Source organism: Cornus florida, unplaced genomic scaffold, assembly GCF_030987335.1.
Source record: "Cornus florida cultivar Cherokee Brave unplaced genomic scaffold, ASM3098733v1 CherokeeBrave_3.0.0_Hap2_Chr11, whole genome shotgun sequence".
NCBI classification, from domain to species: domain Eukaryota; kingdom Viridiplantae; phylum Streptophyta; class Magnoliopsida; order Cornales; family Cornaceae; genus Cornus; species Cornus florida.
Window position 1 is genome coordinate 99,776,407 of NW_026775581.1, and position 117,596 is coordinate 99,894,002.

At 36.1% G+C, this 117,596-nt stretch overlaps 8 protein-coding genes, 2 long non-coding RNA genes and 1 pseudogene across 15 annotated transcripts; 5 read left to right on the forward strand and 6 right to left on the reverse strand.

The window, feature by feature from the left end:
- Positions 1 to 15,393: 15,393 nt before the first annotated feature.
- LOC132282493 (LRR receptor-like serine/threonine-protein kinase IOS1) lies at positions 15,394 to 22,132 on the reverse strand (annotated as a pseudogene).
- LOC132282494 (putative leucine-rich repeat receptor-like protein kinase At2g19210) lies at positions 21,570 to 29,273 on the reverse strand. The gene is made up of 4 exons (XM_059784199.1): positions 28,416 to 29,273; positions 22,980 to 23,526; positions 22,139 to 22,606; positions 21,570 to 21,700 (listed from the first exon to the last, which is right to left on the reverse strand). Exons 2-3 carry the CDS (start codon positions 23,381 to 23,383, stop codon positions 22,141 to 22,143), a joined length of 870 nt encoding a protein of 289 aa, XP_059640182.1. The 5' UTR covers positions 23,384 to 23,526; positions 28,416 to 29,273; the 3' UTR covers positions 21,570 to 21,700; positions 22,139 to 22,140.
- An 11,568-nt stretch (positions 29,274 to 40,841) lies between these two features.
- Positions 40,842 to 45,234, reverse strand: LOC132284816 (uncharacterized). Its single transcript, XR_009472371.1, has 2 exons — positions 45,012 to 45,234; positions 40,842 to 41,018 (listed from the first exon to the last, which is right to left on the reverse strand). It is a non-coding gene; the product is annotated as an uncharacterized LOC132284816 (long non-coding RNA).
- Positions 45,235 to 50,753: 5,519 nt separating this feature from the next.
- On the reverse strand, positions 50,754 to 52,203 carry LOC132284593 (uncharacterized). 2 transcript variants are annotated; one of them, XR_009472318.1, is made up of 3 exons: positions 52,106 to 52,189; positions 51,894 to 52,020; positions 50,754 to 50,930 (listed from the first exon to the last, which is right to left on the reverse strand). It is a non-coding gene; the product is annotated as an uncharacterized LOC132284593 (long non-coding RNA). The 2 variants fall into 2 exon arrangements; XR_009472317.1 differs by having other exon boundaries at positions 51,894 to 52,203.
- Positions 52,204 to 52,580: 377 nt separating this feature from the next.
- LOC132287082 (putative leucine-rich repeat receptor-like serine/threonine-protein kinase At2g19230) lies at positions 52,581 to 57,998 on the forward strand. The gene is given in 14 exon segments (XM_059789575.1): positions 52,581 to 52,727; positions 53,337 to 53,883; positions 53,998 to 54,467; positions 54,568 to 54,706; positions 54,796 to 54,867; positions 54,987 to 55,058; positions 55,151 to 55,231; positions 55,528 to 55,627; positions 55,630 to 55,690; positions 55,816 to 56,045; positions 56,384 to 56,510; positions 56,713 to 56,775; positions 56,864 to 57,053; positions 57,486 to 57,998. Coding segments are annotated over 14 exon segments (2,538 nt in total). The 5' UTR covers positions 52,581 to 52,657; the 3' UTR covers positions 57,802 to 57,998.
- Positions 57,999 to 59,706: 1,708 nt separating this feature from the next.
- Positions 59,707 to 66,881, forward strand: LOC132281668 (protein EARLY FLOWERING 3-like). The gene is made up of 4 exons (XM_059783346.1): positions 59,707 to 60,595; positions 61,791 to 62,824; positions 65,468 to 65,519; positions 65,626 to 66,881. Exons 1-4 carry the CDS (start codon positions 60,329 to 60,331, stop codon positions 66,643 to 66,645), a joined length of 2,373 nt encoding a protein of 790 aa, XP_059639329.1. The 5' UTR covers positions 59,707 to 60,328; the 3' UTR covers positions 66,646 to 66,881.
- Positions 66,882 to 67,711: 830 nt separating this feature from the next.
- LOC132287083 (uncharacterized) lies at positions 67,712 to 78,700 on the reverse strand. The gene is made up of 11 exons (XM_059789576.1): positions 78,289 to 78,700; positions 77,305 to 77,541; positions 75,927 to 76,088; positions 74,474 to 74,583; positions 73,791 to 73,899; positions 71,129 to 71,284; positions 70,867 to 70,982; positions 70,619 to 70,785; positions 68,558 to 68,688; positions 68,333 to 68,483; positions 67,712 to 68,202 (listed from the first exon to the last, which is right to left on the reverse strand). Exons 1-10 carry the CDS (start codon positions 78,667 to 78,669, stop codon positions 68,370 to 68,372), a joined length of 1,683 nt encoding a protein of 560 aa, XP_059645559.1. The 5' UTR covers positions 78,670 to 78,700; the 3' UTR covers positions 67,712 to 68,202; positions 68,333 to 68,369.
- A 798-nt stretch (positions 78,701 to 79,498) lies between these two features.
- LOC132285982 (small ribosomal subunit protein eS30z/eS30y/eS30x) lies at positions 79,499 to 80,678 on the forward strand. Its single transcript, XM_059788227.1, has 3 exons — positions 79,499 to 79,649; positions 79,857 to 79,994; positions 80,417 to 80,678. Exons 1-3 carry the CDS (start codon positions 79,646 to 79,648, stop codon positions 80,461 to 80,463), a joined length of 189 nt encoding a protein of 62 aa, XP_059644210.1. The 5' UTR covers positions 79,499 to 79,645; the 3' UTR covers positions 80,464 to 80,678.
- A 6,967-nt stretch (positions 80,679 to 87,645) lies between these two features.
- Positions 87,646 to 95,650, forward strand: LOC132284653 (glycosyltransferase BC10-like). Its single transcript, XM_059786777.1, has 2 exons — positions 87,646 to 89,128; positions 94,621 to 95,650. Exons 1-2 carry the CDS (start codon positions 88,607 to 88,609, stop codon positions 95,257 to 95,259), a joined length of 1,161 nt encoding a protein of 386 aa, XP_059642760.1. The 5' UTR covers positions 87,646 to 88,606; the 3' UTR covers positions 95,260 to 95,650.
- Positions 95,651 to 98,026: 2,376 nt separating this feature from the next.
- LOC132282293 (putative F-box/LRR-repeat protein At3g28410) lies at positions 98,027 to 104,874 on the forward strand. Of its 5 annotated transcripts, none has more exons than XM_059783909.1 (5): positions 98,031 to 98,088; positions 98,646 to 102,509; positions 102,691 to 104,061; positions 104,190 to 104,366; positions 104,555 to 104,874. In XM_059783909.1, the coding sequence occupies exons 2-5, from the start codon at positions 102,504 to 102,506 to the stop codon at positions 104,795 to 104,797; spliced, it is 1,797 nt and encodes a 598-aa protein (XP_059639892.1). In that variant the 5' UTR covers positions 98,031 to 98,088; positions 98,646 to 102,503; the 3' UTR covers positions 104,798 to 104,874. The 5 variants fall into 5 exon arrangements, with proteins under 5 accessions (XP_059639894.1, XP_059639892.1, XP_059639893.1 ...); XM_059783910.1 differs by having other exon boundaries at positions 102,379 to 102,509; XM_059783911.1 differs by lacking the exon at positions 98,646 to 102,509 and having other exon boundaries at positions 98,027 to 98,088.
- A 3,666-nt stretch (positions 104,875 to 108,540) lies between these two features.
- Positions 108,541 to 109,631, reverse strand: LOC132284055 (ESCRT-related protein CHMP1B). The gene has a single exon (XM_059786112.1). The coding sequence runs from the start codon at positions 109,441 to 109,443 to the stop codon at positions 108,832 to 108,834; it is 612 nt and encodes a 203-aa protein (XP_059642095.1). The 5' UTR covers positions 109,444 to 109,631; the 3' UTR covers positions 108,541 to 108,831.
- Positions 109,632 to 117,596: the final 7,965 nt, after the last annotated feature.

Sequence of the window (117,596 nt, forward strand, 5' to 3'; positions counted from 1 at the left end):
TTGTCCTTGGAGCCGACTCTTAGTAAATTTAGAGCCGGCTCTTACTTCATCAAAGAGATCCCGAGAGTGAAGCTTGCTGATTCTTCGTTTCGAGATCAATGAAAACTTCACCGGACTGAAATTCTGCTTGTTTGATCACCGGAGCTGAAAAACTATGGAATGGAACTGTTTGTGAAGCTTGCCTGAACCATTGCTGTAGTATGAAGCTCGCCGGTATTAATGGAGATAGTTGTGTCTCGCCGGCGGACTGAAATTGTAGCTAGGAACTTGTGATTTGGTCATCGGAGCTTGAATGCAAGCTTAGAGCTTTCGGTTTTGGGTCTTATTGATCTGAGCTATTGCCGGAAAGTTGATTGCTGTAGCATCTTCACCGGACTGATATACTTAATTCTGAAATAGAAGGAAGCTCGCCGGAGGTTGTGGATGATGTAAGCTATGGCAGCAGCTGTTGCAGCTTTCGGTTTGGTCTTGGAACCTCACTGTAGCTGAACTGTACCTTTGCCTTTTAGGAACTGAAACTCACCATCGTTTAAATCTGCCATTCATCTTCACATTAGTGGAGCTACAGCTGAGTCCGAATTGGTTTGATAGACTGAAGCTTACTTGGTCGGAGTTTCACCGGACTGATATGGAACTCAAAGGTAGCTCGGGCGTCACCAGAGTCAATAGACACTCGAAGCACACCCAAGACCCAGAAGCTCTCCTCTTCTTTTTTCTTTTTTTTTTTTTTTTTTTTAAATCTACAGTCATGTATCAATGGACCTCACTGGTTTTGAATTGATGCTCTTTTCTCTCCGTTTAAGCTTTCCAAGACATTTTTCTATGAAGTTCAGTGGAGCTCATTGTGATGGCTCAAAACAGTGTATATTTTCTTTGCTCTGCCGCTCACCCACATCTTAGATCTTGAGAGAGTAGATTTTAAAGCAGTTTGGCAGCCGGCTCGGATAATTTGTGGAGACGGGTCTTAAAATTTTTTTTTTTTTTTTTTTTTTGGAGACGGCTCTTCCTTTTTGTTGAGCAGGCTCAATTGTCTACAGAGAAGATCCCGAGAGTTGGAAGAAAATAGCACTGAAGGAGCCGGCTCTACCTTTTTCTAGAGACGGCTCTTCCTATTCCAATTTTGTATGCAGGTTGGGGAGCCGGCTCTTGTTTTTATAGAGCAGGCTTTTTCTTAAAATTTTTGAGATCCCGAGAGCAAGCAATTTGATATCATCTGTGGAGACTGGTCTGCCTTGTGTAAAGACGGCTCTTTTTCTTCAAAGAGAGGGCTCTACTCTGAATGGAGCTGGCTCTGCTGCAGTTTGTTGGTTCATCTTCTCACAAAAGCTCAGAGGTTAAGCAATTCATTTCATAATTTAATTTCAACCTCAAAATCTGTTATAGACCAGTTTCTGTAGAAACTCTGCACTCAGGGACAAAGCTATAAAATCACTGCACCACTGCATTGAATTTGAACCTCTCAGATATATTTCACGTAAATACACTTGCTCAGACAGTAATTACATCAAGATAAGCATGGTAAACAATTTTCATAGTTTGAATCCCAGATTTTCAGGCCTTAAACCTTAACAGCTTAGGTTTACTAGGCCAAACTTCAAGTTGGTCAGTTTTGATGTAACTTCTGAACTTCACTAGCCTCTATTAAACCACAGACACTTGCTAGAATGATTGGCAGATGAATCACAACAAGATATTAACACTTCCTTTCATAAATGAGAGGCTGAACCAGAAAAGAAGCTTAAATGAGGGTTAGGGATATGAAAAACTTACTTCAGCTCAACTTTATTCAAGTGAGCACCTCCTGCAGATGTAAACATGATATAAGAGCTTATTTAAACCTTCTTCAAGCTAAGATAGTGATTCCAGCAAATTTAAGTCCTTCCAGACACCTTTTGCACCAGATTTTTAGTTTCTTAAGCATCCATCATCACTTCAATGTATTTTACATTTGCTCACTGATTTCTGAGAATGTATTCAGCTTTCATTCTTAATTAAGAACTCAAGAAATCATGTGTTCATATGGCCTCTCGAGACACTCTCATTTAGCTTTCTTTTCTAGGGTTTTCTTTTTACTTTGAGGCTTACCCTTTCAATTTGCTATAACAGCCTTTGTATAGACCACACACTTCTGACCCTTAGGAAAGCAATATACATTCTCATTCTTCATTTTAATGAGATGGCTCTACCAATGCGATTTGTTCCTCAAGTTGAACAACCTCATTTACTATATGTATGGAAGTGACACAAATAAGTAGATAAAACATTTAAGATCACAAAAGCATATAGATGACTTTTTATACATTGCTACTTTAATACATTTGATAAGGTTCACATGAAATAGAATTGATGGTCTATATTAGATAATGTATGCTTTCATTTGATGGCATATCTTCCAATAAATCCATCACAAAGATTGGGCATAGTTAATCTAAAGATCATTTGAAGGATAGAAAAACATTTCTTGTTAGCATGTTCATAACTCATAAAAAAAAACTTTTATGCAAAAAATCAAAACATAGACATTTTTACATCTATTAGGAACAAGTAGCATATCAAGAGCATCATGCTTAGAATTTCATGATTGAATACTTTATATAAGAGCAAATTAATGAGAAAGGAAATATTTATCCATGGTACTAACTTCATTAGCTTGGAAGTTGTTTCTCAAATAGATGCATCATTTATAATCCTTGATTGATGCCATCAAGTAACCCTATAAGAAAGGGTTGCATATTCTTCTTTTGGTACCCAAATTTTCTTGGGTCCATATAAGTTAGGCAATGGAACATAAGTTCCTTTTGGAACCCAAACCTTCTTTGACCTCAACTTCTTTCTATATGGACAATCATGAATTGTGTGTCCTAGCCTCTTACAATAATTGTATTTAAAGGAATGAGTACCACTTTTGACAAAGTGATCATACAAAGGCTTTCTTCTTCTCAACAAGCATGCATCTTTAGTATGAGGATCATGTCTTATCTCATTTTTGAAATAAACAACTCTTTGATTTCCAAGTATAGAACTTAAGTTCTCTTTTCCTTTGGTTGTCTTTGCTAAAGTGCCATTTTGATCATCAATGATTTCCTTTGAAAAATTATACTCGGAAACGCAATCAATTGATGGTGGCTCTATAGATAGTACATTATCCTTTTCCTTTTTCAAGGATTCGTTTTCAAGTTGGATCTTTTGTAATTCTTGCACAAGATAATGGTTTTTCATTTTCAAAGAATCATTTTCCATTTGGACTTTTTCATATCTTTGAGAGAGATTGTGATTTTCCTTTTTAAGAGAAGAACATTTCACAGTCATTTTATCGAGCACACCATGTAACTCTTTAAACGCATCAAGTAATTCATTATGTGCATCAACTAGTTCATTATAAGAGGCTTCTATATCAAAAAATTCATGATTAGGATTTACCTCATCTTCATCGGCCATGAGACAAAGTTTGTCTAACTCTTTAACGTCACTTGCTTCTTTGCTAGAAGCTTGGAGAGCAATACTCTTCTTTTGAGTTGCTTTATTTACTTCACTATAGGAAGAAGAGTAAGTTCTACTAAGAAAATTCAAATGATTAGTAATATTAGTAGAACTAGAATACATCTCACTAACTAATTCATTTTCATTTATGATGGAAACAACATCTTTTTCAATAAACATAGGCATATATGATTCCTCACCATTAATTGATCCTCCATAGGCTAATTCAAGTGAGTTCCAAATTTCTTTAGCCGTTTTACAAAAGATAATCTTATTGAACTCATTTTTGCTTAATGCACAATAAAGATGGCATATGGCTAAAGTATTACACTGTATTAATCTATGATCATTTTCATCCCATTCCCCTTTCGACTTAGGAAATTTATTTCCTTCAAGAACTTTAGTTAGGATATGACCACCATTTTCAATAACTTTCCACACATCAATATCAATACTTTTTAAAAATGCCCTCATTCTAATTTTCCAATAGATATAATCATTTCCATCAAAACAAGGAGGTTTATCAATGGGATAACCTTCTAAGTGTGTGATACTACTATTATTGGCCATGATAGTACTCTAAGACGGTTAAGTCCTTTAATAGAGTTTAGGCTCTGATACCAATTGTTACCCAAGAATTGACTCTAGAGGGGGGGTGAATAGAGTCAATGGCCAATTTTCGCAAATTATAGAATTACAATTTCTAATCAACAGTATAACCAATTATGCAATAAACAAGATATGAAAGTAATCAATTTAGCACAATTGTAAAAGAGATAAGGGAAGAGAGATTGCAAACAATAACGCAGCAATTTTTGCGAGGTTCGGAAACTCCTACTCCTCGGCTCAAGATCCCTCTTGAGACTTCCCAAATTCCTTAGAGCTTCTCCTTAATGGTGGAGAGCAAACCTTTAATTGAAGCAAGACCTTGCTTCTCTTTCTTGCTAGGAGAACACCCTTCTCCTAGGCTTCCTTTTGGGTCACACCAACCCTTTACAGTATCCTTGCTAAGAGACCACCTCTCTTAGTTTTACATAGGCCACACCAGCCCTTACAATTTCTTTGCTAAGAGAAACTCTTCCTCCTAGGCTTACAGCAGATTTGTAGATAGAATTTGCAGTACAAGAAATCCTCTCAAGAACTGATACAAATCAAACCTCACAATAGAGTATATATATGAAATCAAGTGAAGCTCAAACTCTAAGTATGAAATGTATGAGAGATGATGAGGAAAAATACAGAACAAAAGCTCTGATGAAATACTAGAACAAAAGTTCAGCAAAGGCTCACTAAATGCTCTCTGAAGTTCACTCTGATTCAACTATGGAAGCTTGTATATGAGATAAAGATCGATGTCTGAACAGAGGGTCTATGAGTGAGTATAACCAGAATAAAAGCTCTGTATAATGGTAGAGCCAAAAGCTCTCTTTGATGCACTTGAATGAACGTTCTTGAATGCTCTCTCAAGTAGTATAATAGAGCAAAAACTCTATCAAGATTAAAACAAGAGCAACAGCCCTTTTAATCTTTACTGGAATCTCTCAAGATAGAATAAGAGTGAAATGAGAGAGATGATGAGAAGATTGAAAACAAAAGCTCTCTTTGCAATGTAATATGATGTCTCTTAAAATCATGTTTTCTTTTCAGACAAACCCTCTGTATATATAAAAAAATTCATAGCTCAATATAGCTGTTAGAAGTGGTTAGAGGAAATAAATGCAGAAAAATTGCCGTTGTAATTCAAAACCCTCAAAGGAGCCGGCTCTTTACAAAAGTGGAGGCGGCTCAATTTCAAATGGAGGCGGCTCCATTAGAAAAGTGGAGCAGGCTCTTTTTCTGAAAAGGAGACGGCTCAATGGAAAAGTGGAGCCTTCTCTAGATTTTTAGAGCCTTCTCTACTTTCGTAGAGCCTTCTCTACTTTTTGGTAGAGCCCTCTCTAGTTTTTCATTGAGCCTTCTCTACTTTTCTGAGCCGTCTCTAAATTTGTAGAGCCTTCTCTAGTCTTTGAGAGAGCTGGCTCTATTTCTTATAGAGGCTGCTCTTGCTTCATGAAGGCTGCTGCTAAATTGGACAGAAAAAAGTGCATGACTTCAAATAGACATAACTCAGTCCATGAAACTCCAAATGAGGTGAAATTTGAGTCTAAATTCATTGCCTTGAAGTCAGCTATCTAAAGCCACTAGCCTTGCTCAAAAATTCCAACCATAGAAAAAGTTATGGCTGTTTAAGTGCAACCTGGTCAGAATTTTCGCAGAGCAGAATCAGGTATTTTGTGAAGCTCATACTCAGTCATTTTTAATCCAATTTAGGTGAAATTTGAGTCTAAACTCAAGGGCTCGAAGTCAGCTTTCCAATGCCACTGGCCTTTTGTAAAAATTACAACTACACAAATAGTTATAGCAGTTTTAGTGCAAGCTGGTCTAAAATTTTCTAGGCTGAAAATAGCTTCTTTTGAGATATTCATTTTTCTAGCACCTAGGACTTTGATGAATGATTCAATTTAGTTCAAGGCCTGTTTCTAGGAGTCTAGGGACATATGAAGATGTCAAATTTCAAGTGCATTGTGTCCTAGAGTCATTTACCAAATTATGGCAATAAGGGCTTTAAAGATGAAATATAAAATTCAATGCCTTTTCCTTTTCTTTCTAGAGACCAAAATAAGTATTGTGATTAATGTGCATGGTCCTAGCATTTCTAGCTTAAGTTGAGTTCTTTCAAAGCTTATGCAAGCTTGAACTAACTCATTCTTAGCAAAGACTTCATATGTTAAATATATGTGTATTGAAGTTCAAAGTCTATTGCTAATGATGTAGGAGCATATGATGTATGATATGCATGGTCCTATAGAGATGAGCTTCAAATGAATTCAAAAATACTTTGACATTAAATCTTAAGTTCTCACCATCTTATCTACCCATTTTCTTCATTCTTGACCATGATCGTTTAGGCTTGATGAAGACTTGTTTTCTTTATTTGAAATGCTTGAATGATCTTTGAAGTTCGAGTTTTTCTTTGATTGAATATGCCTTTGATCTCTTGCAACTTTTAAGGCTTCCTTGAATCCATAGCTTGAGTATTTGTAATGTTTGGAATGGATCTTCTAGCTCAACATTGAGGATTGAATATTGATCAACTATATATCACTCAATTAAAACATTAGTACTTAAACATCATTAATGGTTTGTAATCATCAAAACATAAGATTGACCTTTAGATAAAATCCTTAGGCCAACAATCTCGTAAGGGTCTCGCCAATCGTTATCGTCAGAGTCCGCAAATTGTACATTGTACAGACATGACTCATTCTTCCTGTGAATACGGATATCTACTGATTCCCCTGTGATCTCGACTTTGGATGCCAGAGTGGCCAAACCGTCCAGATACCGATTAGCAGTCCTCGGCGCGTGGGTTATTTGAAGTTCACTAAAATAGCCATTAAGCTTCTGGATAATGGTTCTGTATGCCGCCAAGGCCGGCTCCTTGATAGCATAAGAGCCATCTAGTTGTTTTACCACCAAGTTTGAATCTCCTTGCACGTGCAACCGATTGATTTTAGCTTCTCGTGCTGCTAGGAGGCCCAGCACCAGAGCTTCATATTCTGCTGTGTTATTGGAACATCCGAAGGTGAGCTTGTATGAAAGATTCCGGGCTTGCCCGCTTCAGGGGTCAACACTACTACTGCGCCGCCTCCCGTAGAGGTCGATGATCCATCAAATGATAGCGTCCAAATCATGTTTTCATCCGCACAACAAATTGACTCGAACTCGTTAAGAGGAAGGTCATCGTGCTCGAAATTCCCATAAGGGAATTAGGCTATCAGATCAGCTATGGCCTGACTTAGAATAGCACGAGGTGCTAGGCATTGGATATCGAACTCAGCCAACATCAAAAGCCACCGCGCGACTCGCCCTGAAATGATCGGTCACGAGAGCAGGTATTTCAGCGGGTCACATTTGGTGATGAAATGAATGGTATGGGCTAAGAAATAATGACAGAATTTATTGGCTGCAAACGTGAGGGAGAGGCAATGGCGCTCTATCAGAGAATAGCGTGCCTCGGCACCTTGCACAACTCAGCTGATATAATACATAGGGCGCTCTTGACCATCCTTTTTCCTGGGCAAGAAGCGCTCCAATGGAGCATTCTGTCGAGGTAATGTAAAGTCTGAGGGGGATCCCTATCCAAGGGGCTACCATGGTGGTTGGCGAAAAGAGCAATCCTCTGAGACGGTCGAGAGCTTGTTGGTGCTCCTCACTCCATCTGAACTCGGATCTATCTTTCATCAGAGCGCCAAAAGCATGAGTCACCTCGGCAAGTGCCAGTATGAAGCGTCGTAGATACGAAACCCGCCTTACCAAACTCTTTAGTTGCTTGAGGGATTGTGGTGGAGGCATTTATATGATAGCTCAGGCTTTGTTTTGCTCGATGTCGAACCCTTGATGATGCACTATGAAGCCCGAGAAACGGCCAGCCTCGACCCCAAAGGTACATTTGAACTTCCGACATCTTTTGAAGACACTTCTCAGATTAGCCAAATGTTCACTATGAACTCAGGATTTCATCACCAGATCATCCACATAGTCCTCCATCTGCCTGTGTAACATGTCATGAAAGATAGCTGTCATGGCCCGCTGGTAAGTGGCTCCTGCGTTCTTCAAGTCGAAGGGCATGACTGTAAAATAGAAGTTCCCCATGGGGGTGCGGAATGCTGTTTTCTCTGCATCGCACTGCGCCATTCTTTTTTGATTATATCCGCTGTATCCGTCTATGAACGAGAACATCTCATGCCCTGAGGTCGAGTCTACCAAGTTGTCAATTATAGGCAGCGAAAAATCATCTTTAGGACATGCCTTATTCAGATCTCTAAAAGCTACACAAACTCTGATTTTTCCATTTTTCTTCTTCACCGAAACCACATTCGCCAACCACGTGGGATGTTGAATTGGTTTGATAAAGCCAGCTCGCAAAAGCTTCTGTACCTCCTCATTTATTTGCAACTCAAGCTTTGGCTGAAAGCTCCTTTGCGCCTGCTTAACCGGGCATACATCCGGTCGCACATTGAGATGGTGAGCCACTACTTGAGGGTCTAGTCCGGGCATTTCTTCATATGTCCAGGCAAAGACATCTTCGAATTCTTTGAGTAGAGCTACCAGTGCCGCTTTCTCATTTTCTTCCAGCTTCTTATACACATAGACTACCCGGGAGCGGCCATCATTGGCTAAGTTGACTTCCTCTATTTCATCTTGACCGAGCCGAGCGAGTTCGCCTGACTCCATTTTGGCTTCCTCCTCCGAGCCGGGGGATTCTACCTGACACGACTCTACTCGGGGGCGCGGTCTCGCCCGAGATCGTGCCCCCCAACACCGTCATAAATGGTATGATATTCTCCCGTCGAACAAACGTATCCTTTTGCAGACAGCTGGCCTCTTCTGGTTAACAGCCGACCCTGGCATTCTCTCCTCCTGTTGGTCAATCTCTTCCCATTTCTGTAGAGGAAAGGCCCTCAATGGCTGGGGTTCCTCTGTATTTTCTAACTCATTAAAGAATCCAGCCCTCACCATATGAGACTCTCTTTTAGTAAATGGTCGATCGGAGCAACAGACCATTACTTGTTTCCCATTCCAGAACCCCTTCATGCATTGGTGATACAAGGATGGTACGATCCCGAACTTGTGTATCCATCCTTGACCCATGAGTAAATGATAAGAGGTGTCCGAATCGATGACATGAAATTTCACCGAACTTTTAAACTTCCCAATGGCCAACTCGGCCGTCACGTGCCCCTCAGTTCTCCGGATATCACTTCAAAACCCAGCGATCTCAGTTGGCCTTCGGATAAGTTTCTCGTCTGGGAGACCGCTTCGGTGAAAGACTTCCAGAGGCATGATATTGAGGGACGATCCATTATCCAGAAATGCCCGTTTGAGCTCGACCCCATTGAGCGACACCGTGACATACAATGGCCTGTTGTGCGGAGTAGGGACACATTTGTCTTCCTCTGTAAAGGCTATAGCTGACCCAGCTGACTTTTGTGATACAGGGAGTGGCGCGATAGACGTTACCTCTTTGACACCCTTCTTCGCCACCAACCACAGAAACTTCGTTATTTCTTTCTGGGTAAAAGGAGAGAAATCCATCTTTTGCAGAATTTTCTTGACAGGGGCTATTCCCAATAAACGAAACGCATCCAGGTCATGTTCTTCTACCAGCGCGACCTAGTCGGCATTCTCCCCAACCCCTTCCTTGCCAATTGCCACTTCCGATACCATCATCGCTACGCCTCGATCGTGCGCAGGGAAAGGCTCCTCTTTCACATCCCTAGGGGGAAGAATGAGTTCGACACTAGCAATCCGCCTGTGGAAAGTATTTCGCAACGCCCAACAGTCATAGGTGGGGTGACGAGTATACCGGTGGTACAAGCAATACTTCGGATTAGCCATCTCCTCTGGTGTGGGCTCGCGGACCACCTCGAGCAGCCTGATGTCTCCATGTTGGATCCATTTCTTAAGAATGGTCTCTACTGCTCCTCTGGAGTGCATGGGAACGGCGAAGGAGCCTCGTCCGGATTCTTCGAACGGGGAGCGCGGGCTGGTCTTACGCCCCTCTTATTCGGAGACTCGTCCGCAGCCAAAACTTGAGGTCTACGCCTGCCTCGATATTCTTCCTGTGTAGCGGCCTGTGCACAAATAGCGAGGTTACTTGCCAAATTCCGGGATGCCTCTATCAGGTCGGCGAAAGTGAGGAGTTTGAGGTTAATGAGATGGATTCGGTAAGATCCTTGCATGCCTTGTATGCAAATCTTGGTCAACGCTTCCTCTTTATGGGTCTCATAGCATTCCATGGCTCGATCATGAAATCTATGGACGTAGGTAAGCAGATCCTCTCCCGGGCCTTGAGTCTCTTTAGTCAAGGAAAGTGTAGTCACCCTTTCCTCTGCCTAGAAGAACTTCGACTGGAAAATCGTGGCTAATTGGTTCCAGGTAGTGAGCGACCCGGATTCCGAATTCGCATACCATTTGTAGGCCCTATCCGTGAGAGTTTTTGAAAACTCCCTAAGACGCAGGGTATGATCGTTTCCGAAGGGCCCTAGAGCCTCAATAAACCGTACTACGTGCTCTCGGGGGTTCCCCTTCCTTCCATCAAACTTGCTAAACTTGGGGGATAGGTACCCTGGGGGGTAAGGGAGAAGTGCGATGGATTGCGCGTAGGGTGGTTCAGGGGCTACCTCTTGCATCAATATATTCTTTTCATTTCGCAATAATGTTTGCAGGTCTGCCATAGTTACATATGGCGATCGCTGCACGGGGTCCTGCTGATGTCCAAATCCTTCCGAGCCCGTGTCTCTGTGACAAGCCTCTCTTCGACTAGTGTTCGGCATACTCAACCTTGCAGGCGCTGTAAGAGGAGTACTAAAAAGGGTTCGACGAGCTCGTGATGGTGTATCCCGCGTTCGCCTATGTCGACTAGTGGCTCGCCTTGCCTCGGCTGACGACGAGAACGTCTGTTGCGCCGGATTGTCTGGGGTTGCATGTTCACCAGAGAGAGTATCACTCGGATATGCGCCTTGCCGCAGTGCTCCGTGGTCAGCAATCTGTCGCAGCAGGGTCACTACCTCCCTCTGAGTGCCTTCTAGCTGCTCCATTCTATGCAACAGTGCATTATGGGCTTCGACTAGCGCATCAGGATAGATAATCCTGGTTCCAGGGAAGTACGATCCCGACATACTTACAGACCCATCGTAGCCCTCGCCCAAGGCAGGGCTGGTTTGAGAAGGCAGACTGATCTCTCGTATGCTTGACATAGGTGAAATGCTCCTCCCCAGTGAAGTCGCCAAAATGTTGATGGTAGTTCGTGAGCAGGATGAGGAGATCGTTCCACGTAAGCCAAGAGATCTGAGATCAGTATCCAAGTGAAGATCCAAGCAACACAAGGGATTCTCTAGGTATGGAGATTAAGAAAGGGAAGGCCGACCTCGGTACCATGCAAACTCGAGCTTGTCAGAGGATAATTGTTAATGTAGTGGTTGATGTCTTTAAGGCTGATTAACACCCCTATTTATAACGTTTACCTCCTCGGTCAATGCCTTTTAGTCCTTTAGCTGAGCCCGCTCTTATCCAAAGGTTCGATGGCCTCTTCGTCTGACGGATGAGACGCTGATGGATAGGTCGCAGCGCTTTGCCCCCAGGTCAAAGGAGGTAACGACACTCCCTAATTAATGCAGGTCTTATCAAATGTCTTTCGCAATTAATGCTTTTCTTATCCTTCATCGCTCGAGCTTAGGTACCGGGTATCCTTTCCCCCTTGTGCTGGCCTCGGACTGAGGCGACCCTTTAGATCTCAGCCACCTATCCACATGTCCTCAGATTCTCGTGCTTCAGTGGGGATAAGCCCCTTTCGAGGTCCTGCTTTCATGACCTCGCGAGTTCCCATCCCAGTTCTATCCCGAGGTCTTCTTTGCCAAGAAGGGAAATGTGTAAACAGATCAGTCGAGATTGCTCTTTCAGAGAGCACCCTCGAGCGAGCCAGAAGGGAGGAGCCCATCCGACTGGAGCGGGGCGCGTCCACAGTAGAGGAAGGGTAGCGACCCCTCCCTCGGCCAGTGAGTTCCGTTATTGGATAGGTAGCTCGAGAATACCTAATCCACCGTGGGCACGCCAGATAAGCACTGGCCAGTTGTGCCTATATTGCAGAGGTGGCGCCACTTAATCAGCTATCGTAGCGCGGTCATCAACAATACTATAAGAGGTACGTATGTAGATACGTGTGCTGCGGATTTATTATGTTGTACATACATCCCAAAGACTTTTGACTTAGCATACGAAGACCTGGAGACCAAGAAAATCTAAGACCCCACGCACATGATCCAATTACTTGTAAATTTGTAAAAGAAAAAGCCCATTTATCCGTCACATTTTCAGGCACGTCAGTCATACAGTCATGGGACTGAACAATGACGGGACCATGGGGACCCATGGCCCCCAAAGTTTGCAAAATTATATTAAGTACCTTTTATTTAAGTCTTGAGAATATTTATGATTTGGCGCCTCCAAAATTTTACAAAAATCTATTGAGTACCTCCAATTAAGTGAGTGTTGAATATTTGTGTTCCAAATATGCCAAAAATCAAACCCACATGATGACAAACCACGTCATGTCAAAACTCTCAAACTCTCTCATTAACATATATAGTTTCAAATTCATAAAAGTATATCTTCTCTATGCACACAATATGATTTCTCGTAATATATCATATACGCAATATCAAAACCTAATATGTGTTCATATACGTGAATGTTTTGTTTTTATTTTTTTTCTATGTTTTGCTAGTACAATGTTTGTTTAGTTTAATTATTTTTCTCCACGTAATTATCAATGTATCTATTCATATTTGTTGCTGACGTACTCTATTATTAGTTTATTAATTTAATATTTTTCGTACAAGAGTACAATCTTTTATGTGTCAGTTTTTTAATTTTCTTAACATATTTTACTGAAACAAATACTTCTTTCATCTTATAAAAAGTGTCACTTTTAAGGAACCATGACTCTTACAAATTAAACTGTCACGATTCCCGAAACACGACACTTTTTTTGAAATGGATGTAGTATAATTTAATCTCTTACTACACTGATCTTTTCCATGCTAGATTAAGAAAAAATTAACAAATTTATGCCATAATTAATTAATTAATTAATTAATTATTATGTGTTTTATAATTCATTTTCTGGTGCTATGTAAGTGTGAACTTTTGAATTTATTTGGATGTGTTTTATTTTATGTGTCATGTCACCTTTTCTAAAGTGCCAATGTTGATACTAGATATTTGATATTTTCATTTTTTTTTTATACGAATTTATGTCATACTTAACAAATTATTGATAATTTTTTTTTTTATCCAACTTTGTAAGTAGCAATTCCAAAGTTAACTGGACATCTTTTTGTAAACACTTAATGGATTAGAAAATCCATTTAATTGACAAATGATCTTTATTGTAGATCATCTTTTATATTAAGAGTACTTAAGAAATAAATATATACGGAGTAAATATATATATACACACTATTAGTTGGCCCCCAAATTGAAAGTTACTGGCCTCCCCAGCCCATGAGAAAGTTCCCTGTTTAAATAAATATACATGGACTTTGGCAGGATGTCTTTCCTCAAGCAAAGGACGGGCAGTAAATAGATGAAGTAAGGAGAAATATTTTAATTTTTGTGATATTATCAACTAATTAAATAGTGGTACATAATAATATGATTTACTAAATAAATATTCATACCAAAAACATGATAACACCATCTAAAAAAAATCTTTTTACAAATAAAGGATTTAATATGGTGAAGTGTCCGATATATATATATATATATATATATATATGCACACCATATAACTTAAGCTACATTTTAAATAAAAAAATATATATACGAAATATAACTTATTGTTGGCCTTTGAATTATTGGGTAACACACGACAGGAATTTCTAATTTTCCAGCTAGTTAATGTGATCAAGCAGCTTTATAAATTAAGTAATACATATGTTCTCCAAAATATATTTTTCAACACAAACAAAACTTAAAAGTGTACCTTTCGAAGACTGATATGACTTGCATATGAATCAAGGTTTTGAAAATTAGGGGAGAGTGTCTCGCGTGAAATTAGCACACCAAAGAAATAATCAAAGTGACCAAGTTGCCCAGCAGAGTATCCGAAATAATGTGAGTTTTGTTTTTTTTTTTTTTTTTTCATGAGAAGAATGTTAGTGGTCAAAGGGAATGGAATACGAGTTTTCAAATACGAAAAAAAAATTTCACGCGACAGTTGGATTAGACTTAGTAAGGAAAAAAAAAAAAAATTATGTGTAAGAGTGTGGGTGCTATTGTCTTGCAGATAATCCTGACTCATCCAGAGGCTGTTTTTAATACCTTATAATTAATCTACCCTGTCACTTTCTTTCTACAAGTTTTTTACTTCACGTACATAAATATATCAAGAAAATGATAATTATAAATATATTTAAAAAATTAAAAAGTTTCTATGAAAATGACTTACTCCACATTGTATTCCACAATTTGTTTTTTCCGAAAAAAATATCTAGCGTATTGCATGTTAAGTAAAGTCAAGTCAAGTTATGAGCTCGAAACTAATGATTTAGAGATTTGAAATCATAATTTTTATTCATTTTTTTTTTTTTTTTTTTATGGTCCTGACAATTAATTCGGCATTTGGGGAGACTCGAACCCTCTACTTTTTAAGTTGTAAGAAGAGAAAATGGTATTGTATATAATATAATTTATATAGTTGATAAAATTAAAAAAATCCTTATTAATCTTCTTTTTAGCATGTAATAATGATAAAACTAAATAAGTTGCAAAAATAATCAAATAAATAAACTACGTAATATGCAGAATTCTATGTAAACCTATAACTCTTCCTTTTAGCTTGTAATAGTGATGCCCCGCAACCAATTAAGGGCCGGTTAAGGGGACTACTAATATTTCACATACATGAATGAACAAAATATTATATAGAGAGAGAGAGATTGATTTCAACCAAGGGAGCTCAATTCATCTCTGCGTGTGCACAAGCACAGAAACCAAGAGAACCTGATAACTCATTTGAAATCATCACTAATTTAATTTAAATCTTCAAAAACACAAAAATGTTTACCTTTTAAAATCTAAAGCCAACCTTAAGCACAAAAATTTACATAGTCAATTTTAAAAAGTTTTCAAAAATTTACATAGTCAATTTTAAAAGCTACTACTGTTTGCATTAATTTTCTAAAAGAAGACTCTATTTCTATGATGAGGTCTTCAACTGCATTTCATTAGAATTTCTAATATTACCGGAAACATTAATTTTCAAAAATATCTAGGAGCATGTCCAGTAGATTTACACAAGATAATAAATAAAATGTCTTACATTTCCTTGGGCCCCAAATTAGTCTTAACCAGAGCTGTATGTATTTGCAAGAAGCCATTAACAAGAGAGTGGTAATAACTGATAAAACTAGATTCTTACTTGAATCATTGTAATACAGATAGTTTTGCCAGCTTCAAATGATTAAGACAGTACTCCGGTCCTAATTAATTACTACATATTACATCAGGAAACCATGTTTTGAAAGGGAAACTTGTGCAACATTACAAACAATCATGAACGCTACGAAATTCCATGAATTAACCAGTCTCATTAATCTATTCAGAAACATTACTACCTTGAACTGTCAGGATCAACAGCTATAGAATTGCTAGAAGCAGTCGTATCATCTTTTATTTTCCCATTTCTGTCTTGGGATATCCCTATGTCTAAGCACTCCTTTAACTCCACTAGGACCTTACTCATGGTTGGCCGTTGGATGGAGTTGTGTCGTACACATGCCATTGCTGTGTACACAGCTTTCCAAACACAATTGATGTTAAAATTCCTTCCTTGTAGCCTTGAATCCACAATGTCCCTAATTTCCCCTCTTTCAACCTTAGGTTGAACCCATTGGGCTACGCTGATGTTGCCATGGGTTTTCACAATTGCTGGTTGCCCGGTGATTAGTTCCAAAAGAATTATTCCAAAGCCATAAACATCGCTCTTCTTGTTTAACCTGTTGGATGCATAATACCTGCATGAAAACAGAGAGAGAACCCTTGGCTGCTAAGAAAACAAGATTGGACTTATTATTACTATGTCTGTACATAGGACATAACCAACATTAGAGGAGCTTAAAATTCAGTTTCTAAGTACATAATACACACCATTATAGAAGCTAGAAATTTCAGTTTGTACGCAACAATAACACAACCAATATAATTACTAATTTTCAGTTTCAAAGATTCAATCTTTATACGTTAAAAAGGGTTACTGACTTAAAAGGTACCATTGAGGTATTTTCATTCAAAGATTCAATCTTTACTCATTAAAACACACACACATATAAACCCAACAACATACTCGAAATAACCATTACACATACATAGGTTTAGATATAAAATTACGGATGTACAATTATATTTATTGATCCGAAAACATAGATACACATATATAATCAAATTCCATACTTTTATACAGCAATTATAGGCCATGTGGGCTTTTCTGATTGGCTCTTGTTCTTTCGGTGCCATGTGGCATTATCCAAATTGCTTCCTCCTTTATTTGTCACCCAAATGGTTCTTCTACTCTTCACATTGCAACTAGAATCTCCAAAACACAAACAAATTGAAGATATATGTAGGACTAAAAGTTGTGTCAACAAGAATTAAACAACACTTTTTCTTTAAACCCAAACCCAACCCATTTAATAATCGTGTCAAGAATCTTCAACACTAACCCAGCCCGTTTATTAAACAGACAGGAGAGAGAATTTTGATTGGGTGTTATTACACAAGTGTTATGAAATATGTGGTGATAACCTTTGGGAACTTACCCTCTCACGTTTCGCTACGGAGTTGTTAGGGAACGAGGGGGAGAAGACATGACGGTTTGTGTATGGCCTAAATCATTCCATTAGGCGTAGGTTGGAAGGAAATTTGAATAGGTACAATTTTTATGTTCTTCTTCTTTAATCTCTCTCTTCACTTATGTTTTATTCTTTACAACATGGTATCAGAGACTAATTTCTCTTCCTAGGTTCGGACCCCTATTTTGGGGTATTCCCTTAATGTCTGAAATGTAGCTAAGGGTTTCTCGGTGCTATTTGTTAGTAATACTTGTTTGGGCTGCCGGTATGTTCGGTAGCATTGTTCTTCACCTTTGCCGTGTCTCCAGCAGTTTTTGTTGACTTGTTTGGGCCAATGTATTCGGTAGCACTGTTCTTCGCCTTTGCCGTGTCTCCGGCAATTTTTATTGACTTGTTTGTGTTGCCAAGGTGTTCGGTAGCATTGTTCTTCGCCTTTGTCGCGTCTCTAACAATTTTTATTAACTTATTTGGACTGCCAGTGTGTTCGGTAGCATTGTTTTTCACCTTTGTCACATCTCCTGCAGTTTTTGTTGACTTGTTTGGGTTGTCGGTGTGTTCAGTAGCAATGTTCTTCGCCTTCTCTCTTCATCATTCGCACTTGTTGCTACTACTCACCATCTCAATGGCAATTTGGGCATTCTTGCTCCAACTTAAGGGGGAGTATTGAAGACTTAATGGAGGAATTAGAAAAAAATCCTCCAGTAATTAATGTTGTTTCCTATTATTGAATTTATTGTTACTAGAGGAATCAGTGGAGAAAAATCATCCAATGTTGTTTCCCTATTTCTATCTCGTTCCATTCTCATCATTCATTCTCCTATATAAATAAGCCTCCACCATTGTATTCCCTATGAAAAGGGAGAATATTATAAAATTGTTGTTTGTGCCGTGGGTGTAAGCCTTGAACCACGTAATCTCTCTGTGTTCTTCTTTAATATCTCTCGTCACTTGTGCTTTATGCTTTACAACAATCCATAAGAATTCAAGCTCCAATCATCTGGCCTGAAGTATTTTCAATGCAAAAGTAAGTATCTACATCTCCAAGTTCATCTTGCCCAAAGTATTAAAGTAATACACTTTTAAGCTTCCGTTGGTGACTCCAATGACTAGGTTTTGAAGATGTGTCAGTGACACAAGTGTTTTCTGTTACAAAATCAATACTAGCCATTGAGGAGTTGTTCTCTTTCTTTTTCTCTTATTTTCTTCTTAATTTTTTTTTTTTTTCTTTTCAACTAAGCTACCTATAGCAGTTAGCATTTGTATTCAAGCTCTTTGAAGACGTAATTAAGTCTATGGATGACATCTTCTATTGAAAAATTTCTGAAAACCTACACACACAGTAGGTCATGCAGACAAGATAGTAGAAGAACAAGCCACAGTAATTTAGGATTTCAGCTAAAAGGAGAGCTTTTTAATGACCTAGAGAAACACAAATCATAGATTTCTTAAATTCAAACCGGGATAAATGTGTGAAATTTTTTAATTACCACAAATATCACTGCAACATTAGCTTCTTCATTTTTTTCTTTTAAATAAAACTATCCTATGATCTAATTTCAACACAACTAGCTAGAGATTAGTAAATCCATAGACTGCTAAACTATTTTTGAGGATAACTTGCCAAAAAAAAGAAAGGAAAAAAAAAAAAAAAAAATCAGTTGATGAGGTTATTACAAAGTTGGTAATATATATATATATATATATATATATATAGTAAAGTGAAGTGACGGAAACTTACTCAGGGTCAAGATATCCGGGTGTGCCAACAACTGTAGTTGATATATGAGTTCCACTATCAAGGGGCATGAACCTGGACAACCCAAAATCTGATAGTTTGGCTTGCAATTTTTCATTCAACAATATATTGGAAGTCTTAATGTCTCTGTGGACTATGGACGGCTTGCAGCCATTATGTAAATAATCCAATGTTACCAAAAAAAAAAAATAATAATAATAAATAATAAATAATTATATTCATTTCATGTAAGTTTGTTATTACTCTCTAACAAAGAAATGTACAGAGTTCAGAAAATGTGTCATGTTTATTAGCAGGCTAACCTTGTGCTACATCAACAGCTATTCGAAGTCTCTGTTCCCAACTCAATAAAGCTGTGTTTCTTTCTGTACCAACAACATAATAGCACAAACTTTTATGTTCTCAGAAATTAATTAAGAAGAAATTATAGCTACATGAGAATTGGGCAAAAGAAGCTAATATTAAAGTTGCTAGCATTTGGGATGTATAGAAGTTCTAGACATGCATGAAAATTATACTCATCTGAAAAATTCAATCACACTTACCACTTATCCAATTTCCAATTATCCATCAATATATTATCAAACTATTATTATAAAATTACCCATAATTTAGGTACATTATAATGTTAGATCATTTTGTAGTTGGATTTTGAATACGAATAAGAAATCTTTCAAACTGATGACCGCATAACTGTCTTAACGATAATTTGATTCAGTCCAAAATCACTCTTTGTAGGTGCAAACCGTCTTAGAGAGAGCAAGCAACCTAGTCTAATCGTTATCCCTGCCTAATATCAATTCGAGCTACAGTTCTTCAAACTGCTTTTTCTACAGGTATTTTATGTATTTAACATTATTTATAACCAAATGATGAAACTTAGGAAATCATCCAATGCAGCAGAATACAGTTCATACCTGATAAATGCTCTTGTAAGTTTCCACTGGTCATAAATTCGTATATTAGCCCCATCCCTTGGCCTTCATTACAATATCCAATTAGAGTAACCAAGTTTCTATGATGAACTTTTGACAAAAGCTGAGCCTGTATTTCAATTTGACGTCAATTCATAGCAAAATTGATCAATTCCTGTATCTATCCAAAGGCGTCAAAGTTGCTATCAGAATAAGCTGAATGCTGATATACAAGAACTTACCTCAGCTCAAAATTGCTTTGATCCTTGAGTTGATGAAGGAGAAAGCATCTTTACAGCAACTTGAGTTCTGTATTCCAAGTAGCCATTATAAACTGTTCCGAATCCTCCCTTTCCAAGTATTTTCTGGAAGTTGCTGGTGATGCTTACAACCTCAGCATACGTAAACTGTTGACTCCTACTATCTAGTGTCTCGTCATTTTTATTTTGCTTTTCAACAAGCTCTAAAGCTATAAAATGATACAGATATGTGGGTTATAAACAGATATGGACTCTCGGATACTTCAGTTGTGATATCTTTTTGAAAATCACCCATGGAACAGATAAACTACCTTGTTTTCTTCCTCTTCTAAAGCTCCACAAGATAGCCATTGCAGTTAAGACGACTAGACATGATGTAGCAACAGATGCAACCACAATTAAAATGACATTCTTCTTCTTTCTGCATGAGCCTGTCTTGCAGAGATTGGGATTGCCATCCAATCTATTTGGAGACAGTTGAGACAAAAAATTAAAAATGAAATCTTTGAATTTCTTTTAGTATTTGAAATGTATTTTAAAAATTGAATGAACTGGAAAGTTGAACTGCAAGCAAGAAAAAAACAAAAAACAAACAAAATTCAACTTGTTTTCCAGAACTATTTTAAGGTACTAATATATATTTCAGGAATGATCACATTCCCTAGCCTTTACTCTAATATTGGCAGTGTGTCCAAGCACCCTACTAGCAAACAGAAAAATAGGATTCAAGTAGCCGACCAAAAGTAGTTCGGGAAAAGACTTTATTTATTTTTTCTTTCTGGTAGAAACCATTTAATTAGAAAAGAAAAAAAAAAAAAGTTCGGAATTTTGAAAATTTATGTTCATGGTTTTGAGCAAGTGAACCTCAATATGAAGTATCCATTATTTGATTTTTCAATAAGGGCTGATGGAACTGAACCTGAGAACTTATTTCCCCATAAGTTTCTGCAGAAGCAAATAGGCTTGTCAGCTCATAGCTCATTTAAAGTTGCATTTCTGTGTTTATAAATAAAATAAAAAAAATAAAATAAAAAATGCAATCTAAAAGACTTACAGAGTCTCCAACAAAGGAAGTTGGCTAAAAAAATCTGGCACTGGACCAGTCAAACTATTGTTGGACAAATCTCTGTAACAAAGGAGTTATTTTAGTAACTGAGATAGTTTGTTAACGGAATTCATAAATGGTTACAGAAAATTTCATCTTTGGCAAATTCTTCACATGATAGTTGGAAGCATTGCATAGCTCCCAAGGGCCATCATTTTCAAACAGAAGAGCAATATTGTGGACTTCCTAGGCTCAAGCCCTGTTCAACACTTTTCCACTGTGGTTCAAAATCAACCAAATGAGATTTATTCTCATCAATTTCCAATGTGATGGCTGTGTAAGTTCCATGGGAACTTCTGAATGTACAATTGAAAATAATCTTCCAAAATAGTTCCATGTAATGATTCAAGATAAGAATTCTGAGTAGGCAAACTATAGTAATAACTTCTACTTACAAGTATTTTAATAATTTGAGATGGGAGATTGAAGTATCAATATTCCCCGTCAATGCACTTGAAGAGAGGTTCCTAGTTGTAAGTTAGAATGATATAAACTATTAGGAGATTGTGCCATTAATTAATTAAGAAACAGAAATCTTTATAATTTACATCAAGCCCGTGAAACTAGCTAGATTTCATGGGTGCACACTCACAATGAGATGATTCTAGAAAAATTGTAGTCATTGTAGATGCATTCAAGTCCATTCCATGAGTAGATCTTAGGAGCAGATGGATCTCCCTGCCAGTTTCTCTTTACCCCATATACTGACCTTACTTCCCTGATAGCATCAACTAGTATATTTATCCAAAAGAAGATAGAAATTATCATTGATCAGTTCTAATACAACTGGAGGAGAAAGAAGAACAAGAAAGAATTTTTTTTTTTTTTTTTTTTTCTAGCCCAGGGCATGAGTTTCAGCCACTGAGAGGTGTGGAGAGGGTTAGATGCACTCAGCCTTACCTCCGCATGTGGAGTGCCTGTTTCCTAACCCGAAACCATGACCTCCAGGTCACAATAAAGCAACCTTACCAAAAAGAACTATGTGTATATATATTTATATACATGTATAGCCAATATACATGCATATGATCATCAATCCTAGATTTTTGTCTTACTCATATTTCAAAATTTATGTGCACTTTGGAAATCAATTATACAATAGATTTGAATTCACTGTGATCAAATAACAGCTAAAAATTAGAGCGGACGTAAATTATGCAAAGACATACCATCATTTGGGTGATTGTGAGAAATCTTTAATCATGTATATCTCCATGGCATTGAGAACGGGTGGTAGTGTGGAATTATCTGTCACAGTAATTGAAATACTCAATTCGGTTCCGCTAAGGGACTGTTTGCTGTACACACTATATGGAAGCAGGTGCCCAAGAACCACAGGCTTATGCCAGGATTCACCATTCAAGTAAATCTTGAATATTCTCAATTGGTTGGCTTTAATTCCTTCAAGTGAAGCAAAATGCACGCACAGATAAAGCTTCTGACTGGAATCAGCAGGATGATAAACGAAGTCCAAGGATTTGCTTCCATTCGGAGGTCTAGCAGCAGTCATCATCACAGATGATGGAGGTTTAAAGCCATTGGTGTTCAAGGTACCACTATTGTAAGATGCAGTCATTGAATCCCAATTAGACTGACTATAAGGTTTCCATATCCGATCATAAACATCATCTTTGTACCTAGATGAAAAATTGTATATACTCATTATTAGTACAAGTAATGACAACAAGATGTGGAACAAAAAAGGTAAAGCCAGTGCATAGGCTCCCGCCATTACGGAGTCTGAAGAGGGTTAGATGACTCAGATGTAAGCAGTCTTTCCTCCACATAAAGAGGTTGTTTCTGGTTTCGAACAGGTGACCTCCGAGAAACCTTACGGATGATGGAGAGTGTCAGATGTATGCAACTTTACTTCTGCATGGACAGGCTGTTACCAATTTTGAATCCATGAAGTACAGGTCACAATAGAGCAACCTTATGGTTGTGACAAGGCTTACCCTCATACTGAAACAAAAAGAGAGAGAGAGAGAGAGAGAGAGGAAAGTGTGGTACCTGACTATTTGGGTGGTTGTTGAACCCACATCAAGCCGCATTTGAAGTGCTAATGATCCAGAATGAGTTTTATAAATGGTATTATTCAACTGCCTTAGCTCTAATGCAGATATGAAAGGAGTCCCAGAGCCAGTGTTGACGAGACATACATGTATGTAATCTGTCATGGGGACATGTATAATCTCCTTAATTACTACATCTGATGCATTGCTCAATGTCACCATGTCCCATTCATCCCCCTCGAGATACAGCCCAAATTCTGGTGGATTTTCCTTGGAATCATAATTTCCGTACATGAAAATTGCTTGGATCAAATAGTTGCTACCTTTGGCTTGTGCTTGTTTAAATGTATAACAATTGTTGATTCCCTGTGGGAAACTTCTCACCCTCAATAGCTGTCTCATGAGAGTATCCGACACGAAATCTGAAGAAATATTTGCACTTGTTCCGGTGTCAATATATTGCACGTCTGATGTGTACGATATGTTGGTTGTGTTGTCTTCATATTCCGAACCTTCAGCTATCCCACAATCAATGCTTATGAAACCTTAAAAAATAATAATAATAGACAACTCAGTCCCACTTGATAATTTTACCCTATGATAGTGACCATGGCAAAAAAATAAATCTATTAGTAAATTAACACCCCCCCTTCTTATTTTTTCCATTTGAATAAACAAGAGAATAGCAAAAGCCGAATAGAGGGTGAGTGAGAGACAAAGAGTTGGGAGCTTGAGAACCTATAATCTCTTATTTTTCTCACATCGTGGATGTATTCCCTTGAGGTTTGTCAATATTTCAAATAGACCCCCTTTACATTTCATAATCCCACTCACCTCTCTTGAGGTTCTGGTGTATACAACAAATTCCCTTGCCATTAGGCACCCGACGGAGACAAACAGAATCTGCTGATGTCAACAATAGAAAATTGATTGAAGATCGATTTTGCCCTTCTAATGCCTGAAATGACAGCAAAAATTTCATGGGCAAAACGGTAAAAAAACAAACTACGGTTACCAAATTGGACCGCTATCACTAACAGGGGAGGCAAGTGAGATTATGAAACATATAGGGGGTCTATGTAGGATATTGACAAACCTCTAGGGAGGTAAGTGGAATTTAACCTTTATTTTAACGAATTTTTCTTATGATGTGTTTGGAGGTATGAAATCTGGATTTGAATATCACCATATCCAATTAAATTTTAATCTAGTTTTTCCTCCAATTCATGGAAATTCTTTGACGTGGATTCCATTTTTGTTTTCCCTTTTTTTTTTTTTTTTTTTTCAATGAATGACGTTGATTCCCTATTACCATCCGGAGCAACATTATGCAAAATAATAATAATAATTCATCTAACTCGAGTAAAGAAATAGACCATTTACTAGTCAACCTCTCTAAACTTAGGCTAAGCCATCCAAACATTTCAAATATGCCGATCTTACTTATCAAAAAAAAAAAAAAAATATGCCGATCTCAAGGAATAACTGAGTTGGCATGACCCTCTCCGAATAATCCACAAATTTTGCGTTCAACTTTTGGCATAGTTAAGCTCCCATCCTAGACTTACCCAGAACACTTGACAAGAAAGAAAGGCTATAGGTATCATAAACTTTGAACTGATTTTTTCTAATTCTAATTTCATGGTGCCAATTCCATGCAATCCAACATAGCATAAGTCTAGAGTTGTACAGATCGTACTGGCTTGCAACCAATAGAACCTAACCATTTTAGGACCATTCAGGGACTATATATCATCTAAACCATTTTAGGGCCATTCAGGGACTATATATCATCTAAATACGTATGGTACTGTAATATTATAATAACCAAATACAACCATAGTAGTGTCATAATTAGCCCACTTGTATCTGGTGTTCATCCCTGGCTGGCTAGGCCTGTAACCGGATTGGATTCAGACCGAATCAGGGCCAAATCTGATCCAAATCTAATAAGAGTAATATATGATCCGGTCCAATTCACTGATGGATAATTTAGTTTAAATCCATCTGTTACTAATCAAATATCCGATCCGATAACCCGATCCGAAAAAATGTAAACTTTTGTTTAAAAAAATTTAATATCAAGAGGGATTAGCAAACAATGATTAGGAAAAAAAGAGAGAGAGAAAGAGAAGAAAAATAAAATATATATAAAAAAAAAAAGGTAGAAAAGTAGGTATTTGACTTTTCATTAAAGAAAAATACAATAGAGAGGGAAAAATAACAAAAAAAAATTATAAAAAAATATTTTAATAATATGTAAATATTATATATTATAATTTATAGCATTCTATAATATATTTAAAATTATAAATATGTAAATATTATATATTATAGCATTATATATAATATCATATCAGATTGAATTATTATCGGATCAGATCGACCATAATTCATATCCAGTTTGTTTAACTAACGGATTATCGGATTGCCTGCGGTGTTCCAGAAGGGATCATAGTTTAGCTGAATTTGGGATAGCTGAATTTGGGCAAGGTGAATGTCTTTTTGAATTTGGAATTTGTATCATTGGATTTTTGACAAATTATCACCAAAAATATATATAAATATATAAAGTTAAAATACACTATCTCTTTCTCAATTTAATTGTCCTCTTTCTATTCTTAGTTGTCCCATCATTTTAAGTTTAGGGAATTTTTCTAACTTTACAAAATATATATACTTTGAGAGGGTAAGTTCAAATTTTTAAATGGAACAATACAATAAATAAATGCATGTTTCTTAAAATTTTGAAATTTCCAATAAATAGTTAAGGAAAATATATATATATATATATATAGTTAAATGGAAACGAATGAACATATAACACACATAAAAACGATGAGGGATATATAAAGAAAGCCAGAGACCTGATTGATCTTGTCCTTCAACCACCAGTGCAAAAACTAAACAACCAAAAAACACGAATGAAATTTCCATTGCAGTACTTCTTAGATTCTTCGCTCTTCAGAAAAAGGAGGTTCCTTGCAACTAATCTTAAGAAGCGACTTTCATGGACGGCTCAACCACAAGGCAATTAAGGTGGTCGCCTAAAGCCCCCAATAGGAGAAGAGGCCCCATATCTCATTATGTCATATATTTCTTTTAATGAATTAATTATGCTTCATGTATTATATTAATTACAAAATAAATACAATTGTTCTCCTATTGGTCAACAAAAAAATTTATATTAGTTATATATTTATATATATATATATATAGATATATTAATGAATTATTTATGCTTCTTATTAATTACTAAATAAAAAGCAATGATACATTCTCAGAATTCGGAGGATGCCGAATAGGGAATATGTGAGGGGGGGTGTGGTCCCCACCATATGATGTCAGGATGTCATGTGGTGGGGTCCACACCCCCTCTCACACAACACCCGGTCGGCATCCTCCGAATTCGGAGGATTTATCATTTTTTTCCAAATAAATATAACTGCTCTTCTATTGGTCAATTCAAATTTCTTTCAATTTTATCTTATAATTACTTCAATTTCTTTATCTCTCAACAATTTCACCCCTTTTGGACTTCTTCTAACTTGTAAATTCTCTTGCATATCTATACTTTTGTACTTTGTAATTTACTGACTCTTTTTTACATAGATTTCCGGCACAATTAAATCACCATCTATTAAGATATAAAAAGGAAATAGTGTTTTTATATTTCCTTGAGGTTACTGCAAATTAATATAATCAATGTGACTTTATATGTGTGCAGCCCTGGTGACTTTATATGTGTGCAGATAAACAATGTCCTGTTCCTAGTCCTAGACTCCTATCCACATCCTCATTTTTCCAATTTGTTTGTAACTAATACAAAATATAATATGGAGTTGATATTGGCACTCCTCATTTCACCTCCCGCACTCCACCTTTTAATTTAATAATTGAAATGTCAAGTTTACCCTTCATCTCCTAAATGAAGTCTATCTATTTGTAAAGATGGTAGAAAAAGAATGGCACAATAGTTATTTCAGTTGTAAATTTAAAAGGTGAAGAGCGAGAGGTTAAATGTTGAGTGTCAATATCAGTTCTCAATTTATAATAGATGTTAGTTCGTGCATTTATTAAAAAAGGTATATTCAATGACTTCTCTGTCAATTTAGTGAGCATATGAGAAGACATTGACCAATGACCAATATATGACGGGTTCAAGACAGAAATTGACACTACGTCTCCAGAAGAAAACTTCAATACGTGTGCATTCCTACTTGTCATCGTAATTATAGCTTTGTTGTATATGTTTTCTTTTTCTTTTTCTTTTTTTTGAAATTTAAAACAAACACACACCCTATGTCTACAATCCCTAGTGGAACTCGAACTCTCATCGTCCCCATTATGTCATAACACGTATGTTGTGTCAATTTTCTTTTAAAAGAAATTTTTTGACATTTTGAATCATATTTGTATTGTTTTCATTAATGTTATATGTTTGTTCTATATAAGACTTTGGAGAGTGTAGGATGTGTTGATCAAGTGTTAGCCAAGTGTTCAAAATATTAAAAATTATTTTAAATTTATAGACTCCATAAAGTATAGGGCATGTGTTCATATATAAAGTGTCCATGTAGTTTCGTGACTTTCGTAAAAGCGTTTATGTTTCTTGGAAGATTACTAATAGTGACCTTGCAAAAGTAATTATTTTCATGTGGTTCCTTCAAAATTATTTTCAAATTCCTATATATCTGTAGTTAATAATTAATGGTTACTAATAGTGATCAGTTTGCAAAAGTAAATTACATGTTGTTCCTTCAAAATCTATTTAACCCTTTTAGTCTTTCTTTCAAAATCAAATCTAGTGGACAAAAAAATGTTTGTTATTGTTTTAATTATTGCTACAACATATCAATATTCAATATGTACATGCAAATGTATATTATTTGTTATTTATATTAATTCAAGAGAGAAGAAAAGGAATACTTGAAATTTATCAAGTGTCAGCATATTCTTCTCCCACTTTTTCCCTTTCCATATCAGTTTTCAATCTCTATTTATTTAATTTAAGTTGAATTTTTTTATTCCTCTTAGGACATATATTTTTAATTTTTTAGGTTATATTAATAAGAATAAAATTGCCATGAGCGCAGAGCAGTAAAACCCTTTCATATGCTGGTAGAATCCAACTGATACAGTCAATCCTCCTCAGCTCACTAACCTATTGGTCTTGACTTTTTATTCTACCTAAAGCAGTAACTAATAAAAGAGCTTAATGCCAATTTGAGAGCCTTTCTATGGTCAGGTACAGAGTTGAAGAAAAGTGGAGCAAAAATTGCTTGGATCAATATCTGCAAAACCTATAATTGAAGGAGGTCTAGGGCTTCCAATATTGAATTATTCAACAAAGCTGCTGTGATCAGACATCTTTGGTCCCTACAAATTCAAAATAATTCACAGAGCATTTGGGGTTCAATGGTGTAGAACATACCTCATCAAAAACAGATACATTTGGCTGATCAAAATTCCACAGAGCTCATCTTGGTGCTGAAAATTAAAGTTGGTGATGGCTCCACTTCCTTCTTCTGGCATGACAACTGGTTACATTAGGGTCCCCTCCACTGCAATCACACAATTAGTACCCCACCAATACCCTCATCAGCTCCTTAATATCCCACAATTGGTCCAAATTCGAATTTTCCACCTTCACTCTTGGCTTCACTTCCATAGCTATCCCACATACCTCCTCCTAACCCAACCCTTCCTTCCTGATATCCCAATTTGGTCTGTATCTCCAACTGGCTTATACTCTCTCTCAAAAGCATACTTTCACACCTCTCACCTGCCAACAGCCCTGTTCCATGGAACCACTTAGTCTGGAACCCCACACTGATCATCCCTAAACACACAATTATCTTATGGATGGCCATTCAAATTCTCCAACAATCAAACCTTTTTCAAATGTCAATTCTCCAAGCAAATTTGGAGTTTCATACAGCAAAAGTGCTAGGGCTATATGTTAACCCTAGCGACAGGAACAGTTTGATTTCATGGTAGTCATACCACTGGAACGCCAAAATCTTCAGGAATTCCATCTGCAAATTGGCACTTGCAAGGGCAAGCGTTTAACACATTTGGCGCGAGCGGAACACGAGGGTGTATCAGGGCAAACCATCTTCACACAACACCGTCTTGCACAAAATCATCAAATCAATCAAAACTCGCCTGCAATCTAGGGCCCTGTCTTCAGAAGAAAGAATTTTGGACCCTTTGGGGTCATAATTTGGGCCTCTTCTCATGCATCAGGCCATTGGGTTTGGTTACTTCTGCAAAAGCTTAGATTACTGTACTTTTTAATATTCATATTTTAAAGAAAAATTGTTTCAACTATATTAGTAATTTGTTTAATGTACTCGTATCAAATACATACCGATATTATACGAATATTTATTGATATGTATTCGAGTATTTTTTAAACTATCATAATTTTAACAAGTATCTAATTTTTTTCTCAGACAGTTCTTTAGTTTTTTTAAACCCTTTCTAATTAATTTTTTTAGGTTATATTAATAAGAATAAAATTACCATGAGCGCAGAGCAGTAAAACCCTTTCATATGCTGGTAGAATCCTCAAACACTTTATAACGTATTTTTTGCAAGTTCAAGTATTAAAATGAAATTTTTTTCAATGTGTTGTGAAACGAATTTTTATGTTATATTAATAGTTATATTTACATTCATAAAAATTTTAAAAAATTGATCAAAATTTAATATTATATATATAAATTAATTTTTTTAATATTTTATTGTCGTATCTTATTTTTTAAAAATTTATCCCTAAAAATTACATGGGCCCAGAAAAGGGTCAATTATGTTTTATTTCAGTCTCAATAAAAATTTTCTTTATTATTTAATGTTCTCTAATTCATCAACACGAACCCATGAAATTTTTTGTTACCCCTTTTCTTGTTGCCCTTCTTCTGTCTGGAATTCTTATTTGCTGTTGAAATAAAAATCCTAAACCCCAACATCTCAATTCTCAAATCAGAAGCTTATATTATATTTTCTCAAAATTATCAAAAACTACTGAGAAAGAAAATGACCTTAGAATGAAAAGCCAATTTACTGTTCCCACTGCTATATTCATCTCTGGCGACAGCATTTTTTTTTTAATTAAAACTCAAAACTTTAAGAAATAGTAAAAATGGATATTAAAAATAAAACTCAACATCCACTCGCTACTTGAGATAATTTTTGAAGGATTAGCATTATTTCATCGAAAAAAATATATATTACTGAAATTTTGGTTAAAATCCTTAAAAATAAATAAATAAAACTTGTGTTACATCAATGGTGTATGTATCAAGACAAGCTGACCTGATTGATGATTTTAAGTTCCACGACTCTACGAGGATGTGACTGTGGAGGCAACCAAAGTTTCTGTAACGACTCGAATTCGAGGGTCCAAATCACTAATCGGGTCATTACCCGAACCCGAGGTCAACTAAAGACGTTACCGTCCTTTCCTATGTCAAAACATAATGTACATGTCATTCCAAGATTTATAAATAATAATAATAATAAAATAAGATCATAATTACAAAATATGTCAAACAGTCCACTAACCTATCAAAACTTATGGAGGAACGTCATCCGCCACTTCCTTCTCGTGATCTGAAAAAAATGTTAATAATGAAGGGGTGAGCAAATAACTCAGTAGATAGTGCCTAAGACACACCTCTTGTGACCCCGTGAATCCACGTATAGAATAAAAAAGAAGAGAACGGGATCATACTATACCGGGGATGTAAACCATAACCACAACATCCAATATAAACACAAATGTCATCCAAGTCACAAATACACCATGTATGCCAATGAAGTACAATGCCAATGTCATGTCGCTCCCCATTTCCGAAACATTTCCGTTTCAACTTCCAAACCGTTAGTGTAATTCGACCCAAGCACCTCCATGGCATCACGAGAAGAGGATTGGCTAACTATTCACGACCACAAGGCACCTCCAAGACGTCGCATCCAGCCTAGTTAGCTTAACCATACTCCCCTCTAGACAACACTAATACCACGGACCACTAGGCGCCTCCTAGGCATCCTGGTTTTCGCAAACACTTTCCAAAAACTTTTTCCCAAAAACAATTCTATTTGTTTTTAAAACAAACTTTTCCCTTTACTTTCCCAATGACAATGCATGAATTATGCAATTCCTTCAATGCCATAACAACATAGAACTTCATACATATTATCCGTATCATTTAAGCATGTTTAAAATATGAATTTACACATAATATTTTATTCTTATATTTCCAAATCATGGCATTTTACATACTTTCAATTAATCCAACAATTAAATTCTACACATTCCATCAACGTCATATTCACCTTTTGAAAAGAAATTCTAAATATTTATTTCCACAATTTCAACATCACTTTTCTTAATAATTAAAAATCATGGGGCATCAAAAATGTCAATACTAAGCATGTATCTTCACCACCAAGTATATAATCATAATCATAGGTTCAATTAACACATATAATACATCCGTCACCTTAATTACATACAACCATAATAACATAGGCAAAATTAATAAAATCAAACATGCTTAGAATCAAATTAAAAAGGAAAAATTCACAAAAGATCGAAGAAAACATAAATTAGAGCACCCCTATCTGTTAATTGTAGAAAAGCCCCAAAAATTGCCCAATTCCTAGCCTAAATTTGAAATCCCAAGGTGCACCAAACGAGGCTTAGCTCCGATCAAATCGAAGATCTCAACGAGCTCTTTAATTTGCCGCAAACGGTACCAAAAATCTCAAAAAGGTGAGAGAGAAATTGAAGTTTGAAGTTTGCTTAAAAAAAAAATGAGAAAGAGAATGAGGGAGAGAGCTACAGGAGAGATAAAAGAATGTGGTGGCCAAAATGGCCTTTGGCCATTAAAAGTTGCAACAATTTGTGGTGGGTCCCACCAATAAAAAAATATCTTTTTTTACATTTAATTTTTTTACCACCACAATATCTATATATATATATAAATGAATCATACATATTATAATCTACCCTCCTTAAAAGATTTCATCCTCGAAATCTACCCTCCTTACAGAAGGAGGCCCACAACCACACACTTTCCCGAGAATATCTCACAAAACCCCAAAACCATGAACTCACTAACATTATTGCCTTTGACACCAGACGTCATCAGGCAATCACACACCACTGCCCCAAAAACACAATGCTCACTACCCTATGAGGGTACTCATTACTCACGACATCAGAACACGAGACCAACTAGGCCCTACATCCGACTCTCAATGGATATCAGTCTACTCTACACTACTACGCAAGACTCCGAAGCCCGAAAGAAGAACGGCCTCTAGACTACCGAACATGACAATATCCAATCTCAACTCCTCCCTAAAAAAACACACAAAACTCCAAACAAAGAACCCCGTCCCTCTCACAGTCAAGCTCAACTCTAATCTATACATTTCTGTCAGACCGAACACTCACTACCTAACACTTAACTACACTATTACATACCTGTACAACGACTACTAACCACACCAAGCGGCAATCACTAAACTTATCATCCTCAATATGACTAAATAATGAATCTCCCAACGATTATATAATCATGAATTACCAGAATAATAAAACAAATTATCCTGTACCCAGGTCACAAATCCTCAAAACAAAATCTTCAATAATTAATTATCGAACTGCAAACCCTATACCAGACACTCGGTACTACCTAACACACTTCGTCACCCAAAACAAATCATCCGAATCCACATTGTCGCACTGACACAACGCGTAGTACCGTACTCTCACTATCCTTGACAAATTGAAACAATCATTGACCTTTGACCCGACATCGTGCTAAGAGGGACTGATTCAGGAGAAATGGTTGGTCAGGCCATTCTCATCATCGATCTGGTCTCAACACAAATGTCGTTCCTATCCTCAGGTCCAAATCTCAGACACAATCTCACACAGTCCACAATACAACCATTAGATCCACTCACTATTAATCCATCGCTCTACGTAACCACGACGGCTAAACAGTCACATATTTAGTAAAAAAATCCCAATCATGCTTTAATCGTACAACCCTAACAAGTTAGTAATAACACAACACCAAACGTCATAATCATCAACCAGCGTAAAAACTCTCTAATGATTTCATAGCACTCATACCAGGTAGACGACTCCATAACATTATTCGGTTCAATTCTTACTTCTTCAAAACACACAATACGACCGTCTCATGCTTGAAACCTCAAAATCAAAATCAATCATTCCCATTATTCCTCAACGGAATCCCACATTCACTTTCTTTAATCACGTAGTTCTAAGGCGACATCGACACTTATCCTCAAGACATTGCTCAAATCAAACGCTTATAAAAACATCCGAGTACAGGACTCACATCACATCACCTAACCATCCTCAAGCTTATAATTCAAGACTCATCCCCTAGCCATCACTGCTAGTACCACTGGAAACATACCATCCCTAATCGGCAACTCGTGCCTCACACATCACCTGTCAAGAACACTTTCAGAACAAGCACAACAAAACCAAAGACTCTACCTCCCTCCGTAGGAGTGAGTCAACCCATTAAACCAAACCTTTACCGATGAACTCCAACAACATCACAAACCACACATAGGTTCGTCCACCCACCGACACGCACAACTCCTAAATGGAGAACAAGGCTCACGATAAACGATGTCCTTGCTAGGACTAGAACAAACGGAAAGGATAACAAACCCCACTCTCACAAGAGACTGACGACTCACACCTGAATGCATCCGACACCTTGTCACATGTTACTCACCAATCGTCCAACCGTGGACACCCAATCTCACCTAAGATGAAATGAACTCCTTACACACAATGAGGAGAACCAACTCGAAACACATACGAGACTACGAACATAATTTAAAGCGACCTCGCCACTAACGGACCATCAAACACTAACACAGAACCTCGCATACGCTACACCGCGATACACATGCCAACCAAAACCAACCAAATAAGAGCACTAATGCTCACGACACTCGATCACTAGAAACAATCATAGCCCTTCGGACATTGCGTCCCGTCCCATCTAGAAACTGTCACTCCCAAATGACAACCTCTAAGTCGTAAAATGACTCTTTACCACCCATTTCACCTTCACCCTTCAAAACGACACTACCTCAAATACCGTGCACACAAGACCCGTGACCTCAATCACAACAACCCATTGACTCTTCAAAAGAAAAAGTGCCTACATGGCAACACCTCTCTTTCTGGTTCTAAAGACTAAGTTGACCACGATCGCCTCAATTGGCGCACAATCCCGTCACTTACCTGACAACCTACAACAACAACTCGTAATCCCCGAACCATATTCAAATCATACCTCAAATTGTCCCGCTCATCAGCATTAAACATTACACCATTACACATTCACTGCCACTCATTTAAACAACAGTTCAAACCTATCATCCCATCGGACCATCAAACCACTATTAAACGATTCTTCCTCAAACATCCTTAAGATTATCACCATCATAACAACAGAATAAGCATTACCCTCGATACTCCCCAACAACCATTATTTACACTAGAAAAGAACATCCATACGGCAATGCCATGCCAACAAATCCTCAAAACAAAAATAAGTATAAAACCCAGAATGCTCAACACTCAACTATCTCCTCAAAACCATCTACAATGCAATCAATCACCAACGCTTAGCCGGCCACCCTAACCACTCTTTCTAAGACAACATACATGCCTTAACAAGAAAGCTTCATACCTCAGGTTCAACGTCACTACTTCCCCTCTTACCCGTTCCTCAGAACCCCCCTTGGCCCCGACAAAAGTTAAATGGGGCTACCTACTAGTCCTACGAAATCACCCTCATCCCAATCATTCTAATCATCAGTCCATCCCTTTGAATCCTTAAACAACAAGCATTACCCCCTCATATCCTAGACGTAACATAAATTCAACTCCAGTCCACAACTTTCAACTCCCAAAACATAGTCCATTTAGTAACACAATACTTACCACCAGTCACTTCATTCGCAAACAACCGAGCACTCCAATGACCTCATACTACCTGCCCTATGTTAATAATGAAAGGGTGAGGAAATAGCTCAGTAGGTAGTGCCTAAGACACACCTCTTGTGACCCTGTGAATCCACGTATAGAATAAAAAATAAGAGAGCGGGATCTACTATACCGGGGATGTAAACCATAACCACAACATCTAATATAAACACAAATGTCATCCAAGTCACATATTAAAAACCTTGTATGCCAATGAATTACAATGTCATGCTCATGTCTCTCCCCATTTCTGAAACATTTCGGTTTCAACTTCCAAACCGTTAGTATAATCCGACCCAAGGCACTTCCATAGTGTAATACCCCTAATTTTAAAAGGACAGTTCTGGAATTTAATTATTGTATTTAATTGCATTTTATTTTATTATGTGTCATTTTATTGGATTATTTGCTTGATAATTGATTATCTGCTTGTTTGTCCTTTTATTTGAATTAATTGTTTTCTTTTATTAATATTATTGTTTTTGTTATTGGATTATTTTGAATTGGGTTAAGTTAAATGTTAATTTATTTTAGATTAGGATTATATTTCTGTGGAAGTTATTTAAACGTTAAATTATATAATTAAGTTGATTCACGTATATGTCAGTTAGGGTTGGAGTTACTGTAGCCGACCTAAGTTGTATTAAGTCACCGTGTATTGTAACTTGGACAATTACATGGGCCGACTAAGGGTTTGCATTAGGGCTCTAGCAATATACGGATTAGGGTTGGAGAATTAAGCCTATAAATATATTTCTTCATGTGGGTTTAGGGTTTAGCAAACAAACATCACACAACCTGAATTCACGTATCAGGTTTTCAGAGAGGGAAAAACAGAGAGTTGTAGAGAGTTTCAGAGAGAACCTTTGGGGATTGAAGGAAGAATTCAAGGAGAAGGTTGGGGATTGAATTAGGAGCAGCAGAGGGAGTTAAGACAACCATCGTTGCCGGAGTTGACAGAGGTCTGTAGTTCCACAGTCTGAAATTGAAGGCAAGTTCTGTTTCCACTCTATCTCTTTAATCTGTGTTCTGTACAGGCTTAGAAAGACTCTAAGGATTAAACCAAGATTAAAAACAGATTAATGATTAAATTTATCTTGTATGCATGTTCAAACGGAAATAAATCTCGTGAATCAAACTGTGCAAATTTTTAAAGAACTGTGAACTGATGCATGCTGTGTCTTGGGTTCAAGCTTGGTTAATTGGGATTATTGATGCATGTTGGGGGGTTTCTCATATAATCTAGGATAGTGTATAAACACTGAAACAAGGTTTTAAAATACTAAATAGGTTTTGAACTTAGCCGGAGGCGAGGAAGACAACCAGAGAAGGAATTACGGCTCTCAAAGGAGGAGAGCCGGCTCACCAAAGGAGGGAGCCGGCTCTAGGGGGTGTGAGAGCCGGCTCCACAAGGGATTAGAGCTGGCTCCACAAGGGACGAGCAGGCTCCAATAAGGGAGGAGCCGGCTCCACCAAGAAGGGAGGCGGCTCCAATATTCTGGAGGCGGCTCCAGCTTCTTTTCTTGCTTCTGCGTGATTTTGGGTTGTTTCTGGACCTATGGGAAGATGACTGGGTTGTTTCAGTGGGTAAAATTGGGTTGTACAATAGTTCCAGAGATGTAAAAATGGTTGGAAGTATTGTTAATGGTATTGTGTTGAACCTTGAAGCAACCTAAGGTTAAACGAAGAAACTGCATATGTGAAGTTGTCTTTGAAATCTTTGTAAACTGTTTACTGCTTTGAGCAAAGTTTTGGGTTCTCTTGCATGTTTAAATTTATCAAGCATGTTCAACTATGTTATAAGCATATGTTTATCTATCTAAAAGATTAAGTATGCTTAAATGGAATTAATGGATGTTTTAAATTTATCAACCATTGCATCAGATATGGTTGTGCAGGAGGAGTGGTAGGTTTCAGTCTTACTTAATAAAATGGGACTGGAAAGGGATTTCTAAACCTTATGTAGGATGATTAATGTGTTGTACACATGTTAAACTGTTTATATGCAAATCTTGAAGTATGGTGGATTGGTATTTATTACTGTTCAGTCAACTATATTAACTGGAGGAACTATATGTACAGTCTTTTCATATATATATAAAACACTGTAATGTGATATTTAAATGGTATATTGGATGCATAAATTGGTTGTAAATATATTAAACTATATTTATGTTTCTTTTGGAAATTAGTTGATACATGTTTATGCTGTATTATTAACTATGGAACTGGAGGATTGTATGCACCGGTATGGGACGGTGGCATACTAGGTATGGATTAGTACAAACACTAAGTCCTACCTAATTTGGATTAAGGTATGGATTAACCATATGGGTTAAATCCATCACCTACATGGGTCATATCAATTGAGAATTGAATGAACTACTATGGGTTCAAGATGGATTTGTTATACAATATATCAAACTGTTACAAAGTTGGATGGTATTTTGTATTAGGAGGGGTATGGATTTTATATATGTATTTTATGGTACTATGGTATGAGTTTGAGTCTCAAGACCATAGTCAGGGCGCGTATATTGCCTAGGATGGATAACTGGACATAGGTGTTGTTCCCTGGTAAGTCTAGGTACTCATGCCCACCTTAGGGTGCGTATTCGCATGTTGCCTTCTATTCAGGCTGAGACAAACATATTGGACTAGAGAGCGTCCTATTAGTGTGTACTATATAGATATGGACTATTCTAGATATTGTTGAGTCTTCCTATGATGTATCTACGTATCGGATTACTGTTTGGATTGTAGTAGATCAAGACTTGCATGTGGGCCTGACCCACTCCTTTATTTTTCAGGTGTTCGTCAATTCCAGGGTTAGAGTTTGGACGTGCAGAACCGATACAACTACTCATTCCTCCCACTACACAGGGATCTACTTTATGTTAGCTTTAGTTTTATTTCTGTTATTTCAGTTTCGGATTGAGAAGTTTAATAAGGGGTCCAATTGATGGATTCCCAAGTTGTAAACTTATGGAGATTTGGATTATCAGTTTTGGATATTTATTTTAAGGATATTATTTTAGTTCCTTTCAGCTTCTATTATTTTTATTTCTTAAATCAATTTTGTATTCCGTGTTTGATTTAAAATATTCATTGTTTGATATCCCTCGGGTTTGGGCCTGGGTCTGATCAACCCGTGTCTTGGATCCGAGGGGTATCACACATAGCATCACGAGAGAAGGATTGGCTAACTATACAAGACCACAAGGCACCTCCAAGGAGTCGCATACTCCTAGGCTACACTAACACTAACACTAACACATAGAACTTCATACATATTATCCGCATCATTCAACCATACTCCCCTCTAGACTACACTAACACCACGGACCACTAGGCGCCTCCTAGGCATCCGGGTTTTCACAAACACTTTCGAAAAACTTTTTCCCAAAAACAATTCCATTTGTTTTTAAAACAAACTTTTCCCTTTACTTTCCCAATGACAATGCATGAATTATGCAATTCCTTCAATGCCATAACAACATAGAACTTCATACATATTATCCGTATCATTTAAGTATGTTTAAAATATGAATTTACACACAATATTCCATTCTTATATTTCCAAATCATGGCATTTTACATACTTTCAATTAATCCAACAATTAAATTCTACACATTCCATCAACGTCATATTCACCTTTTGAGAAGAAATTCTAAATATTTATTTCCACAATTTCAACATCACTTTTCTTAATAATTAAAAATCACGGGGCATCAAAAATGTCAATACTAAGCATGTATCTTCACCACCAAGTATATAATCATAATCATAAGTTCAATTAACACATATAATACATCCATCACCTTAATTACATACAACCATAACAACATAGGCAAGATTGATAAAATCAAACATGCTTAGAATCAAATTAAAAAGGAAAAATTCACAAAAGATCAAAGAAAACGTGAATTAGAGCACCCCTATCTTTTAATTGTAGAAAAGCCCCAAAAATTGCCCAATTCCTAGCCTTAATTTGAAATCCCAAGGTGCACCAAACGAGGCTTAGCTCCGATCAAATCGAAGATCTTGACGCGCTCTTTAATTTGCCGCAAACGACACTAAAAATCTCAAAAAGGTGAGAGAGAAATTGAAATTTGAAGTTTGCTCAAAAGAAAAAATATATATATAAACAAAAAAATAAAAATGAGAAAGAGAATGAGGGAGAGAGCTACGGGAGAGATAAGAGAATGTGCGGCCAAAATGGCCTTTGCCCATTAAAAGTTGCAACAATTGGTGGTGGGTCCCACCAATGAAAAATATCTTTTTTTACATTTAATTTTTTTACCACCACAATATCTATATATATATATATGAATCATACATATTACAGTTTCATTCTAGGCTAAGTCAAGTAAAGAATATTAGATTAATAACATCATTAACATTTATGTTGTGTTTGGAGCATGAATGGGTGGTTTGTGTTTGGAATTGAAAATTTGGTTCAAAGTTTTATTTAAATTTTCTTGCATTTTAAATCTATATTCTTGCCAATTCGGTGCCACAAACATAGCATTTATCAATTATAAATTCAAGTTGTTGATTCCATCGAACAAAGCATTTATTTAAATCTTTTTCAATTTTAAATACAAGCGGCATCTCCAAAACATAACATTAATGTTTGTTCAATTAATGAAATTTTCTACCTCTTTTAGTCTAAAGACCAGTCTTTTAGCTTAATTAATTCATAACCCACAACTGGATAAAAAATTTTTTTCTTTTAAAATCTCAAAACCTTGACTTAGGGCATGGTGGAGATCGAAAACTAATGGGAAAAAAATAGAACACATGTAGTCTCTCATTACATGCACTAAATGACCTCATGGAGATTCAAACTCTCAATATTCAAGTAAGAATCTCATATCTCCATGGGATTAATTTTTTGTTCTCGTGTAAAGCAAATATACTCTCATTTTCATAATCGAATTTCAACAATGTTCCATCTACTATGTTCCATTTATTTTCTACCTTGGAAATCGGATTCTATTTTGATGCACTTTTTATATAACATGGTAATCAAATTTATATAATTGTATCTTTAAATTTTGAAATAATTTTTTAAACCTGAAGTAGAAAAAAATAAAATTTTGTTCATCAAAGAATGATTTTTTGAAACTCAATATAGATGCTTCATTCAGTATTGTGACTAGAACCTGTGGTGGAGTAATGGTTCTTAGAGGCTACCTTGTTAGGGCCATAAAGGTTGCTACTGTCCTTTTTCAGAAGATGGGGAGTCCAGAAAGGAGGCTTCAGCCCTTGAAGAAGGTCAGCAGGTTATGTTCTTAAGAGTTAAGACTTGCAAATTACCTAACTTCTACCATTTTTGATGATGTTAAACTGCTGTTAAGTTCTTTCAGTCATTGTAATTTAGTTTTGGTGTCCAAAAAATTTGTAACATGTTAGCTCATTGTTTGAGTAAATGGGCAGCAATTGTCAGAGAGGAGAAGATAAATGTGATGTTTGGCCCCAGTGGCTTTATTCACTGTTTGCAGATGGACTGTTCTGGTCTTGTTTTTTAATAAACTTTGATTTGCATGAATATGTAACGACCCTAACTGATGCCAAGAATTTTACAAAAAATTCGGCATAACCTCCCCTAAAAATGGACCTACCGCAACCTGTTTAAATTCATTTTTTTTAACCTATCATGGCTCAAATTCCGAATTCACGGTAATAAAAGATGATGATACACAATCAAATGATTTCAATAATACTTCAAACTAGTATTACTCTCCCCATTCATCAATAAGGCTTACATGTTAACAAATTCACATCCAAAATATCATCAAATACCTTAATTACATTACATGACAAAGTTTTTGCAAAATATACATATACACCTTCACACTTTTAGTGCTTTGCAAAAATAATGGGAGATATACAAAAGACACAAAAGTGAGCTTCTAGTATCGCTCAAGCTTGAGGTGGGTTGTCGTTCACCGGTTCTTTTCCAAGACCTGAAAAAAAAATGTATAAATAGTAGGGTGAGCTATATGCTCAGTAGGTGACACTTAAGACACAAATCTTGTGTCCTTGTGAATTCAAGCAAAGCATAGGCCAATGGGAGATAGGGATCATACAACGTAGGGGATCAAATACAACATACAATTCAATTCCAATTATAAACAATGCAATGCAATGCAATGAAATGCAATGCATGTCAATGACACTCCCCATTTTCATTCTCAAAACCATCACTTTCAAACGTTAATACAGCCCGCCCTTTGGTAACCCCGCCACGACACGAAAGGAGGATTGGCTAATGTCCCTAACCCTTGGTAACCCCGCGGCGTCATTATGGGGCCCAGCTAGCTCAACCACGCTAGGGCGACTCCCTAGTCCCCTCTAGGCTATATTAACCTCCGGCCCGTTGGTAATCCCGCAGCGACCGGGTTTCGCATAAAACCATTTTATCAAAAACACTTCCCTGAAATTCCCCATATTTATTTCAAGAACAATTTCTCCCATTTCATGCAAACCCAATGGTATGTGCATGTATATATGTTCCATACATTCAATGTCATGGCATTTAAAATTTTCCATCATAAAATTAAACATTCAACATGTAATACCCCTAATTTTAAAAGGATAGTCTCGGTATTTATTTATTATTTTTATTGTATTTTTACATGATTATTTGGATTAATTATTTTTATTTATTGTTTTGATGTAAGTGTTTACCTATGTGTCATGTGTTTTAAATTGAACTAAGTTATCGTTTAGTCTTTAATTGGCATTTTATTGTTTAAGTGTTTTTAATTATTTAATTGGGTTATTTAATTGGAATTAATTAGTTAAGTGGATTTACTTCATATTATTATTATTATTATTATTTTTTCCATTTAATTCTGTTTTAGTTACAGTTAAATTTAGGGTTGCAATTACATAGGTGGCCGACGTAGGTATTTATCTTAGGTCGATTTATGGGCCGAGATGGGCTCTGGCTTAAGGTTACATGGATTAGGGTTTAATCACTAAGCCTATAAGTATGTGTGTCACGGTGGTTTAGGGTTTGAGAATAATTAACCGGAATTTCTGTAAAAACAACAGAGACCGTGAGATACAGAGAGAGAGAAACAGAGAGCAGTTGTGGGAAAACAGAGTGAGGCTTAAGAGGAAGTGTACAGAGAGGACCAAGGAGGTTGAGTAAGAATTAGAGACTGAGTTATAGGAAGCTTGGCGGCGTTCAAAATTGCCGGAAAACTTAGAAACGACACAGGGATTTCAAGATTGAAATCACAGGCAAGTTCTTCTCTTTCTCCTTCCCTTTGGCTCGTGTTCTGTGCACCTAGATAGTCTCTAGGGATTAATTAATTAGTAAATGAAACTTATGTGTTCAATGTATGCTTGTTGATGATTTGTTTGCATCGAATCCAAATCTGTTTATAGTTCGTGTATTGTTTGCTTCCTGTTCTGTTCATTAAAGCATATTAAAAATCTGTTGCGTTTTGGTTATGATTCTTGCCTCTATCTTCTGTAAACAAACCCTAGGGATGTTAGTGGGCTGTTATAAGACTCCTAAGATCAGTTTGTGAATAGAAACAGAGAGGTTGGAATAGAATTATGATTTCAGTTTTGTTCCTAACGCAGGTTAGTACGGTAGCAAAATTTAGTCTCTGTAATTGTTTTACTTGTTGTTATCAAGCCATTGGGATGCTACTGGGTATTCATAGGACACCTAAGTTTGGTTTTAAAAACTAACAGAGGGTTAGGAATAAGCCGGAGAAGGAGCACAAGAGCTGAAACACGCACCGGGGATGAAGGCTCACACAGGAGGTGAGAGCCGGCTCCATGGAAGTGGGAGCCGGCTCCCACAACAAAGTGGAGCCGGCTCTAGGAAGTCCTAGAGCCGGCTCTAGGCTGGAAAAGAGACTGCTCCAAATTCTGGAGCAGGCTCCCTTGTTATTTGTAATTTCTTTTACGATTTTTTTATTTATTTTCTACATACTATGGTCACTGTTGGAGCATGGAGACTGTTGGAATGAATTTGGAACTTTACAGAGGGATCAAGAAATGAATTTTGAGTGTTATTAAGACCCTAAATTGAGTAAAGTTTAATTTTAAGTTGTCGGGACAAACAGTGTAAAAATTAAGGCACTTAACAAATGGAAGTTGAATTAATTGTTGAAATAAAATTCAGCAATTTGATGGAACATAATGTGTTTATAAAACTTGTTTTAGAATGCATTCAAGTGCATGATAAGGTCCTTTAATTATTAATTTTGATCTATGCATGCTTAGGAGGCTAGTTGCTGAATTATTAATTTGTTTACTGCAACTATATGATTAATGCTTGGATTTAAACTGCTGAAATATTTAACCAATCTTCTGAATTGTTTTAGCAATTTATTGGTTAATAATAGGATTATTTAACCTATTCACATGCATGATGGAGTCCCTGACATATTAAATTTGGTCTATGCATGCTCTGGATGTTAGTTGTTGACTTGTTAAATCGTCTCCTGCAACTATATGGTTAAATGCTTGGATTTGAATTGCTGAAGCTTTAAATATTTTTCTGCAATTGTTTGGATGGTAGTTTTTGGTCCGTAAATTATTGAACTGTTATATATGTGGTAATTTACATGGATATGGAGGATGGTATGTACCGGTATGGGACGGTGACATACTAGGGATGGTTTAGCTCAAAACGCATAAACCTAACCTAATGGATTAATGGAACGGATTGAAAGATATCGAATCCTAATTGTGACTAAGTCAGATCAGCTGTAAACAAGTTGGATGACTTCCTGGATTAACGGATGGTAGTTAAGTCATATCAACTGAATAAGTTGAATGACTAACTAGTTGGTTTTTTTGTATGACAGTTTAATAAATAGTTGAACTGCATACCCTGGATTTGGACGGACTTTATATATATGGTTATGGTACCACGAGTTGAGCTTGAGTCTCAGACTCGTTGGTTAGGGTGCGTATATGCAGTGGATGCGTAGCTGTTTATAATAGGTTGAGGTGTACCCTGTTAGGTCTAGGTACTCATGCCCACCTTTGGGTGCGTATTCGCATGTTGCCTTCTATTCAGGTTGAGACCCCTATTATAGACTGGTGAATGTCCCTTAGTGTGGATATATTTATACGTATGGACTAGATAGATATTGTGAGGTGTCTACGGTGTATCTGCGTATCGGGTCACTGTATGGATTGCAGTTAGATTAGAACTTGCTCGTGGGTCTGACCCACTCCTTTATTATTCTTTTCAGGTACAGGACGGTTCCAGCCTTAGAGCTTGATCGTGCTTGTCGAGGACAGTCTCACCTTCATCTGGTTACGTAGGACTTCTCTCGATATTTCTAGCATTATCTATTTTCAGTTTTCAGTTTCAGTTGAACTTTTGGTTAGGGGTCCATCAGTGGATTCCCAAGTTGTAACCTTGAAGTTTTGGAGGATTGGATTTTTAATTTTCAGTTATACATGGAGGATTTTATAATTAATGTTACTTTCAGTTTTATTCCATCACTTTTGTTTCATTTTGTCATCTGTGTTCGCTTTAAAATACTTTAATTGTTTGATATTCCCTCGGGTTTGGGCCTGGGCCTGATCAACCCGTGTCTCAGATCCGAGGGGTATCACACAACATGTTCAACATCTCCCAAGTAATTATTAACACATTAAGATACAACAAAATGCATTTAAGCATGTGCATGTATATATATATATGAGCTCAACATCATGAATTGGGAAATTTGGCGCAATTTAAATAAGCATACTCTCATACATCAATTTCAGCATGCTAGCACATAGTAAACATAGGAAATCAACAACTAAATATAATTTGCACATGAACCAACCATATTCAAGATCGTGAAAAACCCTCTAGACATCATTAATACCATCATATATATAATTAACTCTAAATTAAGCATATTTAATACAACATAGAGGTAAAATTCACAATAGAACAAGACTAGAGTGGATTAAGATGCCCCTACCTCAAAAATGAGCAAACCCTAAAAAATGGGTCCTAAATTTTCGAGTTCCAAAGAAGGCTCAAAACTGGAAATTGCTTGCATCAACGCGTAGAGCTCGTCATACTCGTCGTTTTGCCTCAAACGGCACCTAAATCCGGCAAGAGATGATGAATTAATCAAAGATTCAAGTTGCAAAGGAAAAAGAAAAAGAAAAAGGCAGAGAGATAGAGCACTGGCCGAGAGAAAGGATTTAGCGGGGAGAGAGAATGAGCATAAAAAAAAAAAGTCTCTAAACCATATGTTTAAGTGGGTGGTGGGTCCCGCCGATTTTCTTTTCTTTTCCCTTTTCTTTTTGTTTCAAAATACTCCACATATAAACAAAATGCACCACATACATATATAAGACACAAACATTACATTCTCCCCAACTTTAAAAGATTTCGTCCCCAAAATCAAGACATACCTGAGGAAGAAAACAACGCTGGGTACTTGGACCGAACCTCCTGTTCAAGCTCCCAAATAGCCTCCTCGACTCCGTGGTGTCTCCAAAGGACTTTCACCATTGGTATCGTCTTGTTCCTCAACACCTTCTGTTGTGTGTCAAGAATCTGAACTGGTCCTTCCTCGTAGGAAACATCCTCATCAATGTCCACATCTACCCAACTCAAAATGTGAGATGGATCCAGTTCGTACTTCCGTAACATCAATACATGGAAAACATTGTGGACCCTATCCAACTGTGGTGGCAAAGCAAGCCTGTAGGCAACCTCTCCTACTTGGTCCAAAATCTCAAACGGTCCAATAAATCGTGGCAACAACTTGCCACTTTTTCCGAATCTCATCAATCCCTTTCGTGGAGAAACCCGTAGAAAAACGTGGTCTCCCACCTCAAAGGATAACGGTCGTCTCCGCTTATCCGCATAGCTCTTCTGTCGGCTCTGATCTGTAAGTAACCTCTGTCTTATCAACTTAATCTTCTCAGTAGTCTCGAGTACAATGTTGGGTCCTAAAGCGGCTGTCTCGCCTACCTCAGTCCAATAAATAGGAGACCTACAAGGTCTACCATACAACGCCTCAAATGGAGCCATCTGGATGCTCGCCTGATAACTGTTGTTGTAGGTAAAATCAATAAGTGGAAGGTGATCCTCCCAACTACCTCCCAAATTAAGTACACATGCCCGAAGCATATCCTCCAAAATCTGGATAGTACGCTCTGACTGACTATCTGTCTGTGGATGAAATGCCGTACTAAGATGCAACGCTGAACCAAACGCTGCTTGAAGTCCTTCCCAGAACTTCAAAGTGAACTTAGCATCCCTATCTGAGACAATGGTTACAGGAACTCCATGCAACCTTACAATCTCCTTCACATAAAGAACACCAAGCTTCTCTGCATCATCTGTTGCCTTAATAGGCAAAAAGTGAGCCGTCTTGGTCAATCTGTCAATGATGACCCATACGGCCTCATTGCCCCTTCTTGACCTTGGAAAACTTGTCACAAAATCCATAGCGATATGCTCCCATTTCCATTGCGCTACAGGTAATGGTTGCAACAAACCTGCTGGCCTCTGATGCTCGGCCTTCACCTGCTGACAGGTAAGGCATCTAGCCATAAACTGTGCAACATCATTCTTCATTCCGCTCCACCAATACTGACGTCTTAAATTGTGATACATTTTAGTACCACCTGGATGAACTGCAAAGCGAGAAGTGTGAAACTCCCGTAGGACGTCCTCACGACAACATGTGGGAACCACCAACAAACCCCTGAACCGTAGTCCCCCATCTGCATGCAAGGCCCAATCTTTCACTGTCTCACCACTAGAGATCAAAGCGTGGATGGCATCTAAGTCCGGGTCCTGTCTTTGTGACTCTATCACTCGTACAACAAGAGTAGGCTGAGCCACAAGACTAAATAAGAATGCCGACTCACTACAACCATCATCATCACAACACTGTAATCCCATCTCTGCCAGATCTTCAAGTATCTTCCACTTCCGAATAGCTAAGCTAGCCAAAGTTCCACGAGATTTTCGGCTTAAGGCATTAGCTACAACATTTGCCTTGCCCGGATGATACTGCAAATCAAAGTTGTTATCTTTCAAGTACTCAACCCATCGTCTCTGTCTGTTGTTCAAGTCCTTTTGGGAAAAAAGGTACTTGAGACTTTTGTGATCTGAAAATACCTCGAATCTCTCACCATACAAGTAGTGTCTCCAACACTTTAAGGCAAACACAACTGCCGCTAACTCCAGATCATGAGTAGGGTAGTTAAGCTCGTGAGTCTTCAACTGTCGAGACCCATAAGCCACTACTCTACCATCCTGCATCAACACACATCCCAACCCGTCACGTGAAGCATCACAATAGATCACATAACCCAAGCCATGCTCAGGTATCACCAACACTGGCGCTGTAGTCAATCTCGTCTTCAACTCCTGAAAAGATGAATCACAGGCCTCATTCCAGACAAACTTGACCCCTTTTCCGGGTCAAACGGGTCATAGGAGCTGCCAAACGGGAGAATTCCTTCACAAATCTCCGATAGTAACCCGCTAAACCAAGGAAACTGCGGATCTCAAACACATTCTTGGGTCGCTCCCAAGTCAAACCTGCTTCAACCTTTGATGGATCAACTGATACTCCACCTTCTGAAACAACATGCCCCAAAAACTTCACCTCCTGTAGCCAAAACTCACATTTCTCGTATTTGGCATTCAATCGGTGTTCCCGCAAAATCTGTAAAACAATACTCAAATGGACCTCGTGATCTTCCCGAGTCCGTGAGTACACAAGAATGTCATCCACGAAAACTACCACAAACTGGTCCAAGTAATCGTGAAAGACGCGGTTCATCAAGTCCATGAATGCCGCTGGCGCATTAGTCAAGCCAAAAGGCATAACAAGGAACTCATAGTGTCCATATCGTGTACAGAATGCTGTCTTCGGGATATCCTCATCCCTAACCCGCAACTGATAATAGCCAGACCTCAAGTCAATCTTCGAGAAACAACTGGCTCCCCTCAACTGATCAAATAAATCATCTATCCTTGGCAAAGGATACTTGTTCTTGATGGTGGCATGATTCAACTTCCGGTAATCAATGCACAACCTCAAAGATCCAACTTTATTCTTAGCAAATAAGACAGGTGCGCCCCACGGTGACACACTCGGTCGGATGAAACCTTTTATCCTCAAATCATCAAGCTGCCTCTTCAATTCTTCCAATTCAACTGGGGCCATTCGATATGGTTCCATAGAAATCGGCGCGGTACCTGGCATCAAATCAATAGAGAACTCCACTCCTCGGTGTGGAGGCAACTCTGTCAAATCTTCTGGAAAAACATCCAAAAAGCCACAAACAATCGCCGGATAAACTTCTCCCACAACATCATCTTCTTCGGCTAGAAGACTAGCTAAGAAATAATCACCATGACTTCATCCATGAACTCCATCAAACAATGAAATGTGGGAATCACTCCAATCTCCCACGAAAAAGAAACAGTCTCCCTCGGGAGTGCAAACTGTAACCCTTCCTCTGTAACAGTCGATCGTGGCATGAAATGAAGCCAACCAATCCATCCCGAGAATGACATCAAAGCTAGTCATCTCCAGGAGGACAAGGTCAAACACAAAGGTCCGCCTAGCTATCACAATGGAGCAATCCCGCACAACTCGGCTCAATGACACTGAAACCCCAACTGGCGTATCAACACATAACGCCCGATCCATGAAACTAACCTCTAACCCCGATGCAAGTGCAAATGATGATGAAATGAAAGAATGAGATGCACCAGAGTCAAACAAAACACGGGCCCAACAACCAAACACTGGGAATATACCTCGAAGAACTGACGGTCCAGAAGATGCATCAGTCTGTGCAAGTGCAAAAACACGTCCCTGTGGTACCTGTGCCTGAGGACTGCCAACCTGAACACCTGACTGCTGCACTGACATAGTAAGAGTATCCCTCTTAACTGATCGTGAACCCTGTGAAGACATAGTAGGCTGTGGTGGTGGTGGTCTGAAACCTGACTGAACTGTAGCCGATTGTGACGGCCTCTGCTGTGACCCCCTGCCACTACCTGTGCCTGCTCCCTGGCCTGGACAATCACGAATCAAGTGACCCTGCTGGCCACACCCATAACAAGCCTTCGGAGCTGACGAAACTGAAGACGATCTCATCGGACAACTGGATTTGTAATGTCCGGGCTGCTGACACTAATAACAAACAACTGCACTCCTGTCAGGTCCAGCTGGCATAGGAGTGGTAGGAGCGGATCGTGCAGTCTGCTGCCCCTGAAACTGAGATGGACTGCCCCTGTTCCTTTTCCAAGAAGATCCCTCTGAGGATGGCCCTACACCCCTCTTTTGCTTCAACTGTTCTCTTCTTGCATCCTTCTCTTTATTATCAGCCTCCAGCATCAAAGCCCTTTCCACTGCTTCAGAGTAAACCTTAATAAACTGTGCCGTGATCAACGGCCTCATTCGATCATTAAGACCTGAGACAAACTTCCGAGTCTTGTTAGCTTCATCTTTCACCATTTCTGGAGCAAAACGGGAAAGTGAGATGAACCTGTTCTCGTATTCTGCCACTGACATGCTCCCTTGAATAAGGTTATGAAACTGGTCTTGTAACTCCCATCTTTTGGAAAGCGGAAAATACTTCTCATAAAACAGCTCCTTGAACCTGTCCCAACTCATCTCTTCAATCTTGTACTGGTTGGTGATCGACTTCCACCAAACCTTGGCATCCATAGCAAACTTGTAAGTTGCTAGGATGATCTTCAAGTGATCCTCTGTCACATCCATTGAGGTTAACTGAGTTTCAACTTGATCCATGTAGTTATCGGCTACTATTGGATCCGCACCGCCCTCAAACATAACCGGCATCAGCTGAGAAAACCCCTTAATGATCTTGAGACGCTTCTGAGCTGGAGTCTCCTCAACTCGAACTGTAGGTTGTGGTACCAACTGCGGCTGAGCAACAATAGTTGCTCTCACGGCATTTTGCAACAATCGATTCAACTCTAGTACCACAGAACCTTCACCCACTTCTACGGGTACGGGTGTTTCAACATTCTCTCTTCTTGGGGGAACAGCTCTTGGGGGAATCAAGTCCCTAAGAAGCATGTTCTCATCAACTAGCTCCGCCGGATTGGAGCTAGAGCTCTCACCAACATCAACCTTTGTTGGCCTAGGGCCAACTTCTCTAGGTTACTCACGCCGTGACATCGTGCTTTAAAATGAGAAAACGATTCAGAAACATGACACTAAGGTCCACTGTGGACGACTCAACAAGAATTAATACCGTATAACACTTAGCATGCAAGACTATGCAAGAAACATTTTAACATAAACAAGTAAGCAAGTAAGCACATAGGCAGTTAAGCATGCTCATTTAAATAAGATACCACGTAGCAAGTAGTCAAGTAAGCAACACAAACAACATTCCATGCGACTCTATGTAGGCCTCTACCCGTCGTCCTAAAGGTTTTCGAACCTTTGCTCTGATACCAAATTTTGTAACGACCCTAGCTGATGCCAAGAATTTTACAAAAAATTCGGCATAACCTCCCCTAAAAATGGACCTACCGCAACCTGTTTAAATTCATTTTTTTTAACCTATCATGGCTCAAATTCCGAATTCACGGTAATAAAAGATGATGATACACAATCAAATGATCTCAATAATACTTCAAACTAGTATTACTCTCCCCATTCATCAATAAGGTTTACATGTTAACAAATTCACATCCAAAATATCATCAAATACCTTAATTACATTACATGACAAAGTTTTTGCAAAATATACATATACACCTTCACACTTTTAGTGCTTTGCAAAAATAATGGGAGATATACAAAAGACACAAAAGTGAGCTTCTAGTATCGCTCAAGCTTGAGGTGGGTTGTCGTTCACCGGTTCTTTTCCAAGACCTGAAAAAAAATGTATAAATAGTAGGGTGAGCTATATGCTCAGTAGGTGACACTTAAGACACAAATCTTGTGTCCTTGTGAATTCAAGCAAAGCATAGGCCAATGGGAGATAGGGATCATACAACGTAGGGGATCAAATATAACATACAATTCAATTCAATTCCAATTATAAACAATGCAATGCAATGCAATGAAATGCAATGCATGTCAATGACACTCCCCATTTTCATTCTCAAAACCATCACTTTCAAACGTTAATACAGCCCGCCCTTTGGTAACCCCGCCGCGACACGAAAGGAGAATTGGCTAGTGTCCCTGACCCTTGGTAACCCCGCGGCGTCATTGTGGGGCCCAACTAGCTCAACCACGCTAGGGCGACTCCCTAGTCCCCTCTAGGCTATATTAACCTCCAGCTCGTTGGTAACCCCGCAGCGACCAGGTTTCGCATAAAACCATTTTATCAAAAACACTTCCCTGAAATTCCCCATATTTATTTCAAGAACAATTTCTCCCATTTCATGCAAACCCAATGGTATGTGCATGTATATATGTTCCATACATTCAATGTCATGGCATTTAAATTTTTCATCATAAAATTAAACATTCAACATGTTCAACATCTCCCAAATAATTATTAACACATTAAGATACAACAAAATGCATTTAAGCATGTGCATGTATATATATATATGAGCTCAACATCATGAATTGGGAAATTTGGCGCAATTTAAATAAGCATACTCTCATACATCAATTTCAGCATGCTAGCACATAGTAAACATAGAAAATCAACAACTAAATATAATTTGCACATGAACCAACCATATTCAAGATCGTGAAAAACCCTCTAGACATCATTAATACCATCATAGATATAATTAACTCTAAATTAAGCATATTTAATACAACATGGAGGTAAAATTCACAATAGAACAAGATTAGAGTGGATTAAGATGCCCCTACCTCAAAAATGAGCAAACCCTAGAAAATGGGTCCTAAATTTTCGAGTTCCAAAGAAGGCTCAAAACTGGAAATTGCTTGCATCAACGCGTAGAACTCGTCACACTCGTCGTTTTGCCTCAAACGGCACCTAAATCCGGCAAGAGATGATGAATTAATCAAAGATTCAAATTGCAAAGGAAAAAGAAAAAGAAAAAGGCAGAGAGATAAAGCACTGGCCGAGAGAGAGGATTCAGCGGGGAGAGAGAATGAGCATAAAAAAAAAGTCTCTAAACCATATGTTTGAGTGGGTGGTGGGTCCCGCTGATTTTCTTTTCTTCTCCCTTTTCTTTTTGTTTCAAAATACTCCACGTATAAACAAAATGCACCACATACATATATAAGACACAAACATTACAGAATATATATATATATATATATATATATATATATATATATATATATATATACCCTTAGGCTGCCTACTTAACCCTCATTTGAAGAGAGGAGAAGAGGAGAAGACTAGGTACTCTGCTAGTCAACTTGGTCTCTTTGATTTTTTCTTTGGTGTGGCACTGTCAGTTTTTAATATCTTCTAAACCTCGATATGCAAGTCAAGGTCGTCTCAATGCTAACAAAATAGACTGAAGGCAAGTGGAGCATGGAGAGGAGCCTTCTTAAGGTCCACATTAATAAAAGCATGAATTGATGTGTATCTACCCAAATATGTTTATAAGGTGAGCCTCCTTAATTTCTCTGGCTACCAAAGAATCTAAGGAGATCTAGCAATGAAGGTTTCATTTGTGTTTTTTGCTTGTTTAGAGCTTGCACTGCTGGTTCTAGGACAAGATCAATCAGGTCTCTCACTCCCTTTCTCTATTGTGCTTCTTTATTGTTGTTATTTCTGCCTTATTATTAAACTGCTCCGAGTATTTGAGGTCAGCATACTTGAGAAGAATGTTTTTGAACTTGTTTACTGATCAGCTTAGGCTGAATTCAGATAGCTTAGTACAAAATCCAGCTAGAAAATTTAGAAATTCCTAGAATGTTAACCAATAATCCAAATTAAGGCCAGCAATTAATTAAATTCCGTAAAAATGAAAATAACAATTTAGACTTCAGTATCAATTTTTGTTAACTACTCTGTGTAGCTAAAAGGCAAATTCAGAATACGAGGCTCCCTTTATTGCAAGGTCTGGTGAGGATGGGCTTTGGCACAATAATAAGATTGCTCCATTGTGACCTGGTGGAGGTCAGCCCTCTCCGAACCGTGTACTGGGTTAGCCCTTTTTTATTCCGTTAGCTAAAGCAAGAGTAATACATATCTAACAAAAGCTTTAGTCCAAGTGGTATCTCCTCCTCCATTTTTTTTTTTTTTTTTTTAAAGGTTGAGAATTTGAGTTCTCACTGAACAAATGGATGCATTTTCCACAAACCATATAGCTAATCTCTCTTTCTATTCCTCAGGATTCATAAGCATAGATTGTGGGATACCTGAAGGTTCCAACTATACTGATGCGACAACAGGCATGTATTACAGCTCAGATGAAAGTTTCACAGACAGTGGTTCTGGCAAGACAATATCCACCGATTATATGACTAATTCACTTGAAAAACAGCTCCAGAATGTTAGAAGCTTTCCCGAAGGAATTAGAAACTGTTACACTCTTACACCTGAACAAGGAAGAGGTAATAAGTATTTGATAAGAGCAAGTTTTCTGTATGGAAATTATGATGCCAAAAGCGAACCACCACAATTCCATCTGTACATTGGAGCTGATTTCTGGGACACAGTAACACTCGAAGATCAAACAACTGTTGTTCGTAAAGAGATCATACATGTCCTCCTTACAGATTATACATATATCTGTCTTGTAAACAATGGCCTTGGAACGCCTTTCATCTCAGTATTAGAGTTAAGGCCTCTCAATAATTCTATGTATGAAACTAAATCTGGATCGTTGAAATTTTATGGGCGTTATGATTTGGGACCAACATCCAATGGATTAGTCAGGTACATACACCATTTCATGGTAGGAACTAGGTGGTTTCTTTCTTTATTTTCTTTATTTTTTTAAGACTAAATATATATCTGATCACTTGCTATGATACTTTACATTTCACTTAGGTACAAAGATGATGTTTATGATCGGATATGGTATCCCATTGACTTCAATTTCCGTAACACATTAAGTACCTTGTCTGAGGTTTACTCCCAGAATTCCATATACAAAACACCATCTAAAGTTTTGAGCACCGCCATCACGTCAGACTCTAACGATTCCATGTCCTTCTCGTGGCCTAACAATTCCACCTACGAATTTTATATTTACTTGTACTTTGCTGAAATTGAACTGCTGAAAGGAAACCAGTCCAGAGAATTCTACATATATTTGAATGGGGACCTATGGTTTGATGAACCTGTTGTTCCCCTTTACTTATCCTCCGATATCATATACAGCACTTCTTCTGTGAGTTATCCAAAGTTTGATTTCTCATTCAACAAGACCAGTAAATCAACCCATCCACCCATCCTCAATGCCATGGAGCTTTATACTGTAAAACAGTTCTCAAACATTCACACAGATGACAGAGATGGTATGTATTTACCAACACTAATGATTTTTCAGTTTCATTGTAATGTCTTCTTATTATTCTTCATGTTCTCTCACATATATATATATATTGGTAACATTAGCTGCTGCGATTATAAGCATCAAGTCGATGTATGGGGTGTCAAAGAACTGGCAAGGAGATCCATGTGCCCCTGAAGATTACATTTGGTTCGGCCTCAACTGCAGCTACGTTGGCATCAAACCCCCTAGGATCATATCCTTGTACGTTTAATCATACCTTAATCAAATAATTAATTCTACTTTTCATTATTGAAACTCATCTCTCGAAAAACTTACCAACTTGGAATCAGGAACTTGTCCGCGAGTAATTTGACAGGAGAGGTAGCTCCTTACATATCCGATCTCACACTGATACAATCCTTGTAAGTATGTCAGTCTCACAAGGAAAGAATATTTAACATGTCAACTTGTTAACCATGCCAATAAAATTCAATCTGATCATGATCGGTGATAATCCTAGTTATACTTCTGTTCATTTTAGGGATTTGTCCAACAACAATTTAACTGGACAGGTGCCTGCATTTCTATCGCGATTGCCTTCCTTGAAAGTCTTGTAAGTTATTTAGATTGGATCCGTGATTAGAATTGTATTTTTGATGGCATTAGACAAAGAGGAGATTTTGTTAATTTGCTATTGTTTTGCAGAAACTTGAAAGGAAACAACTTCACAGGGCCAATTCCAGCAGAACTTATTATGAGGTCAAATAATGGATCACTATCAATGAGGTTGTCTCTTTTCTCATGAACCATAAAGCTAAATTAACTCCAAAGTTTCCTAAATAGGAAACCTGAGAGAATTAATTGGGAATTCTAGACATAATTCCTAATAACTTATTGCCTCTATAGTCTATATCATGTGTTCTTTGAGAATTAGAACACACCTAATTTTTTTTAATTTTCTTTTGAAATAATCATCAAATATCTCCAAGATTGCTTATAAAATAGCTATTGCTAATATACAATAGGTTATGATTGATTAGCATTCATTGTGTTCCTTGTTCGACATGTGTCACCATATACAGTATCGACGAAAGTGAAGGAGAAAATGCAAATCCTTCTCAGCCTATTCCACCCAAAAAGAAAAAGAACAAAATTGTTCCGGTGCTTGCAGCCATTACTGCCTTGTCCTGCTCTTAGCTGCAATAATGGCAGTCTTATGGATTGTTACAAAGAGAAAACAACAAGGTATCGCAGCAACTACATATCCTTATAGTTTAAAAATTGAAGTGTTAAACCATAGTACCAAAAATTTCATGATAAAACATGTACTAAATTGAAATATAGTTTTTGAATTTTATATGATCCAACAGTAGTAGTCAGGGAGGAGGATGCTGAAACAAAGCAAAGAGAGAGGTCATTGGAGGTCAAAAGTTGCAGGTTAACATACTCTGAGGTTATGAATGCTACCAACAATTTCCGTAGGGTTATTGGAAAAGGAGGATTTGGAACAGTTTACCATGGCTATTTAGGTAACCATCAGGTTGCTGTAAAGATGCTTGCTCCATCATCAATTCAAGGATACAAGGAATTCCAAGCCGAGGTACGTACTATTTGTAGCAGTGTATTTACAACATACAGAATTTTATATTCAACTTGAATCTGTCATCCAATTCAGTATGTGTTAAGGGATTTAAATACTAAAGTTATATCCTCTCTAACAGCTTAAAGGAGTAGATGGATGTTACGTCACCTTTCATAAATTAAAATTGAAATATTGTCGGATCAAAAGAAGGCCTGAGAAGGCACGTTATGCTTTTAAAGTAGATGAACAGTAATTTGTTGCAATTCACTTGCACAAAAATAAATACCTTTGGAATAAGCCCTGGTATAGAAATCTTTTGACCTCATCGATGAGCTAAATGAGGCTTTATATTGCAGGCCGACCTTCTCACGAGCGTACGCCATAAGAACTTGACTTCTCTTGTTGGTTACTGCAAAGAAGGCACCAATATGGCAATCATCTATGAGTATATGGCTAATGGAAACTTAAAGAGGCATCTCTTAGGTATACATGTCAAACTTTGGAAGTTTTCACTGTTAAAACGTGAAATGTAAAACATATATAAAATTTCACTATTTTCTCAAGCTAAACACAATATATATATATATATATATATATATATATATATATATATATATTAATTATATATATATATATTTATTAATTACTGAAAAAAATAATTTAGATTGCTGATTCATGGATGCAGATAGAAATTTGAATGTTTTGGGTTGGGAAGAGAGGCTTCGAATAGCAATGGATGCAGCACAAGGTTCGTGAGAAGATGCAGTGCATTTTTTCCTTTTACTTATCATTTTCTTTTGGTTGTAAGTAGTACTAAATGTGGACTTGAATTGAAGGACTGGAGTATCTGCACCATGGTTGTAAACCACCAATAATCCATAGAGATGTGAAGACTACCAATATCTTATTGAACGAAAATTTTCAAGCCAAACTTTCTGATTTCGGGTTGTCCAGAGTTTTCCCAACTGAAGGTGGCAGTCATGTATCCACAATTGTTGCTGGTTCTCCAGGATACCTTGATCCTGAGTAAGTTTTACTCTTTTTGGTATATACCAATGATTAAGTCTGCTGTTGAAGTTTTTTCAAAACCTGCACATTATTATACGAAATCACTGTCTATAAATTTGGTTCTAATTTAAAACACCACCTTTCATATTCTTGTTAGTGTCAAAATTAACTAAAGCATAATATAAAAATTATATTTTCAAATGTGTAATGCTTGAATCAAAACATGCAGAGCTCCTACATGGGGAAAAAAAACTGTCTTCCTTGTCAAAACACTTGTATTTATTTTATTTTATTTTTAAAAAACACTTTGTACCTTATGTAGGACTAAAATACATACATTGCTACTTAATGTAACTTGTTCCAATTTCAAATTCAAAGACAAATTCATGTATCCCTATCATACATCTCTAGACATGCATGCATTCAAATGTTATTTATTCTATGTCGCAGATATTGTACATCAAATAGGTTGAGAGAGAAAAGCGATGTGTATAGCTTTGGAATTGTCCTCTTGGAGACGATTACAAGCCGACCTCCAATACCGGAAGGCCATGACGATACTCACATTATCCAATGGGTTAGTTCTAAGCTTGCAAATGGGGATATTAAAAGTATTGTTGATCCCAGATTGCATAGAGATTTCAATGTGAATTCTGTTTGGAAAGCTGTAGAATTAGCAATGTCCTGTGTATCACGCAATCCCACTCGAAGGCCAACCATGAATTATGTGGTGATGGAATTAAGGGAGTGTTTGCGACAGAGATAGCACGCCATCACCATGAGACTGCAAAAGACTCAGTTACTGAAGTAATGCCTATGATTATGAATCAGGAAAGTGAACTTAATCTCCCAGCAATTCGATAGCTCTACAACTGAGTGTTGATACTTCACTCCATGTTTGTACTTTAGTCTCTTTAAATTAAAATAAACAACTTTGAATTTCACATGCTAAATTTCCTCACCTGCTTCACTGGTCCTATGGCCGCATATCATTACACAAAAAGTATATATATATATATAAAGCTACAATCCACTATGGTGATATAGATTTCATAAATAATTATATATATATATATATATATATAGGTAAATTAGTATAAAATGCTCTTTTCTGAAGCTTAACAGAAGACGTGCCTTGAAGGTTTTATGTTGTTATATATGGTGGAAAAAATCTGGCCAATTAATCATTGAAAAAGGCACTGCGACACAAAGTTGGAGCTTTTTGGTGTTTAGGCAAATATTCAATAAAGAATTTCAGAGCTATTCTTCAAAAAGAAAAACAGAATGAAACAAATCACCTCCTAATTGTACTACATGAGAATGAAAATTAACCAACCTTTGTTAGGCATTTGTACTGAAAGGTCGCCTATTGGTCGCCAAACAGCTGCATAATTGGATCATTGATAACATTCTTATAAGAATGACATATGGTTTGGCAAAAAGCTGCGGGTGAGAGATATTTAGTCGTTATCATGTTTGTGTTCGGTTTTGGGGCTAAAACACAAACCAGGAAGCTGTAAGAAGTAAAATAATTTTTAAGCCTATTTTTCAAATTTTTTTTTTTTTAAATAGTGAAGATTTTATTCAATGTACGTAATGAACGTGACCCACACTTGATTTTTTCTGTTTAATAAAATCTTCTTCAACTGCATATATCAACCGGAAAAATAGGTCTAAATTGCATTATTCGGTAAAGAAAGTTATAGTTTTATCCGTTCGAAATGAGTGATACAAATAATTGGTGGCTAATCTTAAAAAGAGATCGAGTTAATGTTTATAAAGTCCAAGTAACAGGTATTCTGCCAGAATTATTTCATATGTGTACGTATATATTTACAAGAAATTGTGCATCTATTAAATTTTACATAATCATACTCTGTTTTGGAGTGTTTCATGTGTGTTTTTTATTTAGTGATTTTCTTTTACTCCTTTGGGGGAAAATTTGAGATAAGGTGGGTTGATTTTGAACACCATATAATTATATTAGAATATTTTGTTTGTGGGTTTAACTTGGAAATGTGGAGGCTGATCTGAAAATGAGATTAAAGTTGCTCAAAGATTTAAGCAATGGGTATTATATACACACACACACATATGCAAGACGTGAATGTACTTGGCAAATCTTTCTTCGCCAAAACAGTTAAAGAAAGACCGTTGAGAGACGTTTGTCATCCATATGTGGCCTCAAAATTCGTAGAGACTTGATCATCTCTCTCTCTCACGCTCTAATATTGCGTGCTCGACTCAATTTGTTCAATGAACCACACCTGCGTTTTTGGTTGGATGCAATCTTTGCCAGATTTTTCGGTAAGTATTGGCCAAATTTTATTTTCTTCAACATATGTATGCATATGTGGTTATTTGTATCACTTTTGTTTCGGCAAACGAAACGCTCTGTATGCGAGAGAGACTTTAGTCACATCCTTTTCTTATTCTTTTGTACGTTTTGGTCCTATAACAAGTACAATATTTACCTAAACTTTTTCAAGCAATATCCACTTGGGTCCCACAAAGCCCACTATTTTTATTCTCTCAACTCTCATTTTGGTTGAAGAGATCTTCTTCACAAATTCCAAGGTGACCCTCTTCTTTCTCTTGCTCAATCTATCGCTCTCACCTTTCCTCCACACACACACACACACACTCTTTCTCTAACTGCTAGGTTTGTAGTTTAATTACCTCATAATGTTCTGTTTTGTGAGTGTTTCCTGTGTTTTCGGTGATTGTGTTAGATTTTCAGGTAAAAAGAATGGAATTCTTGAGGTGGGTTGATTTGGGTACTCTTCAAGTTGTATTTTCTCATCATTGGTTTTTGTCTATGTTTGTTTGATTTTGGTTTTCAGCTTAATTAAAGGTTTCATCTTTTGAGGTGGGTTCAACTTGGGTACTTCTACAATGTGATTTCTCCACAGTTTCATTTGTTCTTTTTTGGTTATGATCTTCAGTTCAAAGCTTTGATGATTTGAGTTAAATTGAATGTGAGTGAATTCAAAACTGTGTGTGTGTGGGTGTGTGTGTGTGTGTGTGTGTGTGTGTGTTTGGTTTAGCCATTTGATGTCTTATTGTTTTATGGTCTTGATCTCTAGCCAAAAGAATTGTTTTTTGAGGTGGGTTGAATTGGATACTTCTAAATTTGTTTTGTCTTGGAAAAAGAATCAGTTTTGATTTCTAAAAAGGGGAATGTAGGTGTTGTGGTAGTGAGTTTTAGTGGAGATGGGATCAGATAAATTTTGTAATTGATGAGAAGATTGGTAAATTGAAATGGGATTTGTGTTGAAGGACTGAGAAATGGGATGATGAAAGGTGGGAAAATTGAGGAAAAGTTGATAAGTCCTCTGTTTCCTAGGCTTCACATCAATGATGCAGAGAAAGGAGGACCGAGGGCACCTCCAAGGAACAAAATGGCTCTTTGTGAACAGCTCAGTGTCCCTTCTCAAAGGTTTGCCTCTGGATCAGCATCAATGCTACCTCTTCCGCCCAACACTAGCTGCAACTTGGCTCCTTCAACGTCTCTGAGTCATGTGCGTTCGATATCTTATAAGGGTTTTTGTTCTTTAAGTGTGAATTTACAAGAAAATAACTCTTAAGCTATATGTTTGGTAACCTGGAATTTGTCGCTGGAATTGGAATTGGTTCAAACTTGAACTATTTTTTCTCCAATTTCGCACCAATTCCATGCTACCGAATATAGCTTTACTTCTTTTGGTGAAGCTATATATCTGTATATGCATACATTATTCTTTAAATGGTATGTTGGCAATGATCAACTTAGGTTTTAGCACTTTGCTATCATTTCTGAGAAAATGAAGCTTTTACTTTTTCTTTTCTGTTTTTAGGATTTTTATCCCATCTCATTGTATATACTAGAGACCATTGGTACTTTGTTTTATCCATGGTGAACAGAATGTATTTCTTTGTTTCTCAGAATCTATTATATATATTATGGATGGTACTTTAAGTGTGACCTTGGGATGTTCTATTGCTGTTTTATTTTTTAAAATATTTTAGCATTTTTTTCTCTTTTTCTTCAACGTATTGTGACTTTAAGGTTCTTCAGGGTTCAGAAACTAATTGGATGATTATTTACTCCTAATACTGCTTAATCGTGGTAATCTTAATACATTTCAGGAAGAAAAGCTACAAACTTTTCAGTTCAATAGAAGTTGATTGTTGTCAAGATAAGCCTCAGGCAATCACCTAGATAAACCACTGCAATATATATTATGTGCAACTCCCTCATGCCAGCAGAAGCATCAATTTTACAATACCTCTACTTTATTTATTTTTATTTTTTATTTTTTTACCACTCTGATTTTGGGGAAGTTTGAGCTTCCCTTTCCTTTGTCATATATTACTCTGTTTTTTTCTTCTACTTTTTTTTTTTTTTCCTCCTCTCTCTCTTTGGTTGTCCCACTTAGATCGAATTTTGATGGAGCTAATTATACCTCCTGAGAAATTAGGACTAAGATATTTCTGAAGTCCTTAAATAAAAGGGTATGGCAGCCTGTAGAAATAGGTTACAGATTTCCTACAAATGAGAATGGGACGTTTGTCTCATATTGCACAAGGGTTTTTGTGCATTTTATTTTGTGGCTTTCCATAAATTTCCTGTGTTTACTAGATAACTTTTGTGAGGTTTAAACGCACTGTAGTTATACTGGTTTTGTATTAAGAACATGGAAATATGGTTTTTTTTACTTTATGAACCCGTGCTGTTTCCCTTTGTCTTCTTACACCAAGTATTCGTGGTTGTAGAGTGGTGGCCCTGAAATGAGTTTGTATTCCCCCTTCTGCAACTCACCTGTATCTCCTCATTTGGCTGAGAGACTTCATTCTTATTCTTCTGGTGGGGTGAATTTTAATACCACATTGACTAATCTAGAAAGGCAGCCAGAAAAACCTACAAATGATCAGATTTTGAGTGCCACGGGCCATTTCTCAACAGCTTCCAAGTGCAGTTTTCTTCGACAACATGGTTTTTTAAACTCTAGGAACTCTTCTGTAAAGAAGCTTGACGATAAGGATCATTTAAGGGTCCTGGCCTCTGGTCAGTTAGGAAGAACTCCAAACTGCAGTAATAGTTGGCAAAACATGGATAAAGAAAAACTCATTTCCTCAGGCACAAACTCTCCTAAAAATCTTCAAATTTCTTGTGAAAAGCAGAAGAAGCGGACTAGCACTACAGATTTAAACTTGAGGCCACATTTGAGAATCGGAACTGAGGAGAAACCAGAAGAGTCTCAGACTAGTCAACCCTCTGGCAAAAACCATGCTTCAATTTTGTTAAATGGAGATAAGATTTTGGTAGATGCATCTTCAAGTCCCCGGGATAGAGATAGGATTTCTGAACAAGCAAAGGGAGGTCTTTTTTTTTTTAACCTAGGAAAGAGAAACAACTTGGCGGCTGATATAAGCAGATTAAATGATTCCAATTCACAGTTACATCAAGAGTGTGAAGTTCTGCAAGAAAAGAATGTCCTTATAGATGATGCTTCAGCAAAGCCCAAAAAGGCCATAGAAAAAATAAATGCTTCCATTTCGGAAGGACTATCATGTCCTAGACCATCACTTGGAGACAATCGTCAAGGTCCTAACAGGATTAAAAATGCTAGTGAGTTCCATGAAGATTGGCAAAGTGGTTCTTCACAAGCAGGCGATGTAGACAGAAACATTGATGTCTCAGACACCTCCATGGTGGACTCTATATCGAGTTTGGATATATCCCCTGATGATGTTGTGCAAGTAATAGGTCAGAAACAATTCTGGAAAGCAAGAAGAGCTATTGTCCAGTAAGTTTCTCTGACTGGCGGTTGCTATTTACATTGCTACATCTTGACAAATTTGAAATTTATGAATCTTACCATAGTTTGTGGAGCAGATTGCTTCTCTAGACTAAATTCAAGTAAATTTAGACTTTCAATTGTTTCCATGCGCATTTAATTGTGGAGTTAATTAGTCGTAGATTATGATCATGATTTATTCCATTCTGCTTCTCATTTAAAGTGTTCTATGAGTATGAACTGATTCCACACATAGGTCTACAAGTTGTTGAAAATCAAAATAATCAATATCCGTATCATTGTCACCATATACATTTTATTGTTTTTGTTCTAACATCCATGTGTATGTTATCTGTTTGTTGTCTTTGTTTTGGAATCATTGTTAGATCTCTTTCTCAATATATATATATATATATATATATATATATATATATATATATATATATATATTTATGTATGTATGTATGTATGTATGAACACACACATTGCTCATGATAGAGAGACTACAAAATTCATTGTTCTGAATGCCCTTTCCTATCCATTAATTTCATAGAAGCAAACAGCTTCATTTTTCAGAAAATAAATCAGACTAATGCATCAATATATTTTCATTTTTTACACAAAAAAATAATTTTTACCCAAGACTAATTTAATTCTCTTCACCATATTAGGTATGTCTCCACTCAACACCCTGTGTAGGCATACACACTGGGTGCTGCAATTTTCATTGATTGCTTTGGAGGATTTGTACCTTCAATCTATTATTTGTGAGTACAGTGTCCAACAGATGGCTAGATTTGGACTGTAATAGAACTATGAGAATGAATAAAAAAAAGTAGATCAGTAGAAGATGATGTAGAAGGGAAAAAATAAAAAAGAGGATAATAAGTATTGGGATGATTATTACTTTTGGGTTTCCATAGGATTATTCCATATACTATGGTAGACTTATTCCCGTTAAGTGTTTTTTTTTTTTTTTTTTTTTTTGTGTCATTGGCAAGAAACTCACACACACCCACTTTGCTCCTTTGGAGACTCAAACCCTCACCATCCACTTTGGGAGGTAGAGGAGATACCACTGGGCCACAAGGCCCTTGGTTTATTCCCGTTAAGTTAGTTCATCAGAACTTACTGCCATTGAGATTGTTCCTGCCATTGTTTTTGTGCCTTCAGGTTCTAAATATGAACTTAGGTTCTGGTGTTCAAACATTCGGGGGAAATTAATATGATTGCATATTTAGCTGTTGGTCCATATATGTGGAGGATTTGTTTCATTGATGAGAATATATTGCAAGGTTACTCTCAGAGTGAATATATTGGTGAAGAACTTCAAGTTATGCAAAGCTGTAATAGTTCCAATAGCTTGTTATGTCTCTCATTAGTATTATTTGAAAAGGCTTATCACCTCACCAACCCAATCTCTGTAGTCATTCAAAAGCAAGCTGAATATTATAGCTAGTGGTTTAGTTCCACTAACTGAAAAGTGCATGAGGGTGGAAGGACTTCAATTATGAATTATCGAGAGCAAGCATTATCAATTAGAAAATTATAATCCAGTTAAGCATAAAATGGTGGTTATACAATAAAAATAGAGGATATATTTTGGGTATATAAGGACTATGAAGAGTTAGAAAAGAAGATAGGTGGAGAATTTTATTGTGTTATCCACCAATGCTTATTTGGACTTGGTTCCATGTGAGTAGTACTTCTCAGCAACCTTGTACTTCCGAGTTCCGACCATGCCATCAGTTTGAATGTTGGTGTCTTGGTATGAATGATCATGTTTGCAAAGCACTTGGCAAGTCGAAGATTTTTTTTTCTCTTTGGCTTTTTACGACATTCTTCTTTTTCATCCGTCAATGTGTTCCTATTTTTTTTTTGGACGTAGTTATTGGTGCTATACTATGGCTACCATTGTAGTTGAGCTTGTTGGGTCCATTCATGTTGTCCCTCTCATGAATAACAAGATCTAATGTAACAATTTTAAGGCCAAATATAAGCCAGATACCAATTGTGATATTGACAGTTAATGTAACTGTAACATGATCTGAATTTCCAACATATAACAAAATTCGTATATAACTATCAATTATAAGATACCTCTTTTAGACAGGAAATCTTAGCATGTCACTTGGGGAAAAAAAGGAAAATCTTAGAATGCCTTTTATCTCGGCTTCTTAGCATCAGCTATGCCAATTGTTCTCCTCCCATCATGGTCTTATCTGGTGCCATTTCTTTGTTAAACCATTAATCATCGTAATTTTCCCGAGCCTCAACCTGTGTTATTTTCAGCCTTCTTACTGTCCTTAAAGCATCTCTACTCGAACCAAATTACACTTTTCAAGCGCAGTCACTGGATTCGTTACAGAAGATCAATTATATTGGTTTATTTTGTCGAGTTTTTGCCCTTAACCAGTGTTACCTCTCCTCTAACCTTCCATAGATGCATTAGTATCTAGTGCCCTTGATGATAATCAATTCGTATTGAGGGTGTTCTGTGAGAAATTGATTACCACAGAAATGCAGAGTTGTCTCCAGAAGACATCCAATTTGCAAATAATGCTTATAATTGAACGAATATGTATATACTTGTGCACCTTCATTAGAAATCTGTTTTCCAGCGTTTAATCAACTCCGATGCTACTATTTCAGTCAGCAAAGGGCCTTTGCGGTGCAACTATTTGAATTACATAGATTAATAAAGGTAAGCTGGTTGACTTAGTTAAAGTGCTTTGTTTTTGTGAAATGAGATATATTTTTCTTGGTTTTTTAATTCAGAGTTTGAGGAAAGGTGGTTTATGATGAAATAGGTGCAAAGATTAATTGCCAGATCACCAGATCTATTGCTCGAAAATAACCTCTATTTGGGCACAACTTCAATGGAAGTATCTCCTGCGAAGAAGTTTAGGTCAAATTATGTTCTAGAACCACCACCTTCAATTGCTAAGCAAAAAGAAGATTCTCAGAAGCCAAATCCCACCAATGAATGTTCAGTGGAGAAAGCAGTTAGAAATCCTCGTCCTTCTCTCAATAGTGATACGAACAAAATATGTGTTACCCAGCAATCAAAGTGCGAACCTTATTCAAGAAATGCAGCACCAGCTGCTGTAGCTAGTAACGCCAAACCAGCACCTTGGTGTTCTTCCCCACCCCCTGGAAATCAGTGGCTAGTTCCTGTAATATCACCTTCCGAAGGACTTGTTTATAAGCCCTATGCAGGACCATGTCCTCCAACTGCAGGTTTCATAGCGCCAGTTTATGGTAGCTATGAACCAATGAGCTTAACTCCAGAGGGCGGAGACTTTTTGAACAAAGCCCATGGTATTCCTTTTCCTCACCAACAAGGGATTGTAACTCTTCCAGGCACTCTTCCACCTGATCAGACCTACTTTCCACCATATGGCATGCCACTCATGAAGCCATCTGTTTCCCGTTCAGCTGTTGAGCAGACGAATCCATTTCCTAGAGCCGAGTCAAATAAGCAGGATAATCAGCTCTGTGTTGGCGACCTTAACTTCATCCCCTACAAAAGCTCATTTAACATTGCAAGCCAGAAGAGTGGGGTGATCTCATATTGTGTTAGGAAGTTGCAGGCATCCAAAGAGAGTGAGTCGCAGGGCTGTACAGCAAGTAGTCCTGAGATGGAGAAACGAGATCCACTGCCTCTTTTTCCTACTTCACCACAATCTCAGGCTTCGGATCAACCTGCTAGGACACACACTGCTGATGAGCAGACGCGGGTCATCAAGGTTGTTCCTCACAACCCTAGAGCAGCTTTTGAGTCAGCAGCTCGGATTTTCCAGTCCATACAAGAAGAAAGGAAACAGTAGCACGACTAGCTCATCATCTCATATCACGGCAAATAACTTTGTATCTAGCCAACCCTGCAATAAATGACCATTTTCTTTGCATGTCATAGAAGTGTTTGAAGTCTATTATCTTTTTCTTTGTTCTGATCATATGTCAGTTACCTGTATATATTTTTCACAAAGATTGGCAAACTGATCAGTTCGCATTTTTATTCCCAATAGGTAACTGCAGTAAATATTTCCTCCATTTGTTTTACATTGGCTGTTATGTTCATGAACTAATTCTTATCATTCTGGTACTTTGTTCAATAACTGATTAAAGCAACAGCATCACTGAGCATGTCAAGAATCGTGGTGATACAAACTTCCCTCCCTTTCTCATATCATGCAGTGCTAATATTATCAAATCCTTCCAATGCATTCAATAGAATAAAATTTTCATCACTATTTTGTTAGTAGATTTTTTTTTTTTTTTTTTTTTTTTTTTCCTCCTAGTTAGTACTCACACACACATGCCTCCTGACCTCTCTTTGAGAAGTAGGAGCTTGGTACCACTGGCTTGTTCGTATTTTGTTAGTAGATTTTCATAGTGATTCAATCTGAAGGAGAGCAATGCATTTACGAATCTTGATTTTCTTATGGAACAGCTGCTATGTCATTATCAGCTTAAGGTTTCAGGAAGTTCGTTCCTGAATTTTCAGATCCATGGTTGAACTGTCCTAATGATTTCTCTCTTTTCTATCAGACCGACCACAATTACCAACCGTAACACAAGCTACTGTCACCTCTCAGCATTTCGACCTTGAATGTTTGTTAACATGGTATCAAAAGACTACATTCTAACTCGTTCAAACTCTTACCATTACATTATACACCACATGCTTGGTCCCCTCGTGAAGGGAATTCTAATTATTAAAGTAATAAATGAATATTATAAAAATAAATCGAGTCGAAGATTAAAAAAAAAAAAAAAACTCGAAGTTGGAACAGTAATTCATGCCCAGCAATAACATTAGTATAATAACTGTGTGTATTAAACAAGTAGATTATTTTTTGCGACTAAGTCAATGGTAAAGTAACTTAAAGAATGAAAAACTTCCACTAACATGTATTGAAATTGAGTTATCAATTAATACAGGTGGCTAAAGCTACAAATATTGGCGACATTGACTGGTCAGAAATGGCGATTAGAATTCTTTCATCTTTGTAGGCCCCCAGCCAAGGGCGGAGGGAGGGGTGGGTGAGGGTGGGCTTCAGCCCACCCCAAAAAAAAAAAATTTCTTTTTTTTACTATACTACTTTCAGCCCACCCCAAAAAAAAAAAATTAGCCCATCCAAAATTAGCCAAATCCTAAATTAACCCACCCCAATCAGCAATCTTGGATCCGCCTTGCCCCCAGCCCCAGCTGAGCAGGAATTCGGTATGTCCGGTGCACCACCGGACACATCATATATATTCTCCCCCAGCCACACAACTTCTCTTTGAACACTGATGTAATGTTACAATATATTCATTGAAGCGAAAAGCCTTGTAAGCGTTCACCTACACCCTTCTCTCCTGTGCCAAAATTTTGTGACCTGGAAAAAATTTCAGATTTTCTTTTAACAAACAAATTAACAGTACATAGCAAGAACTAATCAAATCAAGATCATGAAAAATAATTTTTATATATATAGAGAGAGAGAGAAAGAGAGAGAGATTAAGTACCGAACTAGAGAGAGGATTCCATAATTTCAAACTGGAATCACTGAAGCTCCAGGACGCAAACACACTCAATGTGAGGAGTGTGAGGGAACATGTCTACTGGCTGCAGACTTTTTAGCTCGTAACATCCTTTTATATTTCTCTCTCGCTCTACCTGAAAAAATTTCAACATATCAGATTAGCGAAAATAAAAGAGAAGTGATCCAGTGGTAGGAGACCAGTACATACCACACCATGACAGAGGTAATCAAGGTCACGCGCGCACGTGGCAGGATTACACGACACATAAATAATTCTTGGGGCCTGAAGCTTCAGTAAGAATTTAATCAACTTCATGTGCATACCTGGACGGTTCGGATCTGCACGAATTGTTGCATTAGAAAGCAGATGAGAAACCTAGAGCTATATTTTCACATGTGAATGAATATCAAGTTGATATATTTCATGGAGATGACACATGCTTCAAGCATAAAATGAAAAATACACAGTACAATAGTAACCGTTGATATCTCAATTTAGTAGTAACAAATTTCCCATTGGAACTTTATGAGGCAAAAAAAAATGAGAAACTATTTCCTATAAAAAAATTTGATGACCATGAATTCCTTTTATGTTTCAGTTCACTTTCTTTCAACAGAACAGATTCAAGGAGGGAAAAGAGAACAGGTTTTATATTAACAATCTTCACAAGGAATACATTTTCGTGTTACAACAATTTGTTAGGTCCACCAACTTCTAACCGCAAGATCCATTATGATGAATTTCAAGAAGCAAAATGGCAACGATTATAATTCTTATTGCTGCTTCTTGCTACAACGTACACAAGATCCCAACCACAAATTTCAGCAATAATTTGCAGAATTTAAGCTGATAAATTAAGGGACTGTTACCCAAGACTCTATTTAAGTCAGACTATGAGCAGTAAACTAGACCTAAAGGAGGCTGAATAGGTCCTGTGGCTATTAATTTCAAATTTTAGTAATTTGCTAAATGTTTGCTGACTGTGATTTGAACATTTAGTTCGTTTCAGCTATCTTATAGCAAGTATTCAATCACACAATCACAAAAATAAATAGAGAATACACATGAGTTTTAATGCTGAACATCCTAACTAGGGAAAAACCACGAGACTTAATCTAGCTATGAACAATGTACTATGAAAAAAAGGTTACAACTAGGTTGACCGTTCCCACACCCCAACTCCTAGTCACCTCTTGACACAGACTGTAGCCAAACTCACACCGAGAATCTAGAGACTTTTGATCCTCTTCATTAACAAACTTCGCTCCTCATGCCATTTGCTTCGCCATGGTTGTCCAAATCTTCTGCTCAATATTTTGGATTGGTTGAATTGATTTGCCTCGACAGTCAAATGTACTTCTCCTTGTTGAAAACTCAATCATGTATGATGCAGGATAAAGGAAACCCTAAATTGAGGGTTTCTCTCTCTAGATGATTAGAGGCTTATATATCATACCTAGTCACAGCCAATATAGGTAGCCCACACAGTTTAGCAGGTTAAATCCTTGTAGGAATCTATTTTGAGAGATTTTCCAAAAATAAACTTCTATTACGTTCAATTGGTGGACTGAGTTTCTATCAGTCCACCAATCCATCAAAGCATACTGGAGAGACCTTTGAACGATTGAGCCATCCATCAACGTTCACTATTTTTCAATAGAAACTTAGTTAGAAAACCTTTTCAAAAATCATAGTGTAAAGAACCAATTTATCAAAATAAGTTTATACCAAGATAAAAACTATGTCATCTAAAAACTTAAGGTCATTTTACATGTGCCCTAGAAATGTGATTGATCGTGCAGATTTTGCTCGCTAATCTGCATCTACATTATCTTTGCTGGTTGTACTTCATGACTTGTGACATTTTGGCACATTACAACCAAGGTTTTAAGTAGGAAATTGCCAATACACGACTCATATTACCTAACAAAAGCGAAAAAATATTAAGAAAGCAACCCAATAACCTAACAATTAGAATTGAAAGATTATCATATAATAAAACTCCATAAAAAACGAAAGGGGCACGCCATGAAATGATAACGTAATTCGTAACTCAGAAGGAATACATTTCAGACTCGTAACAAACCCGTATATGTAATACTAAAAGTAAATGTTCCAGATCTTTTCTATTTTCAGTCTAATTTAACAAAGCAGCCATATGGCACAATATCCTTCAGAAAACAACATGAAAGCTTTCAAACAGCATGATTTTAGCATTCATTAAAGTAGAGGTGAAGCAAGATAATCAACAGAGACTAAGACCATAACCTGATATGACAACGTCAGGCTTGGGAAAATTTTTGCCAAAATTTTCATCAATTTTATTAAGATCCCCTTGGATAAAGGTAGCGTTGCAAATATTATTCAGTGTGGCATTTCGACGAGCATCGGAGACGGCTTGAGGAACTACTTCATAGCCATATACGTTTCTGACCCTGACAAAAGAAAACCAAGAAGCATAACACTGTAAGATTCCTCGAAGTTTACATCTAAAACTAAAAGAACACGAGATTTACCTTCTGGCAAGTGTCAGCCCAATGGTGCCAGTTCCACAAAAGAGGTCAAGAACAATTTCAGTGCCATCTCCTCTGAGACCAGCATAATCTTCAATAAGTCTATAGAGAACCTCTGCCTGAATGTTGGTAAAGTTTTTGCATTTACTGTCATAAATTATATCCATGAAGTGAAATGGGAATAAGGAAACTGGAGCAAGCAATTACAGAAATTATTAAAAGAATGAGGAGAGAGCAAATCATATTTTCTTTTTTGGTTGCATACCTGGTGTGAATTAGTCTGAAAGAAGGAGTTTGCTGAAATTTGAAATGTAAGGCCTCTCAAAATCTCTGTAATAGTAGATTTTCCATGTAAAGTGTATTCGTCCTCCCCAACAGCTATGTTACTGACAGAAGAATTTACGTTGTTTACAACGCTCACCTATGCGCCAGCACAAAAGAGAAACAGGAAATCATTTTTATGAAATGATAATTTGAATGGTGACACGAGTAAAACTGAGGAAATATGAATAGAGTGTAATGTTGTGATATATATGTATATATATTTAATGTTAAAAGAAAAAGAAATAAAGTTGGTGGGCCCCACCAATATATTAAACATAACAAAAGGCCTTATGGCCATTACGCAGACCATTTATTCTCTCTCTGTGCATCTCTCTCGTCCGATTCCAGTGACTTCCCTTTTCTTCTCTCTTTTTTCTTTTCTAATTTCAAGCTTTGATTCCTCCTTCCATACTTGGAATTTTTTGGGTGCCGTTTGCGACAAATCGAAGAGCACGGCGAGATCTACGTGTGAGTACCAACAATTTCAGTTTTGGTGCACTCTAGGGAGTTTGAAATTCTAGGGTTCTTCGGCTCAAATTGGGGGCTTTCATCAATTTGAGGTAGGGGTGTTCTAATCTATAATTTCTTGGCCTTTGGTGAATTTTTCCCCTTAAATTTGATCCTAAGCATGCTAAATTTTAATTACTTAGCTTCTTGTTGTTGTAGTTATGTGTAATTAAAATGATAATTGTGTTCCATGTGTTATTTGATGTCATATACACGTCTATTTTCATTACGGTAAATGAGCATGCTTAGTGTTTGATATGTTGTATGTTCCATGATTATTTATTTAATTATTGTCTTGAAGAAAAAAAATGGGTGCTATGGTTATAAATAAATAAAGTAAATGAATGTTTAGAAATTCTTATTGAATTGTGATGATGATGTAAATGGAATGTGTAAAAACCTATAGTTGAATTGATAAATTGAAACACACACATTCATGCATTCATTGGGAAAGAGAAAAGGGGGAAAAATATTTTTAGAACAAACGAAATCATTTTGGGGAAAATATTTTCTAAAAGTGTTGCAAAAACCGGACGCCTAGGAGGCGCCTAGTGGTCCGTGATGTTGGTGTAGTCTAGAAGGGAATGTAGTTGAGTTAACTAGGCCGGATGCGACGCCTTGGAGGTGCCTTTTGGTCGTGGATAGTTAACCAACCTTCCTTTCGTGATGCCATGGAGGTGCCTTGGGTCGGATTACACTAACGGTTTGGTTGTTGAAACGGAATTGTTTCGGAAACGGGGAGTGGCATAGGCATGACATTGCACTTCATGGTACATGTGGGAAATTTGTGGTTGGATGTTATTTATACCATACTTGTTATTGTAATTGAGATTATGTTTTTCTAATGGTATGACCCCGTCCCTTTTTATCTATTCTTTATGTGGGATTCACGGGGATATAAGAAGGTGTCTTAGACACTTCCTACTGAGCTTATGCTCACCCCATTATTTTTTAACATTTTTCAGGATATGGAAAAGAGGTGGTGGACGACGATCCACCACAGGTTTAGACGAGCTTGAAGACCCATTTTATTTTGCTATCTTTTGTATTAAAACCTTAATATTTTGTAATGTACTCTTAACTATTTTGTGAAACTCTAGTTTAATGGGTACAATGTTGTAAGCTATGGACTTTTAAATTCTAACTACATTTTTGGACTATAAATTGATGTAACTAAAGTATGTCCCTTGTTTGGATGAGATGGAGGAACGGGACTTTTGTATGTATGTAACCATTTTGGGAATGTAATATAATATCTGTATTGTGCGTTGGAACAGAATAGGTTAGATTTAAGACCCAGTGAGGCCGTGCATTTATTTTTGTATTTCAACAGGTTATAGAGGGACTTTTTCTGCGGAGGTCATGCTGAAATTTTTATAGATTTTATTATTATTTTGATATCTTTTCGGGTCGTTACATAGAGATTCAACACAAAGACTAAAAGTATCTACAAAAAATGTTCTATGCAGTTTAATGGGAACATTTCATTAAAGTGGAAGTTTTTGTCCTATTGTGTTTTGCTTTTATTTCCAAAGTAACTACAAAAAAATGTTCTATGCAGTTTAGTGGGAACATTTCATTAAAGTGGAAGTTCTTGTCCTATTGTGTTTTGCTTTTATTTCCTTATGTATATATCTTTTAACACTTTAAATTCCCCCCTCCCCCGCGCAGGAATTGTTTGCACCTAGCATGAATCAATCCTGAGACCTGATGCTTCATGCGGCACCAGGGCCCAAGTTTTTTCCAACTAGGCCAACCCCTTTGAGTTGAATCAAGGAGTGTTTCGAAGGGTGAATAGAGAAAAATATAGTTTTGGCAAGGTTATCATTTTCCACCATCATAATGGTCTCAAAAGAGATTCCCTTATAGATGGAAATTTGGAGCGATGCTGAAACATTAAAGCATAACAAAAGCTCATTTATTCTATCAATCAGAATTTATATACCGCAAGCCCCAAATGAGAAGTCAAAACTATGGGTGCATTGTAACTTTTAAAAGGAACTCGCTCAAGAGTTGCCAAATCACTTATCAGATAGGGGAAAACACTTAATACTCCAATCAACCTTGAATGAAAATAAATTTTTTATCATACAAACCACTTCAGGAATGGCTGAAATTTTCTCAACAAGGGGCTTCAGCAGCTCTGGTTTGTAAGATGAAGTCACAAAATTAACCATAAGTTCAGGCAGACCAGTCTTGACATCCCTGAAAATATATATAGTAATCATAGTAAGGAAATATTAACCGAGAACTAAAAGCTTTGCATTGATTGTTATGTGATGCATGCATTGATTGAGAGAAATGAAATGATGGGAATTCTGTCAGATATTTAAAGCTATTAAAAACAGTATCATGCTATAAAAACTCATTTTCTATCTTTACGTCCATGAACATCTTCTTTCAACTAAGAAATTCAGCTTCCACAATCGTATGAGTTTATATATATATATTTCACATGATTTTAACAAACTAAAGTAAAATTCAAAAAAAAAATAATAATAATAAAATCCTTATATATATGTATATTAATTCATGATTCATTTTCTTTTATTTTTTCTCTCTCTTCTTCCAGTTTATCTATTCTGATAATATTACAACACAGATTCAACAATAATGCCATACAAATGGAGAGGAAGGGTTCATGAAACTCCTATGCACGTCTTCTTGCATGCAAAATGAGTGTACGTTTATGCAAGTACAAATACAAACTTATAGCATGCCTAAAGGACCAAAATGAAGCCCAAGATGATTGCAATAGAAATTATAGTGTTCAGGGTACCTGCCACTTCTGAGCATTAGATGCTTAAGAAATCCAGCATGGGAGTGAACATCGTAAGGAGAAAGGCCTAATTTTGGGTCTCTCCAACAGTCTTGAATAGCTGCGAGAACCTATGAATTTGAAATCCAAATCAAAGAGACAGACAGGAAAGAGCAAATTCTTCTGGTATGGATCAGCATACTTCCAGTATCTTTGGATGATTAACAAAGCTGTATATATTACTTAATACAACTGGATAAATTAGATACACTGCAAGCCTCATTGAATAGAACGTAGATCTTAATCCAAATGGCACACTGAGGAAAAATAAAAGATTTCAGAAATCTCGACAAACCAACCAGCTACGCAAGCGTTAAGCACTTGAGCCACTTGCTTTTGTTAGGTTTCCCGCAACTAAAATAAATACAATGATGCCACAGTTGACACTTAAATTGTACTTTACCTAATGAACGATCATGTCAAGAGACCAAGACAAGACTTATATAAACCTAAAGAAATTACCAAAAAAAAATTTTAAGAAATTTGGTTCTTTCATTTTTGACTAACAAAAAAAGATGTTGTGGAGTGTGGTCCAGACTACAAATTCATATTAATCCAGATGAACTTTTTAAATATGCTAGGAATTTATCATTTACACTTTACCCAGCTGCATCATCGATATAGAATAATTAAACAGATGGACTCGATGCTTACTTTATCCAAATCTAAAAAGAATGTAACTCTAACAATGATGGACAAAAACACTTGAGCTTCAAGCCTCCAAAGTTATGGAAACCAATTAAGAGATATTTAGATAACTTGGTCAAGGCAAGCAGAACCTCATCCACTAACTTTATGGGATATAGGCATGGAAGTATATGTGTCAGCTCTACATTTCAATTCAATTCTGGAAATCCAAAAATGGTCATTTTTTAGTAGTTATGTCTCTGAGAAATAATCCAGTACTTGAACTCATATATGCGTGATGTGTTTAAACTACAATAAGTAGTTTTTAGACATGTTTTCTTTTCATTTAATTTTCTAGGTAGGAAACAAGCTGGGTGAGGTGGTAACCTCGGTAAGCATAAAATCACATAAAACATAAATCAGGAAGTATCTCTACCAAAAAAAAATGTAGTTGATTTTTTGCCCTCAGGAGGTGGGACTGGTTAATCATAAAAACATCTTACAAGTTCCATTATGGTAATTTGAGAACTTATCAAGAACAAGTTTTCAAAAGCCATTTGAAGTTACAAAAGCCTCTACTTGGATTAACCAATTCTATATTAGCAGCATAGAGCTACCAGTGTAGAGCACGGCCATAATCAGATATAATCAAATGCATCATACAGGGGTTACTAATTTCTTTGGTATAAGCTAAGCAAGTATTATCACAGACAAGTGGTTATAGTAGTTGATAAGCAGGTTTTAAGAAAGTATATATGCAGCCTTTAATAATTTGGACATTACATACCACATTGGCAGGCTCACTTTGTAACAAGCATTTGTTCACATTCAGAACTTTGTCAAAGAATCCAGGAGCATGAAGTCCCAATGCATAGCCATTGACATCATTGTTTTTATCTTGTAACAACTCTTTAGGTAGCCATTTCTGAGTACCAAATGAGAATTCCATCTGCAGAGCAAGAAAACAGGTCGATGTGGTCCATTTATTTTTCTTTTATTTGATATAGTGATGAAAGAGTTAATTTGGGTTGAATGATATAACATATGAGGACGACATATAGAAGTACCAACATAATAATGGTGACTTGTGATACTGTACTGATAGAATAAGGCACAAGGTGCTTTTCATAAGGTCATACATCAACCGTAGACCAAATGAAGACCCATTATGTGAATCTTGTAGCATCTATTATTGATTATTACATAATTAGTCCTTGATGGCAGGAGTTGAATACTTCTGCAGAAGATATTACAAAAAAGATCTTCTAATTTTATCTTGAAATCAATTATTCCTTCATTCTTTCTGATAATTGTCGCATGTCATTTTCTAATTTACGGGTCAATATGTTCAATATTTAATTGGTTTTGCCCGCTAAAGTTCCACATATAGATATGTAGTGATTCATAGAGTAATGAATACTCAACAAATGATGACTTTATCAAGAGAAGATTTACAATTTGTCTAATTTCAGATTTGGCAGTCATATTCACATAATATAAATCTCTACTGTTATTTCTGCAGTAAATGAAAGACAAAAACTTAAATATTGATTGATAACATTTCTATTTACTACATTTACAATTATCCTCGACCAACCAATTCACAAAAAAAAAAATACCAATTGATCGATTCTAACAAAATCCTTATCCATTTAGTTTGTAATGGAAAATGAAGTTCATATTTTCCATAAAGAGTGAGATTGGATAAATAACAGAGACTAAGGATTCTTGTGTACTGGTCGAGAAATATACAAAAATAAGACTTCTGCAATTCTCTCATCTTGTTTCTGCCTTAGCAAAAGACTGAGAGGATAAAAAAGAATTTGATGACTGAAGTAGAGGAGATGAACTGGATGTCAAATGTGGGAAAATGATGTGCAAAGAAAGTCTGTGAAAGAAATAACTAATAAAAGTATCAAGATTCAAGTTCTTTATCTTTTCTATAATTTTGAAATGGGGCATGTTACAAATTTAAAAAATTATACATATAAATTTAAAATATAAAAAAAGTGGAGTGGGGGCAGCTGCCCCCACGTGGCTCTGCCACTAAACCACTAGCACTTTTCTTAGTTGCGGAAGAGAGCAAGAGACTTCTACAAGAGTTTCATAGAACACTCAAACCAAATACAACAATGCACAACATGTGTTTAGGCTCTATAATTTACCTTGTTCCTATAATGAAATTGGATGTCGCAGGGAACAATGGGCTTCATGATGCTATCCAGGTCTTCATCAGAAAATTTCCCCACATGTACAGCCAACTCACGGACTTGCTGTTCCTTCGCTCTCACCTGGGCTTCATATAACAGATTCTGCGTTTTACAACCTCCACAATCTGAAGCATATTCACATGGGGCTTCAACAAAGTCCCAATGAGGGGATATTGTCTTCAATTTAGTCACCTGCACATCTTACAAACCATTACATCATTGTAAGGCCTTGAAAATTGGGTTGCCTAAGTCAATTATTCTTTTAATTTGGCTCATCAGTCATAAGCCATCACTTAGCATTTGGTGAAGCAAAGGTGGACAAACAAATAGAAATCCATTTTGTTTGGTAATACTGTAGATTAAGTACTAAAAAATTCAAGTGTTGAAGTTTTAATTGCTAATTGTAAAATAAGAATTTCTTTGCCACTTCAAGTGACAAGCATAGTACTGAAAATTATTTATTGAAAATTTTAATAGCTGAATTTTAAGTTCTAATTATAAATTAAGAAATCTTCAATTCTTTTAGAAATTTTATGTGCTCTACGATGAGTGAAGTCTCCATCACCTAAAGATTTTACATTACTTAAGTAAAAATTATTATTTTAAATGGTATCTCTATTGCATTATAAAATACATTTAGTTAAATAAGTATTGACTCTTTCTTGAATTAAGTACTGAATTGGTTATAGCACTCACCTAAATCAACATTCTCTTTAAGTGCAACATATTTCAAAGGATATCCAAACAATGTTATCAAACGCACTTAATTGGAATATTGGTAATTTGTTCATAATTTTAGCAATGAATTGAGTTATGAGATAAGTAGTGTGACCAAAATACTATGCTATTTGCTTTCAAAAGCAGTACTTCTAATTTCTTTTTTCTTCTATTTTTTTCTCATCAATAAAACAGAAAATTTGAAGAGAAAGGAAAGAAAACCTCAGCGTAACTGCCCTTTTTGCGTGTCACTCGGCCGATGAAGCGTTCACCGGGGAGGGCGCGATCGCACATGAGGACGAACCCAGTATCGGCCACTTTACACACTCCCTTCCCTTTGAAAGCTAGGGTTTCGCATTCAAGCTCTAATGTCTGACCTTTCTTCGGGAAATACGATTGACTCTTGTTAGCATTCTTGGTGGGTTTATTGTCATCGTTCAATTGATCCTCTTCTGAAACTTCAATCGGAGAAGAAGAGGAGGATGAGAGAGACGCTACAGAGCAAAAGGAATGTGATGTTGATGATGGAGTTGTTGTACGGAAGTTGTGAAGCCATGGATAAGAGTTTAGGCGCCGAAGGCCTACGCTAGGCATGGTCACCATTTTTTTTTTGGTTACGACTGCAAAAATGGAGGCAAAGGGGGGTTACGTTTGTTTTTGGTTGAGGATATAGGGTACTCCAGTAATTACGATAACTTCTAGAGGTTATTTTGGGTCGTGCAGGATTGCAGGGTATCTCGGTCGGATCTTGGACCTAAGACCTAAGAGCTAAGTCAGGCAAATTAAACGTGTCGGATTATTATTATTTTTTCTTTTCTTTTTTTTTCTTTTCTAAATTATCAGAATTTAACCAAATACCTGTTGGTTGTTTATAAATTTTTATTCGTAATTAAATTTTTTTAAATGCATAAGTTAATGTTTTCAAATCAAAATATAAGGCATCATTATTTGTTTGTTTCTTCTTCTTTTTTATAAAAAATTGTTACCATCTTATATAGCTAATTCAACTCTAATGTTTTTTTTAATTGAGTAAGAATGAATTTTGATTATAATTTATATTGAACTTTTTCAACTAAAATTTTAACTAATTATAAAATTTTAACTTAAATATAAATAAAATTTAAAATAAAGATTAAAAATTATAACTTAAAATATAAATAAAATTTAAAATAAAGATTAATAATTATAACAAATAGTGATGTTAACCCTAATAAACATTTCTACTAATTAAGTAGTGTACCAATGCACAGGCAAACGCCCCCACTCGCTGCCAAGAAATTTTTTTTCTTTTTCTTTTTTTTTTTTAGGGAATATTAATCCTCCTCTTCACTTGAATGTGTGTTTTTTAACAATTATAAAAAATAAAAATAAATAAATAAAACTTGGAATCTAAAATCTTCTGCCTTCAATAGGGTTCGGGTTGTCCAACCAGTCGGGTTGCACATCCATAGTCAGTTGGATCCTTAAATAACGTCCCCAAAACCCTAACCCTAGCTCCACAGTCTACGCTCAACACTCTCCTGTCATCGTCGGAGCCAAGCAGAGAAGAGAAAACCAGACCACTTACGCATAATCCACCATGGGTGAGCTGAGCTCGTTGTTTCCCATATTCTATTATCTCGCTTACATCTAATCATAAAATTTATAATTTTGTGCATTTCGCTTATTTTGATACAAATCTCTTGTTCGAATGACTTCGTTAATTGGGCAAGTTTCGCTTATATTGAATCTAACTCTCTAGTTGACTGACTCCATTAATTGGGCGTCTCTGTGTGTGTTTGTGTGTGCAGGTAAGGTTCATGGATCGCTGGCACGTGCCGGGAAGGTGAGGGGCCAAACGCCGAAAGTGGCGAAGCAAGACAAGAAGAAGAAACCCAGAGGTCGCGCCCACAAGCGCATGCAGTACAATCGCCGTTTCGTCACCGCCGGTACGTCCCTCTCTCCTCTCTCTCTATTACCCCCCGGATCCCCTCCTTTGTTTGGCAACACACCTACATCGCAGTGCGACACACTTATATCACAATGCAACACATCTAGATCACTCACACAACAACTTTAGAAAAGTTATGCAACACATTACATTGAAGATGCAACATATTATATCGGGTTACAACGTTAGAACACCATTAAATCTAGGGTTTAACACATTTACGTAGTTGTTGCATTCAGCACATGAAAAGGCACACGGACATTTTGGTTCCTCTCTATTAATTATTGTAAAGCTTATAGATCATAATCAGAATTAGTATTCGAAAATATGTAGTTGTGTGAATAATAGACCATGACTTGTTTGGGAATTGAAAAGATATATCCATACTGAATTTTTGTTTTATCTAATTTTTGTTTACAGTTGTTGGTTTTGGGAAGAAGAGAGGACCCAACTCGTCGGAGAAGTAAGCTTCAAATGTTAAGGTAGTTGTTATTTGAAGAGTCATGTGGTTGCTTTAGTTCAGAAATTGCATACTGGCATGTCTTGATTTAAGAACTATTATGAGGTTTTGGAGATTTTGTTTAGTTATTTGATGTTATGAACTATTAACTGATATGAGATCATAACTTGTTATCATTCTGCATGGGAAGAATAAATGTGATGATGGTCCAATTGTCATAAATTTATTGGCTTTGTGTAGATATAATTGAAATTGGGTTACAAATGGGGGGTTTTTACACCGTAGCTATTTCATTAGTTTGAAAGGCATTATCTTGTATATGTCTTGTCTACACAGTTGCACGAAGTGCTGGAAGGCAAAAGTATTGAACAGACAAACCCAACTTTGCATTATTTTTGCACAAAGTGATTGCTCTTGAAATTGAACTCGAACTCGCATCCCTTGTGCTCCTTCAACTGAAGGAAACAAACTAGAACTGGGCATATCATTTGCGAAGCAGTTTTTGTGCTGAAGCAAGTTGCTGATATCCTGTTTTGGGCTGTATGTTAAATTGGTACTTGAAATTAGTCGTATGATGGGTTTAGTATTTTTGCCAATACCTAGTGAGAATAGGGGCTTCCTTTGAGTTGTACAGAGCCAAGGTCTAATTTTGTACAGAATTAGCCGAACAGGGGCTTCATTTGTGCCAAGACCTAAGGAGAATATGCTCTTTATTTTTTTATTTTATTTTTTTTCGATTTTAAAGTTTAAGCAAACGAACATCACTCACAGGATTATCTTAGCTCACAATATTGTCTTTAGCTTGAAAGCCTTGAATACTTAATTTCCCTTTGAAAATGAGATATCATACCATATAATAATATGGTCTCAACTTGTATTTAAAATTTAGGGTTAATTACAATAACACCCCTTGAGGTTTGCCATACTAACAGTCATGTACAAGTTGGGCTTATTTTGAACAATGACACCCTCACATTTGATAAAGTTAACAAAAACACCCCAATAGTCAGCTAGATATGACACATAGTGAAATGACTTTATTACCTTTTGACTTAGTAGTTACCCTATTTAAATAATATAATTACATTTTTAACCTTCACACCCACCGTTCCAGGGCACCACCACCACCACCCACCACCACCACTCCACAGCTCATATTAAGAGGGAATGAACACACGGATATATATATGTATATATATATATATATATTACAACAATAAAAATCATGTAATTGGTGCATGTGTTTATGTATATATTATGTTGATAGTATGTATCTGTTTATGATTCCAATAGGGGTGTTTAGAAAAGTAAAGGTGAACTAATTACAATCCGGGTGTTGAAGGATTGATTTAGACCAGGAAAGTTGAAAATTCGGTTTGTGATTGTAATTGGGGTGTTGAAGGATTGATTTAGAAAAGGAAAGTTGAACAATTGGGTGTGTTTGTGTGTAATATATGTATTGATGTGTATATAGAGAGAGAGATAATCATGATTTTCTATATATATTGATAATATAAAATCTCTCACATAAATTCTTTTTTTTTCTAAATAAATTCCTTTTTTAACTTTCATTTTCTCCTAAAAAATTCCTTACAACACCGATTGCTAACACACATACATAAAGAATCCATACACAAATATACATACACAATGAAGGGCTGATAATAATCAATTAAGAATCTTGAAACACCGGGAAAGCACCGTTGACCCAAGTTTCAAGAAACAGAGGAGCAAAGAGAACAAATAGAGAAGCAACCCTCCGCCGTGGTCCACGAAGCCACAAATCAATCTAATTCCTTCACAAAATTCTACAAACCCTAGTCCAATGCAACTTCCATCGTCGCGATCCACTTCCTTCTCATACCACCCATAGCACAGATCAACCATGGTGGTGTTGAAGAGATGCAGGTTTCATTTTTGCAAAACTTAGAGAGAGAGAGAACGGATGGATACGTCGTGTTTGGGAAAGAAAGAATGAATATCCAATATGGTAAGCTTCACGGAAGGGCAAAAATGACTTTTCATGAGTTTTGATTTTTCACAATGAAAATGAATAAAATATTTATAGGGAATTTCGTCCTTTTAAACATTTTAAGGGCTGTTTGGATCCAAATTCTGACAGGGGGTCTCATTGTTCAAAAAACGCCTAATTTGTATATGACTGACATTATGACAAACCTCAGGGGATGTCATGTCTTAATTGGCTAGTTGTAAATAGCCCCAGAGCTATGGAACAAAGGATTATCCCGGACCTACACCGAGGTATTGACGGCGATTTTCAAATATCGCGCGAGCTGTTTGATAGTTGCTTCTTTCGGGGCGACGAAAGGCTAAATTTAGGAAACAGCCAGAAACTCGAGAGGGTAGCCTTTGCCTAAAATTTATATGTGGCCTTAGGCCCAAAAGAAAAACAAAGCAAAGCCCAAGCTTGGAACAAGCCTATGGAACATCAGTCATGGGGTCTTTTTACTTCCTCTGCGGTATGGCCCAGACTCCAGATTGTAAAAATGGTCACCAAGAACGGGTTCTTAACCTTAAGGTAAAGTATGAATGATTCTGTTAAAGCAAAGCCCAAGCTTGGAACAAGCCTATGGAACATCATTCATGGGGTCTTTTTACTTCCTCTGCGGTATGGCCCACACTCCAGATTGTAAAAATGGTCACCAAGAACGGGTTCTTAACCTTAAGGTACACTATGAATGATTCTGTTCCGTTTGGTAGGATGAAAATAAGAGATGAATAAGAGATTGTGTCATCTTCTTCCTTTTGTTTGGTTTGGTTGGATGGAAAAAAAAAGAATAAGATAATATCTTATTTTATTTGTTACGAGAGAAGAGGAGAAAAGAGAGATTTTTAATTATAAAAAAAGTTTTTTAATTAAAAAAATTCTATAGTAGCCTCTTTTTTTTTTTTTTTTTTTTTTTTAGGAATGATTACTTATCCATCATTTTTTCTCTTCTCTCCATATCTCCTCTCTATCAAACCAAAAAAAGTTGTTTCTTTCTTCTCTCTCTTCCGGGACATGTTAACAAATCGTTGAATAAAATTGAAACATCTAGATTGGTGATTGACTAGAACTATAAAAATTTCTCAAAATTTTGTCTTGTAGTATTAATACTTTTCTTGGTATTAGTAAATAAAGAAGTGTGATAAACCTATGTATTAAACTTTATATGTTGTCCTTAACAATAAATGAAAGTGTTGGGGCTTAAATTATGTTTGGAAGCATGAAATCCACGCATTAGAATTTGAATTAACATAAATTTAGTTTTGAAACTCAACGTCAGAGTAAAGTTCGGAGTAAAGTTGAGTACAGACTACTTACAAAATAAATAAATAAATAGGCTGAGTAGGGACCAACTCGACAAATGGTCTCCTCCGCCTAATTATGCTGAACAGTTGTGTGATAAGATGACTGGCACTAGCAGTTAATCAAAGTGAAACCAATGATTAAGAAAGCAAATATGCAATTATTGGTGTGATGTCAAACAAAATGCAGATTAAAAGTGATTAACAGAATGTGGTGTCGATTCTTCCCCCTCTAGCTTTAAAATAACGTTGAAACATTGCCCCAACCAACGCAACACGTGGTGATGAACTCACACACAAGGGCAAAATTTTCGTGTGTGTATATTTTATGTTCATTATTTTTTCGATTTTGGTTTCGTAATTAAACATATCGTAAATTAAAGCAGCAATTTTCTACACAATTTTGTCTCTATTTGGTTTCCCCTCCATTTTAGGAGATTTATTCCAAAGCATTTCATAGATGACTCTTTTGTCTTTAATCTGTTTTTTATTAAATAAAAAATAAAATAAAATAAATCATTTGACAGCCAATTTTAGAAATTAAGAATCAAGTTTTTAAAATAATTCCGCAACAAAGAGGCACTTTTTGTCGTCATATCATGTCTAATCTAATAAAGGACTGAAGAGCATTCACTAACTATTTTTAAAAAAAAAAATTTGTATAAAATTTGTGAAAAAAAAAAAACTTGTATTAATACACACAATAACGGTTGTTCAAGAATTGACTCTTCAAAATTTATGAAATTTTTTTTGCTGGTTATATAACATATTGTGCCTGGATTAATAGTGTGTATATACACATAAAAGTAACATAAAGTTTTATTGTTTTGCATGTATTGTATTGTCCAAATAATTAAATTGTTCCTCGTGTATGAAGTCCCTGTTGGAGTTTTGCATTCTCTCCTTCTCCTCTAACAACTATTACGTAATTACTAACCCTAACATTTTTGCGCCCCCCCCTCTAAAAAAATATCTTGTGGGTCTTTTAGTTGTAACATTCAGACACAGAATTATCTCGTACCAATAAAGTCAACCTATATTCCTTTTTTTGTGGTAATTAATTTGTATTTAAGATTAGTAGTAACAACTGATTAACAATTTTTCTGCAATGTGAAGACATTCTTTTCATTTTTATCATAATTTTTGAGACGTAGAAAAGCACAAAAACATCATGCCAAATAGAAAAAAGACAATGATTGTTGTGACATGTAATGATTTTGGGTTTATTTGAAATGGGATATTCACAATTTATTCTTATAAAGTATTTATGATACGATTTTGTCTGTCTTTTATTATTTTTATTGTATATATTTTAGGTTGGTGGGATGAAATAATAAAAGGACCTAACAAAAATAGTTACGATGCTAGACATAAAATTTAAGGAAAAAAATGAAATAAGAAAATTCATCTCACGAATTCATTTGGTTGGTTTAAGGTAAGATGATTACGATGAATGTTTGAGGCCCATTTTTAAAATCACTTTCCTCAAAAATTTTAAAGTATCTCATAAGTGGCTTTTAAACTAATAAACTAATTTTGAAAGTTGTCGCATAGATAAGTTTTTCAGATAACAATTTTATATTTTTAGAAGATCGAAAAAAATAAAATAAAATAAATGTTTTCTCGACAGTTTTTTGAAATTATTTTGTGAAAAAACAAATATTTTTTAAAAAAATTTCTAGAAAGATCTTCTGTAATTTGTTGAAAACCATATTAAATTTTAAGAGATTTAAAAAACAGTTTTCGTATAACTAACCAAAGACATAACAAAAAATGAAGCAGTCTAATACCTTATATTTGTTTTAAGGAACACACAATTTAATAAATTGCCACAAAAAAAAAAAAAGAAAAAAAAAAAAGAAACCTTATAATTTATTAAAGTATATGAGTTGGTGGGACTCAAACAACTAAAGCATTTCTAGTTTAATCTTTTATGTACAAGTTGAGCGCATCTGACTTGCAAGTAAGTATGCCTAAGAAAAAATATGACTAAAATCAGATTATAGAAAAAACCATTTCTTTCCTGGTAGGTTTGAAAATAATTATTTCAATGCTACCTTTCGGGGTAAATCTATTGCTCTTCCGATAGTACCCCCAACCAAAATTTTCTTAATTTTCTTTTTGAAATGCCTCCAGAGATTAAAACAATAATAATAATAATAATAATAATAATTGAAGGGAGAGAGAGAGAGAAGGGAGAGAGAGAGAGAAGGATTCCCCCCGGGGGGAAGACAGTACTCATCCTCTTTTAATAATCTATATAATGTCAGGTGCAACTTGGGTTGGGCAACCCTAACCCAACCCGAGCCCAGCCTGATTTTTTTGTAAATTTAAACAATTATTTTTATAATTAAGGTTAGACTTGAGTTGAAAATTTTCAACCCAATTAATTAGGGTTGGGTTTGAATTGAAGTGTTAGAACTCGAACCAACCTGAACTCGAATTATAATATTATTTTCATATATATTTTTACTTTAAAATACATTAAATATAATATTTAAACTATGATTACCTTTTTTTTTCTTTTTAACTTCCGTTGTTAAATCTTTAACTTAGTATATGTTAACATTTAGGAAAATTAATTTTCTATGAATTTGTTTGTAATTTATTAAAAATTTACAAAAAGTTATTAAAATTTTTCTTGTTTAAGAGTTATTTAATCTATTAAATTTTCGGTGTGAATATTAGCCATATGAGCAATCTGAATTAACACGAAATTTTAACCCTGAATCTAAGGCCGAGTTGCAAGCTCGAATTTAAAGATAGAAGGACGAGTTAGGCTCGGATTGAATAGTTAGGGTTGAACTTGGATTTAACATTTCATATGCTGGATTGGACTTAAATTATATCTCAAACTCACCCAACCTGCTCGAGTTGCAGCCCTACACAAGGGGATGACAAGTTTTACCAAGTGTTGTGGTTGTGTCAAACACAAAAGGATACGTTTAACAATATTAGAATTGACATCACAAAACTAAGAATAAGAAGATAACGTGGAATGAGGGAAATTGTTACATGATTAATCACTATATGACACATTAGCCAAAAAAAAGTTGAATAAAGCTTGCATATCTCTGACGCATTCATTGATGTTTCACTTGGTGATCGCCCTAGGACCAATAGTTCCGAGGCTATGTAATAATTTTCTCATGAAATGATCTGAGTCGTTATTTAGGTATAACAAATCTTCAGTTGTACAAGTACCACACAATTCTAACAAATCCCATACTTTGCACAAAGTACAACACAAATCCAACATACTCAAGCCTTTGCATGCGCTCACAATGTGTGAGTTGGGATGGCATCAGAAAAATAAGAATCAATTACTGCATTCGTCCCATATTATTTGTCCATTTTAGGAAGTATAATTTTCACTTTGCACATGGTATAACACAAATCCAACAACAGATTCAAGCCTTTGCCCGTGCCCACCGTGTGTGAGTTAGAATGACATCAGAAAAATAAATATCAAATACTCCACCCATCCCATATTAATTATCCATTTTAAGGAATATAATTTTTTAAGAGGACATACAATTATTTCATTGCTCACTTTTAAAATTATCAAGTTGTTCTTTTAAGTTTAAATATGTGTATTATTAAACTAAAAGATTGTGTAAAAATTAAAGTGTAATTATGAAAAATAGCAAAATGGGACAACTAATTTGAATTTTGGAACATCCCTAAAAAGACTTAGGTGCGCTGGGACAGAGATAACAACCATTAAAGTGTCATAATAATTAAAATTACAATAAATTAGAAAGTGTACAAGTTTGATGAGCATTATAAAACCCCATTATACTTTGATATGCATGGTTAAAATTGTCTTTTCAAATAGGAGTGACAAAATCAGTAAGACAGAAGACTTCGAAGTCTTCAATGAACAATCATACATTGGAGTCGAAGTCCAGACAAAATCCTCACATCATCGCCCTGGAATTCTCTCTATTCCGGCATTTTGCCAACACTCGCAATACCACCTCTCTCTCTCTCTCTCTTCCCAATTTTATGGACTTCTCTCTGTCTCCTCTGCCTGTCTCTCTCTCTTCAATACTTCATTTTCATCTAAGCAAACATCCCATGAATATAGAAACCAAAGAAGGAAAAACCCATTGAAAACCTCTTCCATCAGACATCGTTTTCACGTTGGCCAATCGGTGGCGTAATTTTAGTACCAAAACAGAAGTGTGAAACGATTGAGTTTGTTTCTTAAACGTCTTCGATTCTTCATAAATTTCTCCTTAAATCACACCTATATATATATATATATATATATATATATATATTCCATAAGCTCACGTGCTAACATCGAGCAATCTCCAGCCTTGCCTTTACTTTTCTCTTTTCTCTCTCACAATGTTCCCTGTTGCTCCCACTCTTTCCCTAGAAAATCAGCCGGAAAATCACTATTTGAGTGAGAACTTTCCTGTTTGGGATTTAAACTCTTGACCAAATCTTTATACTCAGCAAATCTTCAGACGGTAAGCAACAGACCCACCTCAACCTTTGTGGGTTTTTATGATTTGGGTGAAATTTATTTTCCAAAAAAGAAATTTGTTTTGATTGATTTTCCTATTTGGTTAGAACTAAAAGTGAACTAAACCCCCCATAGTTGAAGTGATACTAATCTCTGTGATACTGAAACATCTTTCTGGTGTTGAAGAAACCCTTGTAAGCAAGTGACACCCTTCTCAGATATCAGTTCATCAATAGTAGAAACAGAGTGTTTGTCTTTGGGAATTCCATACTCAAGTGAATCTGCGAAGAAAAGGTCATTGTTGGGTTTGGAATTCCTGAATAGGCAACACCCAGATTGAACTGGATTGAAAATTGAGGTAAATATGCAATCAAGGGTGGTGACATTGGAGGAGGGTGGCAAGGACCCTGCTACTTTTCTTAGAACAAACCAATCTAGGGTTTTGCCAGTACGAATCCTTCAGTTTCTCTTGCTGTTTTTGGGTGTGGGGATTGTGTTTTCATTTTTTAGTATGTATATGATCCGGTATTTCGGAGTACAGAATGCTATAACATTAGTACAGTCCAGAGTCCATCCATGTTTTGAAGAGCCAAATATCTTGGAAAGGTGGATTAGGCCTCCATCAAATCTATTGCATACTATGAATGACACCCAGCTGTTTTGGCGGGCTTCGTTTATTCCTCGAATCAAAGACTACCCATTTAAGAGAACTCCCAAAATTGCCTTCATGTTTTTGTCTAGGGGACCATTGCCACTGGCACCTCTTTGGGAGAGGTTCTTCAAGGGGCATGAGGGTCTTTATTCGATCTATGTTCATTCGCTGCCATCTTATAATGCAAGCTACGGACCTTCGTCGGTTTTTTATAGGAGGCAAATCCCAAGTCAGGTATGAGTTGCCACCATCCTTCCTTCGTATATATAAAAAATGTAGTCCAATGTTCTACAAGAAGATTTTTATTGTTTATATATGCAATTTTAGTATTTTACTGACCTTCCGTGTTGAATATATTTAATAATTGATGGTTGGAGTTAGTATGCTTTTATATGTTATTGATGACAAATCCATGACACCTCTTCTTTTTTCTTTCAACTCTTGTTTAGATAATTTTCTCTAATTTTTTTTAGACTAGTCCCTAATCTGTAAATACATAGTAGATATGTTTTTGTTCATTATGAGTCCTTTCTAGACGATTAAAAATGAGTTATCATCATGATGAATGCAGGTTGTGTGCCAAATGTTAGGTGAAATATTAAAATACTCATAAAAGGGTACTTGTCTGCCTGAATCTATTATAAGATTGACTTGAGCTAAATGTTAACATACTTATGCTAAAACACATTTCTTTGTGTCTTAGATGTTATTTTTCCAATCACTTCCATTCTAAAAGAATATCAACTAGAAGGATGCCATATGAATAAAAATGGTCATCCTAGGTGAATTCAGTTTCGCCTTTAGTTTATTTAGTCGAGAAACTATCACATTGTTCAGCTATCCCTTTCATCTTTAAAAACTACTCATGAATTTTCTTTTCCCTTTTTCTTTTTCATCAATCAAAATGGGTTGTGGAGCATCTAATTGAACTTCTGCTATTACTTCTTTTATGAAACTTTCTCCATTTTGGATTTGTTGATTGTTTATCATTAGTTGGCACCCTGCACCACCTGCTGTTAAGGGTATTCTGTCCGTTAGTGATAATGATTGGTCATATTCATTATGGTTATCCTCCATTTCCGTGTGATAAAGATTCAGATAGTAGGGCTTTTCTATGTCGTATAACCATAGCAGTTTTCCTTAGGATAGTGTACCAGGCTTTTGGTGAAGATCCAACAGCAGTCCAAAGGTCAACCTTTAGACACCAATCAATAGTTGAGTACACTTTAGTGATATTTGAAATCATTAAGTACCCCAATTGTGTCCAATCGAAACAATGAAGCCTTTTGCCATTACTTCTATTGATCATTAAATATTGGAGAACTTTTAGTCTTTGAGCCAATTCGCTCTAGTTCCTTTCATTTACTAATATAGATGAGAACAGTTTGAAAGAATTTCTAAATTATCACTTATAACACGCCCTTAGAAACTATATTACTCTTGGATTAGGATCTTTTAGAATTAAAATCTTTTTAAAGTGGGAATTCAACACAAATTGCCATCAAACACAAAATAGTGCCTAACATAAAATGTTTTATGATTTCATTTCTTCACATATTTATGTCAAGCAAAATCATTTTAATTATTATCAATCTACATTTCAGAATAAGTATGTTAGTGGTGTGGAAGTTGCGTAGCAAGCATGTAGTAATTCTAGATCCAAAAGAGGAGGAGCCTAGCCATTGGGAATTAGGCAACAACTAATATTGGTGTTCAAATGTGTGTGCTTGCATCTATTGAATTTGGATTAAATAGCTTATACTTGCTTGGTGCATTTGTAAAATACTAAAATGATAGCGGGTTCAAATCTAAGAGTAGCCACTCTGTGCAAATAGTGACAAAGGTTAGTTTTGTATCCAGTCCATCCTCTTAGCACCTTTGATTAACGGGCACCACACTAGGTGATGACCCTTATGCTATGTACATTTGTACTTCGAGACAACTGTTGGTTCTTGTGGGTGAGTGAGCAGTGGAATTATAACACATAAGCCAACAAGGGTCCCCACTGTACTGTGCATTAGGTGGCAATTGAGGTTGACTTATGAGACAGAAGAGAGCTGCAGTAGCAAGGTCACTACAGACTTCACTAGATCAAGGAAAGCCATACACTTTAGGACTAGCTATTTATCTGGAGAGATCGGGCTTATTTAGGTGTTCTTGAGGCCCATTATCAGATGCCAAGAGGTTATTTCCCATGTTTTGATGTCTCTACTAAGCCTGATTTAAAGATCTATATGTAGTGCATGGTTGAGGGCAAGGCACCCAGATGACTCTCATACCAATAAATTATCTAACGGGGTTGTGGACATGTTCCTACGTGATTCAATAGGATGCTCACGTGAAGTTGTATTTGGCGGAAGGTGGGGGGTTGTAATTCAGCGATAGAGGTGAAGTTGCAATGGTAGGGAAGTGCCAGGTCAGCCAATCCTTCTTGTCAAAATGCTATCTAGGTCCTATAGGTGCCTTCAAGTGTCAATAGGTGGGTGCCATGGGATAATGCATATAATAGGTTTTGCCTGATTGGATGTTGCCATGTCATGAGGACATATATATCATTCTGCCGTCAAGCAGCGTCTCTCTCTTTAAGACAGGTTCGAGGATTAGACCTCATAGGAGAAAACATTGCTGAACATTTGATGATGCCTTGGTTTATTAGCGTAAGTAATTTATGTTTTAGAATATATAACTATTTCTAGAATAACGCAATTGCTGTTCAATTCTACATTTCAGTTTTTTAAGACTCCTTGTTGATTTTAGCTGAGATCCTGAACTGAAAACCTTGGAGTGAACTGTTGCCATAGAATATGTCCTGGTGGGTGAAGTAACATACCTTTAATTGAAGAGGGAATTTTATGAGATGCTATAAAACTGGCCATTCTTTATTGTAGAAAAGTCTAGCTGAAATATGTAGGTAGTACGAAGCTAGTACTTCTTCATCTTTCTAGTGCATTCAAGGATTCACTTTACTTTACTTTGAACATTTGAAGGCAATTAGACATGACAGCTTATTACTTGAACTATGAGTATTTCAAACTCATTAATGAAAGCATGGATTAGTTTATAGTTTCAATCACTTAAATGAAGGGATTACATTGACAAAATTGAACATAGAGCTTTTTGTTGGTGCCTCTCTCTCTCTCTCTCACACACACTCATGCGATTATATGATATTTGTAATGGATGTTGTCAGTTAATGCTTAATCCTGGTTTATTTTATTTTAGTTTTTCCTTACATTGTATGTTGGATGATTCTTATATACCTTCCTGTTCTGTTTATTTTTAGTTTATCCTTAGTCCCTTACATAGTTTGTATGTTGAATGATTCTTATATACCAGGGTACTAGCTTCTTAGATGCAGTTGGATGTTTTGCCTGCTATTGAGAAACAATTGAATTGAGGTAGTGGAAATAAAAGATGGCAAGACAACTAGTGAGTGAAATAAAAATTAATGCATTCATAGGGACTTGAAGGTAGCAACATTGAGTGATACAAAACAAAATTACGTGAGCTGGTTTGGTCATTTTTATAGAGGGCAGGACTGCTTCAGTAACAAATGATATGGTTTTAGTTTCAGTTACAAAAGTCAAGTGGTACGGCAAGAGAAACTATAAAAAGACCCAATGGCACATTGTTTTATATAAAATATGGCCTTACATGGAATGTTGGAATAAAGTACCCGTATTCAACCCCAACTATCTGGGTTTGAGGGAAAGGGTTTATGTTTTATTGTACCAGAAGTGGGGTACTCCATAAAACCGGACCACATGGTTCGAAAACACGGACAGTGTAATAGACTCGGGGTTGTATTGGGCATAGAGTAACGAAGTTGATTATGGCGGTCATGAAATTTTCTCGACCTTGCTCATCATTAGATGTGCTAACTCGACCGATTCCCTATGGACTCAGATGAGACTTGGCCGATTCTCTAAGGACTCAGATGAGACTCGGCTGATTCCATTTCTCACCAGTATATCCGTGAGTATTAGAATCGGACTCAACCGAGGCACAGAAGAGTACATTGTTTAATATAGCCGTAGAATTCTTACTCTGTTGAAGTTTGTTGGTTAAAGATGGAATATCCAGGTACTTTTGAGATTATTTGAAAGAATTCTGATCCTATGTTTTGAGAAACCGTATTGCTTTCTGATTAAAACTAAAAACGAAACGATACAATAAAGGTAATTGTAACTTCTTACGTTATAAACTTAGTCAAGGTTTCATTAAAGTATGACATCTAATTGGCCGAAAAACTGTACTAGTAGCGAAGAGCAGTATGGTCCATGTTAGGGGATGCTCATTGAAACAAAAACTAGACATGGTAGTGTGCAGCTGTGTTACATTGACTTTTCTATGCACCTAGTAAGTATGCCGGATAGTTCCCAAGTTATATAATTGTAGATACTACTGTCTTCCTATGTTTTCTATTCGTTGTATTATTGGTTCAGAGCTTACATTGAATATTGTATTATATGAAAATATTTATGAATATTTAATTGTCTTCTTGTGTCCTTGGGTTTTATGGTTTAACTGAACTTAAGGTACTAGACAGGAAATTTACAAAACAGGATCATATTGTGAAGTCCAAATAGCTTGGATAAGGCTTTATTAAGTTGAGTATCTAATTGGTCAAAAATCGTACATTTTATGAACACATCCTAAATGTTTCAAGTTGTGGAAGAAGTTGGAGAAGTATTGACATGCTTGTATCATCATGCAAAAATTTTACAAATGCAAATGTCAGCCTGTCGATGACGATGAATTATAACTGTCAAAGTTGTTGCAGCAAAATGTTATGTGCTACGTGAATTTATCAAACTAGATTGGTTCTCATATAATAGTTTTCCTGAGCACTAAATTTTGCCACTTTTCAGATTTTTTTTTTCTTGCTTTTTAATAACGGAGGGTGTCTCCACTTTTCAGATTTCATAAATTGTCATCTTCAGTTTTTCCTTTGAAATTGCATTTTATATTTGTCATATCAGTTACTTTATTGCTTTGCATCACGTGCTTCTTATTTATGCGCAACGCAAGGAACATAAGGAATGTTGAAACAGGACTTTTGAAGCCAGCCATATCATTCAGAGAAAGCTTAATATATATATATATATATATATATATATATATTGGTAAATAAGAGAAAGCTTAATATTGTTGTATAATAATATATCTTATCCATAAATAATAGGTTACTGTTCTGGCAGCTAAAACCAGACAAAAAGGGTAGAGTCTGATGTTAAATCCAGATCACTGTCCATTCTTGCCTCTGTTGCTTCAGGCTTGGATGTCTCATGTCTGAGAGCCAAGCTTATGATATGGACTTGTGGGCATATGGTGGGTTCGATTACATGCTATACTAGAGATTCAATACATGGTGTTATCCCAATTTCCGAGCATCTCAATTGGTGTGATAATACCTATTCTGCAGGGACATTTTGTGAAGATTGTCTGGATAATGAGACATTTAGTCAGTCAATGATATTCTTAGTACTGTTCAAATATTAGAGTTTCTTTTTAATTCAAATATCTTTTGTTTTAGTTTTTCTTGTTTGATCTTGAGCCGGTACCTTCAGATGATTTGTCAATAGGTAGCAAAATGTAGTTGGTTTTGCAGATTGTAATGATTGACTGGCTAACTTTTTCAGGTTTCCCGACAGTCCCTTCTGCTGTCTTTTATCTGCATCATCTAAGTTGGATAGTGTTCTTATTCTTGTGATGTTTCTGTGTAGGTGGCAGAGTGGGGAATGATGAGTATGTGTGATGCTGAGAGAAGACTCCTAGCTAATGCGTTGCTTGATATCTCCAATGAATGGTTCATTCTCCTGTCTGAGGCTTGCATTCCTCTTCAGAACTTTAGTATTGTTTATCGTTACATATCGAGATCCCGATACAGCTTTTTGGGTGCATTTGATGAAAATGGACCTAACGGAAGAGGACGCTATAACGGTAACATGGCACCTGTGGTCAACATCACCAACTGGCGTAAAGGGTCCCAATGGTTTGAAGTTAATCGTAAACTGGCTGTTGACATCGTTGAAGACAACGTTTTCTACCCCAAGTTTCAAAAGTTCTGCCGGCCATCTTGTTACGTGGACGAACACTATTTCCCAACCATGCTGAGCATCTTATTTCCTCAACTCTTGGCAAACAGGACCCTCACTTGGGTAGACTGGTCTAGGGGTGGTGCTCACCCTGCTACATTTGGGAAGGCTGACATTACAAAGCAATTTTTCAAGAAAATTCTTGAAGGCGAAACATGCATGTACAATAACCAACCATCGTCAGTTTGCTATCTTTTTGCGAGGAAGTTCGCTCCAAGTGCTTTGGGTCCACTATTAGAATTGGCATCAGAAGTTTTCGGTTTTTGATGGGAGATCACCTACTGATTTACATTGTCTTGAATAGTGTCTAGGGAAGAATGAGTTTGGTTATGAAGCAATCGTCTTCTAGGTATGTTAATCTGGTTGTTCTTGTGCTTAATTCTTCATATACTTGAGCATATTAGGTTGCCTTGGTTCAGCATCTTAGACAGGTTATAGGTTCACACTTTTTGAGTCTTGAATAGAATAGTATTCTATCTTATTAAATGAAACTTCTCCATCACCCTTATTTGAGCTCATCTCTCTCTCTCACTATCTCTCTCATCTGGATTTTAGTTTTTATTAATTCTATTTAATTTCGGGTATATTTCGCGGTTCACCTTAGTTCAATGAACAGTGGAAACATGAAGTATTAAGCCACTTCATTTTTTTTTTTTTTTTTTTTTGAGTGTTGAATCGTAATAAATATTCATGTAACATGACATTTGTGGAGGTGATCGTTCTTCCTTTGAAATTTCAGAAGAGTTTCTGGGCTTTAGTGGCATGCCTAAACATACAAACCTGTTTCTGTCTCGACAGGGTTAGTAATATATATGTTTACACCTGTCCAAGTTCGTCCTTTTTGCCAATATACGTGCATATGTATCCAAATATCTTGAGATTACATGTGGGTCTGATTATTTGAAAGTATTGTCCAGTGGGCCCAAGAGAATCGTTATATTACACATTTGAAAGTAGCTGAGATAATTATACTAGTTATATCATGTTTAAAAGTTTCAATATATATATATATTTTTTTTAGTACTGAAAATCAATGATTTATTTAAAATATTTAAAGTAACCAATATGAAATTTTCCCGAATTGTTATGACCTTGATAACAAACAACCCTTCTTCCATTGGCATAGTTGGTTATCATCATCATAAATGGAGTATTCACAGTCTGATTAGATATAATTCTTATAAAATTATAATAGTATATTTTGATACATGAAATCGAACTGAATCAAGCCGTGCATGGACCTAAAATCATAATCATAAGTTAAGGGTTGATAATTTTGAACTGAAACCGAAATATAAACTAACCAAATTAAAACACGTGCCAATTTCAATGATTTGTGTGCACCATTAATTAATGTAATTGAAAGTAATGTGTAGACTCCTAGACTACAACTTTTTATTTTATTTTCACGGGTAGAGTACAACTTTAACCTTGACATTGTTTGTGCAAGGTATCTTTTAGGTTCACTCACACTGCTTTCTAAAGACACGGCTTTTACTTGTATATGGAGCAAAGGTCGCTGTCCAAAACTGGCTATGGACTTTCCCGTGGGCTGCTATATTGGACTTTCCCGTGGGCTACAAATAAATTATGATAATTATATAATATTCTTATTCTCAAACATTATTATTGCTTAATAGATGAGACTTACTTAGAGCATCTTCAACGTCCTTTTAAAATCAAAATATAGCATGTAAATAAAAATAATACATTTTAATGGACTCTCAAAAGACCTCTCATATTTTGAGATTGTTAAAAGTATTACCATATATAGCAAGTCTCAAAAAATTTTGAGAGGTTCCCTTTTTTATTTATTTATTTATTTATTTTCATATGATGCCGTTTCTCAAAATATAGCAGGTGTATAAAAATAATACAATCTAAATAGCATTTTGGATTAAATACACAATTAAATCAGAATTACTAAAATATAACATTTTGACATTATGGCTCCTCTCAAAATATGCTTTGACATGAAAAAATAGCATTTTGCAATAATATACATAATTTACTTTTTGTTTTGAATGGCAAATATATTTTTCACTTGAAAAGTAGACTATACTGTTTTTCACAAGTATGGTATTTTATATTTAAGGATAAAATAAAAAAAAATCCCCCTATAAATAATATTACAAATCTATTGATTTACAAATAATTTCTCTAAACTAAAAATTACTCCTATAAACTACTGATTTATTATAATTAAGGACAAACCCATCACAAAAATTTATTTTACCCTTTCTCATTAAATTTGACATTTCTTATTAAAAAAATTTATTATCTTTTTACTTATCTAAATATTAATTATACCATTTACCTTAATTTTATTATTAGTATCAATTTATCATAAAAAAAATAAATAAAATAAAATAGATTTGTAATTATATTTTCTATAAAAAATAAAATAAAATAAAATAAAATAAAAAATCTCCCTTTAATTATTCTGCACGACAAACAACCTCCTTGAACTTTAAAAAGTCTTCTTAAACTATAAATAAAATTACAAATAACCCCTTCTCCATCATTCAACTTAGTAGTATTACATAACTACCCTAAAAAATAAGAACTGAGAATTATATTTCAAATTGATTTTGAAATAAATAAATTCTCCAAAATTGAGTTAAGGTCTAGTATCGACTATTAAAACAACTCAATACAACTCTTTACTGTTTAAATCCCAAAAATGGTTATGATAAAAGGGCTTATTGGTCAAGACGCAATCCATTATCATTCATTAAAAATGAAAAAATGATGGCATGGGCAAATTTGTATAAAAAGGGTTATTCGTAAGTTGAAGGTTTTTTTTCTTCTTTTTTTTTCCATCATTTTGCCATATATTTTATGCAATGACCATTATGCCAATTTTCCAAGCCCGGACCGAACAGGGTGGGGCACTATGTGTACTCTCACACTTCTAGAGGGGGTATTTAATTTGGGTGTTATTTTCTCATAGGGGCAATTTTGTAAAGTGCGAAAGTTTCTACAGTTTACCCATATAAATTTGAGAAGCCTACACGTCGCCCCCATTCAAATAAGCAGTTTCAGAAGCCCCAAAAAGAGTCTCATATCTCTCATCGGCGAGTCAATCAAAGAAAGGTACTCCAAACTCGATTTCTACAATTGGACCAAAGTCTCAACACTACACGTTCCATTAATATACAATTAATCTGCATTTATAATTATATCTCGTGCCGATTCCCTTCATTGTTCTAGGGTTTCAACCCTGATTGATAATCTAGAAAAAGGGTTTTGCATATTAGTCGTCAATTGTATATAATAAAGCTTCGTTTGAAAGAACATCTCTTGATACATGTATATATGTGTGTGTGTGTGGATTTGTGTATATGTATGTATCGATATGTATGATCGGCTGTTTACATGGTTATTTGAGATGTGGATTTACTTTAATTGTCACTTATATGCATGTTTGTATAACTGGTTTTACATGTTATTGGTGTCAACGTTAAAGTCTCTGGAATAGCTCAAGCAAAGTTGCACTGACAATAATTCTTATTAAACAAATATTTTGATCACATATGGTGTTTGTATATTTATACATATATATCTTGGAGGTGTTCCTACCAAGTGAAATAACAATCAAAGCTTTATCTCTTTTTATGTTATATGCTGACGCCTTTGTTCTTTTGTTCTAGGGTTTTAAATGTTTACTGATAGTTTAAAGAGGGACTGCAGATTAAGTGTTGGCATCAAGTTTTCAGTGTTACTTAGGAGGGGAAAAATATCTTGTCTACATGTAACTGTATACAGGGCTAGTTCACCTTAAGGTGCCTATCTGGCCCATTTAGAATTTGTGAAGTTGGTCCCATAGCTTGTGCGTTTCCATTGTTGTGTTAACATATTTTATTACCCATGTTACATGTACCCCAAGGCGTGTGTTGGTTTTGAGTGTGTCTAAGTGTCAGAAATTCCAAATCTTAGATACAGGGACTTCTTGAAATGTGTCCAAAAACTTGGGTATGGGCATTTGGACACAACCGGCAGATTAAATACATAATTACATAACATATTATCTAATGGTGTAATTTGTAATGTATACTACTACTTTTCTTTAAATATATAATCAACTATTATATAAATTTAATAGTACGAAACTGCTGTCTGTATCAGTTTAAGCTTTTATCGTGTCATGTCCACACAAGGACGTTAAAGGGAACATAACAGTTTATTACCAAATCCAACTAAAGCTCTCCAGTTCCCTATTTGAGCTCATATCAGCAGTCTTAACGTAGAAATACATCTGATACAATAAAATTTGGTGTGAGATATTCCATCTCTTCTTTAATTTTCTTATCTCCCACTAGTTATGTGAAATCTAGTGTGAGATGTTCTATATTCTTTTTTTAATTCTCTTCTCACTTCCAATATCTTAGATCAAGCCTTATTTGTTTAACTTCTCTTTTATACAACGATTTAATCAGTACAACTTATATTATACTAGTCAAATTCATGTGTGATGCTGCAAAGAGTAGAACAATGCTTAAAGAGAAATTCACAATTTATTTAGAAAATAAATTTCTAAAATAAATCAGATCTGTCTATATATGGCTGGAATAGAATGCTAAAAAGTAGATACCTATAGGGTAAGAATGACAACAACGGATTCAAAAGCAATTTTGGAAACCAATAAGGATTTTTTTTAAAAGCATAACGGATTTGGGTAAATATAGTTACACATAAAGAAAGAATGTGACTTGGAAAGTCAGACTTTTGGGATGAGTGCCTTTTTGGCAATTAACTAATAGACATTTTTAGTTGTTTCTTGAAAACGATAAATTATTGGGTACTCTCGGAGTACCGACAATGTAGTATCCGTAGCCAATAGTGTTTTATTATATCCTTTTATTAAGGAAAATAATGAGTGTTCGTTGGCCGAGGGTACTACACATACTTAGTACCCCCGGGGTTACCCAATAATTTTTCCTTGAGAGCATAATGGACTTTGTATGTAGAGAAAGAACGTGACTTTTGAAAACTTAATGACGTTTGCGATTAACTACAAATAAATTTTATTTTTTTTAGTTTTGTTGTGTATACATGAGGAGGCTAATGGAAAGATACAGAATGAAGAAGAGAGATTTCCATATGATTTTTATTGATTTGAAAAAAAGCCTATGATAGGGTACCTACTACCTAGTGACCTATTATGGGATTGGAGGGTTTTAGAAAGGAAATGAGTCGTAAAGGGATACCAATAAAGTATGATGGTTATGGGACTATAATTAGATCGCCTGTTGGGAAACAAGTGAATTCCCAATTATTGTAGGACCAAGGGTCAACATTAAGTACATACCTTTTTTCCCTAGTTATCGACGAGCTAATAAGACACATCCAAGATGATATTTCATGGTGTATGTTATTTTTTGATAATATTATTTTAGTAGATGAGACTAGAGGAGGAGTGAATGCTAAATTTTAGGTTTGGAGAGAATCTTTAAAACTAAAAGGTTTAAGAAAAGTCAAAATAATATCAAATATATGGAGTGTAACTTTAGTAAATCTAAAAAGACAAATGAGGATGTAGTGAGGATTGAGAATCAAAAGGTACAAAAGTGAACATTTTTTTGGATGGGTTAAATGGAGGACTGCATTCTAGTATATTGTGTGATACACATATCCCATTACGATTGAAAAGGGAGTTCTTGTGGCGACTTGTGGGCGAGTGTGCCGTGGGTGGATGCAAGAGGCACTGGCAGGCTACCACATCGGGCGAGTTACAGGTGTACAATCCTACATCGCCTGGGTGTGGAAAGGGAAGTGCTATATATGTAAATGTGTCACTCCAATTGGTATGAGGCCTTTTGGGGTAAAGCCCAAGAGCAAAACCGTTTAGGCTCTGGCCCAAAGCGGACAATATCATACCATGTGGTAGAGTGGGTCGATACAAATGGTATTAGAGCCTGACCAGCTGGAATTGTGGCCAACGAGAACGTTGGGCCCCTAACGTGGGTGATTGTGGCGACCTTGTATGCGGGTGTGCCGTGGGCAGTGCAAGAGGCACTGGCAGGCTAGGCTACCACACTGGGCAAGCTACAAGTGCACAATCTCACATCGCCTAGGTGTAAAAAAGGGAAGTGTTATATATGTAGGTGTGTCACTCCAATTGGTATGAGGTCTTTTGGGGTAAAGTCCAAGTGCAAAACCGTACGGGCTCAGGCTTAAAGCGGACAATATTATACCTGTGGTAGAGTGGGTTGATTCAATTCTATAGACCAACCATATTTTATGGTACCGAATGTTAGGCAAGTAGGAAACAACATTTGCATAAAGTGAGTCTAGCAAAAATGCAAATGTTGAGATTGATGTGCAGTAAAACTATAAAGAATATAATTAGAAATGATCACATTTGGGAGATAGTTGGAGTAGCACTAATTGGAAATAAAATGAGAGAAAAATAGTTAAGATGATTTGGACATGTGCAAGATGACCTTTAAGTGCGCCAGTTAGGAAAAATAACGTGGTCCATATCGGGGGTAATATTACGAGAAGAGGAAGACCAAAGTTAACGTGGATAGAGTAAAGAAAAATATGATAGCATGTAAATTGAATGAGGATATGGCCTTAAAAAGAGCGAAATGGAAACATAGGATTCATTTAGCAAACCTTAAATAATTGGGAAAAGGCTTAGTGGTGGTGGTTGTATACATGACTTTTGGGATAAGCTATGTCCTTGTGAGGTGTTTTGATTTAAATAGTTCTTTTTTCAGTAAACCGTTATGTAGTTAAAAAGGAAAAATATTAGTAATATATAGACGTGCATATACTTTTTAAATATGAAAAAATATATCTTTTAGATTTTCATATACGATCTTAAATTGTATTAGACGATAGTGCAAAGTCGTCATTTCTACAACCTGTTGCTGAGAGTTTTTTTTTTTTTTTTCCTTGGCTATTGTTTAATTGTCATTTGAAAGATTCATATTTACATAAAGTTATATGTAGATTAGGGGTGGCAAATTACGAAACGACGGCACAAACACGACACGATTTAATAGGGTTTGGGTTTGGCATAAGCGGGTTTGGGTCATAAAAGGATCGACACGATTAACCCGTTTACTTAATCGTGTCGGGTTAGGGTTGAGGGGTTCAACTCGTGTAACCCGTTTAACTTTCCATTTAACTTAACATATCATAATCGTGAATATGACCTATGTAATATGTTACATGTTTAAACTCAATTACTATGGATAGTTAAGTCATTTCAACATAAACTTTGTCTATACTTTATGATTTTTCTTTTTATTTTGAATATTTGGGTTAATTATGACAATTTTTTTCTGTTATTTACTATTTGATTAAATATTAAATGTCTCGTTTTGATAAACAAGTCATTAAACGGGTTAATACGTTTATTTGTTTAATAAACAGGTTGGGTTAGTGTTGAGGATTCTTGACACGATTATTAAATGGGTTGGGTTTGGGTTTACCTATTTAGTATAATACTCTTACATCAACATGACACGAACACGAATTGCCACCCCTAATGTAGATGCATGCAGGTATGAATGGTTATTATATGTATCCATATAAATAAATATTGTTTAGGAGCTATTCCCTTTCCTGGGCAGTTTGAAGCAGTTGCTGTCACTTGAAATACAAGGGAAGCAACCAAAGCTCCATTAGTTATAACCACTGCTGTATATTTTGATGACAGTGAATAGTATATACATCTGCAAACAGGTTTGTACCAAGCGCAATAAAATGTCGTGGAAGAGATTCGTGAAGACCATGCCGTTGATATCAGAACCCACACGAAAGAGGAAAGCTTTTGAATTTGCAAAAGTGGTTACAAAGAAGCCAAGGAAAAAATATGTTAATGGTGCTGATGAAAAGGTTGACACCAGAGATTGGATCTCAAATTTGCCGGAACCCATTATTCATCATATCCTCTCTTTCCTTCGTTGCCCAAAAGATGCTGCCCGGACTAGTGTATTGTCCAAAAAGTGGAATAGCATATGGGCTTCACTCCTCACATTCAATTTTGATCAAAAGAGCTTTGAAACAGAAGGAAAAGAACAGAAAAAGAATTTCAAAATTTTTGTCGAGAACTCCTTGAAAGGCCGACTCAAGTCAATGCATTGTATACAGAAATTCAGGCTATATATGACCTCATTTGATTTAAATTTGGCTCCTCACATGGACCGCTGGATCAGTGCTGCTACTCTGAGAAATGTAAAAGAGCTGGATATTCATGTCCCATTGAAAAAGAGGAGATGTTACAGTTTGCCTGAGACTGTCCTGACAGCAGCGACTATAACTTCGTTGAAGTTATATGGCTGTAGGGTGGAGTATTGCAGTGATATTAAGCTCTCTCATCTAAAAGAATTATCTGTAAAGAAAGCCCATGTGAATTATTTTATGATGCAGACTTTGATCAATAGCTGCCCTTTGATTGAGGATTTGAGACTCATAGGGTGCACTGGATTAGCACGTCTACATGTTTCAACACTTCATAAACTCAATAGAATTGAGCTACATGAGTGCTGTGGGCTCAAAGCAGTTGAAATTGAAGCACCAAGTCTTCGAACTTTTTGGTACCATGAGAAGATAGAGAGGCCATGCAAAATCAAATTCACAGCCTGCGAAAACCTAAGAAATTTGACATTGAAAGATACAAAAATGACAGATGAGTTGTTACAAGTTCGGATTTCCATGTTTCCAGTCCTCGAGAATTTGGTCTTGAAGGAATGTAACACTGTGAAGAGAATCACAATTTTAAGTCAAAAACTTGAGAGGCTGGCCCTAATTCGATGCAATAAACTGGAGGAGGCCAGTATTGATGCACCCAATTTATATTCATTTGAGTATACCGGTGATAAAATGCCTTTCTATTCCATGAACACTCCAGGTCTGCATGAAGCCAAGCTTCATTTTGAATCGATACAAAATAAGTCTACAACTTGTCCTGAACATATAGAAGCCATTTGGTCCAATATGAAGGGATCTATTGGAAAGTTTGATCAAGCCTTTGTTTGGTCCAATGCATTGGAGGAATTTCTGGGGAAGTTTGATCAATCCAAAGGTTTGAAAATGGTTGTACGCGTTGATGAGGTATTAAGAATATATATATATATATATATATAGTTATATTTTCTCAATAATAGAAGTTACTATCAATTCTTTAACTTTTATCTTCAAGTTTCACTTTCTCATTTACTTAATTGATATGGTGTTTGAAGAATGTGATTATTCATGAAGAATTGAGCAAAATCCGGTTCCCTCTATTTAATGATCTCAAGTTGGATATTATCAAGTCATCAATAGTACTAGAAGATCTCATAAATAGTTCATTACGGATGGGTCGCCACCCCGAGACTCTAGCAGTAGTATCATCTTCCAGCAGTGAATTCCTCAAGGTATTGTGCTTTCTTTATAGATTCTCATTGTGCGCGCACACATGATTTGTGCTTTCCATTTAGTATTAGCATGATAACACGCCGATTTGGACTTATAATTCATAGTTTTCCAATGGAATATCTAAAGGGAAAACTATGAATATTGACCTTGCAATAACTACGTTTATGCCATTTTTTCCGAATCACAGGTCTTGTATGAGAAGTTGATGAAGAGAGAAGAGAATCCGAACTGCTGTAAATATTACAAAATCAAATGTTGGAGGCATGATTTGGAAGATGTTAATGTTGAGATCTGTGAAGAAGCTGAGAATGGGACTCATCCATTGTATTCTCGGCTGGAGTCATCTTCTACTCGGCAACAAAGAACTACTTTTAAGTTAAATTGGAAATCTAATGTACAAATGGAAGATGAAAATTCCATTAAGGCTTAGATTTAGATACAGTATTTATGTTGTTTTATGACGGCAAACAGTTGGACTTCTATGATTGAATTGTTGGTGTTTGGTAATGTTTTTGTTTTCAAATCTCTCTTTTTGGTGAACTTTGAAACACTGATAAATAGATCAATATGATTTCGGTTAAAAAGCTAATGTTTTCATTGTCTTCAATTTTTTACCTTATATATTGGTAAATACCACTTATAATGGAAATACAATTAATGGAATGATTCTATTCAGCATTACTTTTTACTTATATATGATTTCCTAAAAGAGTAGCCCATGTTTTGGGCATATGAAAAACGAAGATGGAAAAAAGGCACTGTTTCTGAGCCGCCATTTTTTTCTTTGAATAGTAAAGCCAACACATAAACTATTTTACTCGCATTCATGTTCGAACCCCTCTTCTCTGAAGATTGGAAGGTTATATCATATATCATCAGTTTAGAGAACCCCTCTTCTCTGAAGATTGGAAGGTTATATCATATATCATCAGTTTAGAGAGATGCATTCACTACATTTTCTTGTGATTGGCATATGAGTGGGTTGATTTTTCATTACCACAAAAATAATATAAATAAATAAATAAAAATAAATGATAGATCTTTCTTTACATGCTTCTAACGCTGGCCAGATCATTGGAACAATAGTTCACGTTGAGTGGAATCTTTATACGGTGTTTAGTACCGGGAAGTACATCCACCTATGTAAGATTTGCATAAGATGTTTGGACCCCTCCTATTATTGTTATATCATATTACAAGTTATGAAAGTAGGGCTGAAAGGATTATAAAGCAAGGATATGATTTCTTGATGGTGCAAAACAATGAAGACATACCATGAAAGTCTAGCACACTTTCTGGTTCTCTATTACTTGTATCACTCTTTGTTCTGTGGTTGTTGACTATCATGCTTTATAGATATTTCATAGTGCATTCGTCGTCCTGTTACAAATCTTGCCCCAAGCGTGCGTTCAATTCACCACAAAAAAAAATGGAAGGTCTGGATTAGGGTTTGGAACATGCCCTATCCATGAAGCCCGAGAGCAACACAAACACTCCCACCAATAAACTTGGCACAGCTTTTCCCACATGACCATTTAAGGTCAACTGCAAGACAACCTTATAAACTCTACAACCAGAACACAACAGTGAAACAAATTCATTGCATCCTTTGTTAAAACACAGAATCGAAGGCTTCAATGCCTAATCCACTCAGTACATGCTCCAACAAAGACAGAACTGAAAAACCCAAACAATATGCACATCATTTGTAAATTTCATACTCATGCACAGCATATACTATTTAGTCGCCACTTATACATTTGTAAGTTGCTGTTAAGAGAACACCATAATAATGAATCATAGTAAAATACACATCCAAAGAATATGGAATAAAGAAATGTAAGAATAAGTTTGTAGATGAAATTTTAATTTTTGTTACTATTTTTTCTTGCTTTTATGATTTGAGATAAATGCAAAATGGACATCATTCTACAATAACAAGCTATGATGTGCAGAACATTTGTAACAGGACATCCAAGTATGACACTCATCTGGACACTTGCTAAAGATTTCAAGTTTGTTTACCCGATAAACAGTTTAAATACACAAAATCTAGCAAGGCAAGCTGAAAATGAACTTTCACTAAAACAACATAACAAATCTATAGCATGAACTCGAGACAAAACCATGCTAGCAACTTTTCATTTTCATTCTGGCACTTCAGTTAATCTGCTTGACCACTCAGAAGTACATTCAACACTTCCTCCTGCTAAAGATTGTATTATTGAATACTTAAGGTAACAACACCTGTAAAACACTCAGTGTCTACTTCAGAACACTATACATCTTTTTTTTATACATGTCCACAAATCATAGCGTATTACTAAACCTACAAAGGAGATAGAATATTTTAAGAATACAGGCATATTTTAAAGCCCGGCAGCAAACCATAAAAATTAAGACACCATTCATTCATTAGACCAGGAGTCATTAATTGGCATAATACATACAGCTAAGTCAATATTTCAATTGATGCCCCTGACAACAGTTCAACAACTTAAATCCAGTGCCAACCATCTGTAGGATGGCCAGCATCTAATTCCATATTTCAATTCACAAATACGAGGCCGGTTACAGTTGCTGATCAAGATCTTATTTTCTAGTGCCCCATTACACTAAAATGAAACCATTAACATCAAAATGGCTAATTCTTAAGGCATATCCTATCACAAGTATGCAATGAAAATCAATCACATATAAATGGAAACAATATTTTCTGCAGAAATTTATCCAGTAAAATGCTGAAAGTGAATCAATCATTTGAGATATTTCAAGAATATCACGTATAGACATCATGCAATTATATTTGCTGACTTGCTAATAATACAGTTTTTATGATCAGATTTTATTTTTAAAACTTAACACACATATATACAAGCCAAAAGATATTTTTAGATTTCAAAGACACAAAAACCACTTTTTAGGAATACATATACATACAAACTAAGAACAAGTTTTTAATCAATTCAAAAGGATAGAAAACCAAAGTCATCATCTCTACGGTTATAGTAGCCAAAAACTCTTGTAACTGAACAACAATCAGTTTCATGCTGATTTGACCCTACACACAATTAATTTTATATGCAAATCATGCTCGGTTTCACATGAATTTTGGTATATATTTCACCCTTATACTACAAAGTATAAAACATACACTTTCCTTGGTGAGTTTAATCAGAAGTTCATCCCCACCTACTTGTGAGCAGAGGGTACCACAACTATGATGCAAAAGAGACCAATTCTTTGGACTCTTCCATAATTTCCGAGGAAAGAAAAATCTACAACGCTACCAGCAACAACACTAAACTATCAATGAGCAAAAAAAATGGAATAGGAAATCCAAAATATCAACAAGAAGAAATAGAAATTAAAAAGCTACTTGTTTATCACCAAAAGAGCATGTGCTTGTCCCACAATATATATTTAAACACCAATAATAGCTCACTGGTAAACATTAGCATAAATTTTAATCCAATTCAATTTACCTCAATTCACATATGTCCTATTGACATAAGATACATATCAAATTCTAAAAATAGTTTACTTCAAAATGCAGGTCCTTTTAGTTACCAAAATGCCATAGATATTTAACTTCTAGACATGATTCAGCCCGAAATTTATTATGAAACAAAGCATAAACATATCAAAAACTATATCCAAGATGCACTATATCGACATAAAGTCAATATTGCAATTCAGTCAGATTTTACTCACAAGTCTGTTCATTATGAAATAAAATCACATAACAATTAGAGCTATACAGACAATTCTCTCCCCTCTCCTAAAGACTGTATCCAAATAATGCAGTAAAGCTATTAACATGAGTAAGTGATACAAGTAAAACCAAGCAAGCATTCCACCCCATCTACATTTAACTTCTACAACCAAGAGACTAAATCTCAATATAAAAAATGCCTTATAACCTTAGTACCTGAAGCTTAGCGCAGCAATTCACATACAAGCCGGTGCAAAGGGCAGGCATCAACATCTAGACACAATAAGCATAAGTCTACACATTGACCCATATCACAATTTGATTTACATAAAGAAGTTCTTCAAACAAGAAATAGAATAGCAAATGAATTTTAAAAAGAATTCACTCATCATATGCAATTCTTTCCCCAACAAGCCCTAGAGTTCGGGAAGGCCTAATGATCTAAAACAACAATGCAGTAAAGCAAATATCCATCTTTGGTAAAAATAAAGCCAACAAAGTAATTCACTCCATCTCCATTAATTTCATCAAGAGATAGAATCTAAAATATCAAACGCACCACATAAAGCCGAGCGGCCAAGCCTGAGCTCAGCCACTAGTATAGCATAGGCATCAACACTAGACACAATAAACATGTAAAGTGTAGATATAAATCCATATCAAAGTTTAACCGAAGACATTTACATAAATAGTTCATTCAGCACACAATAGAATTCATAAACGCATAAGAGTCAACCCAGACAATTCTCTCACCCACGAGCCTTGAGCTCGGCAAGGCGCCTGGTGAGGTCGTCCTCGTCCACCTTCTCGGAGGTCTTGGTAGCCACCGCGTGCGCCGCCGCCTGAGGAAGCCCCACAGACACCTCCAACCCGTAATCATCCGCCACCTGCTGCATCAAACTGTTGACCTCACCCTCCGGAGTCGAAAGCGACGTGCTTCCGGCCATCGAGCTCTCCATGAACTCCGCCTGGACCTCCATGTTCACGAACTGGCGCTCGAACTGGTCCATCGTCTCCGACATCTTCTGCAAATTCCCTGTCGCGAGCGTCGACTCTAGTGACTTCACGATCGACCCCATCGACTTGCCGATCGTGGTCATCTTGGCCTGAGTGTCAAGCCTCGCGACAACGGCGTCGAGGCGGGACGAGAGTCGGAGGTAATTCATCTGCTCGCTGCGCTTGCGGATGGCGTTCTCGGCGTAGATTCGAGCTCCGTCCATATTGCCCTTCTCGATCGCTTTCTTGACCTTCAGTTTCTCGGATTTCTCCTCTTTCTCGCACTTTCTGGATTGGCGTTGGAGGCTCTTGGAGGTGAACTTGAGCTCCATGATTTGGTTCATCAATTTCTCAGTATTCCCCATATCTTTCAAGATTTCAGGAAGAGATTTCTACAGAAATTTTTAGATCTAGGGTTTACTGTGTGTATGTGAGAGAGAGATTCAGTTTGGGGATAAAATAGATCGTTGATAGTCACGTACTTTTTCCGCGTTTTAGGAATTGGTGTTGTTTTGCCTAGAAATTTCCCTTTTACTTTGGGACTAATCTATTTAACCTTTTGAACTTTTACTGGTTTTGGTTTCTAACCTTTCAAAATGTCAGGTGGTGGTTAGTTCTATACTGTTGCAATCAGGAACGATAGTCGTTGTGGGCTCCATATCAAGTGCTGCACTTGTCGTTGCAATGCCATTGAATACAAAAGTTTGTCGGCTAAAATGCGAAAAAAAAAAAATAAAAAATAAAAAAAACCCCTAAACTATTACGAATCCGCATTTTACCTTCTTGAATTACAAAAACGAACAAGTCAGTACCACAACTATCAAAATCGTGCAAACTAACTCCTAAAATGCAATTCTGGCCACTTTTCGGCCGACTTCATTGTAAATTTACAAAACTACCCATCGTAATTAAAAAAAATACCCTCAATGCCCCTCTGTTCTCAAGTCCATCTCCATCATCTTCTATTCTTCTCTCTCTCTCTCTCTCTCACACACACACACACTTGCATATACATCGGTGCTAGATAAATGGCACAAATGAGTCTTCCCCAAGGATTCAGGTTCCACCCAACTGACGAGGAACTTGTTGATTACTATTTAAATAGGAAAATAACAGGCCGTGTGATCGAGCTTGAAATCATCCCAGAGGTTGATCTCCACAAATGTGAGCCCTGGGATTTACCAGCTACGTACTTACAAATTTACTTGAATATATATATATATATATATATATATATATATATATATATATATATATCATTAATTTGATTGACTCTAAATTAAATTGAGTTGAAATCTGATATATATATATTTGATTTGATGATGTGCATGTATAGACAAGTCATATTTACCTAGCAAAGATATGGAATGGTACTTCTACAGCCCAACGGATAGGAAATACCCAAACGGGTCAAGGACTAACCGGGCAACCAAAACCGGTTACTGGAAAGCCACCGGAAAAGGTTGGGTGGTGCAGTTGGAAATGCGGCAGGTGGGGATGAAGAAAACACTGATTGCCCGGTTAGTCCTCCGCCATGGAACAAAACATTGATTTATTTATAGAATGTGTGATCCTCCGACAAGCTTGTATTCGATCCCATCCCACCTAAACTACCACCTCCACTGTGGAACCCCCATCTATGCTTTAATGGCGGCGCTGAAGCAGTGAGGTTGCCCGAGCAACAACTGTAGCTACACACACACACATACACAAACACACACACACACACACACACATATATATTGACATATATTCCAACCTCTCCACAGTCTATCGCCGGCCCATGCCGCCATCGCTATCGCTGAACCAACAGATCGAACCAGTCATCTCCACAGCCCATCGCCGCCCATGCCACCATCACCATCACTGCACCAGCCACCTCTAATATGATTAGATCAAAACCGGTAGTTTTTTTCATCAATATAAATATATGTAAATATATATATGTGTGTGTGTGTGTGTGTGGCTACAATTGCTTTTTTTCATCAATATAAATATATGTAATTATATATATGTGTGTGTGTGTGTGTGTGTGATTGCAAAACTGGTGGTCAACCACCTATCGATCTAAATGCTCCACCGGCTTCAGAGTCATCGAATTTTGCTGGTATGTTTGGTGTTTTTGTGCTCTCTTTCTTCTTCTTTTTTCTGTTGATAGATCACAAAATTGAGGGGAAAGGAAGGAGGAATTGACTAATCAGAGAAGCCTCGTGGACGGATGAAGGGAAGTGTGATACCCCTCAGATCCGAGACACGGGTTGATCAGGCCCAGGCCCAAACCCGAGGGAATATCTAACAATTAATATGTTAAAGCGAACACGGAATACAAAATGAATTTAAGAAATAATAATTTAAGCTGAAAGAAATCTAAAATAAAAAAAATTTTAAAAAAAATCCTTTAAAATTAGATACTTAAAATCCCAGATAATAATAATCCAACTCCAAAACCTCCAAGGGTACAACTCGGGAATCCATCCTGTGGACCCCTAATAAGAAAACTAAACTGAACTGAAAAACTAAAAGAAAACCATATGAATAGAGCTCCTACGGTGTCGGAAGAATAAGTGGTCGCCTCTGTTCAGCACAAACAAGCTCAAGCCTAGAACTGACGTACACCTGAAAAATAAGAGTGGGTCAGGCCCACGAACAAATTCTATTCTACTACAATCCAAGCAGAGACTCGATACGCATATACACTCTAACCAACTCAACAATAATTATATAATCCGTGTCTATATATATATATATATATATATATATATATATATATCCACACTATGGACTCTCACTGGACTATGATACGGGTACACCTCAACCAGTATAGCCAGTTATACGTCCTATTGCATATACGCTCCCTAACCGTTGACTCTGAGACTCAAGCTCAAGTCACGGTACCATAATAATATATTTAAAATCCGCTCACATTCATCCATAAGAAATCCAGTAAGTCGTTCAGCTTATTCAACCGCACAGACTTAAGTCGTTCGGCTTATTCAACCGCACAGACTTATACATAAGGAGGATTCTATTTTTGTGATCCATTCCCTTATTCCAAAGTAGGCAAGACTTAGCAATTTGAGCTAATCCAAACCTAGTATGTCACCGTCTCATACCGGTACATACAATCCAATCCATCCAACAGTTGATAGAATACATAATCAATGCACATAGCAACTGAACCATAATAAGCATAAATAGAAATATAGACTAACATGCTTACTCCAGTAACTGATAGATCAAAATAATAAGACATATCAATTAATTCCATGATGAACACAAATTTAAATAGACAAGCATCATGTTCATCCCATAACTCCGTTACAAATTATCTTACTTGAGCATGCAGATAATTTATTCTTCTCGTCCATAAAACCATGACAAATTTAATAACAACCATATTAATTATCATGCTTGTCCACTATTAATAATATCATATTAATAAAATTTTCACTCACAGAGAATAAATAAATTAAGGTTCAGTAATTTAAAATCCCTCCGCACTGGAATAAAACAATTTCCGTCGAGACTTACCAGTGTTCAAGCTATAAACACCTACTGGTTTATTAAGCATTAATCCACTCTCACAAGTGTTAACTAGACTTAGAACATCTCAAAACACCCAAGTATAGCTTCCTACAGAATATGAAAATCCCAAAATCCGAGTTCCGTAGCCAAACAGGTCGCAGAAAACATAAAATTGGAAGCCGGTTGAAAGAGCCTGCTCTTTCTTGCTTGGAGCCGGCTCTCTTAGACTTGGAGCCGGCTCCAAGTCCCCTAGAGCCTGCTCTTTAAACTTTGAGCCGTTTCTTCTCTGTTCTTCATCCCTTTCGCGTCTGACGATTTTCCGACGAACTGTTCTTCATCCCTAGGGTTCCTAAGTGTTTTAATTAGATTCCAGTGTGCTCAAGAAATAATTAAATTCCGTACTCACTCAACGACATTAATTATACATCAATTATGCCACAAGGAATTTAAACCAGGATAATTTCCATTCATGAACACCAACTATTTTAGCAAATCAACCTTGCAACTAAATTATTTCCAGTGTTTCTCCAACTTGTTATAGACCTACTAAAATTCATTATTCATCAATTTACATGAATTAAAATGGAATCTACTCCAGAAAGAATTTAAAATAGAACAATATACAGTATATAAACACATCCAGTTTGTAAGCATCTAACCATGGAACCCAGTTTAATTTTAATCCTTATTAAATCCTAGAGTTGTATTAAACATGCAAAGAACACGAGTCAATGGGATAGAGTTAAGACAGAACTTGCCTTTGAGACTTTTGTTCAAAATCTCTACGTCGTCTTCTAAGGTTACGGCGATTCCGACTACAAAATTCCTCCTCTATTCTCTCTCTGTGCTCTGCCTCCACAGACGTGAATAGGTTTTATTTATTTATTTTGTTTTAAACCCTAAACAGACGTATCCTACATATTTATAGAGTTATACCAAACCCTAAATTAATTCAAGCCCCAGCTGAATCCTAGTCGGCCCATAACAACTTAATCAAAACTTACGTCGGCTAGAACCATGATTTCTTAAAAGAACCATAATCTAGATCATTAAATAAAAACAAATAAGTAAATTAAAATAGTGATTCAAAGAAATAAAAATTAATAAAAATTATGACATTTAAACAACTTACCAATTTAAAATTAAATCAAATACTCAACTAATTCACATAAGTCAAATAATTCAAATAATTCAAGTAATTCAAATAATTCAAATAATTCAAATAAACAATTAAATAATTAAAAATTCAATTAAAACAATAAATTAAATACCAGGACTATCCTTTTGAAATTAAGGGTATTACAGGAAGTTACAGAACTGGGCTGTGAAGGCTCGCGGCACCGACGGGAAGGAGAACTCGGCTATGAGCTTCTCCATGTTTACCTTATTACGTGGCAGAAAAGTTAAAATGAATAAATAAATAATAATATTCATTAGTATTCAAGGGTAAATTTGGAATTAAAAAAAAAAAAAAAAAAACAGTCACGTGCTGACCTTGTGGGCTGGAAAGTGGTCGGAATTGAGTTTCAGAGGTTAATTTGCACGACCTGTGATAGTTGTGGAACTGATTTGTTCATTTTTGTAGTTCAAGGGGGTAAAATGCGGATCCGTAATAGTTCAGGGGGATTTTTTGCATTTTTGCCAAGTTTGTTTGATAATGTATATTTATTATAAAAAAATTTAAAAGTAAAAATATAATAATATATTTGATAAATTATTAAAAGTTTGAAAAATTAAAAGTCTAGTAAAAAATGTCATTTTAAAAAAAAATTTTGAAACCATTTGAATCGCAGCAAAAACGCTTCATGCTTTTGTTTCTGACCTAAGCAAAAATCAAGAAGAGGCCCTTAATATAATTGTGTGAATATTTTATATGGATCTCAATTTAAAGCCTTATACTAACTGTGATACCCCTCGATTTTAGAATACGAGTTGATCAAGTTCGCACACAAAATCGAAGGATATCAGACAATTAATATTTTAAAACCAAAACAGAATACAAAAACATAAATAATATCGTTAAATGGAAAACTAATTAATAAATAAATAATTAATGAGTCGTCTAAATAAATCCATAAATTCCCAAATATAAATAATCCTCTAAAATTACAATTTGGGAATCCCTAACATGGACCCTTTAATAAAATCTCATAACTAAAAATAAAATAAATGTCTAACTCTGAATAAATAAGCACGAAGTAGAATTCTATCAATAATATGAGGTGATCTGAGCGATCACTTGGATCAATTTGATCGATCACATTACTGAAGTGATCAGTTATCAATTTTTCCATTTTATACAACTATCTGATTAGTCACATTGCACAACTGATTGGAAGGTTATTCAGAAGAAGAATATTGAGATCATCGAAAAAGGAAAGAAAAACACTTTTAGGAAGTCGTTTTTCACTTATATTTGCGTTTTTGGATATAAACATACCCCCACAGGAAGAGTCAATGAGCTGTCTATGTGGCTCGATTAAACCATCACAAAAAGCTTACACTAATTTCCATTCATCAAAGACAAAAGGAGTGTCATTTGCCACAAAAATATGAACTCAAGATATTTGAATCTAAAAATCTCATAATCAAAGCAAATTGTTTTTCATTGTATAGATTACAATCCAAGAATCTATATTTATCAAATCATTATGTGTCCCAATTTGCATTCACAACATATCATAAATTCAACTGAGACATTGATTATATTTTTGTTATACATCTATCTGATCGGTCACATTAGATATCTGATCGAATAGTTTGAGTGACATTTCTTAGTTTGCATGAAATATGAAATAATGCAAGATGAATCGCATACTAGCATTTTTTAACCATTATTTGATATCATATATAACATACAAACTGTATTAATCACATAAACCCCTCCCCCAACTTAGTTCCAACAACAACAAATCATTTGCCTAAATATTTTTTTATTTTCAGAATTTCCTATCCGAAGATCTCATCCTAGACACAATATACTTGCCTAGCCAATCCAACTCTCCACACGCGATCAAACCAATGCCCACAAACTCCAAATGGCACAAGCCACGTCTTTCTTTCTTAAATTGCTTTTATATATATATATTGAGAGATTACACAAAATAGTCTAAAATTTTGGTGGAGGGCTTAAAGACTAAGTTAGTGTTTGGGGGAACTTTTTAATACCAAGAGGCAGTTTCAGTAAGAAAACCTTTACATAAATAAAGTAAGAAGAAGGCATTTTATAAAATAAAAAGATGATTAGTGAACAACAATATTGACAAGTTATTTAATCTAAAAAGTCTGTCAAAAAAACTAAAAAAGTCATTTCATATATTTGGTGACAAATTGAAAAAAGTCCTTTTATTTCCATTTCCTTTGCCATCATTTGCTACTTTAAAAAAGAAAAATAACCAAATGAAGAAAACAATTTTCGGAGTCAAACAATTTGAGAAGCTACTTGTGTCTTGGTTTTACTTAGTTAGCAATAGGTTATCTTGGGACACTTCGAACATGACAAGTCTTCGTTTTTAGAAGAATCTAAAGGAGGGTCATTCTTGATCCCTATAAGTTGCTCTAACCATTACCAACAAAACCGAACACTGTCGAAGAGATGAAGAATATTTACTTGGCTTGAAGCTCGGGAACTTGGACTTTGCAAGTCTTGACACACCCGCACAAAAAGAACCCAGAAACCATGTTTAGCTTAAAAACATATCGGAAGCTTACATATTACAATACCAATTCCAAAGCAAATTTTCTTCAATTTCAATTTCAGTATTTTTCTTTAATTTTAATTTCAAAACACTGATTCAATGTTCCAAACACATCATCAGTGTACTAATAACGGTAAGCAAATTAAACTAAAGAAGCAAACAACACTTTTCCATTTAATAGAACTAGGGGTGCAACTTGGGCTTGTCCAACTCGAGCCCAACCTCAACCCGACGTCGGGTTGGATTGAGCTGACCCAAGGAAACACAAATTTGGATTTCAACCCTTGAAACCCAACCCAAATTTTCCAGGTCAGTCGGGTTTCATGGATTACCCCTTTTTTTTTTCTTTTTTTTTAAACAGCATTCGGTAGGCTCTATCTCTATATCCTTTAACCCTAATTGAATTTAGTTTCAAGAAAATTTTAAAAATAGTATTGCAAAGGCAAAAACATGTACATATTACTGGCACTTAATGTGTGTATTATTTACGTTAAAAATCTTATAAAAACAAAATAAGAAACACAAAAGTAAAATAATAATAAAGTGTAAAATGGGCTCTGCCCATGAACCTGAATATTGTCGGGTTGACCCGATTATCAACCCTAGAAACACATCAGTCATTTTTTCTTCTTAACTTCACATACACAATCTTCAATTTGAATTTCAAGAACAGCTGCATATGAGAAAGAAACATAGATTCAAAGAGAGAGACTTAAATCAAAAGATGATGGATGTAAATGAAATGGTGAGATGGACAGCGGCATTTGGCAAGAATTAGGGTTTCAAAAACACAATTTCAAGGACAAATCATTCAACCAAAATAAAATAACCACGGCGGAGGATTCTCTATAGTGGAGGTGGCCACCTTAGAAGCAACATGTTCTCTCATTAGTTCTCAATAAAAAAACCACGGCGGAGGATTCTCTATAGTGGAGGTGGCCACCGTAGAAGCAACACGTTCTCTCATTAGTTCTCTATAGTGGAGGTGGCCACCGTAGAAGCAACACGTTCTCTCATTAGGTTCTGAAATTTTTGTTAGTTCGGGTTGAGATTGGGTTGACCATATTCTAAGAGAGATTTATACCTAGAACTAGTAGCTTGGATGTAGATGACACTTTTTCTACTAAATGATTTTCTTTGAAATTATGTTTTAAAAACCCAAAACATGTGTTCTCTATAGTGGAGGTGGCCACCGCAGAAGCAACATGTTCTCTCATTAGGTTCTGAAATTTTTGTTAGGGTTAGGAAACTTTACATACACCCACAAGAATTCGGGTTGGGCTCGCGTTGACCAT

Excerpts from the sequence above, each read along its gene's own strand:
- LOC132285982 (XM_059788227.1), top strand. Across the intron at positions 79,995-80,416 it reads TCGCCGTTTCGTCACCGCCG|TTGTTGGTTTTGGGAAGAAG; the intron begins GTACGTCCCTCT and ends TTTTGTTTACAG.
- LOC132282293 (XM_059783908.1), top strand. The coding sequence starts at position 102,658 with ATGACAGTGAATAGTATATACATCTGCAAACAGGTTTGTACCAAGCGC. Across the intron at positions 104,062-104,189 it reads TGGTTGTACGCGTTGATGAG|AATGTGATTATTCATGAAGA; the intron begins GTATTAAGAATA and ends TGGTGTTTGAAG. Across the intron at positions 104,367-104,554 it reads CCAGCAGTGAATTCCTCAAG|GTCTTGTATGAGAAGTTGAT; the intron begins GTATTGTGCTTT and ends TCCGAATCACAG.
- LOC132284653 (XM_059786777.1), top strand. The coding sequence starts at position 88,607 with ATGCAATCAAGGGTGGTGACATTGGAGGAGGGTGGCAAGGACCCTGCT. Across the intron at positions 89,129-94,620 it reads GGAGGCAAATCCCAAGTCAG|GTGGCAGAGTGGGGAATGAT; the intron begins GTATGAGTTGCC and ends GTTTCTGTGTAG.
- LOC132284055 (XM_059786112.1), bottom strand. The coding sequence starts at position 109,443 with ATGGGGAATACTGAGAAATTGATGAACCAAATCATGGAGCTCAAGTTC.
- LOC132287083 (XM_059789576.1), bottom strand. The coding sequence starts at position 78,669 with ATGGTGACCATGCCTAGCGTAGGCCTTCGGCGCCTAAACTCTTATCCA. Across the intron at positions 74,584-75,926 it reads AAAGTGAGCCTGCCAATGTG|GTTCTCGCAGCTATTCAAGA; the intron begins GTATGTAATGTC and ends TCAAATTCATAG. Across the intron at positions 70,983-71,128 it reads TTCAGACTAATTCACACCAG|GCAGAGGTTCTCTATAGACT; the intron begins GTATGCAACCAA and ends ACCAACATTCAG.
- LOC132281668 (XM_059783346.1), top strand. The coding sequence starts at position 60,329 with ATGATGAAAGGTGGGAAAATTGAGGAAAAGTTGATAAGTCCTCTGTTT. Across the intron at positions 60,596-61,790 it reads AGGGTTTTTGTTCTTTAAGT|AGTGGTGGCCCTGAAATGAG; the intron begins GTGAATTTACAA and ends TCGTGGTTGTAG. Across the intron at positions 62,825-65,467 it reads GCAAGAAGAGCTATTGTCCA|TCAGCAAAGGGCCTTTGCGG; the intron begins GTAAGTTTCTCT and ends CTACTATTTCAG.
- LOC132282494 (XM_059784199.1), bottom strand. The coding sequence starts at position 23,383 with ATGAGACAGCTATTGAGGGTGAGAAGTTTCCCACAGGGAATCAACAAT. Across the intron at positions 22,607-22,979 it reads ACAACCACCCAAATAGTCAG|GTACAAAGATGATGTTTATG; the intron begins GTACCACACTTT and ends TTTTTCATCTAG.